General features: G+C 40.4%; 12 protein-coding genes across 25 annotated transcripts in view; 7 read left to right on the top strand and 5 right to left on the bottom strand.

The window, feature by feature from the left end:
- The first annotated feature begins 19,617 nt into the window (after positions 1–19,617).
- Positions 19,618–33,580, top strand: cabp7b (calcium binding protein 7b). Its single transcript, XM_041059212.1, has 5 exons — positions 19,618–19,726; positions 32,290–32,433; positions 32,556–32,668; positions 33,180–33,327; positions 33,440–33,580. Exons 1-5 carry the CDS (start codon positions 19,618–19,620, stop codon positions 33,565–33,567), a joined length of 642 nt encoding a protein of 213 aa, XP_040915146.1. The 3' UTR covers positions 33,568–33,580.
- A 5,226-nt stretch (positions 33,581–38,806) lies between these two features.
- Positions 38,807–41,803, bottom strand: zmat5 (zinc finger, matrin-type 5). Of its 3 annotated transcripts, none has more exons than XM_041058368.1 (6): positions 41,749–41,803; positions 40,497–40,670; positions 40,302–40,364; positions 40,120–40,200; positions 39,746–39,854; positions 38,807–39,637 (listed from the first exon to the last, which is right to left on the bottom strand). In XM_041058368.1, the coding sequence occupies exons 2-6, from the start codon at positions 40,621–40,623 to the stop codon at positions 39,490–39,492; spliced, it is 528 nt and encodes a 175-aa protein (XP_040914302.1). In that variant the 5' UTR covers positions 40,624–40,670; positions 41,749–41,803; the 3' UTR covers positions 38,807–39,489. The 3 variants fall into 3 exon arrangements, with proteins under 3 accessions (XP_040914302.1, XP_040914304.1, XP_040914303.1); XM_041058370.1 differs by having other exon boundaries at positions 41,753–41,803; XM_041058369.1 differs by having other exon boundaries at positions 41,642–41,780.
- A 25-nt stretch (positions 41,804–41,828) lies between these two features.
- LOC121195114 (cytochrome b-c1 complex subunit 9) lies at positions 41,829–42,549 on the top strand. The gene is made up of 2 exons (XM_041058367.1): positions 41,829–41,982; positions 42,199–42,549. The coding sequence occupies exons 1-2, from the start codon at positions 41,842–41,844 to the stop codon at positions 42,247–42,249; spliced, it is 192 nt and encodes a 63-aa protein (XP_040914301.1). The 5' UTR covers positions 41,829–41,841; the 3' UTR covers positions 42,250–42,549.
- Positions 42,550–43,405: 856 nt separating this feature from the next.
- On the bottom strand, positions 43,406–47,403 carry gal3st1b (galactose-3-O-sulfotransferase 1b). 5 transcript variants are annotated; one of them, XM_041058362.1, is made up of 4 exons: positions 47,269–47,403; positions 46,420–46,472; positions 46,191–46,339; positions 43,406–46,118 (listed from the first exon to the last, which is right to left on the bottom strand). In XM_041058362.1, the coding sequence occupies exons 3-4, from the start codon at positions 46,310–46,312 to the stop codon at positions 44,954–44,956; spliced, it is 1,287 nt and encodes a 428-aa protein (XP_040914296.1). In that variant the 5' UTR covers positions 46,313–46,339; positions 46,420–46,472; positions 47,269–47,403; the 3' UTR covers positions 43,406–44,953. The 5 variants fall into 5 exon arrangements, with proteins under 5 accessions (XP_040914296.1, XP_040914297.1, XP_040914298.1 ...); XM_041058363.1 differs by having other exon boundaries at positions 46,420–46,468; positions 47,269–47,394; XM_041058364.1 differs by having other exon boundaries at positions 46,191–46,472.
- Positions 47,404–48,753: 1,350 nt separating this feature from the next.
- Positions 48,754–57,589, bottom strand: prodha (proline dehydrogenase (oxidase) 1a). The gene is made up of 14 exons (XM_041058360.1): positions 57,162–57,589; positions 56,858–57,066; positions 55,290–55,324; positions 54,592–54,741; positions 54,345–54,409; positions 53,800–53,916; positions 53,557–53,636; positions 53,200–53,281; positions 52,593–52,685; positions 52,289–52,435; positions 51,935–52,110; positions 51,748–51,846; positions 51,405–51,493; positions 48,754–50,361 (listed from the first exon to the last, which is right to left on the bottom strand). The coding sequence occupies exons 1-14, from the start codon at positions 57,498–57,500 to the stop codon at positions 50,171–50,173; spliced, it is 1,872 nt and encodes a 623-aa protein (XP_040914294.1). The 5' UTR covers positions 57,501–57,589; the 3' UTR covers positions 48,754–50,170.
- Positions 57,590–58,557: 968 nt separating this feature from the next.
- On the top strand, positions 58,558–62,478 carry srsf9 (serine and arginine rich splicing factor 9). Of its 4 annotated transcripts, none has more exons than XM_041059457.1 (5): positions 58,558–58,685; positions 59,866–60,043; positions 60,203–60,381; positions 61,275–61,447; positions 61,540–62,478. In XM_041059457.1, exons 2-5 carry the CDS (start codon positions 59,886–59,888, stop codon positions 61,765–61,767), a joined length of 738 nt encoding a protein of 245 aa, XP_040915391.1. In that variant the 5' UTR covers positions 58,558–58,685; positions 59,866–59,885; the 3' UTR covers positions 61,768–62,478. The 4 variants fall into 4 exon arrangements, with proteins under 4 accessions (XP_040915391.1, XP_040915389.1, XP_040915387.1 ...); XM_041059455.1 differs by having other exon boundaries at positions 58,570–58,685; positions 59,843–60,043; XM_041059453.1 differs by having other exon boundaries at positions 58,577–58,685; positions 59,633–60,043.
- Positions 62,479–62,990: 512 nt separating this feature from the next.
- On the bottom strand, positions 62,991–74,661 carry LOC121195435 (small G protein signaling modulator 1-like). The gene is made up of 24 exons (XM_041058899.1): positions 74,599–74,661; positions 73,319–73,394; positions 72,363–72,525; positions 72,002–72,154; positions 71,734–71,801; positions 71,433–71,575; positions 71,169–71,300; positions 70,888–71,012; positions 70,722–70,789; positions 70,469–70,632; positions 70,175–70,304; positions 69,642–69,768; positions 69,495–69,559; positions 69,236–69,381; positions 68,984–69,112; positions 68,696–68,869; positions 68,462–68,530; positions 66,807–68,027; positions 66,601–66,725; positions 66,423–66,505; positions 66,199–66,308; positions 66,016–66,112; positions 65,732–65,899; positions 62,991–65,561 (listed from the first exon to the last, which is right to left on the bottom strand). Exons 1-24 carry the CDS (start codon positions 74,659–74,661, stop codon positions 65,473–65,475), a joined length of 3,888 nt encoding a protein of 1,295 aa, XP_040914833.1. The 3' UTR covers positions 62,991–65,472.
- Positions 74,662–76,518: 1,857 nt separating this feature from the next.
- Positions 76,519–89,338, top strand: git2b (G protein-coupled receptor kinase interacting ArfGAP 2b). Of its 4 annotated transcripts, none has more exons than XM_041058822.1 (20): positions 76,519–76,718; positions 77,250–77,383; positions 77,565–77,677; positions 78,385–78,490; positions 78,845–78,931; positions 79,021–79,151; positions 80,052–80,146; positions 80,255–80,300; positions 80,627–80,675; positions 80,780–80,852; positions 80,949–81,046; positions 81,166–81,277; positions 81,784–81,941; positions 82,034–82,186; positions 84,290–84,499; positions 84,662–84,751; positions 85,355–85,437; positions 85,648–85,803; positions 87,178–87,241; positions 87,543–89,338. In XM_041058822.1, the coding sequence occupies exons 1-20, from the start codon at positions 76,667–76,669 to the stop codon at positions 87,750–87,752; spliced, it is 2,220 nt and encodes a 739-aa protein (XP_040914756.1). In that variant the 5' UTR covers positions 76,519–76,666; the 3' UTR covers positions 87,753–89,338. The 4 variants fall into 4 exon arrangements, with proteins under 4 accessions (XP_040914756.1, XP_040914757.1, XP_040914755.1 ...); XM_041058823.1 differs by having other exon boundaries at positions 80,624–80,675; positions 81,784–81,935; XM_041058821.1 differs by having other exon boundaries at positions 80,624–80,675.
- Positions 89,339–90,234: 896 nt separating this feature from the next.
- On the top strand, positions 90,235–92,429 carry LOC121195393 (glycolipid transfer protein-like). Its single transcript, XM_041058825.1, has 5 exons — positions 90,235–90,473; positions 90,963–91,021; positions 91,181–91,314; positions 91,419–91,569; positions 91,674–92,429. The coding sequence occupies exons 1-5, from the start codon at positions 90,371–90,373 to the stop codon at positions 91,854–91,856; spliced, it is 630 nt and encodes a 209-aa protein (XP_040914759.1). The 5' UTR covers positions 90,235–90,370; the 3' UTR covers positions 91,857–92,429.
- A 1,837-nt stretch (positions 92,430–94,266) lies between these two features.
- Positions 94,267–114,426, bottom strand: LOC121195025 (protein FAM222A-like). 2 transcript variants are annotated; one of them, XM_041058176.1, is made up of 3 exons: positions 114,142–114,426; positions 105,948–106,116; positions 94,267–96,958 (listed from the first exon to the last, which is right to left on the bottom strand). In XM_041058176.1, exons 2-3 carry the CDS (start codon positions 106,075–106,077, stop codon positions 95,547–95,549), a joined length of 1,542 nt encoding a protein of 513 aa, XP_040914110.1. In that variant the 5' UTR covers positions 106,078–106,116; positions 114,142–114,426; the 3' UTR covers positions 94,267–95,546. The 2 variants fall into 2 exon arrangements, with proteins under 2 accessions (XP_040914110.1, XP_040914112.1); XM_041058178.1 differs by having other exon boundaries at positions 105,948–106,113.
- Positions 114,427–121,241: 6,815 nt separating this feature from the next.
- On the top strand, positions 121,242–127,443 carry LOC121195005 (synaptic vesicle 2-related protein-like). Its single transcript, XM_041058152.1, has 16 exons — positions 121,242–121,578; positions 121,791–121,909; positions 122,472–122,557; positions 122,636–122,734; positions 122,822–122,893; positions 123,002–123,126; positions 123,216–123,279; positions 124,057–124,182; positions 124,260–124,388; positions 124,489–124,562; positions 125,185–125,261; positions 125,336–125,440; positions 125,807–125,918; positions 126,021–126,102; positions 126,188–126,277; positions 126,678–127,443. Exons 1-16 carry the CDS (start codon positions 121,517–121,519, stop codon positions 126,867–126,869), a joined length of 1,614 nt encoding a protein of 537 aa, XP_040914086.1. The 5' UTR covers positions 121,242–121,516; the 3' UTR covers positions 126,870–127,443.
- Positions 127,444–129,590: 2,147 nt separating this feature from the next.
- Positions 129,591–140,108, top strand: part of ssh1b (slingshot protein phosphatase 1b) — a 12,952-nt gene continuing 2,434 nt past the window's right edge. Inside the window, exons 1-14 of the mRNA XM_041058156.1 lie at positions 129,591–129,623; positions 132,134–132,234; positions 133,137–133,201; positions 133,526–133,647; positions 133,735–133,803; positions 134,244–134,309; positions 135,096–135,290; positions 135,563–135,656; positions 135,970–136,098; positions 136,305–136,351; positions 136,929–137,075; positions 137,661–137,861; positions 138,123–138,765; positions 138,917–140,108. The exon at positions 138,917–140,108 is cut by the window's right edge and continues 2,434 nt beyond it. Coding sequence (XP_040914090.1) covers positions 132,153–132,234; positions 133,137–133,201; positions 133,526–133,647; positions 133,735–133,803; positions 134,244–134,309; positions 135,096–135,290; positions 135,563–135,656; positions 135,970–136,098; positions 136,305–136,351; positions 136,929–137,075; positions 137,661–137,861; positions 138,123–138,765; positions 138,917–139,555 — 2,499 coding nt within the window. The 5' untranslated portion in view covers positions 129,591–129,623; positions 132,134–132,152 and the 3' untranslated portion in view covers positions 139,556–140,108. The remainder of the gene's footprint in view (positions 129,624–132,133; positions 132,235–133,136; positions 133,202–133,525; positions 133,648–133,734; positions 133,804–134,243; positions 134,310–135,095; positions 135,291–135,562; positions 135,657–135,969; positions 136,099–136,304; positions 136,352–136,928; positions 137,076–137,660; positions 137,862–138,122; positions 138,766–138,916) is intronic.

Genomic DNA, 140,108 nt, shown 5'->3' with positions numbered 1-140,108 from the left:
AAAAAAGCAGCATTGGCACACCCTGGCAATGGAGTAAAGACATTGTTAGTTATTTTACAGGGAATGAACAGTACACACCAAATGCAGTTTTTGAAATTGAAAATTTGCATTTTAATCTCCCTACCACATTTCCTAATTTTTATTTCTTTATCATTTGTTTGCTTGACTTTTTTTGCGTTTTGAATTTTGACAGTGTTAAAGTGGCAACAGACTGGAAACACTGGGGAAAAAGAGATTACAACAAAGTACCTGGGCCAGATTCAAACCCAAGTCACAGTTGCAGGGTTTGTACTTCAGCCCAGTGAGTCGCCAGGACACCATAATCTCTTTGTTCACACTGATTCCCTTGAAATAAAAACACTGTCATTATCACCTACTGGACCAAACAAAGTTCTATCAGAAGCCACTGCCAGTGAAATCTTACTTAATGCATCTTTAATGATTGTACAATCCCACTGGCTCTGATACATGATTGATGTTTCAACCCTCCAGAACTAAGCACAGTCCAGAGAGAGTGTATGTATTGTTATACTCATTAAGATATATGCATTGAAAAGGGGCTGCAAAAGTACATTGTGGGTAAGTCTCTCACTAGAGTGGCAATGTCAGCTGCAAAGTATGTAAAGTGTTTCAGAAAAAAAGATGTTTGTTCCGCTTTTTGGAAAGAAAGTTGAAGATTTTTATCCCTGCATTTCTGCACATCCACCTCACCACGCTGGAAACCTGCCTCTCAGAAATAAATCTCAGTATCAATCAAACATGTTTTGGCTTCTTTTGATAGGATGGATCAGTGTGTGAGTCAGTCCGAAGAGTTGTAAGTCAGTAAAGCCCAAACACAGCCAGATAATCTTCACTGACCACGAGTTCTGGCAAAGCATCTGACCCCTCCCTCCCCCTTCCCCGCCTGTGGGTACCAATGGCTGGTGTCCTATCAGGAGCAGTCCCCATCCAGAGGCATGTTCCAGAGATAACAGATCCACAGGAGAGCAGGGACAATAAGCAGATGAAAGCTCTGGGAGGAGCTGAATAAACACTGTACTCAATATTATTGAATTTGTTAAACAAACTCTGCATCTCAGAAAAAGCTTGTTACACATGCAAGAAATGTCTGGCTTTATTAACCAAAATAATGATTTAAGAGCTAAAAGATCAATTTCTGAAAACTGTCCAATATACACGTGCTCATGCTAAAACCATCACACTGACATCTTATCAACATTGCCCCAAAATACGGCACCAACACGTACAGTATGTGGTTCTGCAAAACTGCTTTGATCTTTTCTCCCAAGTGCACAAGATTAAATGAACAAAAGTCGGGGAAAAACTCCTGTAGCAATAAGGCTTGGCAGTGAAACATGATGGCAGATGAAAACAAAATAGTGTTTACTTAGGCAAACTAAAATGCAGAGGAATTCAGGTCCACTTACAATGAGCAAAAAAAACAAAACAAAACAAACAAAAAAACAATGTACAAGAGCGGAATTTAAATCCAAGGCCTGACTGCAGCAATGTATTTATATGCAAAAATAGCAAATAAACTCTTGGCTTGAAAATGAACACAGAAAACCATTCATGCATAAATATCTGCATAAACAAAACAATGCATTAAATAGAGACTTCCTAAAGTAATCTTCATATAAATAAGTGTTCAACCTGAGACCTCAGCTCATTCAGAGCTGATATATTTCACTTCTGTTCCTAATGTGGAGTAACAACATTGCGGCAACACCACTGCATCTGCTTCACCTGTGTGTGTGTCTATTGGCTGGACCGGCTCTGCTGGGATTTCCCATCCTGTTTCACTGTGGTAATTGAAACTGTGCAGGTGTGAGGCTCAGTGCACAGGGACTTCATTAGTAAAGAGAAAGATTTCACCTGACCCATTTTCAGGATACCCGGAGAGCTAGAGAGAGCTTTTTTGACATCCCAACTCCTGTTTTGACATGAAGAAGAAAGGTGATTAATTTATTGCTATGGTATTTTAATCCGTAGAGAACATCTCTGGGTCAGTTCCAGACCTTGAGTCCTAGAGGTCTGCAAGGTCAAGGTCAGTGTGACTCATGATACAATCTTAAATTGCCAAATTCATGTTATTACGTCTGTCAATAAAATGTATGTTTTTTTTTTGTTTTTTATGTTTACTTATGAGAATATAGCCAAAAAATAAAAAAAAATAAAAAACAAAACCTCAGGGTTTCTCGGTTCCAGTAAAGCTGAGACTGACAGATGCGAATCTTTTAAAGATCTCCCTGCTGATAGATTAATGCAGACAAGTGCATGGAATTGTCTGCTTTGGAAATCACTTTGCTGTGAGCTGACTGTCCACTCACTGGAAGGAAGCAGCCAGGCATGAGTAGAATATCAAGTGTCACACAGATGGCAATCACAGTTACTATTACTATTACAGGATGAACATTTTATGAAATTAGTATCAGGGAATTCATTCAGATTCATTTTTCTTGCAATTCAAACTTCCTAAATACATAAAAATGAACTGGGTAACTGGAGTTATTGTTTAGCTGCACGGAGGAATAAACCAATGACATTGTGTTTGTTTGTTTATTTCATGTGTTGACAGGTGTTGCTCATTAAACCAGGAGTTTGCATGAATTATTCTCCAAATTTTCTGTTTACATTAACAAGATCAATCTTGAAGCGGATTTCAAATAATCTAAAGTTGTTCACTTGATAATTATTTTGTTTTTGGTATGTATGTCACAATGTAGTCAAGTTAACTCAAAATTGAAATTGCTGTTAGTCTGTGCTAGTTACGGAAAGTCCTTTTCCTCCAACATTGCACAACTTGGTGCTTAAGTGAGACCAAGGCACAAAACTCATCAGTGAGAGAAGTGATGCATCAAATAAGTCGATTTTATTTGTTGTTCATAAGAATCTTTGGTTAATGTGACAAAGCATGACGTTCTAGTGGGAATTTATGATAATATGCATCATTTAGTGGAGATACAGCTGACAGAAACTTTCAGGTGTGTTAGGAAGGTGACCCAAAAGAATGATTAATTGTACGATTTCCGTTCAAAAATCTCTCTGTCTTATTAGGAGAAAATGTTGAGTTTATATCTACGTTCAACACAGAGAAGTATGAAAATTACCCATTTTCTGACAGTAACTGTCAACAGCAACCAAAGACCAAGATTTGAAGCCTGGGACTTGTTTTGCCAAGCAATGATTACGATGCCGCTTCCTCGCTGATAAAATTGTCCTGGAGTTGTGTCCGAACCTTAATGAGTCTGGAGTTGACAACTGGCACAGATGTAATGGGTCATGAAAAGCTTATTTCACTCCGTGTCAGCTAGGGAGGCAGATTTTGATTCATCCCAAATCTGCATACACAATTTACATTTCAAAAGGCAGCAATCCTTTTAATTTCCATGAAATTGGGTGTCTATTCGAGGGTGACTTAGATACATGGAATACAAGAGTCAGTCCAATAAGATTCTGACTTGGAGAACATCACACGTGGGGAATTACCATGCAGATTGTGGATATGTTAACCTCCTCTCATGAGTTTTGTTTTGTTTTCCACCATTAAGCAACATTACCTTCCAAATCTTCATAACCAATAGCTTCTCAGACAGATATTTAAATACTGTGATCCTTAATATTGTCTTTTAGTAATATCATAACCAGGGGCTTTCTGCTGTAGAGCTGAAAGAGAACTTATTAGGTCAGGATTTGGAAACATAATCACCTTATCAATCGCGTTCCAATTTGCACATTTTTGTGTATCTAATGGTTTTGCAAATACCCTCAGTGTCTTGCTTACGGTTTTAATGGTAGCTAAAATGTTTAATACAGCACATTATTGTATTGCCTTTTACTTTTGCTGCCCTGGGATCTGAGTCAGAATTATGTAACTCCTCATTCTCCTCAGATGGATCATCCTCTGATCTTTCCTGGGCAAGACAGAAGTATTTCATGACCTAATTCTCCAAATACTCAATTGAGTGCTTACATGACAGATCTATGAATGTAGGTCAACATGCCAGTTCTGCCAACTGACTGGGCTGCAGAAAAGAGTATGGGAAATTTTGTATATAGCGAACTGACAGCCCTGACTACACATTTTTTTCACACTAATATGATTGAAGTTCCACGCTCCTTCCACTGAGGAGACATATTCCTTTAATTTTGAACAAAGAAAACTGATGATACCCAGGATCACACTATGTATGCATGAAAGCTCTGGGTAATATCCACGACCCAGAGGCTGATATGGATGCATTTGCACTTCTTTCAGAAGAAATTCTCAAAGAAATCATTTCTCACTTGGAATGACCGCACACACAAACTCTTCTTTCTTTGTTTCCCCGAGACACTGTCACCACAAAACTGCTCAAAGAGGTCACAAATTTAGTTTGCCCCAGTGCCTTGTCTCTCATAAATAGTTCTCTCACCCTTGGCTCTGTACCATCTCATTTTAAGCATGCTCTTGTCTAGCCTAAAAGCATTTTAGATCCATTTCTTAACTCCTGTTAAAGAAAGTTGTGCCTCACCAGCTTTTTGGCTATTCAAAGTCAAACGTCTGCCAAACTTTTCAGTGAGGCCTCTGGTCATGCTACAGTACAGAAAATATTCCTCTTAATAATCAGCAGCTGATCCTCTGTGCTGCTTCTGATATTATCGATCAACAACATTAAAAGAATGGTTTGACATTTTGGAAAAGCTAACCGTCTCATATTTGTCTACTTCATATATTTAGCAGACAAATATGAGAGTGGCATCAATCTTCTCATTTAACTCTCAACAAGGAAGTGGATAAGTACATTTTCCAAAACGTGGAACTGTTTTGCTAAGAAATATGGTTGGCTTTTTAGATTTCTGCTTTTAACTAATTCTTGGCTAGCAAGTCGGAGGCTAATATAGTGCATTCATGTGGTGTCGGAAAAATCGGAACAATTACTTTGTTGTTTCGACAGTCCAACTTTAGAGCAAATGGACATGGCAAAGTCAAAAGAATGACTTCCCAACTCTGGAAATTGGGCCATCTCAGGAGCATGTGCATGTGACATAAAGATGAAGAAAACTAAAGGAAAACAATGTTGTAAAAGATGTGCAGCGCCAGATAAAGGAGGCCAAAAACGCTGATGAAGAATGAGATGACAGCATAGTTAACAGGAAACATGAATTGGTCTTGCTTGAGGGGCAAGAGAGTACAGAAGATGGTGGAGAGGCTGGAAACAGCTACAGCTGAAGGAGAGGGAGTCCTGCTTAAACAGACAGGGCAGGTTAATCAAAACACACAATAACGCCTTTGTGGAGAATCCAGTTTTTGAATCTAAACAATGCTTCATTTATCCAATTAAATCTCTTTGACAAAGACACAGGACATTGAAACAGAAACAAAGGCTGCTTTGGAAAAGCAGGATAAAAGAAACTGAAAGTATGCAATTATACAGCTGGTTTAAGAAAAACTAATGAAAACTCTTAATTTGAAAGGTCATCTGTAGCTTCAAAACTTTATTCATGAGAAAGCTTTCTTACTCTCGCTGCTAGACTTTATCTTCCTCAAACATATTTTGGGACAAACCATCAAAAACAGGCCTGAGGACAGAGGAGTCTCAGGTGTTTCTTTTAACATCAGTCAGAGATCTGGGGAAAAATAAGAGTAAGGAGTCCTCACGGTCCAAAGATCATAATCTTTTTTAATGGGTTTGTCTGTTTTTCTGGTGTTGACACAAAAATAAGAGGGTTAATGATGATGTTACAATAAGAAAATAATTTTTACTCTCATCCTTTTCATGTAGAGACTTCTGTATGTCTGGTTTCCTTGATGGTATCTTGTACAGCTGATGGCTAAAATTGTTAAGTCGGTGTCCTTTAAAGAGAGTTTTTGTCTTTGATGAGATCTGCATCAAGAGGACGTGATCACTGATTATGATAAGAGGCTAAATTAAATATGGGGAATGTCCTTGTCTGGCCAAACAGCTAAGCAAACCACAGCACTAACAGCCAGAGGAATCCTTGCAATGTTAAAGCAATTTAATGTTTTATGACTCATTTCTGAAAACACTCTTATTTACAGATGATCATTTAAAGGCAGTAATTCAAAGATGAACATTTAAAGGTCATTTAATTGAACATATCCTTCAGCTTGGATCTTTGGTTCTTTTAGTTGTTCAAAACAGGCAGGCAAGGAGATTTAATATGCAGAGTCAGAAATGTTTAAACTTAATGTCAACACAAGACGATGTTTGATTCTCTGAAATATGATTTCCCCACTTACACTCTTAAATTAAAGTTTAATTGGGTGAGCCACTCTCCACCAATGGTTCAGTTCCACTGTTGTTTCAAATCAGTTTGGCTGATTACATTCTGAAGTGTGTAGCCAGGAACACAAGGGAGAGGGACCCAGATGCAGACACATGAGGTGGACTGATAAATGACGATGTCTTTTAATAACAAAAATCACTGGCTTTACACTCCATACAGTCAGGAAACAAAACTAGGAAAACCAAAAGTGTCCACTTAGTAGAAAGCTCAAAAAAACATAAATTTGGAGGCAACTCAGAACTCTTACTTCAACCATCACAGCAACAGAGGTAGTTCCAAGGACAAACAATTAACCGAACAAAGGGCAGGGAGCACTGGAGCAAACTTGGGAGCAATCACAGGGAAGGAACACAAAAGTACACCCTAGGACCAACACAGACAAACTGACAAAGAGATAGGGGAGAAACAAGACTTATATACACTAGGGCTAATTGGCAACAGGTGATACAAATTAGGGCAGGGGAGACAATCGACAAGAAGGGAAACAAGACAAATACAGCAAGCAGAAAAACACATACACAAGGCACAGGGTTTCAGAATAAAACAAGAAGGCCTCAAGAACCAAAACAAGAGTAACAGGACTTCAAAAATAAAACAGGAATTACTGAATAAAACTCAGGAAACCAAAACAAGAGTCCTCAGATAATCCATAAAATTTCAGCCAAGTCCAAGCATGCACTCTGCAATTAGCCAAAACTGAAACCTTTTGTGTGCATGTGCTGGGCTTTTGAATAAAGGTTTTAAACACAAAAGGAGTCCTGTAGAGACAACCAGTTTCTCAACCAACTTCTCTCTATAGGACTTTTTCACTGACAACATTGTGATGTCTTGCAGTAGAAAAAGTGCAGGTGTAAATAATAAATGATTAATGATGGCTGAATTCCATTTAGCTGCCTCTGTTTCATTTTCCTGGTATTGTTCATGCTGGCTCACTGTCACACTGTCATGGTTTACAGGAACTCGTGAATAGAACAGAGCCGTCATTATCAGTAACACCTGTGCTTTTCCTCCTACGAAACCTGAATTATGTCAGTAGTTGTGTCCTAAATCCATGTTACATAATAATTCTAAGCAGGTTTTGAACAATGCGGTGTGGTTACACTGGAAAAGTGACGAAATAAAGTACGGTCAAAGCAGTGAGTAGACTTACTCTTGTATTTTGAGTGTGCTGTTGATGTACACTAAAATCACACAGTGAAAACGGAAAGGAGAGAGCTGCTTATAGCTAGATATTTTTCTTAAAATATTTTGTTATCTCTTTGTAAAGTTTAATAAAGTTTCAGTTTGACTGACATTGACAGTAATTATTTCCTTTTTTGTTATTTGCTAACTGTAAAAACAGCGGATTACAAAGATTAGAATAGTATATACTATATGCAATTAGCACAAAATTAGGAAAGCAATTTTTCAATTGGCAGTTTTTCGAATATTTTGAACTTAAAACACAAACAAAAGGGAGGGAGATGAACTAGATAAACTTTACAACACAGGAGTATCCTCACATCTACCCAGCTCCTCTAATAGTAATCCTTTAACCCTCAGCTCAGTCCCTTTCCGGCAGCTTGTTTCCAGCTCACCACAGTCTGTGTAGAAATGAGCTCAACCACATCTAGTTGGCAACACTGGACTTCCTACATATCTCCCTACTCCCCAGACAGGTGACGTGCCCAGAGCCAGTTTCTGGAACAGGGGTGCAGTCGAACAAACACTGCTGTTCTTCTCCCTGCGGGTCATGAGCCAGCCAGTCCCCGGTGAGGTGGGGCTTTCTGTGTGTCTGGAAATCCACCTGGGACCTGTTTGCTGATGGAGACCCCACAATGAGTTTGAGTGTTCCAGACAACGCAGTTCATAAGGTCATGGATACACAGAGATCCACCCACCATTATAATGTGTCTGAAAAGACTCCTTGGCCCACCTTGAGCTGTGATACAGACACACACAAAAACACACAGTCAGAAGGGTATAGCTCAGCCAATTTATGCATTTTATTGACTTTTTGGGATCATTGAACTCTTCTAGTTTGTCCACAAATTAAGGGAATTTACATAAAGCTTTGTCAAAACCATTTATTTAATATATCAGCTGTTATTGTCATAACAACTCCATTATAGTTATATTTTGTTTCTTTATCCTGTTTTTAGCTACCTTGCCGCACACATGCTTTTCATTTTCTCATTAGCTCTCCTTGTACAAATATCTAGAAGCCCCAGTAGTGCCCAGTAGAGTTGTGCTTGAGTTCCCACCTTGCTTGCCAAGATCATTACAGTTACACACAAACAAAAGCTGCTGAGACCCATTTTAGCATTGTTTTTTTTCTGCTGCAAATTGAAGCCAACACACAGTTCACTGGTCCCACAGGAAAGACTTCAGTCATTTTTTAGGAAATTTGAAGATAGCCCTGTAGATCAGACCTGCGAGATAAGTTTCTTCCAATGTGGTATTGTAAAGTAACACAAGTTCACTTGCATATTTGATACTTATTCAGGCTGAGGTGACTGGTCTGACTGCACAGTTTGTTCCAGTATGGCCCCACGTGTGTGCGTGTTAGCTTGCATTTCTTGAGAAACCCAACATTAGCTAATATGTTTTGGTCCCATAGATGGGGAAAAAAGAGGAACATGGAAAAAGTTGCAAAACTGCCAATGTCAGAAAAATTACATCACATCATCCTTTTGGTGGGAATAAGCAACGAGAAGGAAGTTTCCCAAAGTGCTTACATCCCTAAAAATTTTCAAATGCAGCATTCAACTTTCTGTTAACTGGTAAGTGTAGTAATACTGATGTGTATGCAGCATTATCACATGTTTTTTAAAATAGTGAATGGTTTTCAGTCCATGTTGTGTGATGGAGAGAGGGATGCTAAAGTGGGAAATGAGGGGGTTTATGAGAAACTTCAATCCTGACCCTTTTTTGTATTTTGTTCATACAACATTGCCAGCCCCCACCCTTCCTGTGGTGTTCTTCCTGACATTGTCTTGTCTGAACTATACCACAGATTTTATTTTGTGTTTGATCCTCAGGCCAAATCTGTCCATGCAAAATGGTGGTATTTGGGCAATAGTTTGTTTGTTCCACAATCAAACTCATCATTCTGGAAAGGCATCTTAGTAAACTCTTCTAACTGAATGACATCCCTGCAGTTGTCTGTTTTATATTGGACATTCTGACAGGAAGAAAACAGTTATCGCAGCTTCCTGGGTTGTAGCAACCCTTCAAATTGGATGAGAGCATCTGCTGCTTCATTAAGAAATGCAGCCAGAGGATGTTCATTCTGTGAAAATGAAAAAGCAACAGACTTTAAGTTACCCTGCAGAGCTGTCTTTGTCAACAAAGACTGTTTTGTTTACATTTGGTGTTTCTCCACCAAAATTGTGTGCATCCTTAAGGCCCAACAAACAGATTTATTTATTGCATTCCCAATCTCATAAAACATTTGCAAAGCCTTTTTTTAACAACCTGACATTGTTTGCATCTGCTTGTCTTACTTTCATCCCACCAAGTGACAATATTACATCACCCCCATGCATGTGATGTGCACATGCATCCTCATACATGTTCTGGTAAAACATGCATACAAACAACATGCAGGGACCAGTTCCACAGCACCACTAGTGGTCAAAAATGTAACCTTTAAAAGCTAAAATCCTGATTCAGTTTCACAAAATCCCTTTCTATGTCCAAGTATTATCACGTCTTGGGTCACCTTCTCAGTTTCCCAAGGACAACCTGAATCATGCTATTTGCTCGCTCATGTTGGTGATTGTCTGTCAGCTGACTCTATGAAAGAACTGCATGACATGAGGACCATGTGCAAAGGATACCTGAGCCCTGTACCTGATCGAACCAGATATTTGTAAAAGTCTCATTCATATTATCATGTGGCTGCAAATGTGAGATATTTAAATTAATTTCTTCTAACGGTAAAAAACAACAACAGAATTTTCTCTAAATTTTCTGCATGTGTCTCCTTAAAGCCAACAACTACAGACCAGAACATGTTGACATGTCCGTAGGATTATCAAACATATTGGCTTAATATTTCCAGCAGTGACTGTGGAACGAAATTCTGAAGGATGTGTGGGGACAACAGCTTTATTACTCCAGAGGCAACCGACCCTGAGAACTGTAAAATTGGTCACAGAAATGGTATTGATCTGGCTTCTCAAAGAGCTGTTGTGACTAGACTCGTAATGCTCCTTTTGTAAATGCTCCCTTTCTGCTCTGTCTTAGCCCCCACTCTAAGCTACCTGTGATATTTCATTAAACAATGCGTGAGAAAGAAGCTATTGTTGGATTTTGATTGAACGCCAGAGATTTCATTAGCGTGGTGCAATTTGCAAAATTTAAAGTAATCTTCAAACTGTGTATGTGATTTAAAAAATAAATAAAAAAGAGGTAGTTTATTCATTGAAACTTTGAGAAAATCACTCTACTGAAGAGTTTGTCAGTGAAGGAGATCCCACTGAAAAGATTGAAAGATTCCATAATTGATCCTGAGTCATGCAGTGGTAAATTTAGATGGGACTGCCCATTCACATTGCAGGGTGACCTTGTCAGAGGCAGGAATGGTCCTTACACAGATCCCCACCTGGGCTGCGGTGTAATGGAATGGGAGATGAGGAGGATGAGCCAGTGCAACCAGCTTGTGCAGACAATGACTGATTGTCTAGGGAATGCTCCCTAACATAATGGATTACCGCAACATAATTGACTTTAGTGCAAGACAAGATCCACGAGGACTAACAGTTTAGCCTCAAGGTCACAGATTTGGGCAGAAAGCAACACAAGTATGAGGAGGTTTGTGTCAAGAACAGGTGGACAAAAGAGTAAAATACACAAAGTGATCCATTATCCTTGACCTTGCTTACAGCAGCATGAATTAAAAAGTACATTTATCTCCATGTCACAAGAACTATGGACCCCATTCAATGGAATCCTGACCTTCTACAACAATTCAAGAACTTCTCCTGCATGGAATGTAATGTTTATTCCCAGGAAAATCTTTACAGGATCGCTGAGAGAATCTTCTGGAGAAACACTGTGTAATACGGAAATACATACATATACACTGCTGCTGTACGATTATTCCTTCAGGAAATGTGGAGGAGGAAGCTTCTTCTGTCATTTAACAAGGCCCGCTGACTGAGTCTGGCTTCAGTCTCTGGCCAAATGACAGCATATTTAGTGTCATCGCCCATCCAGCATCTGTCAGTCTGCTGAGCCTCTTAGCCTGATTGATGGTCACCCCCTGGTGTATAGAGAACAGCGGGCCATCCGACCACCGTGTCACTATCTGTGGTTAATGACCCGCTCGAAGGCTTCTGTGACTGAAAAGAGACCAAAAGTTGGCTCCATGTCTGCGCAGACAGTCACAACCAATTCACATAATAACACACGCTTACACACAGTAGATGCAAAAAAACAAAACAAAAAAAAAATGCATAAACAACTTGATATGATTATTCCAGGCCACAATGCGTGCTACTGATTGGTATTTATGTGCATATGTGTAGATTGTTTTTGTTGTCCATGATGCATAACTGCAAAGGGAAATGATTATTTACACTTTATGATGACAGTTTGTGTGAAACTTTTTCCAGCAGTGATGTGTATCCTGGCATTTTATCCTGGGATTAGACTATAGCGCAATAAATCTAGCAGGAGGATTCACATATTTATTTATTTATGTTAAGTGAAAGCCACAGAGCTTTGTATGTGTATTCAGAGTATGGGATGAATGTGCACTTAATGCTCATTGTCGGTGAAGGTTATTAAGTACTGTTAATGTTTCATTGCTAGACGCAGACGGTTATGAAGACAGACTCTAAATGCAGCCTCTGAAGTCCTATGTCTTGTCCTACTGGTAAAATGTTTATTGATGGAATAATCTGTGCAAAATTTGCTATTGTGTGGGACACGTGCTTCATGCTCATGCTCATACTTCAGCAGTGGCCAACAATAAAAGGGGAGCCGGTTTTCATGCAATAGTAATGTTTCAGTCTGATTGTTACACAATAAATGTGGAGAGGAGGATGTAAGTTTTACTAGAAAGTGGCAACAGAAATCTGTCACCTGTAAAATAAGCTCAAATCTTTAATCCCTTTTGGCTAAACCGTGTATCTGTTCCCAGGGATACAGAGAAGAAACCCTCTCTGTATATTGGAATTAAATAGGAAAAGAAACTATTTTATTAGAGTTGTGCAGAAGGTGATGGTTTTCACTCATATTTCCATTGCATCTAATGTAAAATAAGAAGTTATTCGTATTATTTCCACTTAAATGAGAACAATATCGGAGCATTGGGGGCTGACCAATCTGATGCCTTTTTTTTATTACTGATTAGCTATTCATATGTATGTAATTAGGAAAAGAGTGAAACACATTTAGAGACATCATAAAAGCAGAGAACAGCTTTTCCTTTCCGAGGTATTCTCTCCAGATGTTTCCCAAGAGACACATGCTGCATCATGGCCTTGCTATTGAACATGAAGGTCTCCTTAGAGCTGTTTTCTACCTGTCAGGATGTTTTTAGGTCTGCTTGGGTGGCAGCTGCCATGTTTTCCTGATTGTAGGATTAAAGGGATGGGACAAGAATACCCAGGCTTGAGATAGCATCGACACTCCACAACAACATGATGGCAGCTGTGTCATTTGATGGGCAAGGTGATGGTCGGTTTAACCATGTGTGGCAACTTATTTATTTCTAATTTCGACCGAACTGATCTGATGTAACGTGTTGATTGGACAGAACAGACAGGATAGAAAGTAAACAACCCAGTCAGAATGCAATCCACCAGTGATAACAGACATCTTGTACACTAAAATGTAGAACCATCTAACAAATACATTTAAAAAAATATTTTTTTTCCACACAATTAGAAAGAGACACATGCTTAAATACTGTTCATACAGCAACAGCTTTTTTGTATTTTTGAAAATACCATATGCTTAAAGCTGCATTAAGCAAAAATTTCTATATAAACAATAAATGAAATGATTACATCTAATGTGAAAAGGGTCACCTATAGTGATCAAACCACAGATAATTATCACCAGGGAATTACTGGTTTAGTCTTTGCAGAACTGGTGGAAGGCATCAACATGGTCAGTAACCAATCGCAACTCTGGATTTTAGGGGTTGCCTCAGGAGTGGCCAATGAGATTTCTATGCCACACCTAGTCAGTCCCCAGATATGCTCCAAGGCAGTCAGAGATATTCAGAAGGGTACAGCAATTGATATCCTCATTATATTTTAATGCATCACTTGAATATATGATGATGTAAAAATTCAATAAGCACTCTTAGTTGCTCTTCTGGCCCTCATTTGGCCCTTACAGGGTGCAAGAAGAAATGAATTACATCACTATTGGTCATGAAGATTCATGATGAATATTTCATCAGGATGCCAGGGAATTCTCACAATTGCCGTTAATGACAAAGCGTGCCATCTGCCACGGCAACAGGTAATTTAAGGAATCCATCATTATCAGTTGTCACAGACGTGAACAGAGAATGATACAGTAAGACTGCAAAAAGGCTGCAGACAATACCCACATGTCTGGTAGTCTGTTCTCTAACAACAAGCAATAAGTTTACTTTGTGCACTCAGGATGTTGCAGTCTGGTCTGATATCTTCCAAGACTACTGAGTGAGAAAGGCATGAATAATGCATTTAAGAACTGCATTTTTTCCCCATCACATTTTAATTGAACATATTTGACATCGTAACCATCTCAAGCAGGTCGGCGCATTGAACCCTGGGTTCATGTATAAACTGGTGCATGGTATAGTCTGACACAGCCAAGGACAAATTAGTGTCAGGGAAGTTGACCGAGCCAGAGCAGGTACTCATGTTGAATGTGAATTGCGATAAAGCATTTTACAATCAAATATTCATGAATCACCGTGCATTACAGCCCATGGTGTGCGCCAGTGTCTAATTGCCAATTACACCTGCAGCTCACAGAGCACGATGGTGAAAACGATAGTGAGTACAACAAAAATAATTGAAACCGCTCAGATTCGTGCATCAGGTCATTTCTTCAAACATTTCTCATCCTATAAATCTAATACCATGGGAAAAAAATAAATAAACATCTTAATGAACATTTTTTGAATGATATTGAAGGATCTGTGTTGTTAGAAGATAACTCTAAGAAGGTGACCTCAAGAGGAATTTAATAGAGAGCATCACATCCCTCCAGAAAAACACCAGCAGTGGAGATTAAGAGATGTGACATCTATATTGACATCTTAACAGCCTGCTTTATAGTGGTGAAACAAGAAAAACACACATCCTTTGCTGTCAGTAGGAGCCTTTTTTATGTGTGTATCCATGGTTGTCTTAGGATGGTGACAATATAATAAAATATACAGTTTGTGGGACTCAATAATAAAGGTGTCATAATTCCTTCATTATCTCCATACTGTAATTTTACTATTCTTTTTTTGTGTCTGGATGACATCTGCATGTGCAAAGGGTTCCTCCTCTGTTGCTCTTTCTGAGGTTTCTCCCTTTTTGGAGTATTTGCCTCGTTTGACTTTGTGGTTTTTGGGCAATATAACTAAAATTCACTTGGCTAAATTCTCCACTGACTGGTAGCTCAGTCACAAATTCATCGTGGTGATTATCCAAAACACTTTTTGTGCCAAGCCTCTAACAAAACCAGATAAAGTAAAAGGGGAAAAAAGCAATGAATATCTGAAACTTTTCCTGTTTCGATTCTGATCACGTAAAAGCTGTCTCTGGTGCAACCTCATAGTTTCTGAAACCAAAGGTTCTTTAGTCAATTACAAGCAATCAATAATCCCAAATGAATCTTTGACAGTAAGCTGTTTTAATGTGGGTGCCATTGATGAAATTTTTGGAACTTCTTTCTGCATTGTTAGTTTTATAGATTGCATCTGCCGTGCAAGGAAAATGCAGTTCCAGTTTGTTTAGTTTAAAAATGACCTGTGTGTCCTTAAGATAAACATGAATCTCATCACAAGGAGCTAGTTAGATCTCCTCAACACTTGCAAGAAGAGGACAAAATAACATACAGCAGCACACGAATACTAAGTAAATGTATCCTGCTGTATGTTTTATAACCATGCATGGACCTCATGAGATAAGAGATAATTAGATATAAATCTAAAGAGATGTATAACCATGAGATTGTATCCCCTCTACCGGGTTTATCAAGAAAGCCCAGTGTTGCAAAGATAGACTTTGACTATCACTTACACACACACACACACACACACACACAAAATAAAACTTCTGGTAACGTAAAATCTCAGCTCAGTGCAGACCTGTGGCAGGATTCAGTGCGTCCCTGAACTCATCAGTCAGGCTCAGGATATTTTCTTCAGGCAAGCAAAAATGACTGACGATGTCCTCACTGTTGTACGTTTGCAACAGGTCACTGTGGGCTCCAAAAACTGTTTCCCTTTCTCATTACTCGCTGCACAACATTGTTAGGTAACCATACATTTTGGAGCCCTGTTTTGCTCTGTTTTTGTCACTTAGTGCCACTGGTCAGCAGCTGTCACTGACTGTGGAAACCATGGCTCTTAGATAGCCTGGGGGTAGGATGACTTAGCTAACTTTTTTTTTTTTAACTTAAAACTAAGTCTGCCTTTATTCTTCTTTGTGAAACCCTGTGGTTTAATGATCCTCATCCTGCCTGTTCTGCTTGTCTGGGATTTCGGTCAGGACTTAATGTAGGAGTCTGTCCTTGGAATTTACGAGGGTTTTCCTCCACCCAGCACCGAATGTTTCCATCTTGACCTTCTGGATGTCAGCAGCCGTGGTTTTAATGTCTCCCACCTCCCTGGCTTAGCTCCCTCAGCCCACCCTAGAGGTTTAATTTGATGATGATGGGATGGATGTCAGGACTGAGGCGCTCTTTGCCAGTGGACACCCCCAGGCTGGGATGATCTGCCTCTCGGTGATCCCCACTGAAAGACCACCATGGATCTTTTTTGAACCCTAGGAGGCATTTACTGTAACAGCTGTCTCCTTATAGTTGCATCTGTGTAGCCATCCACTGCAATACACAGGTCACTCTCACACTCCTCCTATCTCATATCTCGTACAGTGTTGGCTGTTCTGGGTTCGTTTGAGAATGACTGAGCTGCTCACAGAGGCATTTCAGACAGGCTCAGCACACTGCATAGATAAAAGGTGTTGTGCACAGTCAAGGTTACAGGCCAGGACCCAAAAGCAGACAAAGAGGGAGTGTTCAGAGGATTTATTGAGAAAGGGCCAAAATTAAACAAAGGGAAGAGGAGGGATTCCGGAGCGGTGTGGCGGAGTCTGAAGTGGCGGGACGGAGGCAGGAGAACAAAGACCGGGAGCGTCTGCAGGAGAGGGAGACACGGTGGTTAGATGAGAGCAGGTTAGTCAATCCAAAAGAGTACAATAGTTACTTTTCTCAAAGTTTTTAGTAGTTCAAAGGAGCTCAGAGAACTAGTCACCACGAACGACAACGGAATGATCTGGCGAGGGTGGACAGGAACGCCAAGCCTCATATACTGTGGAGACGACTGATCACGCCCAGATTGTGCACAGGTGCGCGCAGTCAGCCTGAGCTGAGAGGTGGGAGTAGGGAGGAGCCGCCCCGGAATCCAACACCTGAAACACACCCACACCTAAGGCACACATGCACACACACATACAGCCCCATACACACCAAAAGAAAGAAAGAACGGACAAAACAACAGAAAAACCCCAGAGGCAGCAGAGCTGCCTCATGACAAAAGGATAGTCCGATTTTGTTTTTCAAATTTGTGCAATTTTCGTTGTAAAATTCTTTTTTTTGTGCGAAGGTTCTTGTGTAATGAATTACTGTGCTTTGCATTCAACTGTGTTTTATTGATAGTTTGAGTGATTTAACATAAATTCATTCATGGTGACAAATACGTTTCATGAATGTAGTGTCTGTGCTGGATATTTGAGAATATTAGTGTGTTTGAAATATGCTGCAAACATAAGCTTTACATACAACAAGCTGCATTAGAACTTCTTCAGAAATCGTATCCATCAATATGACTTTTTATGAACAGAAACTGTTATTGCCCTAGGTTGACAATTACTGGGTGTCTGCGCTACTCTTCATCATGCTGCTCCAGAGTTTTAAAGACTGCATGAAAATGATTAAAGTCTCGCCTTCTGAGCCATCATATATCCATCACGTTGCACAGGAGAAAGAACAAAGCCTGTTTTCTAGGTTTTAAGCAGTGTGTTTGTGTGAGCACAGAGCCGAGCGAAGGCTCAGGTGCAGCAGAAAAAGACAATCCCCTCACATTCTGAGAGGAATAGACCTGTCAGTCCTGTAAACCCTCGAAGAACCAATGAGTGGAACCACAAGCAGCTCTCTCAACACACACACACATCACACTCACCTGGGTTGAACCGGGATGGAAAGATACTAACAACAGGGCATCGTCATACAAGATGCAGGAATTCTCACCGGGAGATTTTCATTCATGTGTTTCCTGAGGGTTCACCGTGTTGCTGATTTGGATGCATCACAGTGAACATTCATCACATTTCAGTGAGTCATATACAGCCAGTTCTGAGCAAAAATTTAGGGTGTGGGCTCCTTTGCTTTGGGTTGGCCATGGAAAGATTGGCATGCTCGTGTCTGTAGACTAAAAACAAAGCTGCAACCTTTTCCTTTTCTGGCAGACTGATTCTGTTACCTTTGGACACAGCCTGGCTAGCTGTTTCCACCTACTTCCAGTCTTTATGCTAAGCTAAGCTAAGCGACTGCTTCTTTGGTTGATCCCCAGTTCCTCCTGTCCACATGTCAAAGTGTCCTTGGGTAAGACACTGAACCCCAAACTGCTATTTAAGCATTAAATAAATGCAGCCATTTATGTGTATTTCCCAGAATATTGATTTGGTTAGTTTTGATCTTGTCTTTGATGGTGTTCTCTTTGATGAATAACAATCTCAAAAAAAAAAAAAAAAAAAAAAAACAGCTTAAATTTCATATTCTGGATTTCATCGAATTCTTGTTTGATCATGAACAGTTTATTGAATGCCTGAAATATGCTTGGTGCCAAATAGCCTGAGGTTTGATTGAATTTTCCAGTAGGCTGGTATTAGTCCAACAGCAGCGGTGGTGGCAATATCATGACCAAACTAAGAGCTGAAATGCAAAAGAAATAAGCAACAGGGCTCAGAGAATCTAAGTTCATTGTTACATTATCTCACTTTTCAGATCCATTACACGTGTTGTATATTGGTCCAACAGTATTTTTGACTTGTGTTTTCAGTTAACACACAAACTGGGAGAAAGGAGGAAATCTCATGGCAGGCGAACAGTTTGGACACGGTCAACACACTCCGCTGTGACAGAGGCGGCAGTATGGTGTGTGTGTGTGTGTGTGAGCCCAAATGAGACTGGAGCAGACAGCTGGAGAGAGAGAGAGAGGGAGGATCACTGCCTCATACAGCGTGTCTGTGTCAGATGAGAAGGGGGTCACCCAGGATTCCCTTGAAGCTGCTCTCCAGGAAAAAAAAATAAAAATAAAAAATGTCACAAGATTCTGTTTGTACCTCTGGATAGGATCAGCTCGTCAGTGCTGCTGCTTTTTTCTTTTTTTTTTTTTGTATCATCGATTCGTTTTTGTTTTTGGTTTTTTTATTATTATTATTATACAGAAGATGCCGAAACGGGAAAGAAAAGTGAGGCAGAATTTTTCGGGAACAGACTGTTTGATAGAACAAGACGCGTAATAGGAATCAATGGAATCAATAGCGAAGAGATCGATTTTGTGCGAACATTTTTGTACTTGATTTGTATTTTTCATTTTTCTATTATTTTCAATGTAGTGAATCTAGAAGCCTGTGAATCTCTCTGGATTATTTTAATTTAGCTAATTATTAGATTTTAATGTGAGCTAATCAACATCTGAATGGTCATTTCAGGCTTAACCAATGCCTGAAACATTCCAGTTAGTCCGGAGCTCTGCTCATCAGGCTAGGAAGTAAAAGTTTTAGATGTCGTTTTTATGAGATGGTATTGCCCGTTTGCTTCATATCTTGGCTACAGCTACAGGCTATGCATTGAAACCAAAGGCAATTTACAAGCTGCATTCTTCACGCAGCCCCAGTGCAGGGTGATTTTAACAATATCGAGGGAAAAAAAATATTTAAAAGAAAAAAAAAAGAAAACGAGGGTTGAACTTTGCGCAGCAGGCTTTTCCTGCGTGGCTTGCTTGAGATTTTCTTTTAGAATATAAAGGACAGTAGCAAAGGGTCTCTCACAGAAACTCCGGAGAGCTAGGCTATATGAAGATCGCCACACAGTTGTTGGTTTTCCCTCGCAGAAATGCCAGTGCGTGCTGTGACCACCAGGTTCATGTACAAGGGACTTTGCACTATTCCAGATGTCCTCTCTTACCGGACCCCTGTTAACCTGCCTGAGGATGAGGTGGAAGGTGAGTCTTGTTTGTTTCTTTCTTTATTTGTTTGTTTGTTTGCTGGGATTGTTGGTTGGATTGCGATTTCAAGTTTGTTGTTGTGAGAGTTGCTACGTTTGAATGCAGCGTCCAGCTGGTAAAACCAGTTCAGGACCCTGGAGAGATCCTGCTGGTGTCCACACATCTCAGAGCACGCTGGGCTGTGGGTCTGCTTGTTTTAAAAACATGGTTCAGTACTACAGATATTCTGCATGTTGAGAGTTCAAATGTACCACAAAATCTGGGACAAGCTATGTTTCTTTATGGTCACCGTTTTATCCTCTTTCCTCCTTCTGTCTCTTTTTGCCTGCCTGTTTTTGCACATTGTTGCTTCTGATGTTTGGCACAAAGACACAAAATTAACAATTAAACTGTCAATTGTTTGTTTGCGTGTGTATGTATGTGTCAATTCAAAATTTCACACCATCCTCTGATAATTGCAATAAATAGCTAATAATCCAGATGCTTTTCAACATACATTTTACAACGCAGCCCAAGGTCTCCATACATGGCACCAGTGTTGTAAACTTGTGAGTTAAAAGCATGTTCAAACACAATGTCATGTCTCCTGGTTATATCCATGGCATTTGTGAGACTTAATTGCACCTGATGTCACTTACTGTTGATCATTTGTGTTCCAGGCTTAACATGGAGAAAAAAGGCTGTGATGAATGACGATTTTGTAAAATGTAGATGATCAACACCCCTCTGGGAAAATCCATGGCGGATAAAAAGTCGTCAATAAGTTGGGAGATTGATTCATTTCTAGCCTTGAATCACTTGCCCTCATCTATTTTGGGTTTGTTTGATGTTTTGCGTTTTGTTATTCATTTGTAAAAACAACCATCTACATCTTGCGTCTTGTACTTAGGCCACATAAAAGATTCATTGGAGCATTGAAATCACTCTTGCTGTTGTAAATGTGGTGCATAGCAGTTAAGAATGGAGGTTTTGTTTTTGGCAAATGGTCCTCCCAATGAGAAGGCACAGCTGGCAGTGATTTGGAACAAAGCCTGGGCACACTACAATAAAGAGATAACTCAGATCAGATTTGATATCACAAAATCTTTTATGAGAAGGGAATTCCATTCCCCCCTCTTCTGTCTGTAGGTTGCCCAGGCCCACAAGTGCCTGCCTGCCCTTGCTTTGAGCCACTCGTTTGACATTGAAAAGCCACTATCTGCAACAACGACGTAAATTTAATTGAAAGGTTGAATTAGAATAACAAGAATGTTGTGTGTTGCAGGAGAAGTTGCACAGTCAATGGTGATGCAGCTTTTCAGGTAATGAAGAAGTCTTTTCAAGCTGTGGTTAACTAATTGAGTAGCATTAAATATTCAGAACATAGTGTGACAGAGCGTTCAACCATGAACGTATTTACCCAGGGAAGATTCACTGAGCACATAATGCACTGCTACATTTACATGGCCTCACACCTCAGCAGTACCCGAGGTAAACAGTGCTCTGCCTGTTTTCACCGTACACATCCACCAGCACAGATAAAGAGGTGTGCAGGTTTCTTCTATTTACAGATCCTCAGCCAGACTGAGGGTTTGAATCAACAGCCTCCCACGTTCTGACCATCCACCCTTTACACTACTGCTGCTCCACCTTAACACACAACGTGGGAGCTGCAATACTGTCTAAATGAATGTTGTTGGTCTGTGAACAGTGCTGCAGTCCAGCGTGTCTGTGAAAATCGCTCCCTTTTTCACAGAGGTCTGAAAATCAACCTAGAAATATTGTTTCATCCACAAAATCTTTAATTACCTCGGGGCAGAAGTTCCCTGATTGCTCAACTCAAGTAATCACTCTCCCTAATCACATTTATGATAATAGTTTTTTTTTCTTGCAAGGTGTGCATATACTCCCTGTGTAAGTTTAGACTCCTCTGAGAAATAGATTATGAACACATGACTGAACTGCAATATATTAAACTCCAGAAAATAGCAATGAAAACAATACTAGAAAAAAAAAACACGAATGGTGGGTATTGTTTTTGAGCATTCAGAAATAAAAACCCAAGGCACAGACAAGTGAAGAATATGTCAGGAGCCAGATAGAATAAAATCTGAAACCCAGCAAAATTCAGTGGTTAACAAATAGAGCCATGTATACCCTTAGTTAACCCATTAATATTACATAAACACAACTATAGTCATTGTATTTTTTTTTTTTTTTAATTATCGGTAATGAAAACTCAAACATGAGTTACGTGATTAAATCAAAGTGGATTTCTCATGGTGACATTGCTGCAGAGACATGTTGACTTCATTAAAAACGTGAACAGAAGGACAGAGGGACCTTGTGCAAAGACAACAACACAGCGATCACATTGGTTCCAGTGTTAAAGCTCATGCAGATGTACACTGAGCTGCAGTTTCTCCAGTGGCCACTAGATGCTGTTTCAGTGACAATTGTCTCAGTCAGTTGAATGCAGTCAACTCCCAGTTTCTTTATTGTCAAGCAAAGCTGACAGTATTTTCTCTACATGATGATTTAATTTCCTAAGATGTGCATCTTGATGACATTTCTAAAAAAATATTGTATAATTTAAAAGTTAAAGACAAAATAAACTGCATGATGGAAAATGACTAGAAGACTTACCATTCATCATTTCAAGGGAGACAGAATTATTTATCAGTACATTCGGTGAGAAATGATCTGCTCAATAAGAAATACTTTTGCGGGTAGCATTGTTCAAATGCAATTGTGACAAATCTTAGTAATCCTACCATCTCAAGACCTTTGCTATATTTAATCTAACATTTTATTTGGATTACAATCAGATCTGCGATATTAATTATGTTGATAATATGATCCAAATTGGACATCAGCTGCCATATTTGGAATAACTCTACAAATCCCATTAAATCTCAGTTTGGCATACAATGCATGCAATTAACTTCAAATCTAAGATATTCTGTTGATGGTGCAAAAACCTCCTGGTACAATGAACAACACATTTGCAGTAGTAACAGTGATGAGTTTTACAGACACTTGCACTGAATAGAGAGGATGTTGTTTATACAGGGTGAGCTTTAGGGAGGCTGATTAACTACTCACAGCTCTTAATGGATCTGCTTCCAGGGAAGGTTTTTTGAACAGATGGTTGCCTAGGTGGGCAGGGTCAATGGCAAGGCTTCCTGCCCTTTTCTTTGCCCTTGTGTCATGTTGTCATAAACACTGATATGTATTCAAATCATTGGTACTGTAAAGGTAACTGTTTTCCAAACTCATCACAAGCATATGTTTATATATTTGAGTCTCATATATGTCTTATCCAAAACCTGATTTAAGTGGTAATTATATAATCTTTTAGAATGAACCTTAACCGTCAGAATTAACCTTGTGCACTGGGTTGTTTGGGATGTCTCTCTGTTTTTCCTCTATGGAAGAAAAAGGCCATTCAGCCATTCAGCCATTCAGCCTGTTTATGTCAGTGACATAACAGTAATCACCGTATTATTCATGTTCCTTCGCACATATATTAAACATTTATGTGCGTATTCACCCCGGGGTGAAAGCGTTAAATGTGTGTTTTATTTTTATTTATTTAACCTTTTATTTTACCAGCCAAGACATCAACAGCAATTTCTTATTTACAATGACAGCTTGGCAAGTGCCAGAAGACACTTGTAGAGGGTAAAGAGGGGACAAAAAAAAAAACAGAAGACAAACAAAAACAAGTCTATGTGTTCCTAATGCAGTGCCAAGTTTAATGAGCTCAATATTAAAACCAAGGTCCAGATCCAAGTTCAGCCCATTATGCATGAATGACTGTGATAAATGAATATATATATATATATATGTATATGCATTGTCTAATATATATAAAGTAATGCCAGGTCATGTCTGTGGTACACACACGAGGTAATCTGTGATTCAGTTAAGACTGTGTTGAGCAAAAAGAAAATATTCTGTGCATGTCAGATTTGAGTGATTAGACTCAGAGGTATTCAAAATGACCATGATCAGATCTCTAATATTTTTAAGATATTTTCCACCAATCCATTTCATGAAAAGACTTTTTAGTTTACCAAGTGCCAATTTTGTTTTTGTAAAAAAGGATCTTACCTTGTTAACATAACAATTACAAACGCAAAGCACAGCCCATAACTTATAGTAAAACTGGCAGACACTTTAACTGCACGCGTGTTGACACAGATAAGACTCTCGTTTAATGGCTGAACAGTCATGACTTCCCGGCTGCTGCAGTCTTGGAGGTCTCTGCGAGCTTGTATCGCTCCTCGGTGAATCCCTGACAGAGGATGTGAACAGTATTTATAGATCACAGCCAACAGGAGAATCCCCCAGACATCAGGCATTGTAGTGGAGTGTAGACCGTCTTCCACTTTGTATGCAAAGCTGTCTTCTTTTGTGCTTACAAATGGAGTGGGTTTTTGCAGCAATATTGTAAACAGACGAGTGTGTGTGTGTACTATATGTGTGTGTGTTATTGTATTGCAGCTGTCGGGGAACTGTAAATATACTGTGCACAAACAGGGTAATATTTGTCAGGCCAGATTTACAGTGGTTGGAGATGCTCTCTGTGCTCTGAAAAATATTGAATAAGTCACTCTTCACTTCAGCAAATGTAAATACTGAACATATGTGTCCATCTTTCGTTTTGATGTTTTCACCCCAAACCAGCAACATGGTTGGAAAAACTACAGGAAGACATTTAAGACCCCCTTATCTTTGCTGTGGCTTGTTTAATGTGGCTTCCTCTGTGGTCAAAGATAAATGTCTGGTCATTACGGTTGTAGCCGTCCAGAGAGATTCACAGTTTCAAACAACACCGTTTAACGCTGGTACAAGATGTTAATTAGGAGATTATGTCTTTACTCTCCCCTTGTCTGTCTGTCGACAGCAGCCATATTTCATTTACATTATCATACTGATTTGGGAAACACTTAGACACAAAGAAAGTGCCAATGGAAAACAATTTAACTGGTCATTGGATTAAAACATAAAATCTGTACAACTATTATACCGCTGGGAAGACCTGCAGGTCATGTTGCCCTCAAAGATTCAACTTACGGTTACAACAAATACAGTAAATCAAAGGGTTCAAATGCCAAAGTCTGAAGGGTCTGACTTGACTTAATCTCACTCACAGTCACACTTCTATCTCATTGGAGGAGAAGTGGACATGTTCTCACATTTTATAAAATAGCATTTTTATCTGTTTGTTTGTTTTTACCTTTACCATCATTTTAATATGAAAATCCTAAGAGATCTGGCAAAGAAAAGCAGCTTCATTAAAAGGATAGAAAGGTTACAGTTGAATATATAATAAATATATAAAATAAACAACATAGCCAGGAAAGCCAGACAAAACATCAAATAAAAATAAAGTCAGACACAATTAATCCTACAAAAGAGATCAGACCTGTAGGGTGTGTATGTGAGAAATAAATCATTTCAGTTAGTCCTGCAAAGAAGCAGCGGCTGCTAATAAAGTCAAAATCAAATTCTTCATCATTCCTAATAGTTTTCCTTAAAAGATCATGTCAAGTAATTTCAACTTAGCCTGGGAAGAGCTGCAGGTAGTGGGAATATTTCGAGTACTTTTTGACAGAAGGAGTTGTTTTAGCTGCAGGGCTTATGCAGCACACCTTCGCTGTCCCTTGTGACTGTGTGTGTTTGTGTGAATGTAATAAAGTGAAGATGCTGCAAATGTGCTGCAGCAAAGAAAGGTAGAGACGAAGTGTAAATGTGTGGGACTTGTGATGATGGGTTGACTCATGTCTTTTTTTTTTTTTCACTGTGTGTACAGGTCATTATGAGACTCCACAGGGACAATAAAGTATCATGACTTGTCACATCACGGGTTCACTATATCTTTTTTGACTTATTCAGCAACATAAAAACTGCATCAACTGTGTGTATCTGTGTGTGTAGTTTATACACCGTCTGCAAAAAAACCTTTTGTGTGTGTGCACATTCAATCAAGGTGTGTATGAATGAAGTATTCAGTACAGTATTAACATGGCTCTTTAGGAGAGTACCAACTGCTTGAGCTTCAAAGTTACCGAATTACAAACCTACAAATACCCATCAGGCTATCCCTCACATCGGATTTTTGCTTACATATATGTGTATTTTAGATTTTAATCCAGAAATATATTGTTTTTTGCCCAAAGATTAGTAAATCTGCATTATTTTTACAGTATATGTACTATGTTTAGACCTTCTTTTTTGTTCTGCTAAGCGAGCCTTAATGGAGCTCTCTCAGCTGTACAGTGTTTTTATTTTTGTAGCCTCTGGTTAATATGATTCACATGTTTTCCCTCTTTTCATTATCAGAAAGAAGGATGTCATATGTAACCACCTGGGAGGGGCTCTTATTTATGAAAAGAGTCTGATTCATCTCCCAGTGAATATTTTTATCCTCCGACCAGTTTTCTGTCAGTGCCTCAATAAGCAGCCTTTTGACAGGAAAACTACAATAATGTTCTTGCATTTAAGGTACGAGGCCCCACCTTTTTTACTTTTAAGTGGAACACACATGTGAAGACACGTGTCCGAGGCCTCGATTTACATCCCTTTCATCACAGCAACCAGCGACATCTTGGATTGACACACAAAGATCCTGTTTGATCCTGATGAGCCGAGGGCTTTGTGGGAGGACCTGAGTCTCTCTTTTTTTCCTGCGTAAATTGATAGTCAGTTTCTGAATGTCACCAGGCTCTCTGCTGGATGATGGATACAAGAAAATACAAGAACTGATCTTGATTCAAAACAACTGAACTTCACATGTGGTGACTATTATGAGACAACACCTATTGTGAATAGTGTGGCAAGCTCTGTTCATCCACTTAGACTAACTTTGGATACTGAGGACTGCCAGTTGTTATTATTCTATTCTCCTCTCTTCAGTTCCCGTGGAGTGAAGAGACCTCTTCATCTACCTCCTGCTGTATTAACTCTATTACCTTTTCCTGAGCAATGTCATGATTGTTACTGAAGGTGAAGAGTGGTTTTGCAGTAAACTGGACAATCACAGCAGGGAGCTCTCAGTGGTGGGTACATAGTGGATGTCTTTCTTCAAGGATAAAGTTGTTTGGTTCTTTGTTCAGAGAACAACGTGTTTCTCCTCAATTCCCCTGACAGCATTGTCTTGTATCTTCTCCTGTGTATAGAAACAATGAGAACATAGCTTCTCTCAACACAGTCTCAAATATGTGATACTCAAAAGAAAAGGAACACTGCAGCAACAGTGTCATATTGATGTGAATTGTTGGAGATCACACAGTATGTTTGATTTTGTACTCACTCTGCAGTATTGAAGCAAGTTTCTCAGGCTGAGAGGTCAAGAAACGGACACCAAATGTGTCGCCAAGCAGTTAAGAATGTCTGGTTTGCATCTTTAAAGTATAAATGACATGTTTAAGATATGAAGGTGATCACTACAGTGTCATCTTTCTTCAGAGGCCACCCACTCTTCTTCTGGCTCAAAGCCATTATTTGGGATTTCCCCAATTATTTCAGTGAAAGAGCTTCAATGGCCTTTCAGCCACCGCCAGTGCACACTGACACTTTGCCAATGTGCAGCTGCGGGCTTCTTGGCATCAGACCTTCTTCATGGACTATTTTCATGGACATTTTTAGCTGCACCATTAACCAGCAGGAATCACTCTGTAGGTCGGTCAGAAAGGTCAGTGGGATCTGTGGGTGTTCATGTTCTGTTTTGGTTCGCTTGGAAGGTCAGCAGACTTTAAAGTCCCGTGTTCAGATCTCAGGGTTGGCGAAAATGGCTCTTTGATGTTTGAGACAAATCAGTTCCAGCTTATTCGAGGGAACAATCAGCGTCATGATTCTGTTGGCAGCAGTTGGCCTAACCTGCCACAAATTTGACAGTCGATATTTCATTCTGTTCTTGCATGGCAAAATGTGATGAACTGGCCACATCACTTCTGTTTCAGTAAACTCCGAAGGCTGCTCAGTGTAATATGGTTCTATGTCATTTGCTTTCCTCCTTTTTGCCTCAAGTGACCCAGTACTCTGACATTTGTAATGGAGGATACCACAGTAGGCCGCCACCCCCATGAACAGAGAAAGTGCTGGCCAGACCAACAATCATGTCACCAAAACCAACTATATTCTCGTACAACAAAATAAAAAGCAAAAAAAAACAGAGATATTTCCTCTGCAGTCCCCACAACCCATTTCAAGATGATGCAGCACCTGTTGTCTGGATGTAAAGTCTGCACACTGTCAGAAATGAAAAGAGATTATTCAATGGTTTGGACGAAAGTAGCCACAAGCACAACTCAGTGCACATTTATTTGGATCATCCATAAACCAGTATTTAATAAACAGTGCTGTCAAAGTCAGATTTGTATCTGACAGGGTCTGAGTTTTTCAGTTATATACTGTAGCTGGAGGGAATGGAATTAATTTTGCTATGGGAAATTCTTGAATAAATAAATGCAGACTTATCACTTGGTCTGGTTGCCCCAGAGGTCTTGTTTTTAATTGCTGGAGAGGATTTTGAAATCAAAATGGGTTTTGTTCAGTTCAGTATACCAACAGGAGGGATGCTGGACATTTGTTTATAGTGTGGACATCAATTCACACTCTTTATCTAAAATTTTTTTGTCAGCCGACCCTACAACTGTCCCATTGTTTTTAATTATAAACAATGGCCCCATGAAATGCTGTTTCTGTCATCCCATCAACTTCATCTCTACCATAATGCTCATAAGGACTTTGTTATTGATGATTTACATACAGCGTGTCCAAAAATCAGATCTTTAGTTGACTAACTTCTGACAAACATTTGAATTTGTTATGTTCATTGTCAACGGTAAAATAGTATGTTGCATGTCTCTTCACAGTATGATCCCCCCAAACACAAAATAACAGCATATTCTCATCCTATTCATTATCTTTGCTCAGGATTATTGTGTTTGTTCATTCATTGTGGTATACATGTCAGTGACCACAGAATTTGTTCCTGTTCTGTTGAGTCTGGTGCAGCACGTTTGTCATTGTGGACACACCCATGACCATGTTTTTATCCTTGACTTGACTCTGAGCTCTGATGACGTATTTTGTTTGACTCAGTGTTACAGTCAGCGCCATTACCTCATCTTTAATGACCAATGTGCCACAATATTTTAGTCACTGATAATATTTTACGGAAATTTTACAGTCATAGTTTTGTCTCTGACTTGACCAATAATTTATTTCACACCAATATTAATGATTTTCTTCAAAGTATTTAAAAAGTTGGGACTTCTGTAAATGTCCTGAAATTATTTCCCTCCTATCTGCTTGTGCAGAAATAACACTAAAAAGTCAAATCATACAGACCATGATTACTTGCCTCTGTGAGGGAAAATAAGTTATTTTTTCTTTTCTATTAAAATTCCTGTGATTGATACAGTACAAGGACTGTCATGTTTTGGCCCTGACATTAGATAACTGAGTATTTGCCCCCTCACAGCAGAGCAAGGATACTCAGATTCTCTGATCAAGGACTCACACTAGAACAAAAGCTGAGTTTCCAGAAGCATCTAACACCTCATCTAAACCTACTTGTGCATTTATGCCTGATTGCATCTATGTGCTTATATGTTTGTAGGTGTGTGCAATATGCATTGTTATCATCCACTTCATTACAGTGTGTTTAAAACATTTACTAACTCACTGTGACTTACAGGAGTTGGATGCAATGATGTCAGATAATAATGATAAAAATTCTTTTGTGAGGTTCATAATGTTTAGTATTTGCTGAGTCTGGAACAGAGGTGTATTTCCCAGGCTGTTGTACTTTATTGCACCATATGGTGTTCAGATTATGTGTCTGCCTTCTGTATTCCAGTATAACTTAGCTTCAAAACATGGGCGTAGTCTACACAAACACATGATCTATGTCAGGAATGTAAATGGTATCCATTTAATATTTTTAAAACAAGATGACGGATTATGAGGTTGTGTCCCTATTGTGGTTGCATCTACGCATTCTTTAAATATTCACTCTTCACAGTGTGAAACAATCAGTAGTCCGGCCACTTCTCAGCTGGCTCAGTGAATTCATTATTTGTCACTGGCACCAGAGGTCGTGACATTGAATCTAGGGTGGTGTTGAAGGAAGATAACAAAACTCAAGCAGCTCTGCTGGCTGTAATTTAGACAAATATGTTGTGTCTGATACGTCAGAGTATGGTTCAGACAATGTCAGGTTGTCCAAAAGGACCTCAATTTATGCACCTCAACGGTTCCTTCTATTTTCTCCCTGGGCTATAGACTGCCACTGTGGGCTATCACTTGTAAACTGCAATCTCTCAGTCATTCATGTACACAAGATGGATGGTCAGTGCATGTCCACTTGTGGGCTTGCATGCAAATTACGGGTGGTGCTCGCCCAATCACATACTTGCATGTAAATTAGTTTTCTCCATCACATCCCTCACAATCACTTTCAATGCATATGAAGTTCAATCTATCTCTTTTGTTTGGTCGCAGCATCCAACTAAGCCATGTAACTGAAGATAGAGATGAGTCTGTGTTTTTGCTCATGTCCTTGTTTGATGACTCAGAAGGACTGAATCTTCTCAAACTTCAGTACAGGGAGGACAAGGCGGTTTTGTTCCTGTTTATTCTTGTAATTCCAGTATTCATTTAGTTTGGTCTTCTCAACATCTTTCCATCTCCACGTCCAGTATAACACGATAGCTTTGCTCAAGGATTTACATCATTTATACACTGGTGTATAAATATAGCACATATTTTATCTAAGATTTTATTAACACTATGACTACTGAGCAAGCACCAAACAGTCGTATATATTTGAGAATCTACATTAAAAAGTTCTGCCTTCGATGTGCAACTGCTCTTTTTGCCACTTCAAACAGCGTGCTGTGATGCAGGGTGAGGACAGGAACCAAACGGCAATGTTTATGGATTATTTACCAAAAGATGTAGTTAATTATAAACGCGTGAACCTGCTCACCGCCGTCTGTTACAACCAATTAAGTCATGGCCATGATGACACATATTGGATCTGAAGGTGTCTATTCATATACATCTAGAGCAAACAAGGAATTTGCACCATGTGATCTCAGCAGAAAAAAGTTACATCATATGAGTACACTACCCCCTGATTATCTATAAACCGTCTTTTCTTTGTGTTGAATATAAATATTATATTCAACACAGCCTATATCCTGAACGAGCCTTTATGACTTGTAGAGTCATAAAGGTTTTTTTCACCATCCAAATAATAATTAGATCATTCTCAAGACTTTTGTTCTTTGTTCTACCATGTTGTTTGCACCTAGTTTTCTTGTGCGCACCCTCTAATTTAGAATATACCCAACTGTTGATTTTGGCAAACCAACTACCTATCTAAATGGAAACTCAACTATCAATACGTCCTGAACCACATGTGAGCATGAACAAACACTGAAATGACACCCAGCTGCCAAAGAAGCATTTAATGGCCAAGCATCCAAAAACTTTTGAACCCTTGAATTTTAGGCACTATGTGTTGAAAGGGCTCTTTCCCCCACACAGTTTTTAAAATATTGATGTGAACCTGCTCAAATTAAAGCTGAGACTTGGCAGTGTAATGTCATATCCAATATTTTGTTTCAAATTGAATGTGCTGAAGCACAGAGCCTGAAGAACGAAAAGTGAGTGACTATTTAAACATTTACAGTGCAGACTGTGTACAAAATAAATTCTCTGTCCATGGCACTGAAGCATTAACCTACAGTCACTCGTGTCTCGCGTCAGATTTCCTTATCCTGTCTTTTGCTTTCAGTCCCAAGCCCATTTTTCCTGTTAAAGACATAAATTTTTTAAAATGGCAAATGTTACTGGAATAGGAGTAAATATTGCCTTTGCTGGGAACTATTTTCACTGGCACTTCTGGTGCAGGAGTGGGCTTTTATGGCAGCAGGGAGATGTATGTGAGAATAAGCCATTTTCATCATACTGAAGGAACATGTCACCCAGTGCAATGGCGTGGATCACTGATGTGTTTTTAATAGTCTGAGGTCATTGAGGAATAAGCGATAGTATATATCAGGAATTGACTACATAGATAATGCTAGGATCAAATCGTTATTGGTTTGGGTCTTTTCATGAGAGTTAATGACAAAATTACAAAATATCACTAAACTTGTCTCAAAAATGTGTTTTACAGACCTTTTTAATGGGCGTGTACCTCTGCAAAATTTGTGTCAAGAAAAAAGTTTTAAACGGCTCTTAATCCATCTTCTTCAAACACAAAATATATTAAATGATTCAGCCATGCTTCCACTTTCTCAAAAATTAAACATCTAAGAACAGGGATTATACTTCTGGAGCTTTGAACCGGAGTAACTGTCTGAAATTCTAAAGATATTTATGAACTACTTTTAACTCCTGCTATAAACACTGCCTACACACATTTTTCAAATGTTTGACTGAGCAACACAGTGTGAAAGCAGAACTGATAAATGTGTCTTAACATGCCTGTTGTTCTATACTTCTATCCTTCCTCTCCACTCTTAACTATTTTACTGCCCCCCTCCTTCCAACAGAGATTCGTGAGGCTTTCAAAGTATTTGACCGAGATGGGAACGGCTTTATCTCAAAGCAGGAGTTGGGGACGGCCATGCGCTCACTGGGTTACATGCCCAATGAGGTGGAGCTGGAGGTTATCATCCAAAGACTTGACATGGATGGTATGTTATTCTCTCTCTCTCTTTCTCTGGGTCAGAAGGTTTGTGAGTGCGCAGACTGCTGGATATAATCTGGCACATGCAGCTGTACAGTGACATGTTTGTATTTGTGTCTGTTTCATCAGGTGATGGTCAGGTTGGCTTTGAAGAATTTGTCACGTTGCTTGGACCTAAACTCTCTGCTGCTGGAATGCCCGACAAGTTCCACGGAGCAGACTTTGATTCAGTGTTTTGGAAGGTATATGTAATTATCAGTATCATCAATCAAGCCTAATCAAGTCTATACCTTCTCCTTTGTCTGTGTTTAATCTATTCTCTTTCCTCTTTTGAGTTGGCTTTCCTGAGGGCTTTTCAGTTGTTTTTGATAAATAGCCATCTGTTTTAATTAAAATTGTAATGCAAAAATTACTGAAGTGAATCTAGTCATCTCAAGTCCTTGATTTTCAAATGGCCTTGACAGACCTACACCAAGATGATAATTATGTCACATGCAGCATCTCCATGCCTTGCATTTAGTTGCGTTATCAAATAATTTATTTCACTGTCTGATTTTAATGAATATGTATTCTGTTGTGACGGAACAGCCCGTGAATACTCTCAGTCTCTAACTAGCATTCATAGCCAGGAGCGACCCAGTGCAGCTAACATTTATTGCTGACCTGCAGCTTGAGTGCGTCACTGAGGGGCGCTGAGACAGAAGTTTTTTCCTCTGCTAATTAGACCCTTCTTGGTGTTTTCTGTCTTCCCAGTGCGACATGCAGAAACTGACTGTGGATGAGCTTAAGAGACTGCTTTACGATACTTTCCGTGACCATCTCACTATGAAAGACATTGAGAACATCATCATAACTGAGGAGAGCCACCTGAACAGCCCGGAGTCCCATGTGGACATTGACAGTATGTCTAATTTTAAAGATTTTATTTCACAAATTGTTGTTCAGACTTTTTTGAATCTGTGTTAAGATGCTCAGATGTGCTAATATTTTATTTTTTCTAAATTTTTCCACAGCAAGTCCCACACAACAGGAAAAACACACGTGTGTGCGTAAAAGCCTGATTTGTGCCTTCGCCATTGCATTCATCATCAGTGTCATGCTCATAGCAGCAAATCAAATGCTCCGCAGGGGGATGAAGTAAATATGTGTTTCCAGCTGATTACAATGAAATTTAAGGATGGATGCTGAAAAAGCAAACACTAACCCAAATACTCTACTGTTTTTGGTTTTGTTCTGTGTTTTCAACAACCACAATGCTGCTGTCATGCAGTGCAGTGGCTCTGTATGACCACTAACCATCACATACCATGGTAAAACAGAAAGAATGAAAGAAAGACACTTCAAGGGCTGAATAGTACCCTAAAACAGTAGTTTGTCCAATTCAAATTTCTGATGTTTTAAAGGAAATTCGATAGGAAAGCAGACTGTAGAAAGCTTCAGTGTTTCAGTGTACAGTATGTAGCTGTAGTAATAGTTGTGCTGTGTCTCATATATCAAAACAGTCAATGTTGTTGATGAGAACTCTGCCATTTGGAATGCACCCAACAAGAATAGTACTGATGACCGTAATAAAGCAATACAAAAGTGCTGACAGGCTACATATTTCGTAGTTTTAGATCACTTGCTAAAAACATAAGGAAAAATGACACACAAGGAAAAACGATGCACTGCATAGCATCTTTTTTAAGTATCTGTTTATTTTAGTGTGCCAAGATTTCCAGTCCAGAAGTACAAGTCACATCAACCTTAACAGATTTTGCTAAACTGGTACCATCTGTCATCTAAATCTTACCAAAAGGGTAATTCCAAACACAAGATTGTACTACTTATAAACACTTAATGAATTTCTGAGTTAGAAAAACTCCCCAAGGCCGACAGGATGAACAGTAATAACTTTGTTGATCCTTAAACTTTTCATCTTGGGCCATCATTATGTCAAACTTTTAATTTGTCCAATACTTTGGGCTTGTGACAAAATACGTACATGTCTGTAGTTTGTGTTTAGTGCTAAGCAGCCAATGTTAGCATGTTGCCACACAGGTCTAAGCTGGTGGACGTGTTTATATTCTGCTGTACTTGCCAAACATCAGCATGTTAGCATTGTCAGTGTAAACATGTTGCAACAAAGCAATGCTATGCTTGAGTAAAGACTCACAGAGCCACTAGCATGTCTGTAGGCTCATAGATAAAAAATTTTGTGAAGTTACACACAGCACACAGGGGATGTCATGAAATCATGCAAATCTGTCAGGTGCACTGACAATTCACTTTAGTAAAATGCTACAAACACAAACCTTTTAAATTTTTGCAAAACATCATCCAACAACTCCCAGCTCAGCTTAAACAAGATGTTTAAAAGCAAAGACATGAAAAGAAGAAAAGTCCATTGCCCAGATTTTCCACCGTGACAGTGACAAGTACAAAGAACCCAGCAATTGGAATAAACTGGTGAACAAGCACAAGAACACTGTGGAAAGCATTGCTAAAAAGAGGCTGTGACCCTCAACCACATGCTGTGTACTCCAGTCAGCTGTTCTGCAGAAAAATCCCATGGTCCATTTCTGAAGATGTCACTGTTTTCTAAAAATTAATTGATTTGTTTCTGAGCTCAGAGTGAACACTCTTGCCTGAGCAGCTGGCATGTTTTTTTCCTTTCTTTCTTTCTTTTTTTTTTTTTTTTGTTAATCAAACAGCTGTTTTCCCAGCTGAAATGTGAACAACTGTGGGTTTAAGAATTAAATTGAAGTGAACAGTAAGCTCTCAAGTTAAAGGCATGACATGGAAGGAAATCATAAAATCCCTCTAAAAAAAAAAAATCAGACAAGTCGAATGTGTGCATGGGTATTTTTGCAAAAATTCCAAGATAGAAGTTGATCTCCTGACCATCACACAACTGGTTACACATGTTTCTCTCTGCCTCTGATACATGTAAAATGTTGCTGCATATTTTAAATCTGCATATCTATGACAGGCACCAAAATGAGTCATAATGAGTCATAGTGAAAGACATTTGAGTAGCTGAATGACCTGAGCTACCAGCTGTGAATAAATTCAACCACAACACATTTAGAGTTTCAACAAAACTTGGTATTATAACTGTAATATGTATGACAAATGAGTATTGAGGATAGTCAATTCACATGGCACACTTGCATGTACATTAAATTAGAAATAAATGTATTCTATGTGCGTGAGATCAAATCTTGAATTTTGATGTATGTATTTAACTGATTATGCAATTTGTAAAGTGATTATTGCAAAAAAGAGAAAAGAAAAAAGAAAAAAATCAAGTATTTGACATTGTAAATGTCGAATTTTGTGGATGTGCAAACAACATCAAAATCCTAAATACTTTGCAGTATGCTGTGAACAGTAATTTAACATATCATAAAAATGTTGTTTTCTGGCTTTTACATGGACCACCAAAACAACATATTGTTTAAAGTATAACATGGTTATATTTTCTTACTTGGAAAAGTGAAACATTAAATTTATGTGATTTTATTACAAATGTAAGCATAATGTTTTGTAGAAAAAAACAAAAAACAAAAATATACCAAAAAAAATCAGGTTTCTGATATATAATTTCCAGTTTGACTGGACATTCAGATACAACCTCTTGTGTGTATTAAGGCCATGCTCTTACTTTATTTTTTCTGATTTATTAAGATTTATTTTTCAGAATGTTTTCTTTTACAAATATTTGTCAAATTTGACAAGTTTTACAAAATGCTATGTATTTTTGCTCACTCTTTTTATCTTAAAGTTTATCAAAGCTAGAGCGCAGGAGGAAAAGTATGAGACAGTGAGAGTCATTCTGGCAATAAAACTGAGATTTCATCTCATATATGGTAGCTGTTTATGTATGAACGACTTATATGACATCACATTACCTCTTCATGTGAACATATCTTTTTGTGTGAATGTAAAATATAGTTATTGTGTCAAATCTTGTCTATAAGCAAATATTGTGTCCTATTCTGTATGTTACAGTGTTTCAATGAGCAGATTTATGTACACTTTGTTGATAGATTGTCTTAATTGTTGTTATAAATTTGATTTGAACTGTATTCTGTTCTGCCTTTGTCATTTGAAGTATTCAAACCTGCAATTTCATGCCCTGTGTTAAAGTAAATTTAGAAAGACATTTAGGAAGATGAGAAATCCGTTTGATAAAATCATAACTTTTGAGAAAAATTAATCTGATGCTAAATGCATTTTTAAATTGAAATGTCAGTAATCTATATACCTATAAGTATTTCTGGATTATGTTTCTCTCTGTTCTTGATAAAAGTTAATCTAACTTCCAGTTAATACTTCTTGTACGATCGTACTGTCTGACATTACAGGTGGTTTTAATGTTTGGAGTGAGAATATCCTGCACTGTTTTATTTCTGTAACTCTTACTGCACATGTAGAGGTTACTGCATCACTTATACACTAATGTAAGTGCTGTCTAGATGCATGTAGTCTAATAAAAACAAAGACATAAAAATGAGCCAGCTGGTCGTTTTTCTGTTTACAAATGTGACATTGCTTATGAATTTAAGCAGGATATGACAAATCTCTAAATAGGAACTCCACTGTATGCATTCACACATAGTCACAGTCACATAGATAGATCTGGACTGGGATGCTTGTCAGGGTACACAAGAACACAGAGTGAATTTCTGAATTTCTTTCAGATCAGGAAGGGAGACAGTCAGTGATGGCCCTGACGCTGCACTGTCAGGCATGTTAATGACCCATCAGAAACAGCACACAGCCTGCAGCAGGAAGGACCATTTTCTTTTGAGTTGAATAGTAATGCACTGCAAGTAGTAACATCTATGTAAGCACTTAGAATAAGAATAAGAAATTTTGGGTGGCTTGAGAATACAAACGCAGAGCCAGGTTTTAATTATGTGAAATTATGGTAGTTTCCATTTAAAAGGCCAAATCACTCACAACAGGGACATAAGCCTGAAACAAGCTTCTGAGTGTATGAAGGGATCCCAAGTTGCCTTAATGAGCACATGGACTATTGATTGCTTACAAGTAGATTGAGATTTAATAGATACAAATTACTGCTACAGAGGGGGATAAGTGTTTGTGTCACACAGCAAAGGCTAATTACAAGGCCACACAAAGAGAATCCACAAGCTCACTTCTCAACAACGACTGAGAATGCGTTTTCAGTGGAAAAGAACAAGCACTTGCCATTACCTTCCTACAGCCAAACCTTTGCAAAAATACATTTTTTTCCTCATTTAACAATTGCAAAACTGATTTTTTTAATACTTTAAATTATTCACTTTACATCTACATTTGCTCTCAATTAGGCTATTTCTTCACAGTCTTTGTTTGAACATTTAGTAGTTTGTGTTGGTACAATAATGCCACTGTCAATAAGCAGAATAGACTGAAACAATAAAGACAAAACAGGGACCCACATGTAAAAATATTTCTCCATACAGCTTTATAAATACATTAGTCATAAATCCAAGGGATCTGCATGAGGCTTGTTGATGAAAATGCACTAACAAACTTTACAGTTTAGGAAGCAGAACAGTGTTTTCCACTGGCTGGGTTAGAAATAAAATGAAGTCATGAGATCAGTGATTCCCCCAGTGACACAGCACAAGACTGAAATAAAACAAAAAATGATTTCCATACAGTCAGCAATCCTCCATTCCCTTTGGGACTATATGACACCAAAACTCCTGAGAGATCTCATAGTAAACAAAAACTTTTTTTTGTAAATACAAACTTATTAAATAAAATGTAAAAACTTTGTTAGTTCTAAATAAAAAAATCATCAGACTGTATGGCATATAAAATATATCTATTGGTATGCAGAATGAAGTACTTCAATTTTCAAAATAAGACGGCAACAAACATCTTAGTGGTGTCAACTGTCGTGATGAAAAAGAAACTAGTTAAACTCAACGTCTCTGTTGTCATCAAACATATAGGGTGGTGGCCGGCACAATAGCGCAATGGTTAGTTCTGTCGCCTCATAGCAAGCGAGTCGCAGGTTCGAACCCCGAGCTCCCCTGTGCCTGCATGCCCAACGGTGGAATGCCTAACCTGGCCACTTGATGGCGAGTCGTGTGGCAGCCCTGCAGTCAACAGGCGACCAGCTCCATTCCGGCAAACCCCCGACCCCCGCCGGGACCGGCCCCAGCCCCCCCGACAGACAACGACAGACCAATGACCGATGACAGACCAAGCGGCATCGAAGATGGAAGTATAAAATATACACATATACTTTTTGAAACCATAACTATTGTTATCAATATTTATGGTTATTGTTAGCAATAGTTATGGAAAGACTCCTGGCTGATTTTAAAACCAAATTGCCACAAGACAACATAAGGACCACTGCATAGACTTTATTGTTACCTCTTTTATGAGAAAGTCAACATATGACAAATAATAATACATTAATAGTAATCACATTTTTTGTTTGCATAGGATATTACAAAACAAGTTTACAGCCCCCCCCACCCGCTACCCTGATGGACCAAGATGGAAGCGGAAGTTAAAATATACACATAAACTTTTTGAATCTTTGATCTTGTGGGCTCCACAAAAAAAATTGAATCTGAGTCTAACATAAGTATGTAGTACGGAGTTTTAACATTGTTTTAACATAATGCAAACTTTTTAAAGATACAACAAAGGGTGAGAAGCAATTAAGAGCCAATAGATGATGAGTGGAGGTATCTAAGATAATTGTGATCCATCTGTAGGCCTGTTTGGGAGTGGTGAGGATTGAATGTAACACATTTCATACATCCAAAGAGGAATTCTGCTTCTCTATGACAAATATGAACCGACATTATGAAAGCATCATTCAAAAGAAAACTTCCAAAATGTACTAAAGTAAGAGGAAAGTGTGTTACAAGTAGGCATTTTTAATAAGTGTTGGGGGATTGCTATTGCTATATTTTAGTTATAAATATTTCAATCAAAGCCAAACTGTAAAAACAGCATCTTTAAACCAACCCCACAGTCGAGTAAGCCACAACTTCTGTTGATGCCACATATCCATTTAACAGTGATTTGAAGTGAATATGTCTCAGCCCCATTCAGTGTTCACTTTGACTTTCCATCCGCCTGGAGGAGGAGGCAGAAGTGAAGGTGGGAGGTCAGGAATAGAAAGAAGCTGCTGAATTATGCCACTCTCTGTTTGGCCCTCTTCACTGTCTTCCTTATTTTTTAGATCTCTGCAAAAGATAAATAATTGAACGGCTGAATATCAAATCGACAGGAATGACCATTAGCCATGCAAACCATGTACGACCAAGTGTTGAAACAAAAATGAACGTGCATACCCTTTGCTACTGAGGGCAGTTCGCCTCTTTTCCCTTCTGGAAAGCCATTCTTCAACATTTCGTCCAGGCATAATTTTGTCCTGAGAGTCTTCTCTGTTCTGCCTTTCATCTGAAAGACAAAAAAATGTTTCGTTCCTCTCAACATGGAGTCATATACACTCATCACATCATTCAGACTGAATGTATGTGACAACTTGTACTTCTTGTATTAGTGTGCTACCAATTTCTTGCAAGAATTATTTAGATAAGAATAATATTTATGGTGGCAAAAATGCAGAATCAAGTGTGTAGCATATTGGTTCAGCAATGTATTAGTGATCCAAGCTTAAAACTTCTCAGTCACAGGGTAGTACCACTCTTTAGTTACAGCTTACCTTCCACCTGTCTTTTTAAGTTGAACAGCTGCTCTTCGGACATGTGAGAAAACCTGCAGTTTGGGCCAAAATCACAAATTCCTTAAAAAAAAAAAAGACCCAGGAAAGAGAGATGATTACAAAAATGTGTTTCATATAATTTCATGGTTACTGGATAAATCTTCAGTTCAACTGATTGTTACCTTTTTGGAGAAACTTCCTACAGGGTTTCTTTGTTTGCTCATCATACAGAATGGCTGCAGAGTCTGTAAGAATAAAAATCATAGTGTGTCCATTTATAGTACATATAGGATCACTGTCTAGTTTCATAAAAACACATTAAGAAACATCTTTTGTTATCTCATCTCAGTGGTCACAGAAACAAATGAAAGTCTCACCTCTAAAATGGTCAAACCAGGCTTTTTTCGCCCTGTGATGCTGAACGCCATTCAGATGTTTTTTCCTGTTATGCATGTTGTCCTGAAAGGACCGGTCACAGTAGTCACAGTAGTATCTCTTCCCCATGGTGCAGGCTATGTGTTCAAACCAGCACAATGTCACCTTTTAAATCTCTGAAAGACCAAAAACAAAACCAGATAGATAACGGCACTGTGCTAACAGAGCTAGAGTAGATAACTGCATAGGCTTGCTATTGTAAATTATTGTAATGTTCTTGTGAGATACCATGACATCCAGTGTTACACTAAATAAAGGTTGCCATACACATAAGCTCTCTGGTTAATTTTTTTAATATGCCACTCTCTCCTAAGAAAACATGACCTCCTGGGTTCAGACAAAAAGACTGTATGTAAGAAAATAGGGCTGCAACAAACTATTATTTTTATTATCTATTAACCTGTCAATTATTTGTCTGAAAACCTAGTGAACCATAAATCACATCTTCCTAGAGCCCAATATGGCACAATGTCATACTTTATACAACCAGCAATACAAAGCCTAAAGATATTTCATTTGCAATTATACAAAACAGAGACAAGCACTGACACCGCATTGTCTGCCCATTGATTAATTAATTATTTCATCACTAAACTATGTGTCACAGCATAATAGGACAGCATCAATTTTGTCCTAGTCCTAGCATTGATGCATTAACGTAAAACTCACAAATGTAAAAACAGATTTGCTCTAAAACTAGAAATGATTACGCGTGAAGCTCACACTGGTACCAGCCCAATCTCTGATATGAATAACCAAAAGGATCAGCTACATTATGAACTACAACAGGCAGTACTGGTCAGGCGTTCGTTTGCTGCCATCTCCTGGTTTGGAAATGGAGGTACGTCGATAAAAACAGCCTTTGTGTTGATTATATCTCTGTATGTCTTCCTGTTCATTTCTGATGATACAGAGCCGTTTCGAAATATCCTGAACATGTAAATAAAGTTCGTACAAATATTCCACAATGTAACAGACGTTAATATTCCGACACAGCTGTCTGCTGCGGTGGTAAATCGGGATAGTTAGCTCACATGTTTACAGCCACTCAAGTGAACGTTAAACTTAAACAGCAAAGAGCACAAACCATTGATAGAGCAGTACTGTCCTTCTCTTTTAGTCTTTAAAAGGCCGCGCAGAGTAAATGCAACTGCACAGGAAAAGACAAAACAAAAAATTTTGAATGTAGCTTACATACGGCGTCTTTGCAGGGTCATTACCGCTTTCGAGCGATTGAAGCGGAAGTTTGTTGCCCCAGCTTCCGGTCATGCGCACTCTTCTACCATCATGGCGCTGACTAAATCTGTCTACAATCTGCTCTTCAGGAGAACCTCTACTTTCGCTATAACCATCATGGTTGGAGCAGTCTTCTTTGAACGACTATTTGACCAAGGCGGTGATGCGATTTTTGAGCAAATTAATCACGGGGTAAGTGTGCCCGTCGGTATTTTTAATGCTTGTTTTATCCTGACCTTGTAAGCAGAGGGCGAAGCGGCGTTGGTGCTAGCTTAGCTAGCTTGCCCGCTGAGCCGAGAATTTGCGTCCTTTTAGCGTCCGTAAATTGAACTCCAGGTGTTGGTTGAGTGTGTTTATATGAAACTAACCGTTGCAAATTCACCATATTCAATCTGCTTTCTACTGTAGAAACTATGGAAACACATCAAACATAATTACGAGAACAAAGACGAGGAATAGGACGCCTTCCCCGGGGTCATCTAAGGCTGAAGTTCAACTGTTGTCACACTTCCATCATCCATTCTTCCTGGACTCCACACCCGAATCAAGCAGCAGTCAACATGGACAATGTGCACAAAGTCATGCTCAGGCTGGCAGCGGCTACCAGGGGACCTGTTGGAGATGATTCGCTGTCCAGATCACCATGAAGATGGAGCAATGGTTCCTGCCACCTCGTCCCACCTCCCTGTTGTTATATGTAATGCCATCGTTTCCCTCACAGATTGTTAATGGTTAAATTAAACATGTGTTAATGTCTTACAGACCTTGCAATGTTTTGATTTATCATATCACTGCATGTTTTAGTGCAGATATTGCCAAAGCATCGTGATTAGATTAATATTAGTGTGACATATTTTTATAATTTATTTTTAATGTGGCATAGCCACGTCGTGTCATGACACTGTCAACAGCTTCATTCACGAATGGAAAAGGGAATTTTCGAAGCAGGAAAGGCTCCAGGCTGATTTTATAACCAAAATGCCACAAGACGACATAAGGACCACTGCAAAGACCTTATTGTTGGCAAATAATAATACATTAATAGTAATCACATTTTTTGTTTACATAGGATATTACAAAACAAGTTTACAAAATAACAAGGATCACCAGTCTGGTAGATTTCACAGTTATACAAGTAACTGCTTTTGCTACAATGGGTTTACATTACAAACTCAACGTCTCTGTTGTCATCGAACATTTAGGGTGGTGGCTGGCGCAATAGCGCAATGGTTAGTTCTGTCACCCCATAGCAAGCGCAGTCGCAGGTTCGAACCCCGAGCTCCCCTGCGCCTGCATGCCCAACGGTGGAATGCCTAACCTGGCCACTCGGAGCGTGTGCGAGTCGAGTCGTGTGGCAGCCCTGGACAGGCGACCAGCTCCATTCCGGCAAACCCTCAACAGCCGGCCGGGACCGGCCCCAGCCCCCTGACAGACCAAACAGATGACAGACCAATGACCGATGACAGACCAAGCGGCAGATGGAAGTATGAAATATACACATATCCTTTTTGAAACCATAACTATTGTTATCAATATTTATGGTTATTGTTATCAATATAGTTATGGAAAGACTCCTGGCTGATTTTAAAACCAAATTGCCACAAGACAACATAAGGACCACTGCATAGACTTTATTGTTACCTCTTTTATGAGAAAGTCCACATATGACAAATAATAATACATTAATAGTAATCACATTTTTTGTTTGCATAGGATATTACAAAACAAGTTTACAAAATAAGGATCCACAGTCTGGTAGATTTCACAGTTATACAAGTAACTACTTTTACTACAATGTGTTTACATTGATTAAAGTAAGTGATGTTTCTTAGGCACAAGGGGTGGTGAAAACAAAACATTGATTAATGGCGTTTATATTATGAGTCTATTCTTTCATTTCCAAATCTGTCTATCTATCTGTCTGTCTGTTTATTTGGAATACACTGCAGTGACTCTCCAGTTACTGGCTGTTATACAGGATTTAACCACAAGGTGGAGCTGTTGACTAACAGTCATAACAAAATACCGTGTCGACCGAAGTCACCTGGGATAGATGGATGGATGAGGGCTCACATGTCACGCTTCCATCCAGAGGAGGCTGCGTGGGCTAAAGACAAGCCTGTCATTCCACCGAATCAATGTACTCTCCACCAGGTGACAACAAAATTAGCTCCAGTGAGACTACATCTAAAACGAGTTAAATAATAATAATAATAATAATAATAATAATAATAATAATAATAATAATAATAATAGTTTGGAAGTTACAGCTATACCACACAATACTGAAGGTGCTTTGAGATGTTTCTCAATAAAAGAGAAGTTGAGTAAGCAGCTGACTGTTTTTTTTTTAATGGTGCAATACGTTTATGGTGTATTTTGGGTTACTGTTGTCAAATGCAAACTAAATAATCGACTGGTAATCGAATCGAGACCTCCTTATAACTGTCTACCACGAGTTTGTTGCGTCAGTTTCAAGCACCTATATGTGGATTTATGTTTCAAATCTCCATTTTAGTTGGATTATAGAGGTGTGTTATGTGCCACAACTGTCGTGATGAAAAAGAAACTAGTTAAACTCAACGTCTCTGTTGTCATCAAACATTTAGGGTGGTGGCCGGCACAATAGCGCAATGGTTAGTTCTGTCGCCTCATAGCAAGCGAGTCGCAGGTTCGAACCCCGAGCTCCCCTGCGCCTAACCTGGCAACTCGGAGTGTGTGGCAGCCCTGCAGCACAGTCCCACCTCCCTGTTGCCCCTTCTGGCAAACAGCCGTCCGGCAAACAGCCCCACCCCCCCTGACAGACCAAACGGAGTGTGTGAGCTGTGTGGTAGCCACCCAGAGCCAGCTGGGATTGGCCCCCGCTACCCTGACGGAAGCAGAACCCTGGAAGCAGAAGCTAAAATATACACATACACTTTTTGTTAACTAACTATTGTTATCAAAAGTTAGTCAATAGAACATTAATTGTTGAACATTAATTGAGTCGGAACAAAGAGGAATTCTGCTTCTCTATGACAAATATGAATCAACATTATGGAAGCATCATTCGAAAGAAAACTTGCAAAATGTACTAAAGTAAGAGGAAAGTGTGTTACAAGTAGGCATCTTTAATAAGTGTTGCGGGATTGCTATTGCTGTATTTTAGTTATAAATATTTCAATCAAAGCCAAACTGTAAAAACAGCATCTTTAAACCAACCCCACAGTCGAGTAAGCCACAGGCTTACACCCAGGTCTGATAAGTACTGTATTTCAGGTGTAAGCATTTTTTCACAAATTGTCCTGAATCTGGGATCAATATCTTTCTTCATGTTGTACCCTAGGATGGAAGTCTCTCCAACTGGCTGCCAGGGCAGGAAACGACTGTCCTGGATCTTTTGGGCTTCGACTGCATCTCCTCCCTCGATACAGATGGCCTTCATATCAGCATTTCTTCTCCTCAGCTCACTGACCTCCTGTTTCATTCTTTCTCTCCCATACGCCTCTACTCTTGCCCAGAAGGTAGCATTAAAGTGCTGATAGAGTCGCCAGTCAGCCCTGTTCCACTCTAAAGCTTTGGCTCTCAACTCAGGGGTTAGTCGAGATACAGATGAGCTCTTGCGAGCATTTAGCTTAAAATATACAATGTCCTCCATGGTCCAACAGAGTTTGTCCTTCAGCAGGATAAGGGACTCCTCAAAATATTCTGCTATAAGGACCAAGTCAAAATATCTTGATAAGTTATGAATGTTCCTCATTACACGAGGATCATCGGCTTCGACGTTGTTCTCAAAACCAAAGTCAAAAAAGAGCAGATTTTTAAGATAGAATGAGTTGTAAGCCTCTGGGCTGTAGAAGGCCTGAGGATTGTTTAGAAACTCTACCAGTTTGTTCTCTCCACTGATCCTCCATGTGAGAGGAACTGCTCTGTGATAATAATGGAAGGATGACTCAAAGAGATCCACTGGGTCACGTAAGATGGTGACGTACACAGCATGTGGAGGCAAGAGCTTGGCTACTTCTTGGCGGTCGAAGCGCATGTGGTTACAAAGAATATTGAAACATTCTCCAGGCCTGTAGTCTTTCACCTGGGAGCACAGGAAAGGCGATGGGTAGGAGAAGTCGTTGCGGCCATCAGGAAAGGCAAATTTAAGCTTGTGCCTTTCTCCATATCTGAATAGTATGTTGAGTATAGTGCTACTAGCAGTTTTATGAGTCTTCATGAACATGATGTCAGCTACAGGGGAGCACTCTTCTGACTGGGATTTGACGCTTTGAGGTGGCGTGGTCATATTTTTCTTCGATAATTTTGCCATGCTGAGGGGACATGTATCTTCCTGGAAGCCCCTGTAAATAAAGTCTGTGGATAAGTAAACTGACTGATCTCAGTAAAACAGTGCTTTTCTTTTAAATATTTACCTGATCTTCACTTGAGTTGGGTTGGTCAAGCAGTAGAGCACCAGCATGAGGTTGGTCAATAAAACCCAGAGAATGAGCCCTCGTATTACAAGTGCACACTTACTTCCTTTTATGCCAGACATTGTTAAAACTCAAATGGGAACCTGGAACTGAAATCAAAGAGCATGGGTGTATAGAGGAAAACATAACAGGGAAAAGACTAATAAGGCTGTGAAGCTTTGATACACACCTTGGATTTTGCTGTGTAACTGTTGTGTCCTCATAGAACCAATGAGCAGCTACCTTAAGAGCATAAACAGCTGTAATACCCTACGGCAATTCTTACACACATGGCAACTAATTACCTCACCCCATCCCTCTGTACAGTAGGTTAATAATTATATATTCACAAAAAGGCTAGGCTTGACTCATCTCAATTAAATGCAACCTGTAGTATTTAGTACTGCTAAAAAGAAGAGGATAAAGGATGAGCTATATGACAAACAATTGAATAAGAAAGGAAGTGAAGATAAGACGGATATGCAAGGAAACTGCTGATTCATTCTCTGTCAAATAAAACACAGAGCCTCCATGTTTACACTTTACACATGTTTGTTTATGGTTCTTAAATTGCCCACAACAAACAGAGATGGAACATTTTTTTTTTTTAAATGTAGAAAACTCAATTAAAATGGCTAAATATCAAAGTAGGTTTCTTCTGCTGGACAGATGCTTGATTAAACTTTACAAAATAAGAACAGAAATTCAAATAGGTGGTGTGATGAGACAAGGTGTGTCCCTTTGCATACCTGCTCTGACTTCTTATCTTTGACACTGATTGTCATCTCTGCAGTTTGTTACATTTGAAAAGAATGCCTATTGTATGTTTGTCTCATAGTTGTTGTAGGTAATAATGAAAGAAACTCAGTTTGATGAAAGTCGACACATTTGCAAGATGTCTTAGCTTGAAATAAGAGTTGTGTAGTTTCTATTATCCTGATTAGCGAAATAGTCAGAGTATAAATGACATGGTAAATCAAGGAATAAATGAAAGAGCTGTGGGTGTGTGGAAGAAATACAAGAAAAGAGCTTCCTTTACCTGCAGATGACAGCATTAACAGTGTTGAGGATGAAGATTTTCTAACAATGTGAAAGAAAACCCTCCGTTGTTTTGCATGCACCACACACGTTCGGAGGTCACATCTCATTGGCTGTGAGGACTGAAAGAAGTCAGATGTGAATTCTCCTCCCTCATGGTCTGAACTGGTTTGTATAGTAGGTTGTTGTTGTATACTGTTGGCACAAATCCACATAACTAACAGATTTGTAGTATGACAAATCAGCATTAAAAATATAGTAAGTAAGCCTGTAAATCAATGTGTACTTAAGTATATGGTAAGTGTAAGGCTGCTTAATGTATTCAAAGCTGGCATTTAAGATGTGTTGAATTGAAGCCACTATATTAAAATTTGTAATATGATGCTGTAAACATGGAGACTGCTTCTGTGGGTGGGGTCTAATTCAAGCACAACTGGTTTGCTATTATAGGATAATAAAAAAATTTACACACACCTTCAATTTTGCTTATTGAAACAGCTAAAAGGGATTTACCTCTGACCCCAAATCAGGAGATAGTGAGCCCTTCTTCTATCGCCCAGAAAAAGAAAGGTGTGGGTGTGTGGGCGTCAGTTCCAGTCTCTCACCCCTATTTAACTAAGAGCCGGTATTTTCCATAAAATGCAACTATTATTTACTACATAATACTAGCTGTTTCTTTAATATGATGATGGCATTTCCCCAAAGCCTTAACCAAATTGTTTTATTTGCATACATTTAACTGTAGTAATTCCAGCAGCAGCTCAGATAAACCGGATATGGAGGCTGTACAGATAAACATCTTTTTTTTTTTTTGGTTTATGAAAACTTGTTTGTCCAGTCATATTTGAGAGCATGCAGTTACAGTGGAGCCTACAAATGTTTGTCTGAGAATAGAAACAACTAAATAAAGGGATAAAATCTATCACATGTATGTAATATGTAATATGTAATATATAATGTACACTGACAGCAATACAATTAACCAGTGTAGTTTACATATTAGGCTCAAATACCATGTATAACACCTAGCTGTATAGATTGATAGGAACACTTCTAATCAATAAACTTCATTTGGAGGATCCTGTGATCCTGTGCCTGTGAAATGCTGTAAACGCACCCGAGAGTACACCCAGCACGGTCTGCCCTGTCCACCCAGCTGTGTGCTGTGTTGTGAGGCACGCTGGATGTTTTTCTTTATTCTCCAGATACCTGGAAGCAGGTGCAGCTTCAGCTGCTGACTTTGACTATGGCTGAATCATCTCTGATTCAGTAGGTCACATCGATTGGGAGTACAGGGAACCCACAAGTTTCTCTGTGGAAAAGGCCACGGTTGATGTCACTGACATTAGAATACGTCAAATGGGGACAATCACATCCGTCACCATGAGATAAGAACCGGTTTGCTGGCGCTTCAGTATTGTTTACGACTTCCACTTGCAATATTCACAGTCTCAACAAGAATAAACAGAACTTAAGTTTCTTTTAACATTAACCGTATTTTATTGCATTAATATTAATTGCTTAATTATTAATTGCTTACATTTTACAATTGTACAAAATATGGTGTATACTGATACAGCAGTCATGAAGAAACCAAATATGAAATCATTTAAAAAAAAAGGAAATACATCAAAGCTAACAAATAACTGAAATACTATGGGCAGCATCGAAACCAGAGATAATGATATAACCAGTCCAGAGATCATCTCCACAATAACAGTTGAAGCAACATGCGGTTTCTCCTACCATGCAGATTATGCAACAGTGCAGGTGTTCTTAGAGTACTTGGGTGCAGGTTTCCTTGAAAAATCACAGCAGTAATCATGGCATGTTTTGGTAACATTTTCGAGCACAGGGCAGGGCAAGGCAGAAGATGTTTCTGGCTTCAAAGAAAACTGAAGTCACAAACATACTACTTTTTGCTCAGTAGATAGTAAAGGAGTTTATTTAGTCTGAAAAAAATAAAGATTACCTCCACAAACAACCACTCCTTTACTCCACATTTATGTATTCTTTGCCTTAGGGACATTGATTTGTGGCAGTCATGTGAAGTCAAAAAGAGGATAAGATACTGCATTTGCTAATCCAGATGTATGAATATAAAGCCATTTTTATATGATAAAAATCACTATGCTGCCCAATAAGCAACAAATGGCTTTTTATATTTGCTTAATGCAATGACCCATAATATCAGCAATAAACATGCTTAATAATTTACAATCCCCTTGGAGGAGTGTGCAGTAACCACAACAAAGCTGTTGCGCAGTAGCTAATTGCTTCCACTTAATCTTTTGAAAACAGTCATAAGGCACTTTTGAGTGACAGCTACATAAAATAAACTGAAGAAAGCACAAAGAGTGTCTTTCATCATTTTAAAAAGCACATGACAGCTTTTATATACATGAAAGCCACCTCTGGTAACCATACATTCACAAAATACTTTTCTTACACTTTACTGAAGAATTCCACACTGTATATCAGAAAGGATGAATGTTTCGAGGCATAAATATTTGCAAAAGTTCTTCAAAAATGAGCATGTTGTTAAGTTTTTGCAGAATTGATTCTGAGGATTACCATGGCTAGTTTTAACTTAAATAAACTGATTTAGATCTAAAGACAAATATCAATCATCACCTTTTAATGGAGCAGCATATGTATCGCTACATGTATTATCATGGCGGTGTTTTAAACACTTTTTTATTAAATATACTGCTAAAACCAAAATAAATACTTTTAAATACCTGCCAGTAAAACTGTAAAAATTTCTTTGATACTGTGCAGCCTAGCAAGCAAAGGAAGGACATTTATCTTCCTCTACTAAGAGCAGTTAACAGGTAGTGGTACAGTTAAAATGGTGGAATGCTTACAGGAATACTCCAGTTAGTATGTTCAGGTCCCGTGACTTAGTAGACAGGCTTGTAGAAAATCTGACCACTCAGCATCCTGCGTTTCAGCTCCTTCCACAGCAGGCTGCGCTCTCTCTGGGATCCCTTCATGAAGCCACGGTTCTCTTGAGCACGACGAGACAGATACGGTATGACCTCGTTGACTGGGCCATATGGAACGTACTTGTAGACTGGGAAACCTGCTTGACCTGTTTTTGCACACAGAGCCAGGAAACAAGTATTAAAACAGTACCCATTATCTCCACCGTGTGTGCGTTCCATGTCATGACTTTGTATGTACTGTCTATGGACAGCATTGAAATATGAATGTAGCAGGAAAACAGAACACTTACAAGGCACATTTAATACATTTTCTTAATATATTAATTAAATTGCCAACAGCTCATATAGCAAGCATAACAAGATAGATATATAACTGTCCTACAAAGCAGGGTGATGTAAAAAAAAGAAAGGCTGTCAAAAAATGGGGCAGAAGATTAAAGCATTTTCTTTTTTTATATTCAGAAATGAATTTATGGTGAATAAATATTGTATTAAGATAATACTGATATGTAAAAATGGGGTTAGATATCAAGTGATATGACAAGGTCAAAATAGCCTTTATGTCTCACTAGTGGAAAAAAGATTAGGTCTGCTACAGCATTAACAATCACTACTGATGTGCAATAAACCTCTACACCAATCACCAGATTATTGCACCATTATTTAAACAACACATTTTTAGGAATCAAAGTTCAGTGTCCTTTACACTCGGATGAAGTTGAAATTGTGTCTCAGTTATCCGTGCTCTGTCTCTCATTTACAAGATACAGCTCCTGTTGGGTTCTCACATTATATCAAAGAATAATCTGGCCGGAGACTATTGTCTTGTGCTCTATCCCATACACCGTGCACAGTACTATATCTTCTAACTGTCCAACAATACTGGGTGGTGATATGTGTGATATGTGTGTTTAGACTGATAGCGTGTGTCCCTGCTGAACCACGCTGATGTAACATTTGGTAACAGCCACTTAAGGACATTGAGAAACTGGAGTTGTTTGTTCCAAACGTATCTACAGATTGGATAGATCATTTCTAAGGTCAGTTGCTGCCTGAGTATTGAAAAGCTGACATCTGCAAGGGACTATGTTCCAGCAGAAACTCAATGGCCCCATGACTAAGTGATGTAAGCCTCCGTGATTCCATAACTTAGTGTTTACTTTTAGAATCCAAGCTGAGCGCAACATACCTAGTGGGAAGCTGATCTGGTCACACATGCCGAGCAGCTGACCAAAGTAAACTTTATTCTCAGTGGGTGAAAGGCCCATCTCATTCATCCTGAAAAAACAGGCAAACACACATTAAAGGACTGTTACATAATGAGAGGTGGAGTGTCCAATTTCGCCATTGGTGAGGCAATTTACGTTTTACTTGGAGCAGTATCCTGGGTATTAGTTTAAACCATTAGGGTTAATCCTTCATGAATGAGTGGTTTAAGGATTTCATGTATGTTAAAACAAAATCTGCACTAAGTACATGTCAAATGTTCTAATGTCTTTGAATTTTTCATGCAAGCCTGAGACAAAACATACTTTTCTAGGGTGAATTTCACTGTGTCCTCATTGTGAGTTGCAACCATGATATTTGCTTTCCTGCTGTGTTCAATCTCCTCCAGCACATACTCCAAACACCTGAACAAACAACAAGGCAGATGGTTAGGATTTAAACATTGTTTTTTAGCTCAGCCACAAAGGGTCTTCATAATAATTCAAGACTTACTTGTGATACATCCTGTTAGTGGCCTCATAGTCTGGGTTTATTGGGTCTTCGTATCCAATCTCCTTGGCCCTGGCTCTCTCTTGGTACATGTAAGCTCCACGGACCAGTTTGGCACCAAAGTACCAGCCCTCTCGTCGTGACAGCTCAACATCCACAGTTACATTGTCATAGGCTTCCTAAAAATGATTGAATTGTTAAAGAAAGACACACAAACAAAAGGATATTACAGTTTACTACACAACTCTGGCTATATTTTAGTTTGACAGCCGAGTTAACCATGGAGGATTTCAAGATTTAAGTAATCGGCCGTGAAAATTTTCATAATAAGGTGTCATGAAGGAACTGTTGTCCCACCTTGAGGTAACACTGGTAGGTGTTGAAAATGATTGGCTTCTCTCTGTTGAATTTCCTCTGCATTTCCAGGGTCAGTCGGCTAATAGCTGGCTGGAAGTATGTCTGCTCAGCATCCACCATTAGCCTTACCCCTTTCTCCATAGCATGCTGGGGACACACAGAGTATTTATTGTGTTTACAGTTTAAATGGTTCTATACATGTGACATCAATCAAGGTGCACAAGAGAAATTAGCAAAAATTGTTTATTGGGAAATATTATATAATGATTTACTAAATTCATGTATAATTTTTTGGTGTCCTTACCTTGGCCAGAACGTCCACTCTCTGCAGCATTCTCTTCATCTGGCTCTCCTCCTCAGCCGTAAACTTCTTCAACAAAGGTTCCAGCTGGCCTGTCTGCACAACCAACACACAAATCACACATTGAATCATTTGGCATTTGCTCTCTTCTACAAACTTAATCTGCATATGGCAGGCACAGCAGAATTTGGGTGGGCAGGGAGGCGGTTCTTTTTTTTGCCCTGCGTCTCTTTTCTAAACTGCTCTTGGTGCCAATGGCTACATTAACATGCACACTCTAAATCAACTTGTATCAACTCTGCAAAAACCTACAGAGCACTGCAAGTCCCAAAAGATGTTACGTTTCACCTCATCAGTACAAACTGTTTATTTGTGGGTAAAAGCGATGACATTGCAAGTTATTATCTTGTGGGAAGAAGATCAGTTTCTTGTGCCAACAAGGCTTATAAAAAGTTATTCCTAAAATACGGTCCGAGTTCTGATGGGGAAAAAAACTGTACATGAAAAAAATGGCAAACCTACTGAGGCACCACTGGTAGTCAAGAATTCTTTCCCTGGTCCCTTTCAGAGTTTGGGCACTCCACTAAATATTTACATGACAATGACTCACCTCAAGGTTTGGCACCATAAGTAGATTGGAGATTTTTGTTGTATCATTTATCAAACTGTTCCAGTCCAGTAGATCGATTGTTCTGGAAATAAGATGTGAGAAAATGTGAAATATGTAAAATTCTGAAAAAACATACTTTAATTTAAATGCCTGCAGAAAATTTAAGAAGATTAAGGCCCTGTTCAGACCTGACATTAACATGCATCTTAGGTGATCCAATCACAGGTTCACAGCTCTAAGTACGGGTGTGAATGATCCTGAGATGCATTTGGAGGTGCTCCTTTGACACTTGGCTGAGTGTAATTAGCATTTCAAGTATAAATGTCTATTGTTGGTACTAATGAATGACTATCTTACCCTGACAAACCCAGCTTCTCTCCAGTAAACCAGTTCTCAATGTCATCCTTGGCTCCGACGCCCAGTTTAGTCAAACTTTCCTACAAAGAAATATTTCAGTGATTAAAACACTGTTTGGCTCTAAAAGTCATGAAGGCTTCAATGCAATTAAAGTGCATCTTGGAAACAAAGACAATTTGACGACAGCAGTTATGCATGAGCATGTACAATCCCCCTTTAGAATTTGCTGAAGGCTGAACACACCTTGAGTTGTTCCAGCTCCAGTTTTTGATCCAAAACCATCATGTCAGATTTTCCCTGTTGAGCTGCGAGGAAGTTGAAGAACTGTCTCCATTTAACCAGGACTTCCGAAAACTGGAGCTGTTCAAGCACAGAGCAATTCTAAGACTAAGTTCTGGGATTAGCTGTACACATCAGTATTTTATTCACAGAAAAATAACACCCCTTGCTCACTGTCAACGGGTACATAATTTTCATTTTTTCTCTGAGGAAGTCAAGACTGGTGTGAGTCCATGCTCTGACACAGGAAATGTGGCTTTCCTTAAAACGGACAGTTTCATTCTTGTTTTCTCTCATTCTTGTATTGAATTTCAGTTTCAAGGTAGCTGCTAGGGTTTGTACACAGTTATGTGAATCTATGATTGCACTAATCTAGTGGCACTGACTCAAGAGATAAATGACTGATGTTTCATTTCCTTGTTGCTCTATAATGATTATCTTGTGCCAATACACAAGTGTGTTTAGAGTTAGATCTGGCTTTAATATTGAAGACATGAAGTTAAACTCACAAGGAACTGCGGGCGTCCCAGAGCTGTCATTTTGATGGCAGAAAATCCATCAGCAGAGGCTCCACCTGAAATTGACAATACATTTTATGTCACTTGATGCTGTGTAATCCTGTACCCATTTTATTTTATTTTATTTTATTTTATTGAAATCTGTAATTTATACAGCTAATATATTTTTTACAATAGTGTTTATGTTTGTATAGAAATTATATAATAACCAAACTCTAAAAGACATTACATTACTTACCGGAAGCTTTAATGCAGTTTATGAATGTCTCCATTTGGTTGTCACATTTGGCCTCATCTGCATAGAAGTAGGTACGAGCACTGATAACCCCACCACGCCGGTCCCCAAACTGACGATGAGCCTTATATTTCTTCTCACGATGATCAGAATCTGAAGTGAGAAAAAAATTATTTAAGCCATCATATTCAGAAATCATATTAAAAACAGAACACAAACATTTTCAAATTATTAACAGTAGTTTCTCTTTATTCTACAACTTGACTGTGAAGCCAACAGCCTTCCTTTTGAGTGCAGTGCATTTATTTATGCCACGATAAGTACATCACAAGCAAATATGATTTATGGGAACTTTAATGTTTTATTAATTATTCATTCAAGAGTATTACTAAGAATATGTGTTATAAAAAATATCAGCCCTGTAACACATACACTCTTCTCTCTGTACTCACTGAACTGGACATTTCAGACCCCACCAGATCCAGATATAACCAGTGCTAACCGTGCCTGGCCACATAGCTACGTAACTACACACACCAGTACTGACACTTGGCTTGGACTCATGTTGCATACAAGCTGAAGCAACTGAATATAAAAGCAAACCAGTAGTGCAAGCTTTCCACTGCCTGTCTTGCTTGTTAGTTATACATTATACATTAAATTTAATACAAAACAAAGTTATTTTAAACTCATATACACACCTGGACTTTCTTTCTCTGCCTCAGAAACACACGAACTGAAAAAGAAGGACAGATTAACATTAGAGCAGCCAAAATTACTGTCACTGCATCCACCTAAAAGCATTTCACTCTCTTGTACTACCAGGGCCTTAAGATTTTTCCATTATGGCCAAAAGAGACTTGATTTTGAAATATGGAAAAACAAAGAAAAAAGTTTGTCTTAAACATTGAAGAAAGGCAAAATGTTTTCCTTTCACAAGTCATTTTAACCAGTCATGCTGAGACCTTTTCATGCAATTATGATGACCTATTTTTTTAAACATGTTGTGACCTGAGAGACATATCAGGGAACAAAGACAGCTACCAAGTTTGAGATAGACAGTTCTTTTCCTTCTGTCGAATCAACGAGAGTCTTGATAAAGATAAGTGGAGTCTAAATCAAAAAATGTGCTTGGATTCAGTTAAATATGTGTATGTTCGTGCTTGGTAAGATAATCCTCAGTTAAACAATCTCATTTCCTCCTCAGGGCATTGCATAACAGTCCTGTGTGTGTATGTGTGTGTGTGTTCTATGAAAGGATCCTGCACATTACTCTAAAAGGCTAGCAGCTTTTTCATGAGGCACATCCCACTGCTGAATACCCAGCTCTACCAATCAGAGGCGAGGGGTCTGTCCCAGTCAACCAATGGACGACAAGCACTGTTTTGCTTCTAGAGATTAAATAAAACACATTAGGTTTTGCTTACAATCTGTTTACAGAGCATGATACATACTATGGGTGGCATGACTCATGAATTTTATAAGACCCAAAACGGAAGCCCAAAGTGATAAGGTAGTAATAAACTGGTATCAATGCAGCAGTATAAAGTGGAATGTTTTAGACAGTCTGTTCTGTATGTAAATAAAGGAGCCAAATGATAATATGCAGATAAACAGTGTATAATGCAGACATGGGTGAAAAAAGTTTACAGAGTATTAAACTAAAGCGGTTTGCCCAAACTTTGAACCTGTGTTGTAAACATTAGTGCTTTAAGTTTTGAACAGAGTTACCCATTTCCAGCATGTTCTATTCACTTGCAGGGTGGTTGGTTGAAACTGCTAGGATGAACAAGGGCAATATGAGTTGTTCCTATTATATGTACGCCACGGTCACAGAGTCCAGTGACCTTTAAAAGGAACATGGTCCTAAATGCTTTGGTGTAAAGGCAATGACTAAAATTAAGTCTAGTAGTTTTACTTAATTAATTCACCATCAAATAACTCACAGGGAATAAACATGAGCTAACACTTTATCAGTCCTACATAGAACTTTAATAATAACAATAATAGCATTGCTATAAAGATATTATTTTTTGGAAATCTATTTACTACAATGTTTTCTTTTATGTGTCAGATAAACTTGACTCAACAAGTTTTATGATTTAGTATATTACACAGCTCATAAACAGCTCCTCATGTGATGCACATGGCATATATTAAAGTTGAAATACTGATTAACTGTGATTGGTTTAAAGCTTGTTTAAATGGGAAAATAGCCTATACATGTTATAACTAAACTTCTGCTCTGTCAGGTGTAAACATGACTTACTCCATTTCCTTCTTCTCTGCCTCCTCTTGGGTCAAGTCCTCTTCAACACTGTAGTCCAAAACTGCCCCCACACCAAAGGCCTGGTTCTTATGAATTAAAGGTTTGATGGAGTTGTGGTCTTCCCCTGCCACAAACTGGCCGTAGAAGGTCATCTTCATCAGCTTCTCAAACACCCACTGACCAAGCACCTTCTTACTCAGCTCCATCAACTGATAACAAAGCAAGAACAAGGAGTTATTCTACCTCAGTAGTTTATTATCCATTACCATTATAATAGCCCATTAAAACTTCTCAAACAACTCACCTCTTTATTCTTTTCAACCAGCAGGTCAAATGTACAAAGCTTAAAGACCAGCAGACTCCGGAGCAGTTCAACGTTACCCTTGCTTTTGTAGGCTTCTAGAGTGTTGTCGAAATCAATGTGGATTTTATTCAGCTGTGTGTTGGTACAGTTTATGGTTTCACTGATGAGCTCAACCGGAACAGCCTCCACCACGGTGCACCCATCCATCGGTTGCTCTTTCTCTTCTTGGCTCTTGGTGGATGCCATTGTTGACCGACATCTTCCAGATGAAACGCGTATTTTCCCGACATTGCCCGAGTTTGCTCTAACAAAAGCGGTGAGGAACTTAGTGTAGGACATGATTTCCTTTCCTTACCCTTCCTTTCTGAACGCCACAGCCCGCCTCACTGTGCCGTGCCGTTGCTATGATTCGGTTCAATGAGCGCGCGCTGAGCAGTTACTGATTTTTAAAGCCACCCCGCGCTGGGGGGGCGGTGCCCCACTTCTTACGTAAGTCTGGCATCACGCGCGAATACAGCTAGAAACATGGCTGCTAGAGCGTGTTCCCCCACCTGACTTAAAAGTGTCTTTAGTAAAATAAAAGATTGGGCTCTACTGGAGGGATGGAACCCCACTCTACCAAAAGATATCCCCTCATTTGATGTTTTGACGATGGTGGTGAAGAGTGCTGTCTAAAATGTTTAGCCTTAAATGGCTATACGGTTATAATAATCACCTTGTTCCACAGTGTGACACTAAGTAAACAAGGGAGGAGGTAAAACTTTTTTTTAATATGTGGCAGTTTTACTCCTAGAGAGATATGTATCAAATTCTGTATCAAACTCCATGTTTTTATGGTTACACTGTAGATGAGCGACCAAAGTTCCATCGTAAGCTGGTTAAGTCTTTCAAACATTAAACTATCCTGTCAAATGAAAATGTTTTGTGCATCATTTTATGCACATTTACACAAAATTCAGCCAGACGTAAGTGGTGTGTCTGGACAGTTGGGGAAAGCATTATATAATTCATTGTGCAACAACCCATTCAGAGGGCCCAACCTGTCCTGGTTGGGCCCAGGGGGCCTTAGGAGAAAATTCTGTGCAAGCGAAAATGAGAGAAGAGCATCAAGGCACTGGTGGAGAAAAGGCAGCACGATTCAATGAGTTGAGAGTTATGCTGCCAGGCTACATTTAATGATAGAGGTAATGCCCCAGATACACGAAAGCGGAAAATGGCAAATCCGGTCTATTTTAAAACTAATTTTGGATACAGCTAAGCTGGGGGTGAAAACCACCTTACAGCATTATGAGGAGCTGAGATTTACCAAAGCCAGGACCAACGAAGGGGTTTGAACACTGTGTTCGTTTTCTTCCCTGTGGGAGGCAGCAAAGCTCCACCCAGCACTACGGTCTGTCGGAAATGGGAAGTAGAAGAAGACGCCGAGCTGCTTGCTAATGTTGCTAACTAACACGGAAGTAGCTCAGCGTGCTAATCGGTAGCAATACATTTATATAAAAAAGGCACCATTGGTTGCTTTGAAAGGTAATAACACATTTTTTAATTTAAGTGTTTACTGCGTGTATTTCCCATTTCCTGGCATCTTCGATCGCGAGAAATATTGGTGCATTTTAGCCGAAACAGACGCTCGTTAGCACGACTAGCTGACCTTTCATTAACAAAGAGACTTAAGTGATATCGTAATGGCTGGAGTGCATAGCATGTTGTTAAGCCGGCGTTCACTTTTAATACGCAAATATCAACCTGAACCGTCTGATTAAATTGTTTTCTGTTGCATGGTGGTTTGCCAAAGATGTACGTTGCAGAAACCACTTGTAATACAAACAATGCATTGTAAATACCCGAAGGTGACTAACGTTATCTGGGCAGCTGCGGGCTAGTTTTAGCCGTGGGCTACGGTAAAAGTTGAATTCTTGACAATCACCTTCGTTCGGTGCCTTAAAACAAATATGAAAACAAATGTGTTAACAGGAGCTAGTGTTCCTATTCGACTTATCAACCTGTTAATATCAGTGTACAGCTGAGAGGTAGCAAACAGGTTTGATCGGTTTACCAACTGATTAATACGCGAGTTTCAGCATCCCGGAAACAGCTTGAAGTCAAGAAAAAAATATTTTAACGTTGTGCAAGAGAAATGTCTTTGAATGTTAGTGAAATGCCATTGTGCGTTCAGCACGATTATTATTTTTTTAAAAATCAGATCAGTGTCTGTCTATATTATTGATGTTTACTCAAAATAAATACATGATAGTTTTTGGAGAGCCATCAAAAAATGTTGATTTTTTTCCTCCTCTCTTTACTTTGGCACTCTCTTACTCACACACATGCAGATGGAATCAACGTGTATCTAAGCAGGTGTATCACTCCAGGTTTATTTTCAAGTAGATTTTCTCCACACGATGCTTCTAATTTAAGTATAATACTGTAACTATTTTAAATTTGTTGGACATTCATTACCCTGTGTTTTAAAGTTTTCAGGCTTGGATCCGAGGTCCTGTGCCAATTGTCTTGAACTCATCATTTACTACTATGATGGCTGCATCCCTGCTGTAGAGTTGTGTTTTTTGTCTAAATTAAGAAATTGGAGGCGGATGGACTAAGTTTTGGATTGGGACTAGGATAGGATAAGGACCACTTCCACAGCTATTTGTGAAAACACGAAGTGATCTTAAAGTCTGCAGGTGCCTCCATTCTGTGTCAGCAGTGCCACTCTAATCAACCACCATGTCAGATGGCCGGATCTATGTGGGGAATCTTCCCGTGGATGTGCAGGAGAGAGACATTGAGGATCTCTTCTACAAATATGGAAAAATCCGTGATATTGAACTGAAGAACAATAGAGGCACTATCCCTTTTGCCTTCGTCCGATTTGAAGACCCACGGTGAGTTTTTGGGATGGTCTTTGCCAAGTCGAATCACATTCCCCTTGCTGGATTCCAGTGACTGCCAGCAGGGAATGGATGGAGACGGCATTTCCAGGTCAATGTCCTCTAGTGAAACAGACGTACTTTGATAAGGAGTTCTTTGCTCTCTTCTCTTAGGGATGCAGATGATGCTGTCTATGGAAGGAATGGATATGGATATGGAGACTCCAAGCTGCGTGTAGAGTACCCTCGATCTTCTGGTGCTAAATTTGGTTCTATGGGAGGTGGTGGAGGAGGACCTAGGGGAAGGTTTGGACCCCCATCTCGAAGATCTGAATTCCGCGTCATAGTGACTGGTAGGTGGACGTCGTGAGTCATAGCCAGTTAATATTTATCTCTCTGTCACTGCAACCTGGAAGTCAAGGGGACTGGTAGAAAGGTGGACGCAAGAGTCATAGGCAGATATGTTTCTCTCTCTCACGGTGGATTGGAGGACAAGGGGCCTAGTAGAGGACGTCATGAGTCGTAGGCAGATATATTTCTCTCTTTCTCATGGCGGATTGGAGGACAAGGGGACTAGTAGAGGACATCATGAGTCATAGGCAAATATGTTTCTCTCTCTCGTGGTGGATTGGAGGACAAGGGGACTAGTAGAGGACATCATGAGTCGTAGGCAGATATGTTTCTCTCTCATGGAGGACTGGAGGTCAAAGGGACTGAGTGGATGAGGTCAAGTCAGCTCCTTAAGTCGTGAAAAACAAAACGGTAGACTGAAACCGGTCATGTTGGCTGCAACAGCTAGAACAAACATCTCAAACAACAACTATAGAGACTGGTAGGTGTCATTTTGTCATTGTATATCATGAATTATTTGTTGTGTTCTACATTTATCTCATGATTATAGAACCATGTTTACACAAGCTCTTAAAACTGGACTGCTTATCTAAGACAAACCCCATAAAGTCTTATATACTGTAGTTGCCTGACCATCATGCTAGAGTAGATTTCTGTAAGTACAACACAATGGGGTTCTTTATAAATATTACATTAAAAATATGGAAAAACCCAAGCTGTTCCCACTTATACATCTATTTGCATCTAGCTTTTAAATTTAAGTTGCTGTTAAGTGGCTTCATAAAATTAAAAGGTGTTGTTTGCCTCAAAAGATAAGACTTGTCCTTGCAGGTTTAAAATGCCTAGCAAGGAAGTAAATTTCGTCCCCGTTGCACTTCTCTTTTTCTCCTTTCAGGGTTACCACCATCTGGGAGCTGGCAGGATCTGAAGGATCATATGCGTGAGGCAGGAGACGTTTGTTTTGCAGATGTGCAGCGAGACGGAGAGGGTGTGGTGGAATTTCTCCGTAGAGAGGATATGGAATATGCTCTGCGCAGACTGGATCGGACTGAGTTCCGTTCACATCAAGTGAGTGACAGTGGTGATGAAATTTAATTGTCCTTAACCCTTTAAATGGTTAAAGAAACAATGTCATGTCTTTTTTCCCCCCCCTTTTGTAGGGCGAGACTTCTTACATCCGTGTCTTTGAGGAAAGGGGTACTCCCAACTGGGGTCGGTCACGTTCTCGCTCCAGATCCAGAGGCCGCTATTCACCTCCCTACCATAACAGAGGATCTCCCCCTCCGCGCTACCAGTCGCCTCCACGCCACGCTATGTCGCGGCATAGTCCACCCCCCAGAAGGCACCCTCCACAGCACCATAGCCCACCTCCACGTCATTATCGGTAGAAAGGCCCATCATTTATAGAGGAATTGGGGAAAATGTTTTGTAATTTTACTTTTAATTTTATTTTTTTTTAACCCCAGGCCTCCTCGTAGGATACATCATTGTTACTTCTTGCTACATACATTCCATGGTCAGGATTCTCTGAACACCCTGCTACTTCCCACAGCCTTAAAAATGTTTTTTCGTTGTTTTTTGAAACACTTGTGTGTTATCTGGAAGCTGGATTGATGTTTTTCTTTTTTTCTCTCCCTTTGTGAGGTAACCATTGATCATGTATATCATTGGAGGTTTCTTTTATAAAGAAATCCGCGGTTGTGATGTCAAACTTTGACAGGAACCACTACAAAGGCGTAATGTTATATTGTCCAAAACTAATTACACAGTTCTGCAGCTATCAGACAAAAGGTCATACTGCTTTTGAAACTCTTGACAAAATTTTCCTTTTTGTGTGTCGCAGCTTTAAGTATGAAGTTTTTGCCAATTTAAGAACCTGTGAAGCTAATGAGTATCCTCCTCTTATTCAGAACATGTCAAGTTAGTGAGCCTTTTAGACTAGTGTCACGTTGACTGTGAGCCTCACCTGTCAGATTATTTTTTTAAATCATGTGAACCTCTGACCGAGGTGGCCTGTAGGTGGACTATAATTTGTATGCACCTCTAATGTTTTTTTGTTTTTTTTTTCTTTACCAATAAAATGCAAACTTTTACTGTGATTGTTTCATTCCTTCTCTTAAAACTTTTTTTCAGTAGATAATTACTATGTCCATCATAGCAAAATTTACAAAAGGTTGAAGCAGATAGTTAACTGGTGTGTTGACCCTGATGCTAAATGTCTCAGGCTACATCTCTTGGGACCTACCTTTTAAAGTTAGACAGAAAAATTTTAACCAAATCAATGAACCGCATACTACTCAGTTTGCCAAATGGCCTTTAAAGGTTCTAACCAATGGTATGTAGCCTATTCAGTCTTGATGTATGATAATGTGGTTTAAGTGTGGGTTATATATGAATATGAAGCGTTTTCTGCCAAGAGTGGATGGGAAACTTAAGTGCTTCAAGCTTTGACTTCAAATTTGCCTAGAAAAATCAACTAACATGTCCACATTAGTTACTTATAATGTCAAATATTTTTAAAAAGCAACATTTTCTGGAAGAATGCACAATGCACATGGGATGCAAAATATAATATTTTTAATACACAATAAATTAATTATACCAGGTGACCATTTGAGAAGACAGAAAAAAATAAAAATAGATTTATTTCCAATGGCATACTTTTATCTTTCTGTTCATTATAATCAGATAAAGCCCATGTACTGTACAGACATTGTATTGCATTTAATAAATATGTTCTAGCTTAGTTTTTTTGTACAATAAGTCAGTTTCTTTTTAACACATTGTATACAGTAAATCTTCAGACAACAAACACAGCAATTCACAAACAGCAATACTCAGGCATGTTTTTGAAGATCATATGGAGACACATTAGCTGTGATATCAAAGCGCTGGAATTTAAGCCACAGTGAACCAAACATGGGTGTGTTTTGGCTAATTTGCAACTGTGAGTGGCACCAACAAGACATATTTTCTGACACTCTCTGTATGTGTCTACTGATGTAGATAGTTGTTTTTATATGCTGAGATTTTGAAATATCCACCTCTGAAATTTCTGCCAAACAGATCCTGGGATTTCATTGGTAATGCTCTCTACCAAAAGATGAGCCTCAATATAAAGACTCATTGCCATTAAATGTTGTAATAAATGTTCAACATTTGAAATTCCACTCACCTCCGCTGTATTAGGTTGGGGGCAGAAGATTCAGTGGTGTATATCTCAAAACTTACACACATAAAAGACAGATTATATCCATGGCTACATACCACTGAATAGCTATCACTGAACAGACCCTTTAAATGAAATTAAAATTGTTATTAAAATTAAATAAATTTAATTTCAGCTTCAGCAAGATCACATTTTCCAAGCTTATGACAGTGTTATGACAAGTTATGACAGTCTGAGGAGCATGGTATACAGTGAAACAAACAGAAACTCACAAGTGTGGAGTTGTACTGATGCGTTCACTCAAGCTAAGAGGTGGATAGTAGTAAATCTGGTTACTGTCTGGCCAAGAAGTGAGCCCTCCAAGGAAATGGATGGCACCAGATCCAATTGAGCAGGCTGAGCACAACTTGACTGCCCTTTCAAATAAATAAATGAAAGAGGCAAAGTCATCAGGGTGCAGGGGACACTTTCTGGGTGGAAACTAGCTTTCCAAGACAAAATGTAACAGAGGAAGGTGTATGAGAAATAGCCAAAGTGGACCTGTGAATGTGATACAGGTATCAGCTACATATATGGAAATACTGAGGTAATAGTGAAGACAAATGCACAGTTTGTCTGAGTAATATCAACAATAACTGTGAATGTTGTTGCCAACTGACCAGTGGGTTAAAGACAAGGTGACCTAGATCTGCAGGGAAAGGCAGAAAAGAATAAAAGTCTTCAGGGGGAGAAGTGAAAGAGGGAAGTGCAGAGCGCAAAAGAAGAAGGCTGCCTTCACCAGAAACCCCTTTTGGTATGCCACCAGCTCAAAATGAACCATCACAGCAGCTCTCATAATGCCTCGAGGAAACAGAGCCTTTTAGAACTGATCTGTCTTGATGTTGTGAGAACTGACAGCTGACATCTTCTTCAGCCTGAGCAGCATCTTGTTAGTCAAGGGAAGAAAAATGTACTTAACATCTGCATTAACCATTTGACTGAGTTCCAGAGAAGCACTGGTCTGCACAGAAATAAACACGAGGATAGTTAGCAAAGGATGAAATCAAGCAGGCTGACTCACAGCTTAATCAATGCATAGAGGAGGACCAAAATAGAAGCAGCACACAGTATGAGAACTTGGGAAACAGAGGAAATGGTGATACTGTACATGCAAACTATGTGCAATCATGCTGGACTGCTCAGAGTTTACAGGTTCCGTCAGGATATCCTGCTAACTTGTGTGCATAAGAGGCAAACACAGAAATAGGGCTATCAAGCCTCAGAAAGGCCAGCAAGTGGTCCTCAGAGTGGCTGTTGAGAAGCAAACCAGTGACCACACATGCTACTCGGACAACAACCTAGAACTAACCAACCGCAGCTTGGTCGGGAGTACCTCTAATGTTTACAAAACCTAATCATCTCACAACGGCAGATATTATTACTGAAAATATATTCAAGTGTATCACAAGATGTTTCACCATGGCAGCTACAATTTCAGCAAAAATAAAAATAATACTGAAAATATATTTGAGTGTATGTATAACTTAACAAAGTGAACCTTTTTTAGAATAACAATACAGTAAAGAATTTGGTTGCTGTATCCCTGAAAAAATAGCTAAGTTAAGGCAAAAGAAATAACATCCTGAAGCAGTTTCAACAAGGGTACATTCACTAGGTGAACAATAACACTTTAAAAATAAATTTACTGGCAATACTTGCATCTCTGGTATATAGAAAGGGGCAAGTGGAGACAAGTAGTTATATTATCTTGGGATAATGAGAAGTTTTGATGGCCAATTATCCTTTCCAGCACTTACCAATCACTGCATTTCATTTTCATTGATTCCTTTCCTCTTGAATACATGACTGTTACGTGACTGTGTCAGTATCTTGAAACAATTTAGCGCAAAGGTTCGTTGTTTAATTTAAACAGCAGCGTTGTGCATCACTTGTTTTCGATGAGAGTCTGCACTTTGTGGACCAAGTCTCGAGCCATCATCAGAACCTGGGGGACGTTATGTCGCTCTGCCATTTCTAAGAAGACAGTTTTAAAATCATTGTTACTTACAAGAGGTAGGTGCTTCAACAGATTATTAAAATTGTATATTAATCTAGTTTAATTCTTTGTTGTTGAAAAACAACAAAGAGTTATTTTTCAGTGCTACTTCCACTATACTGTAGCATTTGTATTTGTCTTATCTTACCATTGAAGAACTTGATGATGTCTGTGAAGTCCATGTTATTTTCTAGGATGATGTCTCTATACATCTCCACAAGTGCCAGAGCAATGAAGAGCACAAAGTGCTCGGAGGAGGTGTGCTTGGCTGCCCAGATGGTTTCCCACACGGAGAACACATCATCATACACCATTTCTGTTCGGAAAAACAGCAATAAATCAGATTACATGCAGTATCCTTTTATGCTAAATGCTAAGCTCACTTCAAAGAGTGATTAAAGCAAGAATCATGATGCCTGTGTTTCGCATCACCTCTTTTAAAGTCCAGAAGAAACCAGCGATAGCAGAAGTAGAAGTGAGTATAGTCTCCATTCTGCTGCATCAGTTCAAACAACTCAGAGTCCAGGATCTGTAAGTATAAAAACAAAATGCCATCATTAGCCTACACCTTGTTTGAATGCGGATGCATGCCTCTCTGCACATTCATGCACATACCTGGATAAGAGAACGCATATTGGCAAAGTGGGAGTCCATGGCACCTCCATGAGGAAAATTCTGGTTCATCCTCTTCATCAGTTCTGTGAAGCAGCTAAATGCCATGACCTCTGGGAAGCACACACACAACATACACTTTTAACAAGTTGTTTATTTAGCCATTTATTTACACTTCTGCAAAGCTGATAACTGATAGAGTTTGCGCTGAAAAAAGTTTCACTCACCATCGTCCAGAATAACCAGTAGGGGAGCCAGCAGATCACACATGCCCTGGACATAACCTGTATCCAGATGCTGCCACACGTAACTACGAAGATAACCAGATTTTTAGATCAGTCTTTATATATCTCACCTTTTGGGTGGAGATAAACCTCCGAAATATTTGGCATGACACACATTTACCTGCACATGATGTTACGCAGCTTCTCCAGGTTCTCAGGAGTGAAGTACCAGTATGTTCTGTCACAACGCCTAACATCTTTGTCAATGCGATGTAAGTTGATCAAGTACATGTCCAGTGTTTCTTGCTACAAAATAATAGTGAACTGAGTTAGTATATAAGTATGATTAAAAGAAGAAGTATGTGTGTTTTCATGCGTCATGCTTACAGAATAAGTTTGTTCTTCTGAGGATTCATCATGCTTGGTGTCTCCTCCCACCTCTGCAGACTCTGGTTCAGTTAGCACATTCTCCATCTCAGGCTCCTCTTCAGAAAGGCCGGGGTCAGTGCCCTCAGGACTGGTGTTACAAGCTGTGTCCAGATGGTGATCTAGGACAAGGCTTTCGGATGCCATTTTCTCTCTCTGTGCGAAAGAGATGGGCGGTGCAGAAAGACCTGCCAAAGGCCTGGCCTTAATATCCTCAGAGGTCACACATGTTATCCCTGCAGGAATGTCCTCCATTTCCAGTGCAGAAGGAGAGTCATCTGAATCTGCTGTGTCTGGAGACTGCCGAGAGTGTGAAGATAATGAAAGGCTCCCCCTTGATGCTGACTGAAGAGCATTCAGCACTTGTCTAACTGGTGAATTTGAACCAGGTTTGTCAAATGGAATTTCTGTAGCTTTGTCCTTTTTGGTTTCGGCCAAGTTACAAACTGTTGCTTCGGCTTCCTTTCTTTCTGGAGAGGTTTTGATCATTTGTGACAGCTGTTTTTCAGAGGGTGGTTCAGGCTTTTCAGAAATCTCTGACTTTTTTTCAATTTGATGACTTGTATCTATTTCTGGTTTAGGTGGGCATAATGGCTGCACTTCCAGATCTTTGCTCTTGTGTGCCTGAAAAATCAAGGTCTGCCCAAGTAGAGGTGCTTGGAAATATTCATTATGAATCTCTGTTTCCAGCTTTAGAACATTAGTGTTCTCTGGAGCAGCTCTTAAATTTGTATTTGCGTCTACTGCTTTTAAATCTTCAGATTGTTCAGCAGCTGTTATATCTTTTACTTCTACTTCAGGTTTTTCTTCAGGTTTCGATGTCTCTTTTGACTTACTGATTCCAGTGTCCTCAGCTACCTCACTTGAAACCGCCTCCATCCGTTCCATCTCTGAAATCTTGTCCTTGTCGACTGAGTCCATAAAATCCGTCTCTTCTGGCTGTGATCCAGTTGTAATCTTCTCATTTAAGACTTCTGATGCTTCAGCTGATGACTGAGATGTTGTAGATCCCACAGCAGACTCAGTTTCAAGAGGCCTGTTTTCTGAACCTGAACGTTGATTTGACAGATCTGGAGAGGAGGGGGTGAAGGGGTCCTTCACTGGACTACTGTGCTGTACTTCTCCCTCCTCAGGCCTGGGCTCAGACTCAATCTGATCCACTGCCTCAACTGATCCAAATACCTGGCGACCAAAGGAAAGTGGCGAACATGCAATACATTTTAGATCAAAGAGCACTAAGACGACTAATGTTGAAGGATTACTCCAATTGTTTTGCATGTGCTAAACCATAGGTTACAAATCACATATACTCTACATTACATTTTCATACAATAAGTTCCAATCATCCAGGCAGTGATTTCATTACCAGATGAAAATCACTTTGAGATTTGAAACATGCACAGGATGGAGTATGTAATCCATCACAATGAACATTTGGTCACAGTTTTGAATTTTCATCTAGCACCTTTATGGGGTCAAAAATTTCAGTTTGTTCAATACTGACTCTTTACCTACTCCAAGCAAGTTTCCTTCGATCAATTTTCATATCAAAAGTAACAGAGGCCAATGGAGATATAATAACTGCTGTGGTGATGTTCATGCTTATGAAAAACTACCTGTGCGCTACTGCTGGAATCACTCTGTGAGGTGGCATTCTGTTGATCTGAGCTGCTACTTAAAGACGACTGGAGAGGACAAAGCATCACACAAGAGACAAACAGCAGAACTGTCAGCCAACTTACTTAGAAATTTGATCGTAATACTACAAAATGTTCCCTTTCATTCATTGTATTCATTGTGATAATGGTTACACAAAGCAGCACAGTTTTATTCTAAAACATCAAACTTGCATCTGTACTGATGGTGGAGTCCCGCTGCACTGGTCCTCTTTCCACACTGGCTCCAGATGAACATCTGGCAAGGGCCTCAGCATGCTTCTCTCTCTCCCTCTGACGGACGATGGCCTCACAACCTTGCCAATCCTTCATAGTCTGCTCATACATGATCCGCATCTTCTCATCAATCTGAAACAAATACTTTGTGTAAACAAAAACTGTGACTGTGTATTCTAAGTTAGGCTGTATACATGTATCTTACACACTACAGTACTTTGACAGTCTGACAGGATGCAGAAATACCTCCAGCCTGGATTTCTCAGTCATGGTGAACTGGTAGTGTCCCAACAGGAAGGGCCAGACCTCTTTGCGTAGTGAAGGGGCCACACCACCAAAATACACAAGCCTGTGGATCTCCTTTTCCTCATAGGCCTGATAAAAAGAAGTTTATTGTTTATTAATTCACACTGAAATCACACACTGAATAAGGATAATTTCCCATTCCAACGAATTATAACAAAAATATATTTTATGGCCTGTTCCTGTGATTCTTACAGAGCTGTCTTTGAGGAATCTGCTCCAGACCTCCACAGAGAGACCGCTTTGGGCATCACAGGGCACATCAGGGTCAACTATAGTGGTGTTCACCAGAGCAGAAAGGTGGGTACGAACTGTTGACAGATGACGGCAGTATGCAAGCCCTGGAGAGGAAAGATCATATCGCTATAAGCCACTGTTTCACCAAGAACAATCAATTTGAATGAAATTATTTCAAAATTAATCAAAGTTAACTCTGAAATGTTGTTCTGCTCACATCCATAGAAAGCACGCGAGATTATCTGGTATTTCATGGTGTCACAAAGGAGCTTTAAGGGAGCCCTGGTAGAGTGGGAAAATGGCAAACTCAGTCAAGTGGAACAACCCGAATATAAATTTGAGCCTGTCTCTGGGAAATAATTACCTTTCTTGATTACAGCCATTAGGCAGAGAGCCATCCGAAGAGCCATTTTGTGAGCAGGAAGAGCACGAGGACTTTCTGGGGGTTGGTTGCCACATGTTCACACCCTGGTCCATCAGCTCTAGAGCCACTGAACAGCATAGTATCTCTTATTGTTACCATTGCTACCATCAGCTTTATAAGCAAGTAAAAATAGATGAAATTTCAATAAATTTGGACATAAAAGTGCATGTCTGAAAATAAAGAGAAAATTAAAAAAACATGGAAAAAACAAACCAAGTGAGAGGACGGAGAAGGAGACATGGCAGACAAATTACTTTATGTCCATGCAAACTCTCCTGTTTGTTGACAAGACTATTATGTGAAATGGACACACAGGAACTAAATAGGCAGGAAAAAGATATATATATATATACCTAGGGAAAATAGATTTATCTAAACTGAAGCTGTAATTTGTAAATCAGTATTAAGAGTGTAATTTGATCATAGATTAGATTAGCTCAGGGAGGTAGAGAATGAAGATTAAAGACACTTACTGAACTCCACCTGATTACCAGGAAACAGGATCCGAAACACATAATCGGTTGCTTCATCATCTTCCTTGTCTGATACAGAATCACATGACCCGTGTGGACTCCTCTTTCGTAATTTTGGGAAAACCTTTCCCTGTGAATGGAAAGGCCGCAGTAGCTTTGGCAAGGATAGCTAACTCTCAAAAGTAGAAGATTTGTTACAATAGATCGTAGCTGTAGGTAAATACAGCATCATTGCATCAGTTATTGAAAATAAAAGGTTACGGAAGTATTTCATTATCCACTGTTCGTGCTGACCTTTCCTCTCTGATTCCAGAGCGGCGGGTCCAGCTGTCCATGAGGCAGCAGGCCAGTCTCCAGGCAGGTGAGAAACTGGAGTAGGTGGCCTCCTTTGGGGAAATGTAGAGGAGGTCTCTGGATCCCATCCTGGCTCACCAAAACTACTGTCCCACCACTATTCACTGGAGAGATTAACACAGTGGGGTAGAAGATAAATAACTCTTCAAATTCTTGCTTTGGGTACAGTAATATAAAGGAGGCATTACTGTACCTTGCTGATGGCAGTGGAGATACACAATCTCTTCCAAACGAATAGTCATAGCATAATCCCAATAAACACTGAAAGAAATATGAGTGAACAGGAGCCATTGAGTCAACTGTATAAAAACAAGAGCTTACTTTTGTTAGGTTTGGTTCTAACTAACAGTCTAGCTAACCTTTTCTCAGAATCTAGCTCCCCCACATTGCCATTCATCAGCTGATTGGGCGTCCATTTCAGTGTCATAAGATCTGCAGTTTGGTGCAGAGAAAGGTAGCCTGGGATGGCCTCCATGTCATCTCTCTGCAGGCATAAAAAATCGCAACATGTCTGATTGCAGTTCTGTTTACATAACTTGAGTATAAATCAGTTGCACGGATGCACCAAGTAACCCTGTGTTAATATTCAAATACTACATTTGTATTATTATTCCATTAAATAGGAAAGAAAACCACATACCGGCTGCACCAGGACATTGTTCTTCCCAAACAGAAGCGTGGCTCTGGAGTTTTGGTGGAGTGATTCAACATATTCCCTCACCCACATGAGAGGGCGATCATCCATGCTACCACTGGACTGCCTCTTCTGGATCTGATACAGGTTAAGATGACACCAGAAGAATTACATGTCTCATTTTACATACAGTCATTTATAGCTGATTGTTTCAATGAAATCAATTAAGTAATCAAAATCAATTAAGTTAATCAATTAAGTCTGTCTAACCAGTGCAGGTCGTCTGGAGGGAGAATCCTGCCGACAGTGGCCGCTATGGATGCGATGTCGCTGTACAAGCTCGTCAGCAGATGGGTCTGTCCAGAAATGGTCTGCAGTCTTAACTTTGGTGTACTCCAAAGCACAAGGGCCAACTGCAAAACAAGGTTAATCAGTTTAAAGCGATACAGATATTTTCAAGTCCTAAATCATTGATTGTGTAAGCGGAAAGTTAGTATAGTAAGGCAAAGTAAAGAGTTTAGTTGTTATCGTGTAGTCATACCATGTGCAGATTAGTGAGGTTTATAAATACCCAATAGAGATGCAAGAATTGGTCCATCCACAGGATCCATCAGCATAGCTTCTTTCTCATAGAAGGCACTGCAGGAAACAATATTGAGAAAATTTTGAAAATTGTAGGATTTCAAAACTGTACCTCACTTCCTTTGCAAATCATAGCTGTTGTGGAGAAATGTGACGTGGAAAATAACCATGTAATATGGGAACGATGGTACTGAAAGGAGGACATAATGTTCTAAAGCCAGAGACATATAAATACATTAAATGATATATAACAGTACCTGCTATTCTCTACCAAGTACAGGACAATTTTGTCCAAGAGCTTCTCCATCAGCGCAGTTCGAATCCACAGGTGTTTCAGTGCCTGAGGAGGGAGGTTGGCCAACTTAGCCTGCCGACTGCGGTCGTTACTCAGAGAAGAATTGTTCTGTTTGCTGAAAAACAGAAAAGAACCCTAACAGATTAGATGTCTGTTTATAGGTTGTTAGAATGGAACAGGCATATAGGATAGCAAGGCATTAGGCTGCAATGTGGCTCATAAAGGTTGAAAACAAAGGGAAAAGATGTACAAAGCTAAAAGAGAAAGAATGCATTTATCATTCTATGCCACTGGCTTCTCATGGGCAGAATTCAAGATTTCACCTGTTTTCAATAAGCTGTTCCAGCTCCTGGACCTTGTGGCAGAGTTCCTCAGCAGGCGAAAAGCTTTTTGCCACCTTCATAAAAAGCGCTGCAACCTTGTTACTGCACAGCAGACCTGCAATACGGCGCTTCAGTCCATGAAGCACACAGGCCTCCACTACAGCTATACATGCACACACAATCACACAGAGTATTAGTCAATATTTGGCTTAGATTTTTTTTTTTTTCAAATCAATTTCATTTACTTCTTTGAGGTGCAATGTTTTTATGTGGCATTATTTTAATTTTTTTGTTTTGTTTTTATCTCATAAGCACAATATAATTTCCTCTTTGAGAAATCTCAAGCCTTCATAGTTTTTACACCTTAACAGGTGAAAGTCAGGCACAGGTGGCACAAGAAGAAATAGACTCAAATCTGCCCAACACTGTCTACTGTTGCTAGGATATGAGCGATGTGAATCACACGCCTCACTCCTGGTTAGTATCAACACCTTTAAAGGGTGTTAGTCTACTTTAATACATATCCATCCTATCCACCTTATTAAATATAAATAGGCATGACTAATAACATTATGAAAATAAATCTTTATGGTTTGCATTGTTTGAACAGACTGACCATTTTACACCGTGAGGACAGAGTCGTAGGAGGTGACAGGGCTTGACACAAAGTCATGTCAACCATCATTCTGTTCTGTGTGCGGCTGTGACCAATACTGTGACATATGCTATTTAATACAACATGTCCTGAGCTCTCTGACAAACAGTTGAACTATTTTAGGCAAAAAAAAAACCCCATTTTTCTACAATGCACAAAACAATTCTCAAAATCTCTCTCATTTACTTTTACATTACAGCTGACAGACAAGGCATTTCCCCTAAGGTTTGGAACAATCTGACCAAGAAAGATGGCTTAGTACATTGCAATCACAACAACAACAACAACAAAGAACATTTACCACAGAAAGATATGATATGGCTGCTGTCAGCATGCACAAATTTCCTCGTTACTGCCTCCTCCATAATTTGTTTCACCTAAGAGAGAAAGGTACACAGTGAGACAACACTTAATCTGTCTGACACAGTTACATAAGGTGACAAAACAAGATGCATGAGAGTAAGCAATTTGGAAACATGTTATAAGAGGCAATGATGAAGTAGGAAGACAAAATCCTTTTTCTGGATTTTAAACAATCAAAGCAGCAGAGGCATAAATACTCCCTATAACTAGCAAACTAATCTTGATGTAAAAAGTCCCTGTCTTTTATATCAATAAACAACTTGAAATGTCTTCTTTGTGGAAAAAATAGACATCTATGTCAAGATGAGATGAAAATTAAAAACAAAACCCATAATTTCAATTCTATGCTGGGTTTCAAACCTACATCTCACAACTAAGCCCCTCCTTGTTGCAGGATCTGGTACCAGAGACATGGATGTTTGAGAGGCAATGAGTCACAGGTGAGGGGGAGCATGGAAACGACGAGCCTGGAAGTACCCGGCTTTCTCAGCAATGAATAAAACATCCTGTTTTCTCTCCCTGGGGAGTCATGGAGTCACTGAGCAGTTTGGAAGGGTCTGCTGTGTGCTCTCTTTAATTTCTAGGTAGATTAATATCCAAATGGCTCATAATTCAATAATAAATCGCCCAGCTTGGGTAAGACTTTTTGAATTTAATGGTTGCTAGAGCACATACTGAGATGACAAATGAAACAGATGCCAAGGTCACAGCTTGAAGTTCTGGATAATAAGATGGTGTGTTACAGAAATCTCACTTTAACCATGATTTCCTCAGAGAGAGTGAGACTGATGGAGAGACTAGTCCAGTATATGGAAAAAAAAAAACATGTTTGCATGGATTGAAGCAAATGAATCTGTAAAAGGCTTCTTAAATTTGTGCCCACCCCCCCTCCCAATTATAAAATCACCATCAGTATTATCGTCATCACCACCATCATCGTCATCACCATCACCATCTTACGCCAGCAGTGGAAAACAGACCGGTGCAGCTTGTAATTTCACTGGCATCTTAATTGCATCCAAAGAAACAGTTTTTTTTTAATGATAAACAGGCCTGTGGCGTATTCGTGGCTCAAGCCCGATGAACGATGTCCACACACACGCACAGACACACACAGGAACACACACGCACGTAGGATACACACGGCCACTGTCTAAGCTCACAGCGCTCAGCAAACATAAACTGTGATGAGCGAGAAAGAAATCAAATGCAGCGAACCTCTTTCTTCACATTGCGCAGCAATTTCTGTCGCGTCTCGGCCTCTGTCACGGGAGAAAACATAACCAATATGCTGATCAGATGCTATATCGGAAATTAATAGCGATAGGCTCACGACAGGAAAATAATAACCGTACCTCCCATCGCTCCAGGCAGGGTGTAGCAGCTGACACACACGGCTTTTCTTTTTGGGTGACTGTCTTGAAAGCAATGTAGACAACACTGGCTGGAAGAAGGTAGAGGGGCTCCGAGATGTACGATGTGTTCTTAGCGACTAAATTAAACCTATCTGCTACCTCTCAGCGAACCAACACCCCTTTAAAGTCACAGTAGCCTATACATTAAGCCATACAACGCCAAGACCTGCACTCGCTCTGACACAGACACACGGACAATAATAAAACACGTTTCTGAATCACAGTATGCCAGGTGTGTCTTGTGCCATAAAATAAACATTAAAAAAAAGTTTCTTTGTCACATTTTCCTTAAAATGTTCTGAGTCTGAATATTTTATCCCACAGGTGGAACACATGTAAAACCTAAAGAGCCACAGGTTATATTAATTAGGGCTTAATTAATTACCAAACACCCCACAGTGTGGTTCTCACCATGTGCACTGCATTTAGTTGTTAAAGGTCTCATCCTATCTTTTTTTCTAACAAACTGTTTGCAACAGTCTTCTTCTTCTTTCATTCAAGTACACCGTGTAGTATAGTAACATAGTTGTGTATATAGTGTAGTATAAACCTTTAAATGTTTTATCTTTTTAATTATTATTTAACTTACTGTAAGCTTTGTGCAACCTGTACATTAAAACATATTGCAATATAATACATTTTCTTCAATGTCAGTTGAGAGGTAGTTAATGGATAACATAACCCCACAGTGGTGTTTTGGCTACTCAAGCAAAATTAATCCAGATAAATCAAAGCACTTTGTCATGTTGATGCAAACGTCATGTAAAAAATTCCTTATTAACACAGCTCGATGAAATGCAACCATATGATACAGATACTAGCTACCGCCTGAAATTAAAAGAGAAGACAGCCCCCAGACAAGCTCATTTCTTTGTCCCACTCACATAAACACTGAAACAAATGGATGAGGGGGAGATCACACAGACAGCAGGACACGCAGTCTAAATACCCATTCTGCAGGGAAATGACAGGCCTATAGTGTGTGTAAACGTTTTTCCAGAGTAATAGACAGACTTTGCCTCTCTAACTGCAGCAACAAGACTGATCCAAAGTCAGGGTAAAGACAGACAAATCTGCTATTCATCTTTTTGATACTACTTTTGCATAGTACAATGCACAATGATCATAAAGGTACAGATGTTTAGCAAAACACTCACAACTCACTATGCCATTATGCAACTGTAAAATTATTATTGGTGCCTAAATATTTTAGTAGCATTATAATGTTGTCACTGGTTAAGTTGGAACTAATTTTAACTAGTTTGTATGTTGTTAAGTAGTTTAATCTTATGCCTTCGTCCTTTGTGTTGTATGTGAAATCTCAGCCGTTATAGTTTTGTGTGGCAAAAATAATTAAATATATTGCTCTGAATTGTGGTGGGGTATAAAGTAGAAGGTAGCATAAAATGGAAATACTCAAGTTAAGTACCATGCTTAAGAGGCAAACAGATGCTGGTGAGTTTTGTGATTTATTTTCATACCCTGCAGCATATTTTTCAGTCCACTTGTGCTGGGCTACAAGCCAATGGTTGACCCACACAGACTACATCCACATAACATTCTGTACCTACTATTAGGCCCTTACGGGTGGTGAGTTGGTCGATATATGGGCTAGTGGTCTATGATAAGTGAAGGAAACAAGGAAGGGAGGAGACAAGGAGGCAGAGAGGAGGCTGTGTGAGTGTTGGGATGGGGCACCGCTTTGTTCAACAGTAGGGGAGGGCAGACGGACACAGTTGCTTTTGCTTGCTGGAAGCGTTAAATACAATCTGCCGGGGCGGACTCTCCTGTCTCATCTTGTCTTCCAGCTCTGTTATAACGCACCTTACAAATATTTGTCTTTCGTGGACTCAGAGGATTTCTACCAAGGGATGTCAAAGCGAGTACGAAGCAGAGAGGTCTGCGCTGATTGCAGTGCTCCGGGTATGATGCCAAACAGGCTAGCTTTAACGTTAGCTGCCTAAGCTAACCAGCTAGCCCTGATTACAACTTAACGTCCAGATAGCTAACCCATTTAACATTTCCAAACGCCCATAATTAATTAGCAGTTTGCTAGCTAGATCGCTGATTGCGATGGTTGTAAATTTTCTTCTCGTGGTAAGATTTGATCAAAATATGTCGTGTCTGTGTAATCACATGAACTTGTCTGAATCTGAAACTCTTTGCTTGAAATGTCTTAAATTATGGTTAATGGTAGTCTATCGTTAACGTTGGTTTAGCTTAATTAGCCATCTTGCTAACTTACCCAAGCCTGGTGACTCTTTGATGACATTTTTTAGATGTGGCGAAGACATTAGGAATCAACTAATCTGGTGGAGTCATTTGTGGATGTCATTTAGCAAATGTCTTTCTTCGGTTATCATCGGTGAATCTTCGTAAACGCTTCGTGTAATGTAAATATTTATGTACCGTCATTCTGACGCGCTAACTAACAAATCTTGCATCTTACTCTAGAGCCACGCTGGGCCTCCGTTAACAGGGGTGTGTTGATTTGCGATGAGTGCTGCAGCATCCATCGAGGTCTGGGGCGACACAGCTCTCAAGTCCGACATCTGACTCATTCTTCGTGGCCACCCTCCCAGTTACAGGTGAGGAGACAGGGAGACATCCCCCCCACACATACCAAACATCCAGATGTAAAGGGATATTTATCATAAGCGTAGTTTATATGTTACACAATCAGACACATCACCAACTGACTGAGACTACCTTGTGTTTAATCATAATAGATTTAATTCAAATGATGTGTTTTATGCTTTCATTGTTTAGATGGTCCAGACACTGTATGGCAATGGAGCTAATTCCATATGGGAGCATAGCCTTCTGGACCCTTCCTCTTCAGTGAGTGGGAAGCGTAAAGCAAACCCCCAGGACAGAGTTCAGTGAGTGCTTTTAAGGATTTCGATGTGTCAGTCCTGATTTTGGTATGCTTGTTTGCACTTAGAAATAAACTTCCATTGGCAAAATTGATTTTCAGAGTTAAGGTCAGGGAACATGGACGATCAGCCCTCTGTACCATGAACATGGCTCATTTCCAGTCAGTCTCAGTTAACTTTAAGGACTTAAGTAAGCTGATCAGCCGGCATGCATGAGTGCCAGTATCCTAATAATTTTAGCTATATAGGACTGAGTCTGACTGAAGGATAATGCTTTCAAGAATTTTAAAGGGTTTATGCAGCTTTTCCTTTATTGTGAATGCTTTTTAACTAGCACTGTGTGCTGTAGCTCAGAAGACATAACAAAAAAACAAAATCCTTGAGGCAGAAAGATGTGATGCAGTTATCCACTGCCAGGTATAAACACTGTGTCGGTCTGGTGTCTGGCTGGTGGAGTTAAGATAAATAGTCAGCCACATATAAACACAGCGACGCTCAGTCCAACCGCCACACTCAGAGCAAATGCATTCAATCATTAGACAACAGACAGATGCAGTCAGAGAGCATGCATTGCACCAAACAGAAGGCATCTATCCTCTACCTCAAATATAATTTTCAAGGTGAATTCTATTTTATTGGCTGCTTCCACCACAAGAATTGTCCAGATTTTCAGTGTCTTTGGTTTTAGATATGAGCATCTTTGTTGTTTTCAGTCCCAACAAGACAGAGTTCATCAAGGCCAAATATCAAATGTTGGCATATGTCCATCGGATGCCTTGTCGGGAGGATGACAGTGTAACCGCAAAAGACCTCAGCAAGGTGGGAAATTGCTCTGCTGTTTCTAAATTCTTTATTTACCAACATTACCAACATTTATTAGACGTAAGACTAACCCAGCATTGTATCACCCAAATAAAACTAGGGGTGGTGTGATGAAATAAAGCCACATTTGTCTGCTGATTTTCACACACAAGCTTTACCACAGCAGCCATTTACTCTATATATATATATATATATATATATATATATATATATATATATATATATATATATAATTTACATATTTCCAGCAAGATAATACATCATGTCACTCAGTTCTGGGTAGTTGTACCCAGTGAAGCCAACACTGTCTGTATTCACAATCAAATAAACTCCTTGTCAATCTCCTTTCAGCAACTCCATTCCAGTGTTCGGACTGGTAACCTGGAGACATGCCTTAGGCTGTTATCTCTGGGAGCACAGGCCAACTTCTTCCATCCAGTAAGTCTAAAGGAATGAGCAAAACATATATATTTTGTAAGTTGACATTATATCGATCCTTCATCATTACATTGTTTTTGTGACCACAGGAGAAGGGAAACACCCCACTACACATAGCAGCAAAAGCAGGTCAGATGTTACAAGCAGAACTGTTGGCAGTTTATGGAGCTGATCCCGGGGCTCTGGACTCTAGTGGAAAGACCCCCATTGATTATGCAAGGTAACACAGGGTCCATATTTGTAATTTAACACTTGCTTTTCTGTTTACTCCTTTTACTGAGGGATTTATTTTTTAGTATGAGCAGTGGGAAGCCTGTACCAACGCTATACAGTATAATGTTGCTAACAATTTCTAATTTTAGAGGTTCCGCAATATGGAACTTTTGTGTTTTTAGGCATTAAAGCGTATTGGCTACATAGAAAATACAGTTACTATTGTGGTTCACATGACAACCTGGTAGTGTGGCTGTGAGCATTGTCTTAACAGATGCTGCCCAGCTCACCAGGGGCTGCATAGCAGGAAGTGATACACATCCTTTGGAGACTTAAACAAGTGTACAGAAAAACCTGACGCATGTATGTGTCCTATTTATATACTGACGTGTTAATGAGGAAATGTTTGCCATTGTTACTTAAGGTAAAAGTGTCGGAAGGTAACCAAAAGCTGGTAGACAAAGCCAGTCACTGAAATGGCTAAAAAAATGTAGCATGCCTGGCACTACAATGAACACTAGACAAAGACCCCAGTGACATTATGTCAGGGGCTAACTAATTCAATAACAGTATAAGTAACTGAGACAGAAGGGGAAGGAAAAAAATGTTAGGTGACTCAACTTGAGAAGTTTAGCGGAAGCTGGACTGAAGGCCTGGAACTAAAATATCAATAGAGTATATATAGAGTATAGAATCAAAGATCATGGAGCTGACAGTGATATGTTGTGTTACTCATTAGTATGCAGCGTTTTTACAGAACCAACTTTGTACTCTAAGTGAGAAACTCATTTTTCTGGGAAGTTTATACTGTATTTAAAGAAACCCTACCTGGGGCATTCCTTAGCCATAGTGCAGTGTTGTATTTCTGAAACATGATCTTTTTCCTCAATATTCTCAATCTGTGCAGACAAGCTGGGCACCAGGAGCTGGCAGAGAGGCTAGTAGAGATCCAGTATGAACTCACTGACCGGTTAACATTTTACCTTTGTGGTAGAAGACCAGGTAAGTACAGAATGTACATCACACATAGTTGCTATATGACATTTTAGCGTTAATGTTTTGTTTTTTTTTCTATTTAATCACTTGCTGTCGTGTCCTTGTTGTGTTTAGATCACAGAAATGGGCAACACTTCATCATTCCACAGATGGCAGACAGGTAATGTCCATACCCCAAGTTGTAGTCGTTTTCATACCCATTAGTTACAAAAGTTGAGATATTGTATTGCACAGAAAGCAATACCAAGTGATTTTATCAGTTTCAGTAGGCCCCTGGCTACTAGTTAACACTACATGGTTTACTTTTATTGTGAATTATGTAGGCAGCATGGTAGAAATTCACAATATAATTATGATCCTATTTCTCCTACGCTGCATTGGATGAATAAGAAATAAGTAAGTATGTTTATTACTTTTGCCAATGTGTTTCTCTGTGTTTGTAAAGTCCATACATTTAATTTTTTAATGTTTTTTTTTCCAAAGCAGTCTGGATTTGTCGGAGTTTGCAAAAGCTGCCAAGAAAAAGCTGCAGTCGGTGAGACAGCTTTACTTGTGGTTTCTTTCCCATGAGTTTCAAAATGTATTCTCTCTTTCATTTCAGTTGTTCTAAAAGCAGAAATTCTGCCTTATATTTTCTAGCTAAGTAACCATCAGTTTGAAGAACTTGCCATGGATGTTTATGATGAAGTCGACAGAAGAGAAACGGATGCTGGTGAAATTCCAAAAATTGTAAAAAATATAAACTCCTGTATATAGTGCTTTTTATGCCTGAGTTTTAATCTCTACTATTTTGTTTTGTTTTTTTCAGTGTGGTTGGCCACTCAGAACCACAGCACACTTGTAACCGAAACCACAGTTGTACCTTTTCTGCCTGTCAATCCAGAGTACTCATCTACCAGAAACCAGGCAAGGGATTGCACCCGTGTTGCCCTCTGTGTAAACTTCAGTTTGATGTGTGAAGACTGGATTTAAAAGTGCTGCCACAATTTCTCCTTTTTTATGCTCTGATACATTTGTTTTCTCAGGGTCGTCAAAAATTGGCGAGGTTTAGTGCTCATGAATTTGCCACCCTGGTGATCGATATTCTAACTGATGCTAAACGACGGCAGTGGGGCAATTCTTGTGACAGTCCCAAAGGTAGGACCTGTTTTTCAATTTTTTTTATTTTAGCAGACCTTTAATTTCTCTGCTCATGTACTTTCGCATGAGATTTTATATTGTTTGAAAAACTGAGGATAAGCAATGAAGAAAACATAAATTGGTTGGTGCTAATAAAATGCAGAAAGTCAGTATTGAATTTTGTATTCAAATGTGGACCATGTGGGCCAGCTTTATAGGCCAAAATTAGAATGTGGACCATGTGTACTGTTGTTTATGCAGAAACGCTGCCAGACACGGATTGTGAATTGAGGCTTTAATAATCAAAACTGTTGCATTTTGTAAGTTATTGCAAACCACACCACAGCCTGTTTTCTTCCTGGTTCTCACTCAGAGAAGATGAAAGGTTGTTTGGGGTAGTAAAGAAGAGCGAGTCCTGATTCTGTTGTTAAAATCTGTTTCTCAGCTATTGGATTTAGGCAGCTGCCTGTAGCTAGCAGGGCTTGTTTGATCTCCAATCCTTTGATCTGGTGGTATTCCTTCAGAGAATGTGGAGCTGATCCTTCAGGGGATAGACAGTCACCATAACAGCGAGAGCCAGGACAATGACCAGCCAGATTACGACAGTGTGGCATCAGATGAAGATCCAGTCCAAGAGGCCACTTGTGGGGACAGCTGTAATGATGGAAGGACCAAGGTTAAAGTTTGTTGCACTCTGCTACTATTAAGATATTTAAATCCAACATCTTGCTCTGTTCAAATTCATCTTATCCTGTGCAACATGTTGTCCTGCAGAGCTCAGAGTCCTCTGACCTCTCTGATGGACCAATCACAGTGCAGGAATTTATGGAGGTTAAGAGCGCCCTCACTGCATCAGAAGCCAAAATACAACAGCTTCTCAAAGTCAACTGCCACCTTAGTGAGGAGCTACGGCTGATGCAAAGCAAGGTTGGTGAATTCACATTTAATTGATGAGCAAAGTGGATTTGTACTGCAGATTGTTTACACTGGCATTATAAGTAATTCCCATTAATTTAATTAGGTGGTAGTGCTCATTAATATTACAAGAGCCACGATAAGAGGTCTGTTGCACAAGATTTATGGTATTTACATCCTCTCTGATCCTTACTGCTCTGGTTATTGTTCGCTTCCAGTTGCATTAGGATTACAAACAATATGCCTTGTGACATTATTACAAAAGCTTGTGTGTGTTGTGCGTGCCAGACCTGATCCTCCTCTGTGCTACCAGAGACATTTAGTATATTGATTTCACCCATGGACATGAGTAATTCATGTTAAGGAAACACCTCTTCCCATTTTAAAATGATGCAATGTATGAGTCATACTGTGTATGAATTTGTAGTTCCAGGGAAGAGTAGGCTTTAACGTATAAATGAACGAAAATACCATGGACACTACATCGCTAGTATAACAGAAAATGGCTGCTTTGTTTCTGGATGGGTGAAATTCCTGTGGTGATAATTAACAATCACCACAGGAATCTGCTATGCTGTTCAGTTAGACAGAAAAACAGGATGTAATGTTATAGTTCTTTGTGATCTAAAACAGAGGATCCATACAGAGATCCAGGTCAGATGTCAGTAGTACTAATCCACAAACTACAACCACAGAGAACATTATGATCCACCACTGTAAATCTACAGAACCAGCAAACAGCCACGTCACAAACCACCTAAATGTGAGTATTGGTGTTGGAGTGTGGGTGAATCACTGGAGTTATCACCTCGGTGCTTAGCATTGCAGAGATGTCATTGAATTTGGTTCACAACACCCCCAGAAGGTACTTACAAAGTACTGACAAACCACAACAGCCCACGGCCATTTCATCTATATTTTTAACTCCTGGACTATCGTGCTACTCACTTCCTTGTTTCTTAGTATTTCAAAAAAGTTGATTTTCCACATGGGTATAAATTTAGAGCTGCACAGTTTGAGTTTTAGTAGCTGAGGTGTTGAGGAACGCACACATGCACCCACCCCCTCTATCTCTTTAGATGTCCACCGCATTTTGTGTTAGCAAAACGGACTACAGGATTATTCCTCTGTGATCTGCTGAATCAGTCTCTCATCACTTACCTTAGGTCTCCTACCTGGGCAAGACACTTCAGCATCTAATTGTGTTCTGAAATGTCTCATACCGAGGACAGACCAAATTGTCATGCTTTTGTTATTTTACAGAAAATACTGAACAAACAAATAAGATCAGAGGGTTTGTCACCTACACATTCATTTTTGGAGATGGCAGCATTTCATTTGGTTTTCTTCCATGCCTCAGAGTTTTTTCTCTTTACACTTGGCTGAGAGACAGTGTTAACACAATGTGCTGCCTCCTCCTGCTGGTTTATTTTCTCCTTAGCCATGCTGCCTTTCTCTGACTTAAGCTGCCTTCCTCCATTCTAGTCCCGTATCCTTTTCGCCCTTCTTGCACGCACCAGGGCCTCAATTGGTGACACAGAAGAATCCCAATACATTACCTAAAATATAAGCTAATTAAGCTGTAAAATCTCCTTCTTAAGTATGTGTGTGGTTAGAGAAAGGAGTAAGACAAAGGGCTAAAGTGTAGGCAACACTGCTTTAGCTTATGTGTTAGCCTAGTAGTTTTGTACTTTCCCATATCCCAAAAGTTCATTTATTGACTTCATATGAAAATTTACAAAGTAATATTTGCAGGAGGCTGAGTCTCAAGTTTCTGTTTCGAAACTGAAAAGAGCAATGAAATGTTGTTCATGTAAATAATGGCAACCAGTTCTGCAGCTCAGCTCAGTTTCTCAGGGGGTCGTGCTTCAGGTCCTTCTGTCAACACACAGTGTCAGCATTTCATTAGTCAAAGAAGCAAACCTTTTGTTGTGAGAACAGCTTTGAAGGGAAACCAAAAACAAAACAGAGGTGAAGATGAACTCCACATAGAGGAATTGCTTTTCTCCTGGAGGCTTAGCTGTATTCTACTCTATTATTGATGTGTGGCCAAGCTTTTGTAAGGAGATCAGTTCTCAGCTAGAGTTGAATCGAAAGATATTTTGTTCTCTACAGCTAAACTCCCTGCAGACTGAAAACACAACACTGCGATGGCAGACCCCCAGCGGACAGCAACACCTGCAGGGGCCCTTTGGTCGACACCCACCCCGCGGAGGTCGAGCCATGTCCATGTATGAGACAGGTTCCACTCAGAAGCAGAACCCCCACCGAGCCGAAACAGCCCGGCATGAGGATGGAGTCATTTTACAGCCCTTCCCAACCAATGTAAGCACAGAAGCACCGATGTTCCTGCTGGATTGTCCTCCCAAGACAAAATAATGATGCCTGGCTTGGGGCTGGTGTTGGTTTTTCATTCATTCATTCATTCAGTCATTCATTCGTTGCATCTCAATAGAGTATGCTCAACTTGGTTTGACCCCTTTCTAGATTGGGAGGGGTCCTTTGGGGACGGCTGCTTCCTCCCTCCCTACCTTCCCCTCTTCCCTGTCCTGGTCGTGGGACGAGAGATCTCGAAGGGTTAAGTACTGAAGTTCCCCTCGGTTTAGAGGCAGCGCCAGGGGACAGTGAAAACCGCCCCACTGCTTGACCCCACAGTCTTCTCTCTCCTGACCCATGTCTTTAAACTGCTATTTATCAGTATCGCCTGCCTGCATGTATGCACCGCAGTGCCTCTCTCAGCCTTTTCTTTACAGTGAACCTTAACCAGAGCTGCTGCTTTCTCTAGTAAAACATCAGAAGTGGTGATGAAATGTTGCACCAGAGAAAGCTGTTTGAATGATCGGACTGCACAGTCCAAAATCCAGGAAAGATAGATAACATGGCTCATCACAGTGTGCTTATTAGCCACTGATAAGAGAATGCACAGTTTACATTGGGATTTCTTTGCATCTACTAATTGCATCCACTGCAGTACACACTGCTACACCACTGTGACCTGGTTGTATATTTCCTGTCTTTTTCTCTTCAGTCAAATATCTGACCGTGTGATTATGGCTTTGTTTTCAGAAATGCATGATTCTGACTTGTATGTGCCGACAGCTGCTCCTGCAATAGGTCTGTGCTAATCATATACAGTATACCCTGTATTTGATTGATGGTAATCCCCTGACGTCTCTATAGGGCTGCAGTTTAGAAGGACGGAGCACCATGCTGGAGAATGATTGCGACACTACGCCCAACCACTCTGAACTGGAGGAGACTGGGTAAGACCTTTTTAAGTTGACTTTGTACCCTTTGTACCCCAAACTGATATCTAATCTATATTTGAAAAAGAATCACAGTGGAACCACAACCTGCAATTATCTTTTTTCTGCCCAAAACTCAGTTAAATATTTAAATAATGTATATAAACCTGTGTCTGTATGTATAGTGATAAAACATGTGAGAAAGCGTTCTTTTCTTTGCATTTGTAGCAGCCCTCTTCCAGCCTCTGATGCTGTGGAACCAGAGGAGGAGTGTGAGGAAGATGCCACCCTGCCATGCACAGAGGACGTCATCTGTAAGACAGAGCAGATCACGAAGAACATACAGGAGCTTCTGAGAGCTGCCCAGGAGACCAAACACGAAAGGTAGTTTCTGATTAATATGTAATTAAGTGTCAAAGGTGAGATTTTGAGATGCTAATACGCTATAGTGTGTACTATGTTAGGCCATGTATTTCAACTGTCTCTGGCCTTTTAGTAAATAGAGTAACATCCTCTGTCTCTGCTGCTTCTAGGTCAGTGCTTTTCAATAGTTATCCTCTGGGCCGAGGGCCCTGCTGGTTTTCATTCATCCTAACTGGCTAACCGGTAACTGATTTTCACCCGAGTTGCAAGGCGAGCGCAGTCAGTCACATTATGTAGAAAACCAGCAGAACTCTGGCTCCCAAGACTGGGATTTGCTGATTTTGAGCCTTGCACACCGTCCTCTGTCCCTGTGTCCTAGAAACTCTGCATCTACTGGGGGCAGGCCTTGTGTCTTTCAGTGCAGCTGACAGGAAATAAACATCACATGATCAGATGTTCCCCTGTGACCTGCCAAATCCACAGTAACTGAGTTTCATGAAAGAGGTTTCCTGTATTCACTGGTGTTAATATCTTTTTTGTTTTTACAGTTATACATTACTGCACATCATTTTCCACTTATTTTACTCTTTCTTCAGATCACCTGTGTTGGAAAGTATTCATACAAAAGTAAACAGGATCTCTTTTGAAAACTTGTGTGCACCAGTCACTTACAGTGGGTACAGAAAGTATTCAGACCCCCTTAAATTTTTCACTCTTTGTTACATTGCAGCCATTTGCTAAAATCAAGTTAATTTTTTTCCCTCATTAATGTACACACCGCACCCCATATTGACAGAGAAACACGAAGTTGTTGAAATTTTTGCAGATTTATTAAAAAAGAAAAACTTTAATATCACACGGCTGTAAGTATTCAGACCCTTTGCTGTGACCCTCATATATTTAACTCAGGTGCTGTTCATTTCTTCTGATCATCCCTGAGATGGTTCTACACCTTCATTGGAGTCCAGCTGTGTTTGATTACACTGATTGGACTTGATTAGGAAGGCCACACACCTGTCTACATAAGACCTTTCACCTCACAGTGCATGTCAGAGCAAATTTTCACAGTTTTAGGTTGTTCCACTACTATGCATATGGTTATTTAAACAGTAGAATAAATATTGTAGCTAGGCAGTGGGTCAGACATTACAAATGCTGCCTCCCTTTTGATGATAAGAGGAAAAGGAGCAGAAATTAATTGTGAATAATGTGTTAATGATGTACAGTGTATTGTAATCATTAATGGCTGTTGGTACAAGGAACAATACCTCAGGCTGTTTTTTTCGAGGTTCTTGACAGGTAAAGTTTGTGGTATCTGTCTGGCATCAGTGTTTCTATATATGGCACAGGGAGTGGTTGACCACCCATTCATTCTTTGGTCTCCATCTCCAACAGCTTTCTGCCTTGCTCTGAAAAGATCTGCATGGCTGTGACTGAGATGGCCGCCCTGTTTCCCAAGGTAAGATGACTCCCACCAGCAGCCTGGTTTCCCTCCCCAGAGTAATTAAAGGATTTGTTGTTTATTTGAAAACAGCCAAAGGGAATCTAAGATGACTTGTCTAGATGGGTAGGCCTTGTTCATTGCATTACTTAGTTTTATGTCTACAATTTATTGGATTATGTTGTTTTATGCTTACTTAGACACACACACACACAAACAGTGCCTATGGGCCTACTGACCACAATGAGAGTTAATTTATGAACGTTGTCATGTCAGTCCTTTATTGAGTCTCCATCAGCCTTCTTCCCCCACCCCACAGAGGCCGTCCTCGGAGACCGTGCGAGGGTCTCTGTGTCTGCTCACTTCGAGTGCCAGCCGGCTGCACGGAGAGTGCCAGAAGGCTGCAAATCACAACCCCTGCCCATCGGACATCCAGCTGGTCACTCAGCAGGTCATCCAGTGCGCCTATGACATTGCCAAAGCTGCCAAGCAACTTGTCACTGTGACAACCAAAGAAAACAACAACTAACTTAAAACCCAAAGACATTTCTGATACACCCAAAATACAGTTTGTCAGTGATGTTGCTAATTTCAGCTTAACCAGTTAACAGCATTTTTTGTTTTCCCATATTAATCAGTGTGATCATTTACATACATTCCTTGAGATGGGAAAATCTGTGTTGGAAAAAAAAAAGATATACCATGCAAAAATATAGATTATTGAAAAGCTTTATTTATTTAGTTGTTTTTGTAGCATGGTATGAAGTAAACAAACATCCTTAAAGAAGTAGGACAAAATTAGTTATTATTCTTTACCTCAAAAAGAGATCAGTTTAATCCACACAATTTCCAAAAGTGTTGTGATATATATATATATATGTATGTATAAACAGAACAACAAGCAGTTGAGCCTTCTACATTGTACTTATCTTCTTAGTACTTTGGTGAACACCGGAGGTCAACAGTTGTGCTCCTTGAGTCTTGTTTCAGGCTTGGCTGAGCTGCCAGAGAGAACCAAAAGTCTGCAGGACACCTGGCATCAAGAATCAGAATAGATTTTACTTAAGCCATTTTAATTAAATCTTTTTTTTTAAGATGCAACAACAGTGTTTTAATCTTGACTCATCATGATGCCACTTGCTTAGAGTTCAGATGTTTGTTTCGTAAGCAAACTGTGATTATAAAAAAAAAAAATAATAATTAGCTTCAGTGCATTGAGCACCACGCAAGGCCAGCAGTACCAAGAGTGGTTGTGCAAACTTTCATTCCATCCAGTCCCTTTGCATTAGTTGAAGATGTGTGTATAAGTAAGGTTTCGGTAGTTTTTGGAGTTCTGTTACAGCCATACTTGTGGTGTGCGTGTGCGTGTGTGTGTGCGCGCGCGTGTATGGGCACAATTATCACAGAGATGGCCTCGATGGCTGGTGTGAAATCCATTTTGAATCAATTTTAATAGCATTATGCAAATATATAAGATGTATGTATCCATGTAATTATCAGAATAACCCAAATGCTATTCTATTTATAAACTGTATGTCTTACCTCTAAGAAAATATCAATGTTTATTTTCATAAGCTTTTGTTTAACATGATGCTCCTCACAGGCTAACTTTTGTTCTGAGGTTTGGGACGTCTCAGCTGGCAGTTAGTTATAGGCCACTTGTGATCTCTGTTTATTTGGTGTGGTGCTGTAACTCCAGTGTGTTAGGTGCTGCCTGTGGTCAAATACATACCGCTGTGGTTTACAATCAATGATAAAGTAAATGTGCCCTCTAAGTTAGATTACCTGTTGTAGAACTTGGGTCTAATGTGTCACTCATTGTTGTGAGCCATATAAGTTTGATCCAGGGGTGGAAAGAGAACTAGAATACCATACACAAGTGGGGTACAGCTAATTCAGTATTACTCGAGTAGACGTAATATCACCTGTGTTGGAAAGTATTCATACAAAAGTAAACAGTATCTCTTTTGAAAACTTGTGTGCACCGGTCACTTACAGTGGGTACAGAAAGTATTCAGACCCCCTTAAATTTTTCACTCTTTGTTATATTGCAGCCTATTGCAGTATTCAGACCCTTTGCTTTGACCCTCATATAGTTAACTCGGGTGCTGTCCGTTTCTTCTGATCATCCTTGAGATGGTTCTACACCTTCATTGGAGTCCAGCTGTGTTTGATTACACTGATTGGACTTGATTAGGAAGGCCACACACCTGTCTACATAAGACCTTACACCTCACAGTGCATGTCAGAGCAAATTCTCACAATTTCAGCAAGTGGCTGCAATATAACAAAGAGGGAAAAGTTTAAGGGGGTCTGAATACTTTCCGTACCCACTGTAGTCACACCTGGCAGCCCCATTGGGTAAGTAATCCTTCTCAAACTCAGTGATGTTTTCCAAACAGGAGAACATCTTTCCTTTATAAAAATCTCAGAAGGCTGCCTATTAAGGGGAAAGGGGTTGAAACTTCTTCAGTACTGAACTGTACTTTGTGATGGAGTCAGTGTTATTTTCATTTCAATTATCTTTAAAAAGCCATTAGGAGTTTTAAAGCAAAACCATGTAAACTTTTGAGTAGCAATATCCACTGTGGCCATAACTGACACTGAAGTTAGCTAGTCTTGCTTTAAATATGAATGTGTTTCAAAACAAATATCCTGAGCCGTGGGCCGTGAGATTAATCGCAATTCCTGTCCAAACTCTAGTTAAGTGATTGTTCTAAAATGAAAGTTTTGGGCTACAAAGATACAAGAACAAACGTGTGCACGTATTCAGTTACTTTCCACCCCTGGTTTTAACCCTGACATTTAATTCCCTGTAACTTATAGCCTACCACTGCCTTCTGTGGTTGAAAACAATCCCTGCCTTAGGTATAATAAAGTATAACTCGTACCTCAAATTAGCCCATTGTCTTTGTGCAGTGTGTTGCGGACATACAGCGGGGGTTTCAACATGCCCATGCACAATGTCCCACCTGTTGGAGAAGCACGAAAGTGATAGGGGCTGCTGGTGGCGCTTCCCCACCCACCTGACAAGAAGCGAGTTCCGGGTTCTTTCCAGCCGAGAGCAGCTCGATACTACGGCTACCGTCGTCGCCGCCGCCGCCGCCGCTGCTGCTGCTTTATTACGGGCATTCACTCGGCAGGATCATGGCTCTTTTACTGGAGAACCAATTCAAAGAGCTGCCTCCTGACAAGTCTATAGACACAAAGTTGTTCCTGGAGGCTGTTTCTCATCTTCCGTCATTTTTTGGTGAGTATGCCTCTACCTGAAGTCGATGCATATACACACACACACACACACACACACACACGCAAATGAGACGACTTTATCAGACGCTGCGGTCGCTGCCAAGGTTCATACTTTGCTGACTTCTTCCTCATGACATGTTGATTCAAACGTCTTGTCACTCGTGTGATCCCATGAGTGCGCCTTTAAGACAGGACGCGGTCGTTTCACACACACACACACACGGCTGAAGTGGAGCTGCTGGCTCACGGTGGGGATCTGAACCAGCTGCGGCCGTGAAGCCTATAGAGAAACTCTTTGTTTACTCACTGAACAGAGCACACATTGACCTCATTGTGACTTAACTGAGACTATGCATTCACTGCGCCCCCCCCCCCCCATCCTATTTGTAAAGGCTTATTTGTTTTCACGCTCCCCTCTGAGCCAGGGACATGTGTGATGAAGTCATTCATATTTTATTGCTTTGCTCTCAAATGTCTCTTTCTGTTTCAGACTGCTTGGGATCAAAAGTATTTACAGTCATCAAATCTGACATTAATGGCAATATAACGGTAAGATACGGATCGGTGTGTGTCTGTGTGTGTTTTTTTAATGCCTCTGCTTGTGCACTGGTGTGTTTTTTATACCACAGTTAGGAATTTAAATGTGAGCTGGTGCTTTATGGTGCAGCTTCATTAAGTGCAAACTCAACTCAAAATGTGCTTTTTCAGAAAATTAGAGGAGTATACCTCAAGGATCCTGCAAAGTACGCCACCCTGCAGGACATTCTGGAGGCAGAGCGAGAAGCCCATGGAGCAGAGTGGCCTAAAGTTGGAGCAACATTAGCTCTGATGTGGCTGAAAAGGTGAGAACTCCCTGAACTCACTGTATGTTGAACTGTGTGGCTGCTGAACTGAAGCAGTCGGGCTTATGGGTTTTTTTTTTTTCAATACTGGTTCTCTCCTGCAGGGGTCTCCGCTTCATACAGATCTTGCTGCAGAGTTTGGCAGACGGTGAAAGAGATGAGAACAACCCCAACCTGATTCGGGTCAATGTCACCAAAGCCTACGAACAGGCACTGAAGAAATACCACGGCTGGATTGTACAAAAGATTTTCAATGTGAGGAAAATATACCCTTTCTTAACCATTTATTCTAATAAAACGCAGGGAGTGGTTTGTGCACTAAGTTTTTTTTTTTTTCTTTCGTTTTTTGTCCATTACAGGCAGCATTACTTGCAGCTCCCTACAGATCAAACTTCCTCAAGGCCTTGTCAAAGGGAGAGGAAGTGAAAGATGAGGACTGTCTGGCAAATGTGCGTCAGTTCCTGGTTAATTACACTGCCACTGTAGATGCCATCTACGAGATGTACACAAATCTAAACGCAGAGCTGGATTACACCGTTTGATGTTCCCAGGACATAACTGGACTGGATCACCGTCTTGTCTGTCAGACAAGCCCGGTTTTCAAAGGTGTTTTTAATAGGGTTGTTTTAATTTTTCCTTTCAGTGTGGTATTTATTACTTTGATTATGCCTCACTTAATATTTGGTTTTAAAATTATGCAAATGCCTTTAAACTGTCTTTCTAGCAGAAGGTTGTGTTTTTTTGTTCTTGTATAAAATTTCAATTGCAAGATTGTTACAGCAGCAGCAGTGTGGCTCTCGCTCTCGTGCAGGATTATGGTATTGTGCTGCTTGGCTGCTTTTTTTTTTAAATGACATTAACTGGTGGCTTTCACCTGTTCAAGAGAAGAATACAAGACTGTAAATGCTGAGTGTTGAAATATTAACAGATCTGTTACTTCAACAGTCAGATGTTCTCTGCCTCCTGAGCTGTGGAGTTACCTCCACTGTTAACCTGGGAGCAGGAGCCCTGGTAGTAATTTAGAAATTTTAACAGTACATTTCCGGTTGTATAATTGCTGAAATCCACAGAGTGCCTTGTTGTAACTGAACAAATACAATTTAAAAAATATAATAATATATTTGCCAGCAGTTCTGTCTCAAAGAGGGAATATTTTTTGCCTTTGTTGAGTTTGTGGTGTGTCTGTGTTTAACAGAGAGGTGTGGTTGTTTAGTTTGTATTGTTCTGTGGCTTTTGTTCCCATTTGTGTTTAAAACTAACTTCCTTTACATACACATAATGTCTAAAATAGTTTTCATTTCAGAAGATAGCATCTCATGTGCACATGAATGAATAATTTACTACTTTACTAGATCCAAATTTTCTCTATGAATACTTAAAAGGTTGTTGTTTGTTTCTGGATAATCTGTTATGATCAAATTTGTTTTTATCATGAGAGCTTAATGTTTGACTAAAAATAAACCAAAGTGTAAAAACTTTTAATCAAACCAGTAAAATCACATTCAGTTCATGAATTTTACTCTAGGTGGCGATATTTACTTGTTTTTTTTTTTTTTTGTTTTCACTTTTAAATGCAGCTACTGCATGAAACATTTGAAATTATGTTACTGATAAAAATCAAACTGTGCAATACAGATATAGTCCCAGTCTCAGCCAAATGAGATTTTAAATGGCTCTTTAAATCTGTTTTTATTGATGTTAATAATAATTCTGCTAGAGCTAGTATGTGAAAAGCTCTTGATAGACCTCAATTTGCCCTCCTCAAAAATGTTACCAAGGCTGAATGCTGAAAAAAACGTTGGACAGTTGAGCTGGAACACAGCTGCTTGCTTTTGCTTTTTTTTTTTTTTTTTTTTTACCAGCGGTAAATCTGAGAAAAATCCCCTCTCTTTTTCATGCCTCTTAATCCTCCAACTCAACCAACCTCTTCCTCTGCCCAGTCTTACTTATCTGAAGTGTGTCCCAGAGGCCAGAGTGGCTCTGGTTCCTCTCCCAGAGGAGCCTGGCCTGAGCTAATCGTCTCTGAGAGAGAGCAAAAGGAGCATGCCTGTAATCCTGTAGGTTTATCAGCCTGGCCTGTCCCAACTGATAGATAGGATGGAAAAGCTCGAAGCCAAAGCCTGGACACAATAGGCTAAAGACAGGAAATCATTTACGACAAAGCCTCAATGACAAAGCAGCTGACCTTTTACTGAAATATTTATCTGCAATGAAGTCATCAATTGAATATTGCACTTTTATTCACAACAGTGCGTCTAATGCCATTATTCACGCCATCTAGGTTATTTGTTTTATAATAGGCTACTTAAAGTGGGTGTGCGTTTTATGTCTGTGGTGATCTAAACTACATTACTGCTATAGCATCCAATTTAGGGGGACAAATGAAGCGAAATAAGAGGTGCATGCAGGCACACCATCTAAGATTAGCAATTCAGTAGCTGGGTAATGGCAAGCCCATTTCTAAGCAATGTGAACAGTAATATTCTTGTGGATATGTCTTCAAGAAAGCATGTATTTTTCATTCACAAATGTAATATCTTTAGGAGAAGGCCAGTACATTTATATGTATTTCGAAGTATTCCATGGCATCTGCCTCAAGCGCTGGCCATCCATCTAGACTAACATAATTCACTATAACAAAATTAGCACTTTCAACTTGCATTATTTATAGAGGAACCAGCCCAATGTATTTTATCTAAGGATTGACTTACATCATATTATAAACCTGAGATCCTCCAGTGAAAAGATGGAGCTTAATAAAATGAGATCTATGGCTGCCAAAAAGGCTTGCCTGGTGGTTAAGCTTTAAATCCCTTTGCAATAAAACCAGAAAAATGTCTCATCTTTCCGCAACTAGTTTATCATTCATGAATATAATCTAACCATCTTCTCAGCTACATGTCTGACAGGTAATGACTAATAATATGTAATAACACAAACTCTTTCCTGGGTTTAGAAAATTTCATTTACTTGACAATCCTTATTAAGAAGAGGCAAAAAAAGGGTGAGGGATTAGGGTCATACATTGCAAAAATGTAGTTATTTCAACAACATACTTCATGGAGAGCGCTCACATGTTCATATATAATAATTGCACTTTATAATTATAGAGACAGTTTGCTATGTAACTCAACAGGCCAACATAAATAAATAGTATCACAGAACCAGTGCAGACACGCAAAGATCTACTCAGTCACACATCTCACACCATCAGAGATAATATAGCCCTACAAAGAAGATAAATATAAATGATTCAGGTGGCCTGCTCTCCAACATGGCACTCCATTATACCCAGGTGTTGTGTAACAGTGTCACAACCCTCCAGGAGAAACACATTATTTCATTCAGGAAAAATGTCCACACAACCTCCTAAAATTTCAAACGTTAACAAAAATACAACCAAAGGGCACATCTTGCTTGGCCTGAATGCCACAGTGTTGATTTGGATATGCAACAGTCCTAGTATGCTGAGCTGAGCATGACTACATTAAATCAATTAAGATGTTAACTTACAAAACATCGTCTATGACTGCATAACAAAAAAAAAATTATATATATATATATATATATTCACATTTGTACGCAAATGATGAAAATGTTTCCCCTTACAGTGGCTAGGAGATTTGCATCCTATTGCAGAAGCTGGGCCACTGTGTGTGTGTCTGATAACACAGGAGTCACTGAAAACAAAATCCACAATAAAGCAGCAGACAATCAAAATTTCAGTTCATAATTAAGCAATGTTCCCTCTCAAGTAAGAAGCCATTGTGTGTAAAAAATATACAATATATTCACGAAAACTGTTAACGGAGATCCATCTCAGATTCAAGTGTTTTTACCGAAGGGTACCGATGATTATTTCAGTTCAGCAAGTTTCCATTATTGTAAAGGCCTACAGGGGAATCCCCTGCAAAACTGACAGTTCGTGTTAAAATGTAATGGCAAATTCTGATTGGGTGCTCAGCGTCAGTATTAAATGAAGAACAGCAGGCATATTTGATGGCCATTTAAGATACAAAAATAAAACATGAAAAGTCCATAAGATAAACCTATTTCTTAAGTCATGATTATCATTTACCTTCAGGCTTATAACGCAAAGCCTCCTACAAATACAGTACATGCACAAACAAAAAAGGCATGTCTCATTCTCAGAGATGTCTGAACTGACACCCTTCCGCTGCCTGTAATAAGTTTGTCACTTCTGTGTCCCTGTTGCGTGCCAGCACCTTGTCTTATCTGTAGACAGGGAGTTGGATGTGGTTTTGCTGGTGGTGTTCCAGCAGCTGAGGCATCCCCATGGCTTCGTACCCACGGCCCAGCATGCGCTCTTTGATGCAGGGAGGGTGGATCTCACTGATGAGGCACTCCAGAGACTGCAGGCTGCTGCTAAGTACGGCAGCGTGGCACAGGCTAGAACTAGGCAGCCCACAACAGAGGTTTTGGTCTGTGCTGTAGGCGTGGGTTTGTGGAGGAAGAGGAGGGTGGATCTGCGGTTGGTGACACTGAGAGTGGTGGTGTTGATGGCGGTTTGGGTGGAGATGGGGATGGGAGAGCCCCAGGTCTCTAGGCCTGGCTGCACATGTACCCGTTGCCAGCACCTGAGACGTATAACAGTCGCTGTTGGGGGTGGCCACAACACCGTCCCAGAGAGGAGCGAAGTACTGTCCGACAGAGAACTCCCCTTGCGTGGCAGCACAGTTCAGAGAGGAGCTGCTGACTCGCTCCTGCCCAGCGCCCACATTGGGGGGATGCGGCCTGTAAGACAGCTGCGAGGAGCATGCCAAAGGGAGGCAGGTTTCAGGAGACTGGCCAACCCCAGCCTCTGCTGCTCTGTGCCCCTGAGCACTGTTATTCACACCGTACATCCTCACTGCTACCTGCTGATACGACTGCTGCTGTTGCTGCTGAATTTGATGTTTGTGCTGCCACACTGTGTAGTCTCCTTTCTTTAAGTAACCAGCTTTGGCTATGTCTGCACTCTGTGTAGGCAGCACTGCTCCTGTGAATGCCAGACTGCTCTGGGGCGGCACTCCCAGGACAAAGTCTGAGTCTGAATGTGCCACTGCAGCCACAGCCTGCAGAGAGGGGCTGGCTCGAGCCTCCCCCCCCAGCTGCAGGGCCTGGCTGTGGGGAACTCTGCTCATCTGCCTCATCAGGCTTTGAACCTCTGCCAGCTCAGACTGGGGGACTAGGCTCTGATCTCCGGAGGCCATCCCTGCACTAGAACAAAGTGTCTCAATGGGTACATCAGGGAGCTTACATGAGCTTATATGATAGGCCTTGTGCCCGTGTCTGACAGTGTAGCCATTATTCAGAGGATTATTATATGGTGCCACAGAAGCCTGGGTGTTTGCATGTTTAGTCCTCCTGCCCTCGGAGTTTTTCACCACACCTTTGACCACCACAGAGGCTTTGACAATAGCCAACAAGCCCTGATAGCCTCCTGAGTACGGATGTGAATACGGGCTATAGCGGTGGCCTGTGGTGTCTAAGCCATTGACTGTTTTGTTAAGCTGTTTGTGCTGTGGCACCCGAACGTCAGATGGAAAGATTTTGATAGACAGTGGGCTGTTGGCGGTCTTCTGGGCAAAAGCATCCAACTCTGCGGGAGACGGGTACCGAGAAATCATGGAGGCTGGCTCGCCTGAGAAGGAAGAAGACAAAAATAAGTGATTAGACTCCAATGAAGCCCAATGAAACCTCGCCTCTTGTGTTTTCTGTTGTTTTTCTTTCTCTTTCAATCTCAAACCTATTTTAGGAAATAACGGGAGACATCGACATGTCTTCTAAACTAATTTCAGGGAGGGAAACACCTCCCAGCGCTGCTTGATCAGTCTTTAATGAAATGAATTCAGATTTTGTTCAACCTTGAATTAGTTTACCCAAGGAAATCAAAAGAAGAGCAGTGGCAACAGGAGAGGGGAGAGGAGGTCATGTTACTGCAGTGGCTCCAATGAGATTCATTTGAAGGTACTTAGCTGTTGAACCAGAGCTGGAGGAGGGAAGCTGAATGCAGTCACTGAAAAAAGTGCTTTAGACAAAATTGTTGTAGCTTTCTTTAAAAGAGAAAGAGAAAAAAATCACAGCTTAACATAATGATAGTTAATAAACTGTTATGAATGGTTATTGATATTTCAGTAATTAAAAAAATATCAATACTTTATTTTTGTTTGTTCCCCTGTAACCATTCAAGCATCACCAGTTCCTGCCTGTGAAACTTTGTTCCCCTTCATGCTTTTATGAACCTGAATTGATTCTACTGTAAAAGCCTGGAGCCTAAATTGTGAAGGAAAAGTTGTTGCAGATGGAAAAAGAGCAATCACCAAGAGCACCGCTGATTGAATTGTGTGCGGGAAAAGCTAACGGGACAAACTAAGATTGGATTTAAACACTATTATTCAGGTAATTTCATGGCTGCTTAACTCTTTGCGACAAAGGGAAGGTGGGAAAGGGGCCCCCGTTAAATAAATCACCTGTTTGAAATTACCGCCACCTTTCAAAGTGACACTTTCATGGAATTCCTGACATGAAAAAAAGAAAAGGCGCTGAAATTAAGCCTCGATCACGCTGTGAGTCGGTGGAAATCATGGCAGGCAAAATAACAAGCCTGTAATCTGCAACAAAAGGGCTAAAAATAAAAACAAAACACTTCATTTCATTTTCAATAACAAAACCAATTCCAGCTATGCAGGGGAGAGGCTCACTTGTTGTTCCCATTTGAAATTGATTTGGGAGTTCATTTCATTTCAGGCCTACAGTGAGCCTCCCGACTGTGAAAATGATTCAATCTACAAGATCCATCTCATGAAAGAAATAAATTGGGTGTTTAAAATGGGGGAAAGAGGTACAGTGGAGTGTTCAATCCATCCTGAAATCTCCCAGTGGAGCAGAAGGAGCAGCGCCATGGTGCCAGGAGCATGAATGAATTCTACAGAGAAATACAACAAAGCAAAACACTGCTTATTATGTATCACAGTGTAGTGCTGCTATAGAAAACAATGACATCTGGGATGTTGGAGAGGTGTTTATACTATATACAACACCAAGATGGGAGCTCTCTCCTCTCTAGTTTCCCATAATCCTACTCATGGAAAAAAAAAAGAGGTAACAGGAAAAACCAGCTGCAATAACAGTTTCTGGCCTTTGGCTAAAAACTGAATATTCATGGCCATAAATGATACGAAGAGGAAGAGGTTCACATCGACTTGAAAGAAGCTGAGATGGTGGGAAATGATTTAAAAACATAATAAAGCATTGCATCAGTACACACCAGCAACGATACCTTTTTCTGCCCTGGATCATATTGTTCAGTTACCAAAGACAGATCATCTAGTGAGGCATTTTAGCCGTTTCTTGCTCAGTGAAATGTCAGCGTTAACCCCGTGCATGCGGCGACTGGCTTGCTGTTCCACAAACATTTCAAACACTTTGAATGCTAACTCGTCTTCACAGGGTGTCTGATATTGTTAGTCCAGAGATTACAGCCCTGTCAGAGCCATGGAGACACAACACAGCTGCACTTCCCACTGCGGCTGCCTTAATGTGGCACTATGGAAACCTCATTAGCAAACAGGCCGTCCCCACTCGGCATTCACATATTTATCATCTGAGGACGAGTCCTGTGTGAAATATGCATGAAAAAACTGATTATTTTAGCTGGTCCTGAAAGAAGCCCAACTACTGGATAGTGTGAAGTTAAAAACTGAGATCAGAAACAACATGACCAGCATTAAAGCTGCTCTAAATTACAACCAGAGGTGACCGTTTCAGTCTTGAGGACTTCATTACCAATCAGTGGTGTTAAATTGCGGTAAACTGAGCACAGCATGTCATGTTTACCAGTCTGTGGAGGCTTTCCGACGGCATGTGGTAGCAGTAGTAAAAGTAAAAAGTATACTGAACTCATTGTTGACAATATTTCGTTAATTTCATGTGGCTTTCCTGCAACTCGAAAATAACCTAAAATGTGTGGTTCATTAATTATAATCTGGCACTGTGATAACTGAAGTTTCCCTCTGAATGTGCCAAGAAGGCAAGCACCCACTTTGTAGAGGCTGCGGTCTCACCCAAACTCTCAACATGAAGGCCCATACATGTAAGTGAAAGTGATAATTGACGGCGTGCTTCTGTGGTGCTTTGCGGCGCTCTGCGGCGGGTGTCGTTTGCACTTTCCAGAAATCAGAGCAAGTCTGAATTTGAAAGCTTCAGCTTAGTGCTTTTGCTGGGCATTTGACCATTTTAAACAGCCGGTGTATTTCAAAACATGTGCATCGGTCGCCTCCAGCTCATTTTGGCCTTTATCCTGAAAACACGCAAATAAACAAGTAAAAATGTACAAATGAGGCCAACTTTTTCCTCCAACCTTATTAATTCTTAGCAGGCTGCAGTCATTATATTCAGCCAGCTAGGCATTTGAATGGCAGCACAAAAATGTATGAGCCAGTAAATTAGTAAATATTTTCACCTAGCAGGTGAAATGTCTGAGCTACAGCACAGCAGCTGTATGAGAAATGTATGAGTCACTTAATCAGCCTATGTTGCCTTTAGGAGATGAGATTATTCATGTTGTTCCTCTAGTAGTACATTAATGCAGGCTTATTTTTAGTACATAGTCAGCACTTAAGCTAGAAGAAATGCATATACCATAGACCGACTGAAAGTGGCTCAAAAATTGCATCCATTACATTTTTCACCCAAACCTGGGGACACCATGAGGGGTGGATGTATTACAACAGGAAAGATGAAGGAAAAACATTTCAGCTGCACAAAATTCTCTCTAACCTTGCCTCTTCTCTCTGATTTTACCTCTGTGAAACAGTGGACTGTAGCATTAACTTGTGATTTTTTGCAAATTAAAATAAATAAATAAATAAAATCTTTAGATTGTCAGCTATACATTAACATGCATCTCGGGTGATCTGATCACAAGTGGACAGCTCTAAGTAACGGGTGTGAACACACTCACTTCCTACGTTTCTTTACTGCAGTCCCAACGAAAATTAAGCGGCGTAAAATTAAGATGAAATTAAATGAAATGCAAACAAATATGAGGCTGTTCACATGACAACAAGAAAATGGCAGCTACATGTTGTCAGGTAAGGAATGGCAGAGAGATAATTAGAAGTCTGACCTTAAGCACTTAATCACCCTGAACCTGCCGACAGCACGCTGTTTCACTCCTCAACCCTGACAGAGAGCAGAGGCGCAGAGAAAGACCCAAAAAAAAAAAAAAAAACAGCACAGAAAATAACATCAGCCACTTTTCACAAACAGCCTTGGCCGAGGCATCGTGCAGTGTAAATTCTTTGACCCTTCAACGGTTTTTTCTCCCACTTTGCTTTCAGACAGGGCTGATTGAAGTAGGTTATGCAGGATTAAAAAGCTTGTTTGTATTTTTGCTTTTCCTCAAAAAAAATCTGCATAATGATGCATGATGCATCTAGAACTCTAGATTGAGATCATTTTAATGGTCCCACTAGTCAGGCTCGAATGTTTTTTTGGTTAGAAGGGGCTCAGCACATTAAACATGCTGCTCAACTGTTGTGGCACCATGCTGAGTGAAACTGGCACACTTTCATAGGAGACACCTAATCCCGATTTCCTCTTTCCATGCAGGAGACTTGGAAAGAAACAGTTGGTGGTGGTGGGGGGGGGGGCAAATCATAAACCCTAAATCACCACTAGGCATAATTTATTACATGTGTGTGTATGTCCATGTACATCTATCTTTGCGAGGACCAAAGAAAGACAATGTGGGAAGGTGAGGACATTTTGTTGGGCTGTTTGAGGGTTAAGAGATGGTTTTAGGGTTCGGGTTTTGGTTAGGGTAAGGGGCTAGGGAATGCATTATGTCAATGAGTGTCCTCACAAAAATATAAGTACAAGTATGTGTGTGCATTTGTGACTTAAAAAGATTTTATAAGTGTTAGCATAAAAATAGTCTGGAGGGATAAAACACTGTGTTTTTAAATCATACCCTGCTGTTTATATTCATATATGGTCTTTCAAAACCCTGATTCCACCCCCATACAATTCTGCCACTTAAAACTGGCTAATCTTTTCCCCGTGGTCACACTTGAAGCCATTTCCCCACAGATTAGAGCGGAGACCTCATTGTTTTGGAGCAGTTTAAGTTAATCACTAATTTATGGGCAAAACAAGCCCCAGAGGCAGGGCTGAAAACAGGAGTTGGACAAGCTCATTGCTTTTCCAAAACCACTGCTTCCAACCATTACATACCCAGAGGGCCAACATAAGAAAACGATTAGAATCACCACTAGATATGATTTCCCACATGAGATAAAACTATAAAATTCATAAATTATTCCTTATTAATATCCATACATGTTGGCTGAAGTGCCAGACAAAAATCCCAGAGGTCTTTGATGTTATACTGAAGATTTATTGTGAACACTTTTGTGAGATAGCACATTTACAAGACTCAAATCCTCAGCAGGAACGTGGCACTGAGAACTGGCAGTTAATTACAGAACAGTGCTCCTCAGCAGGCATAAATACTTGTTTACCACAGCAATAATCCTGATATTTAAAATACTCCGGCCTACCTTAATAACCAGGCACTGAGCTCAGCACATTCACAATGCATTTAAAACCTATGTCTCTGTTACCATGACAACCTCCTCTTTGCACCCAGTTGGCCCAATAAGCCCAGTCATTAGAACCATGTAATTAATTGGCCCTGCCTTCATTCATCTGTTTGAGATGAGCCTCTGCAGTTGACTATCTGCTGCTTAGACAGAGCAGTAACACCAAAACCAGCAGCTGCTGGGTTCTCCCTCTCAATTCAAGCTACGAACTGAAACCAAATTTATGCTGTTTATTTATTTTTGCATCATCTATCTGATTACATGTGAAATTATAATCATTGGTGATGGACAACCACAGTCAATATCCAACTTCACCCAAGGGCATAACATGTCAAAGAGCACAGAGAAGTAAAAGTGCCACTCATTTTCTTATTGATAATTGTAGGCAACTCACTGTTGGAGCACTTATGTGGCCTAGATGGACATGTAACTCACCAAGGTGAGTTAGTGCAAAATATAAACATCTGTTGTAGAAAATAACTTTAAAAAGTAAAAGCCTGTTTACATAAAAACAAACGGTGAGAAGTTAACTTCAACTCCCAAGGAGCTGCGAGTCACAGCTGCAGTTCGCAATATGCATTTTAAAATCAGCTCATTTTTTAGATTCTGGGTCAATTCTGGGATCAAATTGGCAACTATAGCACCGTGTTTTCAACAATGAAGTGTTTTGAATTTGCTAGTTATGTTTTTTTTCTGTCTGGTGTCTGGTGCTAGGCAGGTAGCATGCAGTGGTTTAACAGAGATGTCTGCTGACAACAGCTGCTGTTAGAAACAGAGCTGATGTGACTGGTTACACGAACTGTATCGTAAATGTGTACTAAAACCAAAACAATGTGCTGAGAAATCCTGAAAACAACTGAATGTTAATTCTCTGATCTGTCACTGAACGACCCCTTTCACATTAGAGTCATTTCATTCAATGTTGATATAAAATATATTGATTAACACAGGTCTTAACAGTATCGTCACCAGCAAGGTGCAGTATCAGCTGCTTTCTTCATATTCTTCATACTTGAGTGTAAAAGCATTAATATTTATCTCCTAAGAGGTTAAAAGAAGGTTGCCAGTTAATGTCTCCATGTGGTTTACTCACCCTTACAACCAGGAGGACCATTAGATAAAGATGGATGAGGTGGAAAAAGTAGACACAGGACATGCTGACACCAGAGCATATGCTTTTAAACCTCACTCACACTAACCTCTCTTTTCACAACCTTCTTCCGTAAACACACAAAAATAAAAATACAGTCACTCATTCACCCCATTTTCACATGCTTCCCTCTTTCCATGTCAGTAATCTCTACATGAAGGGTGCTCACAGAACAGAGTAACCTCAGGGTTGAACACTTAGTTATGTGTGCTCGAGGAGGCTCTGGCGAATTCTCCTTTGCACCAGTGTCACTCCTCATTTGTTTCTGTGCCGCTTGGCCCAGCTTGGGCAAAGTTTCCCCTCTAAAAGCCGGCCCGAGCACAGGCCAGCAGCGTGGGAAAAAAAAGCATTTCCAGCCCCTGCTTTCAAGCTGAGATAGCAGAGAAGAGCACAGCTCTCATTCGCTCTCATCACATAATTCCCAACACTCGTTTCTCAGAAATCTTTCACATGGGTTTGTGTGGCTGAGAGCTTTCATGTCCTGTGCCTTCCATTTATTGATAGCTAAAAATGGAAATGGCTTTCAGAAGCGCAGCAGTGACCAAAGACTGTCCCCATTTAACTCGATCCAACAACGACTCATTTAATGAAGAAGCCTGGGCCACACAGACTGAGCTCCCATCAGCAGTCCATTCCCTGTGGTTGTGCTTGAAATGTCAGACTGGAGCTGGAGGGTGCTGCACTACGCACAGTCGCAGTACATAAAACTCAAGTGGGGGGGGAGAGGCCCTGCAGGTAAACAGGATGAGAAAAGCACCCCTGGTTCTGCCTGAGGGAAACTAGGCCCTTCTGTGCTAACGTTTAGCAGACAAGTGCTCCACTGATTCCTAATTAATCTTTAATAACAAAAAAAGACAAAGAGGCATTTCACCCAGCAGGAGAGATGGGAGGTGAGGAGATGAGGACATGGAGCTTAGGAGGGAAGGATTTTCAGAATTCCAAACTTGAGTTCAGTTGGTTTTTGAGTATATAAAACCAACTTTGGCTGATTGCAAGGTTAGGGTTGTTGCACCTCTTAGATATTAGAATTTTTATGGTTCTTTTAAGCAGATGGAGTTTGGTGACCTCAGAAAATTCCCAAGCATGGCTCCACCCAACCTCAACCTGAGAAGAGGTCCAATTATCCTGAATAAGTGAAAACACCTGTGCGTGCGTGCAGGTATTAGGTTAACCCATCACTGAAATCTGATAATTACCGGGCCATTAAATCTGAAAATGAAATACATTTACTATGTAACACACACTCAGTGGAAGGTTAGACTTTGTCTCGGAGCACAGTGCACGATACACAAACAAAGATCTCCTGTATGACAATGCACAGGCCCATGCAAATGAACAAAACATTTACTGGGAACAGGAGCAGTCAGATAAGATAATCCTGACCACCGCCTTGCTCAGAAGACTAAAGGTGCACATATGACGCATAGGTTCAGCTAACACTGATAGTAAAATCAAGGCAATTAAATGTGTGAAAAATCTGAATGTACAATATGCTACTGGACAATATTTGCATACTCTTGCTTTCTCTGAGACCATGCTCTGAGCCATGCCGTGTCATTTCATTTGCAACGATCCCTGTTAGCTTCTGCAGTACAGTCTCTATTCTACCATGAGTCCGAACACAACACAATAAATATACGACAGCACACGCTCAACACAATAACAACACAACACACCTATACCAAAAAGAAAAACAAGACATCATTAAGGGACCAAATGATTTAGATGTTTCATGGCTAAGCGCATTTAGAGAACTGCAATACACACACACACACACACACAGCTGAACCATTAAACTATAAGTAGTTATAGATCTTCGATATAGCTTCAAACCAGACCCAGCACAGAAGTATAAGGCATCAGCAATTTTTTTAAAGCAATCGAGAAAAGGAAACCACAGCAGAATAACTTCATTTGTGGTACTATGATCTCATCATATGAATGTAGACTATCCAGGAAGAAAAAAGACTATGTATCTGGACCGCAGTGCAAATAATATGGATGTAGAGTAACGCACATAAAAAAAAAAGCCAGAATGAGACCAAGAACTAATTCCTGCAGACATGTCGCATTTAACCAGTTAATTGAAAGAAATCTAATCACGAATGTCAATTCAGGTTAGTCCCAAAGATACCCACTCAACCTTTCAGTGACTGCAGTATAATCAGTCAAGATGAAGGTCAAACAACAACGACACAGAGCACTTTCTGCACAAAATGTGAACATCATTAGTAACCCTGTATGGGAGAGCTGATTAACTCTGTAATTTTAGAGTCCACTTTGACCTGTACGCATTTGCACTGCAGGAGCACGCTGATTAGTTGCCCAATTAAAATGCATCATCATCAGGAGGCCCATTATTTTAATTCAAGAAGCTTCACAGCGGCTGAGACCTCAACACAACTGCTATGACCGTGTGTCATGGTGATGCCCTGTAACCTCTAAGCTAAGGAAGACACAACACACACTACTTTGTTCACTTCAGTCACTTTTATATGTTCTCTGTCTGACTCGTGGCCGGGTTGTTTGGTAATAATGTTTGAGGCCTGTTGGTATTTAACTTATGTTGTTCGTGACCATATTCACATGTTTGATGTCCTTTCAAAAGAAAGTGGCACACAGATCCCTCCCTCCCAGAACATTTGGATTCCTTTATAGTCAGGTTGGTGGGGGAATGTGCCATGTGTGGTTATTTTTTGCCTTTGCTGCTCGATCAAACTTACACCATGTATGATTTTTATGTACAATTGGAGGTGATATGGTCAAGCTGAACAAAGCCACTCAGGAAATCCTACCAGTTGCTATTATTTTCCCTAACTGGTGTATGTTGTCAGTCCTTTCTCTCAAATGTCTTCACCCATGTCACACCGACTCACCTTTGTGGGTGCTGGGCTGCAGTGGTGGTATCGGCAGCAGTAATGGCGGCGGGGGCACATCGAGGCTTTTGGGTGTGCAGGCCAGACGCTGCGACGAGAGGTTCTGCCGTCTCTGGATACAGGCCAGCATGATAGCTCACTGGGGCTGCACACAGCCTGAGTAAACCTGCTATAGAGAGAGAAAATAGTTTTTAATTTATGGCCACTTTAACATGCTAATATGCTCATAATTAATGGTATGCCACTTTGGTCCAGACTGAAATATCTCAGCAACTACTAAACGGACTGAGATGAAATTTCCAACAGACATCCATGGTCCTTGGAGAATGAAACCTACTGACTTTCCTGATCCTCTGACTTCACCTTTAACACCACCATGAGGTGGTTTTTGAGGCACTCATAGGGCTCAAAAAAACCCTCTAACCTTGCTAGAGATTAACTGACCCCTACCAGTTCTCATATCTTCTGAATTTAAAAGTTTTTCTGATTGCATGGTTAAGCCACATAGTTCCGGGGCCGGTCTTAAAATTCAGGAGCCCTACTTTGAACTGCCAAGACTGTGCAGTAATGAAAGTAATATCACTTAATGAAGACTCCATCTCCTCCTTCTGCTTAGTTGTTATGATGGTTCTTTCCTGTTATCAACCTTGGTCTGTCGGCTGTAATCACACACATCATTTACAAGGCCTCCTGTAGCCTCAGGCTGTGTGTTTCAATCTGTAACTAGCCCTGAGACCTGGGTTTCTTGTTCTATAAATTTATGGCTGTATTGATCAGCCGAGAAAGCCAAAAGCAGCTCGCTCCCTAAAATAGGCTGTGCTGTTTGCAGAGTTAAGTATTGTCAGAGGAAATGAGCGGCTGAGTCTGAAAAAGAAGGCGCCTCTCCACAGCTGTGCTGATTGAAGCAATCATTTTGAAAAGAAAGCCAGGCATTGAGGGAATATTTCGGTGATAACCGCATTTGACATTCTCTTTGATTATCTGAAATAGTCAGCAAATCTGAATGCTAGCACTGCAAAACTAAAAAACCTGGGGCTACCGTGAAATTATTATTACTGTTTGTGAACCAGGTATCTTGTAGACCAACAGCTGCAGTCGATGCAAAATATCGCAGATGTATGGGCCATTAATAGTTAATAAATCCAATGACTACAAATGCAAAGAAACATAGTATTTTCATTTTTATACCGTCGTCCCCAACAAGGGTGATATCAGCCTGCAGCATGCAGCTGTCAGACTGCCTCTTTTCATGTTCGGTTTTTAGGTTCTTTTGGATTTTTGCCTTCATTTCTCCCTCAGGGTCCAGAGGGCAGCTAAAGCGAGTCAACCACAGAACAGAGTGTTCGGTGATGAGCTGCAGAAATGTGATTACCTTCGCCTCAAAAGGAAGAAGAGACAGAGTGGCTTTCATTTTACTCAGGTGCCAAACCCTCACTCCTCCCTTCCTCATGTGCCCGCTCCCCTCCTCCGCTCAACATCTGTCCCTTGGTGACAAGCCCACTTCAAACTGCTCAGCGCAACCTGTCTCATCTGAGCACACACATCTGAAGAGCTAAAAGCCTCAGTATGGTCAGATTCCATTTTGAAAATATAATAATAGCCGTTTCACAACAACCCTTCCATTACCACACATTTGTCAAGAGGGAGGTGCCGAAAACGAAGAAGGAACACAAGAGAGAAAACGTATCTCCAGGGAAATCCCTTCACTAGCAGAAAATGAGACATGAATTGGAATACCTTCCATTACCCCCATAATTTGCACCTGGAAGAAAATACATCAAGGAGGTCATTATAATTCAAAGTGAGGCCAGCAGTGGCTTAAAGAAAAAAGTTTCACTGAAAGCAGAAAACTGAGCTAGATATGATGCATAAAGTGCAAGTAATGATGGTTTCTTTCATCCTGCTATCTAAATTTTAAATTTAAAGAGATTTTATGAAAACTTAAGCTTAAAATTGCCTTCCCTCTCTTGAGTAGAATTACCCGAGAAAAGGGAAGCGAGATAAGAGATCAAAGTGATCCCAGAATTCGTGATATTATCTGGGCTAAGTTCTCAAGCAATATCAGTTCTCCAGCCCTGCATTTAATGTTCTGCTCAACAAAAAAGTTTTGCGTCTCGCACTTTCGTACAATGTCATATCAAGATAACAGTTACTTTGCAGTTGTCAGATACTATTTTAGCAGTCACAGTCAGCAATCTTAAAAATGGCAGTCCTTATTTTAGTTTAACTCAGCCTTCTCAAATAAGGCCAAAGATCTTTGTCATTAGTATAATGGTCAGTGTTACTCCCCTTCCGAGCCAGTTTTCTTCAATCAGTCGCTAATCTCTGAGCAGGACATTACTGCGGAGGTTATACACCAGATGTCATTTCTCACATTTACTCCAAAGCCTATACTCCGACCCTTCCACTATCTTACAAGTTCATTTCTTCAAGGACTTCTGTAGTGTGCATATGAAGGAAAAGGACACAAAGTTTAAGCTGCAAGGACGTCTAATCCTCCCCACTCTCAGGCGACATCCATGCAGCAGATAAGCAGCATGATGTGGTCCACTGAGGGCGTGCCAGGGAGATAAAGACCTTGTGCTTTGCAGTCCATCTAACTGTCCCCCATGGTTTTCTGATAAGGGTGTTTTGGCAGACAACTCTATTTTTCAAGCCTCTTCCCTCATCACTGACAGGGCTTAAAATGCCTCGTTTTCCAACATCATCTATCCTGGGATCAGGACAGGGCATTTTCTAAGACGATAAGGTCAACTGAAGGGTCATGAGGGAGACTTTGTAATGGCTGCTTCAGGCACATAGCTGATGACTAAATTGTTAAATTCATTTTAATAGCATCTGTTCAACAAAAAATATATACGCTTTAGTTTCTTGAGACAACTACTGATGCACTGCCATTAAACGAGCACCAATCATATTTACGCTGTAAAAGGAAGGCTGACTTAAGTTAAAGTCCAGTCTATGCTATTTGACTACTATGTTAAAAAAATAAAAACAAAAATCGAAAATGGGCCATGCCCAATTTTTCACCTGTTTGTACAAAGTGGCAGCAAAAGAATAACCCTTAAAGCAGGAAAAAGCCCTAAATTATACAGGCACTCAGACCAGAGCGTCTGCCTGACCTTTTGGAGTCTATAACTCTGAACAGCATTAAGGGTCAGAGCGAAGATAGAAGCAAACGGCAAAGAGAGCCTCCCTCTCAGCAAACATAAAATGAACAGAAAAAAAGATAAACACTGGCTCTACACACACACACACACACACACACACTCACTCACCCCGCCACGCACATACACCCCTCCCTGTCCAAACCATCTCAGCTCCTGTTAGCAGTTCTCAGAATCCTCAGTTAATAATTAGATGATAATGAAAAAGGTTTAAGACGAGCACCCTTTTCACTCTCTGGGTGGATTAGCATGTGAGTGCTATGCTAATGTTTTTCCTTCGACTCAGAAAAAGGCAGACGAGCAAAAAGGGAAGAGAAAAGAACACAAAAGCAAAAGAGAAGGCTAATTTAGAAATAAATAAATGATTAACAAAGAGCAATTGGTTATTACAGAGGAGAAAAAAAAAGCAGAGTCCCTATTTGAATGAACATGACATGGCCCGTGAATAACAATCCACTTACTGTATAATTAATTGTATATTATGTATGGCTTTTATACTGTCTTCAAGGTAGGCCCTGCAGGAACCTGTTTAAGTAATGGAGACCAGACAAGTATTCTGACATGCAGTGATGCTGCAGCTGCTGGGTTCATCTCTATACACCCCTCTTCACACACACACACATGCACACACACAGATCCCCCAACCCCCTCATACATTTTTAATAGAATCTATTACTTCTGGATTAGCCGATAAGAGCTGCCCTGGTTAAATTCTATAATAGTTTGCATAATTGGTATCAGAGTAGCATATAAGAGAGACCCAGATTTCTCTCTTCTCCTTCTCTGTAGGAAAAGAAGGAAAAAAAAGGACACAAAGGTTCACATACAGGATAACCAAACAACCCGGAGCCACTCTGCTCGACGCTGCAAGAACACTCAAGGCCTGGGGCTGATAACAATGAGCCTCATTTCCATTGAGATTAGCTCCTGTAAAAGGTATTACAACAGTTTTAAAAAGCGTTTCCTATACAACTTGTGTGCGAGCACAAAATTTATGTAAATACAATCGCTGGGCAATACTCAGACAGATGTCCACAGCATTCAGCTGGATGTAAATCATGCAGCATTAATGGTTGGGTGTCTAGGAAAAAGGGGGAAAAAAACATTAACATTGCAGTTTATCTCATGCAAAATTTCATGTAGCCACCGCAAGACAGTTGAGGGGAATAGAAGTCTGGCTGTGCTACAAATCACAGGTCTTCAAGTCTATAACAACATCCAATCGTCCACCGACAATTTTCGGAACAGTCTCTTCACAATAGTACCTTCTACATTTTGCCTCACTATTGCAAAGACACACACAATGGGCTAAAGTCTGCTGAATGTATAAATTAAATATAAACTTGCACATTATTATTATTATTATTCCCACTCCATCATCAATTTATCTTTTAACTGACTGGAGTTATTTTGGAAATCCAAATAAACCACATACTGAATCTGAAAAATCTTAACTTTTTGAACTACCTGCAGAGAAACTCTACAGTCACACATAAAGCTTGTCACCATAGTTCTCTATATTTTTAGTAGAAAAGAAATCCCACCTTCAGTAGGAACAACCTTGAACAGCATTTTACAGTACTTTACTATTTTAACATCTAACACTACAGCAACAAATGGTTTAAAATGAATGACAGTTCAGCTCCTTGGGATCAGAGCTTGCACTATTAACTTCAGCAGCAGCCACAGCTACTGCCAGCGTGAAGTATTTGTCTATGAGGCTTCCAGTTTTGACAAACAATTAATCATTTACTTTGGAGTTAACATTTCTGTGAGTCAGTCTTTCCAAACAGTATTGGATGAAAATTAGTTATATTTTATAGTTTGTTATACATAAACTACATAATAAGTTTGTTGAATAAATGGCTTTTTTTTCTTATGTACATTTTTCTTTGCCCTGCTTTCATTTATTTATCTTTAGATGCACAATAGATACAACAAGAGGTTGTACTCCTGGGTTTAAACGCTGGATTTGTTATTTGGAAAACAGCAAATCAGATGGTGAGCACAAATTTAGCCATTAATCCAAAAGTGCACAATTAAAACTTATCTTTGAGAACAGCCTCAGTAGGGAGTAGAAAGCCTTGTACTGACCCAAATCTGCCCCTGCACGTAGACGGTGCCAAGGTAAAAGAAACTCACTGCATGGGGTAAAGTCTGGCCAATGCCAAGGTAGCATTTGAGGGTAAACAGAGCCTTATCTTATCCTTATCCCAGTATGCACACTGAGACACACTGTCAAAGAGCTATGGGTATGCTGTCCAGCCTTTAGAAAACCTTGACTTCAAAGATAACAGATGGTGAAAGAGTAAGCTGAAGGTTTAACAGAAAGATAACTCCTTCTTCAAAAGAACCAAAACTGTGATTTAAATTTCATGTTGACTTCTGTCGGTCAGCTCAGGAATGGGCAGCCTCATTTTGAAACTTCTATATTCATGAAGGAGAGGAAGAGAAAAATCAGTGAAAAATGATTTCATGATACACAAGGATAAACTCAGTTCTCCTAACCCCCTCTCCCTGAGCCCCGTTGTCTGGTTGTTTAGCGTACTGTTACACCACTAAGGGTCACCGAGTCCTTCTAGTCATTAAAATCTTGAAGCAAACAAAAAACTCATTAAATACTGCAGAGAAAAGGCTGCTTGTATGGCTCTTACGTGGGAGATAAACTAATGATAAGCTCTCGACCAGGCATCACGGAAACATCAAAATGTTCTAGAGGGGGGGAAAAAAAACGGTCTTTGATCTCTGGACCAACTAAAGATGTCATCATCTCGCTGCCTTTCTATTCAGGGCAAATGATAATGCATCAACAGCAATTTGGCAGTCTTAATCATTAATTTGAGGTAATGACTGAGCACCATCATGTAGAAAAATAAAACAGATTACTGGAGTTCCAAATAACCCTGTCAGTCCTATCCCCTCCCCAATGACCTCAGGGGCCCAGTCCTTAACCTTCCACCCTTAACCCCCGTCTCACTACCCCTTCATCCTATTAGAATGAAAAGACCAATTAGACAAATTTCAAAAGATGGCAGGCTGCCTGTAATTACATGTGACATCTCTTAGCAGATAAAAAGGTGATTACAAAGGGTGAATGGTAGAAATTGCTAAGCAACTGAGCCAGTGACATTATCTCTGTAGGTTGGGTAGAGAGGTTGGGCGCATGTATGTTTCTCAAAGTCGTTTTATATCATCTTATCGTTCAGTCTCCTAACCATAGTCTGATGCACAACAGAAAACCCACTGTACATTTAACAAGCCTTAAATGTGAAGCTACAGATGACATGGCAGAAAAAGACATGACCTTAATCAGTCCTTGCACTGGCCTGGGTAATAATCATTCAAGAAAAGGTCACTCTCGTGGTGAGCCATTTCCTCCATTCAGTAATTCAGCAGGCCTGGAGATTGAGCCAGCCTGGGGAAACTTCACAATAAATCAGAGCTCAGCTTCGCTCCTGAGAAAGCAAAGGGAAGCAGGCAGCCAAATGACAAATCCCTTCTCTTCATGGAGTTGGAATTAATGCTGGGGTGTGATGTGAGATCAGAGGGAAACCCCCATGGGATACCTGCACATTGACTGCTCATAGTAAGACGCAGTTTTACTATCACGTTCAAGCCTGGGCAAAAAACATTTCAGGCAATCAGCAATAGAATCATGTATATTTGTTATTGTGTAATCATGACTAGTTACATCTAACAGTCTATAATCAAAGAATACAGTTGCTAAATCACAAGTAATGTCTAAATGTTGTGACTGTGTAAGCATGAAGCACTGAACAGTCACTGGGTGAAAGTAAGATGTTCAAACTAAAGATCTTGGAGTGTGAGAAGCAGATTTATAGACTCAAACCAGTACACTTTATGATGAAAAGGGGATAAGACACTAAAATCTTTTATGACACTGTGGTAAATCAAAGGCCACAATGGCATGATTTGAATGTGTTTATAGGAAATAATAAGAAAGAAAGATACGCCTATTCCTGATAGTCACATGCCTCAAAATAAAAATTAACCCAGGGGAGTTGACATACTTTTCTCTTTTGGTGAGAAAACAGCCGGGGAAAAAAAAACAGAAGAGGACAATAAGACACCAAATTGCAGGCTTTTCTTCTCTGCCTCTGGTGAGAAGCTGTGACATCCCATCTCTCTAGGTAATAAAGGATCTGGCACAAGCAGGAAAAGCATGCAGGGTAGAATTTCACACCTGGCCAATAATCTATAGGCCCCTCTGCTGCGGCTAACCTTCAACCTCGGCTGCCACCGGTGCAGTGAGGTGCAATGATCCCACCTCCGGCTTCTAGACAATAGAAATGGAAACCTTCAGAGGCAGCCCTCAATGACCGATAATATACTTCAAAGCACTTCCCGTTTCCACTGAGATGCTGACATATAAAGAGCCTTTCAGTGCACGCAAAGCCAGCATCCAACTCACAAATGCACACAGATGAGACTAGAAATTGTTTTGGTTCACAACAGAGCAGTTTTTAAAGAAAAAAAAACATTTAGAAACTATGAACTGTTAGATGGTTCTTTTCCATATAGCAATTATACCAATTTAGGCCTGCGATTTCCTTTATTTAACTGTAAAACGCATTTCACGCGATATTCTGCAATTTAATTAATTATTCTATAGAGTGAATATAAATTACAGACCTCATAGCTGGACTCGGCCCACATAAATACACATTAGGCAATAGCAGGACACTGATACGGACCATAGTAAGGGCGAGACGCTCCTGTCTATTAGTGCGCACTGGGCATCTTTCACCGCTTCAGCGCTGTCGACCTAAAATCAATGCAGGGCGAACCCTGACATCATGCACCGAAGCATCTTTACAACCACACATCTTTTTTTCTTACTCTGTCATTGTCGTGAAGTCAACACAGCAACCATTAAAAATCAATTCGGCTGGTTCAACTGCATTGAAAACAAAACATTTACTGTGCTAAGAAACATTTTCCACGAGCCCCCAAACACTGAGCCCCAAACGTTAAGATGGAAATAAGAAACATAATCGATGTCTTACAGAGTTTTGTCTTATCATAAGGCTTGTTTATCTTTGGTTCGCCACGGCTGATTGGTTGTTCTCCTGCTCGGAAGGCGTATTTCCTCTGCAAAAGCAATCTCGCCACTGATTTCGCGATGCGCACTGGAAACCCCCGGAGATATATCCATTGATGAAGCTGGCTCCATTAACTGTACTTCCTCAACATATTCTGCACTCGTGTAGAAGATAATTTCACCGATTGTGTTTTTTCCGTGCGGCCGCTTGCGTCTCATCCCAGGAGCCGACAAAGCTGTGTGTGCCACAGAGAGTGATGTCGGAATGGCAATGAGTCCTCCGCACTGTTGAAACCGGCTCCGGGCCAATCAATCAAGGCCGTATTTGAATATTCCCACGGCTCGGCCAATCGTATGCAAGAGAAGGCGGCCGCTGCCGTGATGCCAAGCCCGTCAAAGTAAGCACGTTGCTGTTTCGCGGAAAAATTTAAAGGAGAAGAACATCTGATATTTTGACACATAGCAAATGCAAGTTGTTTTTTTTTGTTTTGTTTTGTCTGTGTCGATTCCTGCACGTCTGATCGATTAAGACATCAGCCCCGTATTTGTGTTTCTACAGCAGAACTTAATTAAATCCTAATCGGATAATGTTTGCAAGAGCAGAGCTGTAGCAAAAAACCCGCATCACTAGGGAAATGGGTGCAATGATGGAAAAAGTATTCAGATCATTTACATGTGGTATTACTACATGTAAAAGTAGTAGTACCACAATGGGAAAATATTCAATTACAAGAAAATGTCCTGCTTTCAAAATCCAAATCTATTGCCATCAAAACCTACTTAGAGTGCTGCATATATTCCACTGTAATACATTATAATAAATATCATATTGTTTGATTATTGTTTTTAATGCATTAACACGCATGCACCATTTTAATGTGGTTGGTAGTTAATTAATAATAATTTATCATAATATACATGTTGATCATAATGTTTTATAATTATAATCTGAACCTGTTCAGTCAGTCTTTAAGCTAAGCTTTTAGCTAAGTACAAAGTACAATTTATAATCCTGCTGAAATGTAGTGAAGTAGAAGTATATAGTAGCAAAACATGGACAAGTGCACGTACATCAAAACTGTACTTTAGTACAGTATTTCTGTTAATGTATTTAATCACTCTCCATCACTTATTGAGAGGCAGAGGGAAGCACCTTAAAATATAATGCAAACCATCTACACCACAAACTGTAGCTTGATAAATTGCTAAGACTTTGAAACAGGACTTTTTTGATACAGCCGACAAAGATCATGGAGCCGACAAAGCTGTGCGTGTGTTTTCCACAGAGGAGTGCTGATCCTGAAAACTCCTAAAAATCAGCCATCTGTGGTAAGAACACGAGGCTTAACTCGGCAAAGCTGCAGCATCACAAACACAAAATGATATTCAAAAATGTGCTAGAAAACCTTTCCAATGCAAATGACAAATGGGGACAAAGAGAAAATAGAGATCTAATTTTACTATAAATCCTGTCTTTCAGGTTAGAAATATCTCAGGATAAGAGCTTGTCATGATCTCTTGCTGAAAATAATTTAGTATGCCATTTTCACAGCAGACAGTCTGACTTGTCACAGGATGACGACCACAGATGTAATTAATGTGCCAGCAGTGTCTTTTAGTTTGAGTATCCTGGTATTGTGCTCGTTGGCTCAGTATCATGGCTCGCATGGCCATCGCTCATGTAATAGTCAAACCTCTGCTTTTCCCATCAAAAGTCAAGAATGAAAGAGGCATGTTTTGTGTATGTGTCAATATTACATAAAAAAGGTCAGTGAATGTGTGACAGTGTGTTTCTGTGTTGAAATCAAGAATGTATTTTTATGTTATGTGGGTACACTTCTTAAAATTTGAGCTCTTATCTATATAACACTCTGCTGTCTTGTTACCTTCAAGGCCATGAGGTGTGTGACATATTCAGATGGAAATAAGAGTGAGTGTATGCTTGACTACTCACCCAGCTTAAATCTAATAATAGTTGCCTGTGGCTGCCAAAATGTACATGTTGTAAGTCTACTGGCATCACAGTATGAGGTGACTGCACTATAGGGGAGAAGTAAATGTACCTGTGCATTTCTTGTGTGTGTGTGCTAGTTTATTTCCCAAGCCAATGTGTCTACTCTGCAGATACTGTCGTATAAAAAAGGCCTTTTTCACTGAAGACACTTTGACATGTCACAGAAAGAAAAGTGTGAATAATAGAAATAATGGTGGTTGAACTCTATTTAGTCACACTGTCATGGCTTACAGGAACACTTGAATAGAACAGAGTCATCATTAATGATGTTAGTAACACCGGTGCTTTTTACTATGACATGTCAAAATTTCTGCTGTGAAAAAAGTATGTACAGTATGTCTGATGAGCTAACACAGCTGCACTCGCCTCTTCTCTTAAAAGAATAGGCATTTTGGGAAATCAACTCATTTGCTTTCTTGCTGAGAGTTAGATGAGAAGATCGAAGACTACAGCCATCAGCCAGTTACCTTAGTTTAGCTTAAAGAGTAGAAACGTGGAACAGTTTCTTGGCTAGGCTCTTGTAGACAAGACTAGTCCCACATGTAAACCCCCCATAAATCCACAACTTCTTGATTTTACATTTCGGCTTTTATGTGGATTAAACAAATTTGATATAACATGTTAATTAGTTCATCCTCAAATACTGGATTTGAGTTTAAGCCTCCTATTAATTTGTTAATACTCAACACACAATGCTGCACTCAGTACTAAATCTTAAGCTGATAAATCTTCCCAATAATGTTGTAAACGTGTTGATGGAAACCAACCACATTCATTACAAACCCAACCCTTCAAAGACAGGTGTTTGTTATTTTCTGAGAAAGCCAGTCAGGCGCACACCGAGCAGTGAGACTTGCAGCAGACAGACTGAAAAATGGCTCCCTGCGTGTCATTTTTCACTGTGAATGAGGCCTGCAGATGGCAAATGAGGTTACCGTGCTAAATGATGTCCCTGTATTGAACACTGAAAATATAGATGGAAAACAGTTCTCTAACTAATCACATGTTGTTGTAATGACCATATAGATTATAAAAGGAGTCCACTGTTAGCATAAAAGAAGTATGCAAACACAATGCTGATACTCTGTGTTTAAACATGTTAAAATCTCTAATGACCACATGTAGTAATTATTCAGTTTGCAAGATCATCCAAAAATCCTAAGCCAAGAGTCAGTATTATGGAAGTATTGGCATTATTGAAACAACAAACTGGTGACAAAAGAATGGGCAAGCTTATATTATGAATGCACAAAGTCTGTATAGGGCTGTAACTGCTCTCATTCTGATAATCATTCTGTTTTGGCTATGTCCTCATGTGATGTCAAGCTCAAACCTCTTAAGACAGTTCTCATCAGACCAGAATGAACCTGGCAGTGACAGTAATAAAGAGCTCCATCTGCGCCTGGCAGGCAGAGGCAAATGAACCAATTAAGGTCTGGTGAAGTCTCCTCTTTCACCTATTGGCAATGGCTGCCGTCATCTCCATCATGATGAAAAGGAGAGAGTGCAAGGGTAATTAAATACCAGCAGGGGCCAGGGGGCAAACCTAATAACTCTCTGTAACAAGCCAATAAGAGGCCTTATTGCTTAAGGGTTCACATAACCCAGAGCATGTTAATAGTGAAAGAGACCACTTACTGCACACAAACATTCAGATAGTTAATAGGCCTGCGTGTTCCTCAGAGGAAATTGACCTTGTGGAGAGATATCAGCAATAGCTCAGAGACAAAGTACAAAAACCTCTCATACCACCTTGTATCTGCCACAGTAATATCTTCTGCTGGAGTCAGAACTGGCTTTCATGTGAACTCAAAAACACTTTGCTGTACTGGGTACACGTACAGTAGTAATCCCTGTTGTAGCATGTTGCCATCTGCTGGCAAAGGAATGCTTGTACAATAGTATCCTACAGCATGTGTGAATTTATGACCATCCCACAATGCAGCAGCCTCAGCATGTCCTCATTGTGTCCTACTTTTCTACAGCTTTTTTCTTTTTTTTTTTTTTAAACGTTGGCCTTATTCAGAAGGGGTGCAGAGGGCTGAAGGAGTCATTTTAATTTTAGAAGATATCTTCACTGTGACAGTAAATCTGTTTCACCTGTGCAAATTAAAAGTCATGTAAATGTATATACACTGCTCAAAAAAATTAAAGAAACACTTTTTAATCAGAGTATAACATCAAGTCAGTTAAACTTCTGGGATATTGATCTGCTTAGTAAAGTAGCAGAGGGGGTTGTTAATCAGTTTCAGCTGCTTTGGTGTTAATGAAATTAACAACAGGTGCGCTAGAGGGGCAACAATGAGACAACCCCCAAAACAGGAACGGGTTCACAGGTGGAGGCCACTGACATTTTTTCCCTCCTCATCTTTTCTGACTGTTTTTCACTAGTTTTGCATTAGTCCAACATCCACAGACAACATTTTAATTTTAGAAGATATCTTCACTGTGACAGTAAATCTGTTTCACCTGTGCAAATTAAAAGTCATGTAAATATATATACACTGCTCAAAAAAAATTAAAGAAACCCTTTTTAATCAGAGTATAACATCAAGTCAGTTAAACTTCTGGGATATTGATCTGCTTAGTAAAGTAGCAGAGGGGGTTGTTAATCAGTTTCAGCTGCTTTGGTGTTAATGAAGTTAACAACAGGTGCGCTAGAGGGGCAACAATGAGACAACCCCCAAAACAGGAATGGGTTCACAGGTGGAGGCCACTGACATTTTTTCCCTCCTCATCTTTTCTGACTGTTTTTCACTAGTTTTGCATTAGGCCAGGGTCAGTGTCACTACTAGTAGCATGAGGCGATACCTGGACCCTACAGAAGTTGCACAGACAGTCCAACTCTTCCAGAATGGCACATCAATACGTGCCATTGTAAAAAAGCTTAGCTCTGTCTCCCAGCACGGTCTCAAGAGCATTGAGGAGATTCCAGGACACAGGCAGTTACTCTAGGAGAGCTGGACAGGGCCGTAGAATAAACAAGTGCCACCTTGAAATGCTGTCTACACGTGAGTATTCCCAATTTAACACAGTGATGTATAATAAATTGGTCATAGGGGACATTTTTTTTTCTTACTTTTGATACTTAAAGAATGTATCTCTAATATCACATCCATATTTTACTTAAGTAAGTTGAAGGCAAAACTTTTGCTTGTAAGTGTTACATTGTTGTATTTGTACTTTTACCTAAGTAAAGGATCTGAGTGCTTATCCCAGCACAGTTTCTCCGGGGACTGTACCAGTGTTTCTGAATGTCATTCACGGTAGTGATTTAAATTTCTGAGAGTATTTTTTTTTCCTGTATTCTTTTTAGCCACTGGTTTCAGTCATAGACTGTACAAGACATGGACGTAGCACCCGTTGGTTTCGGGGAGTCGGTTTTGTGACCAAACTATGGGCATTTAAGCTGCGCCATCTTGGATTTTAGTGGGAGTGTACTTTCCATATTTGACGGAGAGGCCGTTACTCTACGGGTCAGCCGGCCGAGAACCCGCCCACTTAGCTCGGAGCCATATTTCATATTTACAGTTACAGCAGCCGCTTACTGACGGAGCTGCTCTGTCGGACTTTTTAAACAGAAAAATGAGACGAAATAAAATTATACCCTAGTATTACCGCAACAACTCTCTAACTCTGAGAGCACGGAACACACCGCAACAGCGTTCCTAACATTAGCTGCTCCGGTCCTCTATCTGTATCAGCAGCGACCATAAATCGGCAATTAAGTCATAAGCCAGCGGCAACATATGCTAATACATGCTAATTAGTGCAAACATCCCGGTAAAATAGTGAGAAATGTACTTACCGAAAGAACTGCAACATAGACTCCTTCGAAGGTCGGTTAGTACAGTCTACACTACAACAAGCCATATTGTCACAAAAACCTATCTGAACATTGGCAAACAAACACGGACACTGCAGCCCCTGTCAACCGCTAGATGTAGCCGCCTAGCCCTGCCGATGCTTTAGCAAAGAGCTAACTGCCAGTGCCTGTCTATGGAGCTGTCACTCAACGTAACCACGCACTAATTTAAGTATGAATTCTAAGTCTAAATAACACTAAAACGGTTGTGGTACAAAAAAATTTACCCGCCCCAAACAGAGACCAAAAACAAAAAAAATTTACCAGGCTGTAAATATGTTTGGTTTTTTTTAGGCTGTAAAGTTGGCTATTTTAACATGGGGGGTCAAGGGAGAATTGCTCACTTCTGGAGCCAGCCTCACTTCTGTGCAGTGGTTAGCACTGCCTCACAGCAAGAGGGTTCCAGGTTCGGACTGGGCTCTTCTGTGTGGAGTTTGCATGTTCTCCCTCCCTGGGTTCTCTCCGGGTACTCCGGCTTCCTCCCACAACATGCATGGGTTAGGTTAATTGGCAACTCTAATTTGCCCATAGTGCGTGTGTGTGCGCGTGCGGTAACGTGTGCGGTAACCCCGCCTCTCACTCATAGTCAGCTGGGACAGGCTCCAGGCTCCAGCTCCCCCGCGACCCTGACGGATTAAGCAGTAGAAAATGAATGAATGAATGGAGCCAGCCCCCAGCGGCAGCCGAGGAGCTGCAGCTTTTTGAACGCGGAAGTGATCCTCACTGCTCAAACCTACTACTCCCCCCTTGGTTTCAGTTTATTTTAGTCTGCAGAGCCAATAAACTTGTTTGAGATATCATATGTAGTGTTGCGTGTAGTGTTGCTACAGTAAGCATGTAGTCATGCTACAGGAAGTAATACTGCATTTTAGAAAAACTACCTCGTCTTAATGTAATTCATTTCTCTCATGAGGCTTCTGGACATAAAATAGGCTTTGAACAGTATGTTAACTTTTGATTGTCTTTGTGAATATATACCTCTGACAACAGCAACTTCTGCAGAAAGAGTCAGCTGAGGTTTTGACCAGATGACAGTATGAGAGCACAGCCTGCTGTCAGCTACAGGTTATAACAGCTACTCGGCTACCCAGCCACAGGGATGGTGTAAATGCAGCTCTCGGCTGCCCCTCTCCCTCAACAGATTTAGCTTTTGTTTTTTTGATAATAAGCAGTCTTTCTTTCTGTGTTCACAGGAACATTGATAGGGCCCTGAAACACACACATTTCTGAGTTGAGCTGTTAACAGCTTAAAAAACAGTGTTAACCTGTTTTTCCAAAGTCTGAAACTAACCCACACAGCTTTTCCATTCACTCCTGGCATAGCCCAGTTTTGTTTGCCAGTTTTGTGTAACCCCTCCCCTTTCTTCTCTTACAGGTATTGTTTTCTAATTTGGTGTCTCACCTGAAACCTGAGTCCGTTGTGAGGTGAGGCTCGCAGCTCTCTGTAACTCTGACGCTAAAATGGACTTTTGGAGCAGACCAGCTAAGATCACTTACAAGCGGTGGACGAATCCTGAGCTAAGGTAAAACATTTACATTGATGTTATAACATTTCCTCAGATGTTTCTGAGACTGAAATAAATAAACTACTCTTGAGATTAACCGGACCTGCTGCGTTTACGGACCAGACTTCAGAGTTTTGCTGTGATAATAAACGGTGATACATTTTACTTGAAGCCCATCGTTTTGTGCTTAATATTGCCGGATTTTCTCCTTTCTGTGGCCCGATATTTAGGGGTGAGGCAAATTTTGTGGGTCGCAGCGATGAGTCCCAGGGCTCAGACAACGAGATCTGCACTATAGCCTCATCGAGAGCCGACTCAACGGCCAGATATGGATCTAATAAAACTGAAGGTTTGTACAACACCATTACTTTGAGAGGTTTTTTTTTTACTTTGAGAGTATAGACAATAAAAGTATTCGTTATGCACCTGGCTATATCACTGGATCATTGATGGTGATGCGTTAACGTGAGCAGGACTTTATCGTTGGACAGGAATGAGCTAATTTGACTCGCTTCTTATGCTTTTTAGTGGTATAATCTAAATAAAACAATATTTGATTTACTGATAATGCGTTTTGTATGTAAAAAATTTTTTTTTGTTAAGTGAAAAAGTGTAGTGGAGTAAACAAGTGTAATGTAGAGTAGAAGTAGTACAATACTTGAGTAAATATACTAAGTTACTTTCCACCACTGTTAATTATTAATAATCCTGAACTCCAGTTCAGTCAACAACTCTCCTCAGAGTTGTCTATTCAGCTTCTGCTGTTGAGAAGAAGACACTCATTCGCTCCTAGCATCGTTACTTTGCACCTTTTGGAGATGGGACTTTTTTGAATGTGTAATACCTGAAATTGTAGCATATACATTAGCATTAAGTCTTTTTTGTTGACTGTCACGTCCTCCCTTTTACAGAAACCTTTACAGTAAACAATGCACTGGAGGCTATCGGTTTTGGAAAGTTCCAGTGGAAAATCTCTCTTCTCACTGGACTGTCATGGGTAAGACTCCTAAAACACATGGAGAGGTCCTCTGTTACTGTGTGTCTCTCATGTTGCGCCTTGTCTCTCTGATTGCAGGTAGCAGATGCGATGGAGATGATGATCCTCAGCATCTTGGGGCCACAGCTGCACTGTGAGTGGAGGCTGCCCAGCTATAAGGTGGCTCTCATAACCTCGGTAAAGTCCCTTTTGGTGCTATTCTACAGCCTGTTGATTTTGTATGTGTGTTAATGTTTGTACTCAGATACTTTTTTTCTGCCTCAGGTGGTGTTTGCCGGGATGGGGATCAGTTCACCTTTATGGGGAAAGGTGTCTGACAAGTTTGGCAGAAAAGTTGTAAGCAGTCTCATATTTGGGTTTATCATAGTGTATATGATTTTGTGATTTCTGTACATCATATCGTGTTTAACTCATGTTATCTGTACATGTTTCTGTGGTAAACAGGGTCTAACACTTTGTATGTTCTGGACTCTGTACTACGGCCTGTTGAGTGCCTTTGCTCCTGTGTATGGCTGGCTCTTGGTCCTGCGGGGCCTCGTAGGCTTTGGCATTGGAGGAGCTCCACAGTCGTATGTTCACTGCTCCTTTCATATATTAAGAGACACCGTAATAATTCCTTAACAATCAGTAGCTAATATTAATATTTGATCTTTTTTAGGGTGACACTCTACTCAGAATTCCTCCCAATGAAGGCGAGAGGCATCTGCATCATGCTGATTGCGGTACTGTGATTTTTTTATTAATGCACGACTTAACTGTATTTCAGTATTAAACCTTTGATCTGATTAAGTAAAGTGTCATAGTCCGTAAATAATGTAAAGTTATGTTCTTGTCTTGTGTCTCGTGATTTCCTCTTTCATTTTTTGGAATTTTGTCTCATTTTGTTTCAGGTTGCTTGCCCTTCCTTCATGTTTCCTGCTGGTCTGATTGTCTTCCCCGCCCTAATTGTTTCCACCTGTTCCCCATTACCTTGTGTGTGAATTTGAAGTGATTCTAGCATGTTTCCTGCTGGTCTGATTGTCTTCCCCACCCTGATTGTTTCCACCTGTTCCCCATTACCTTGTGTGTGAATATACTGTCTGCAGCTCCCTTTGTCCTGTGCCAGTTCTCCTTGTCTCTGGTCAAGTGAACATGTGTTTTTTTCTCTCGTCTTTGCTCATCCAGTCAGGTCTTGTATTATTTTGTACTTTGTTCCTTTGTTCTTTTTGCTGTGCCTTTGCTGCCCTGCCTGTTGTGGTCTTTTGGTTTAGTTTGTTAGTTTTCCTCTTTAAGAGTGATTTTGTGTTTTCCTCATTTTAAGTGATTCTAGGTTCATCTTTTGTATTTTTGTTTCCTTGCCTTTTTCGCCATTTGGGTGATTATTATTTGTTACTTTGTTAATAAAAACTTTATTTTTGATCCTGCTTCTTGGAGTCATGCTTTTGGGTTCAGTCTTTTGCTCAGTCGTGACATAAACTGCTCATTAATTCCTGGCTGCCTGATGTGTTTTTGTGCAACAGGTATTCTGGGCAGTTGGTGCTGTGTTCGAGGTCCTCCTGGCCCTGTGGATAATGCCCACTTTGGGCTGGAGGTGGATGCTCGCCCTGTCCACTTTGCCGATGGCAATCTTTGTTTGCTTTTGCTTTGTACGTATATTTAATAAAAGTCTCTAAGCTTAAACCATCTGGGATGAACTCTCAACTGAACACTCTGTGTGACACAGTGGCTTCCTGAAAGTCCTCGTTTTGACATGCTGATGGGAAAAAGAGAGAAGGCCATGAGAACCTTAATGCGTGTTGCCAAAGAGAATGGCAAGGCCATGCCTCAAGGGAAGCTGATTTCCTATAAACAAGTGAGGTTAAAGATGTGTTACACAATATGAAAAAGATGTGTCCAATACAATGCTTAATTGTTTATGTTAACAAATACACCTTTTGTTTTTGATGTTGCAGAATGACCGTGGACAAATCAAAGAGCTCTTCGCTCCTCAGTACTGGAGGACTACTCTGCTCCTGTGGTTTATATGGTGAGTTTAAGTAACACGCTTTGTACGTTGTCCTCTCTATCAACTTTCCTTAATCAGTCAATTTGATCAAAGGTAATTATTTAATCAAGGCTGGATTGCCAACCGGCCAAAGCAGGTAACTGCCCTGGAAACCTCCAGGGTCATTGTGTGTGAGTTAGTTTGTAGTCAGTTGAGTGGGGGTATGAACCATCATCACAATGTGGACTGAAATGGTAAGAGCTTTTAGATTCTTATTTTGTGGAGGGCCTCAGTGTCAAAATATAGTTTTAAGACTTTTCTTTCAGTTGACATTGTGTTTAAATTGTATATTTCCCTAAATAAATCTGTGTTCAGTCAAATTATTATGACACACAACAATCATGGGGCCAGGTGGCGTTACGGAAGTAGTGGTTGGTATCTTGGGCACCTGCCAAAACAACAGTGAGATTTCCTTGTGCAGTCTGCCGTGTGCACTGTACATTATGGGCAACTGAAGCTGTGTGTGCACAGACAATGTGCAGTGAATGGAAGCAGCAGAGGGTCAGTGGGGACTCCTTCATTGAGCCTTGTATTTAATGCTTTATTTTCAACTCCTTGTACATGACTTAGTTTGTAGAACACTGTGTTATTATTTTATCCAAAGGTTTGCATATGCCTTCTCTTATTACGGGATCCTCCTGTTGACAACTGAGATGTTTCAAGCTGGAGATGGATGTGGGGGTAAGTAACAGCTGCTTAACCTTTTGTCATAATTTAAGCAAATACCAAAATAAAACTGCTGTCCTTCCTCATAGCGACCCAAGGGGCGAAGATTGAACCAAGCTGTAGTCTGGAATGCAAATATTTGACATCAGATGACTACAAAGATCTCTTATGGACCACCTTGGCTGAATTCCCAGGTGAAATGCTGCCTATTAGCATTTTCTAGGAACAGTAGTGTGTAATTGGGACTGTAAAGACATTTTATTCTGCTGCTAAGAACCTGCTGAACCATAAGTCAAACTTCAAAAGTTTTACCTAAGTGCCAGCGCATATGAAGCTATATTACATTTATATGTAGCAATTTAATACTGACTTTCTTGGGACAACAGGCTTTGAAGTGTTTTGCCCTTGTTGATAGAAGTTAAACTATGTCACTGTCAAAGCCTGCAGCACGTAGCCTAAGGAGAGTGAAATACTCAAATATGTGTTTAAGGGTGTGGCTTAGGCTGCTGAATTGTAATTTATCCTCAGCAGTTTACTGTTTGCATTTCATTTTGTTTCAGGTCTTTTAGTTATCCTTATTGCAGTTGAGTGCATAGGCAGGAAGAAGAGCATGGCACTGTGTTTCTTCATGTTTTCCTTGTGCATTCTGCCCTTATATGCTTGTATTGGGAGGTAAGTTTGTCTTTGCATGCCTCATTTGTCATACTGGAACAACAGCAATACATGAAAATACTCAGTGGTCAACCCTACGCTTTTCTCTTTTTGCTCATGTAGGACTGCTCTTACCATCTTCATCTTCATTGCCAGAGCCTTCATCTCTGGAGGATACCAAGTTGCTTATGTTTACACACCAGAGGTAGGTCTACATTGCATTTGTCCACTTTAACATTCAACATATTTAATAATATGTTTAGACAAAATGCTCTCTCCTCTTTCTTCAGGTGTTTCCTACAGAAAACCGTGCCTTAGCGATTGGGACCTCCAGTGCGATGGCCAGGTTGGGTGCCCTGATCACCCCCTTTGTGGCACAGGTATGAAGGAGCGACTATCTCTGTTACTACTTTGCAAAAGAAAGATCTGAGAGATGACAGTGAGCTAGGAAAAGACCCTCACCTAGTCAGTCTGCCTCACTGGTGCTGGATGAACATTTCTGTAGTTCATCCAATTCATGTAATTCACGACTTTTCTAGTTTTGGTAGTGGGAATAGTTGCTGTATTATTCATTAGGGTGTAAACAAACTGCTGTCAGGGAACCATTTTTTTCTCCAAGTTTAATTTTTCCAGTTTTAAGACAATACAATATTAAAGATCAGTAAATAAACAAAAACATGGAGATTTTGTTTATTTCTTAATCAATTGCTGTTTATGATATGCTAAGACGTTCTCATTTTCATTAAATAATACCTTGCATACATTGTGTTTTGGTTCTAGGTGATGCTCAGAGTATCAGTGTATTTGACCCTGTCGTTATACTGTGGCTGTTGTGTGCTGGCCGGCATCGCATCCTTGGTCCTGCCCATTGAGACGTTAGGCAGGAGTCTGCAGGAATCTGGTCCTGACCAGGAGGCCGTAGGGCAGACAACCAACCAGTCATCAAATGGTACACCACACTCCCAGGGTTAAATCAATCAGGAGGATTTTTTTTTATGGAAAAGAAAGGATATTGTGTCACCTCCCAGGCTGCTGCAGACGCTGCAGTTGTCTCTTTAACTATGGACTGAATCGCCTGAGCGGTGATGGGTGAAGAGCAACAGGGGACAATCTCATTACAGGCACGGAGTGATAATTGAGGATAGGCCTACTGCCCATGTCTGTTTTGCTTCAGGCTTTTTTTTTGTTTGTTTGTTTGTTTGTTTGTTAGTAAATCTCAGGTTTGTACTTTGCACAATAAGAGATACATGGTTCTATTGCCATGGCTCTACATGAAGGATTGTGTGATTAATTGATTAGTCTAGCGCTGCAACAATTAGTTGATTACCTGATTGGCAAAATAATTATTTGGCAGCTATTTTTGTAAACAAATAATTGTTTTCTGTTTGTTCCACCTTCTCAAATGTGATTATTTAATGCTTTTGTTTTGGATTGTTAGCCAGACAAAACTGGCCAGTGTGAAATTAGAACAACAATTTTGGACCACCATCTGACATCTCCTAAACAAAACAATTCACTGAGAAAATAAAAGGCAGATTAATCAACAGTGAAAATAATCATTGGCTTCAGCTGCAGATTGACACAAAGTTAATTGACTAGCCTATTTATATAGCTATATAAAAAAATCCAGATACTTGTTTAAGCTTATCTGATCTGAAATTTTTATTTATGTTGACCAATAATGAACTGATTGATCTGATTGAACTGATTGATGAAAATAACTGACAACCTCGCTGCCTTTCATAGCACAAGCTGAATATACCGTTTGTATTTGGGAGTTCCTAGTCTGGCCAGTCACCTTGACAACATTGGCCCAATGACAGCGCACACGCGAACTAGGCCAGCCAATCACAGGCGGCTGACGGAGCTGCATGTCATTTCTGCCCCGCTTGCAACCTGCACCGTGTTTTGTTTGTCTGTCTGCGCACCAGCGATGAAATCTGGGGGTCCGCTGCTGGCTCGGTACAAACGGAGAAACTCTCTCACGACTTCCCGCTCATGAGGACTCCGGTCACCGCAGAGGACGCACGGAGCAGGACCGAAAGGGAGCACCGCCGGGGCTCAGGAGTCAGGTGCTGCTGGATGAGAGTCTGACTAGGCATTTTCTCCCCGGTGACAGAGACAATCTCAGCGGCGCATCTTCTCAGATCCTCCTCCCCTCCCTTCTCCTCCTTCTCTTCTGCTGCTCTCCACGGCTGCAGCCCACCCCGACCATGGCCCTGGTGACTCTGCAGCGCTCTCCCACCCCTAGTGCAGCATCCTCAGCCAGCACGACCAACAGCAGTGCGGGGGAGGTAAGTGGGAAAGCCGGGGCTCGGTCTTTGTGTACGCGGTATAAGGAAACGCCGAGAATGCTCCTGCAGGCGCTCTTATAAATACAGTCTGGGTGGTGTTTAATGTCCTGCGGGAAGGGTTAACCTTACTTCCGCCACTGCTGTGTATGTCATAAACTTGATAGGCTTGTATTGTTACCAGCAGAGACTTGTTTGTGGCCACTGTGGCAGCGGATTTGTAAACAAAATCCTGCAGCGGGGGAGGGGGCGGCTGCTGCTGGGTTTAGCTGTCAGAACAAAGTGCTCATTTTGCTGCTGCACAAACATTTGCTGCGTAGCGCTCAGGTTGTCCTCCCACCTTGTTATTGGGCTTTTATTGGCAGTAATGCAGCTTGAATGTGGGGAAGGGAAACTTTAAAGGGAAATGCCACCAATTTTCAGAATCACGTGTGTGTGGCCCAGGGGCAGCTGGGTCAAGTGTTTATGAACTTGCAAAAGCACTTAAAATGAGTGATGCTTCTGAGGTACACAGTCAAGTGATGTGAGATGCTGAGGTGTCACATGTTGTGACAAATGTCGCTAAGCTCCTCGCCAGAGTTTAAACCTTACCACACAAAACAATCTTATGTATGAGCTTTCTCTGTCCATGGATTAGTCTAATGTTTTTGCATCATTAGATTTTGATAGATAAGTTTTTAGCAGTCAGGTTCAGCTCCTGACAGTGAGAAGTAACCCTGCTGCTTTGAAACGGAAAATCAAGTCCTATCTGCAAAACAAAATCTTAGCAGCAAACAAAGTCAACATTCAGAGATGGACCACAGCCAGATTTTTACTCCCCACCCCCACCCACACAGTGAAATCATAACATCAGGGTTAGTGCTCCAGTTTCTAGTTTTAGGAAAGTGGATTATGTGCTCATAAGTAGGCTGACCGAGCTGAGGCACAAAAATAAGCAGTGACATTCTTCCTTTGATGATAAGTGGGGTTTTTTAATATCACTTTCTTCTCACTATCCTGCAAGAGTCAGCCAGCAGGAAGAGAAAGTGGATGGGAGTGATGCTCTTTGAGCTGAACTTGTGCCATTTGAAGGTCCTGATGATTCGGCTGACAGCTCCATGGATGCTCATAGCAGATGAGATCACAACACTGACCAGGGAGGACCAGCAGATGGCGATGGCCCACTTTATTCCAATTGACTGGTCCTCATCAACACTTACTGGCTACTATTGTACCATCTCAACGACTCAACAAGAACAAATTTCCAGTTCTGCAGGGCTGCAGCTACAAATAGACAAATGAAGAGCAATTTGAAGATGAGGAAATGTGAAGTCATCTCTGACTCTTCATGAACATTACATGGTTCTGTTTTTTGTTTGTCAGTTGTTGAATTGTCTGCTTTGTTTGTTTTTTTTCAGGATTTTGGAAGCGATGATGACCGGAAAAATAATCAGAGGTAAGATCTGTCTTTTTTTTATTTAAAGTTTTGTATTTGAAGATCTGTACACAACTTCATTGTATCTCTCACTGTAGTGTTTTGTTAGTTCTGTCTTTATGGTCAGTGGACCCTCTGACCCTGAATGAATCTTCTCTGTAGTAGCAACATGGGGAAATCCCCCACAAATAGTTGAAGTTGAAGAGTTGATGTTGTAGATACCCAAGGACGTTTCACTTCCCATCCAAGGGGCTTCTTCTTTTAAAAACATCTATGTTCTACTGACATAAACATAAATTACAGGACTTTAGAATCTCATCTTATACGTTGCTGCTGATATATATTGTTTGTGTTTTTGCCAAACACTTGCAGCACAGTTGATTCTGCAGTGAGTGTAATGGTTCTTTATTGGAAGCAAGGTTTTCACAATTCACTGAATATTCTTTGTTTTAACGTTGCCACTGCATTGACCTTTTCAGTGCAATCACAGTGGTTCTGAAATATATGCAATTTACTGCACTGTCAAGGAACCGTTCCACCTGGATGATTTAAAACGTATTTTTGGCACGTGATGAGCTGCTCGTTTTGTCCTCAGTGCTGAAGATTCAGTGATGTCAGCAAATCTGGCTCGTACAGTATCGGCCTATTTTCTGTAATGGCTGTCATCAGTTTCTCACTGTCAAGGAGAAAAATACTGTTAATGTGAAAGATTGTTTTTTTTTTTTTTTTTTTTTAAATGTCTCCTGTCTTTCAGGTGCATAACAGAGTGATGATAAACAAAAGCCCCCGTTCGGTCACAAAGCTTTTTCTTTAATCAACACAACGTCACAAAAGCCGTGACTTGTGTCAGCAGAGCCCTGGCACAGACTCTGTCATTGTGCTTGCTGTGTGTGTGTGTGTATCTGCGTGTGGGTCATTCACAGTTGAAACAGTCATGTCATGCTTTGTCTGACTCAATGAGTTGCATGTTTCTGTGGCTCAGTGATTCATCAGTGTAGCGTCTTAATTCAGGATTCTGCATGCCAAACTTGAGACTGACGCCAAGTAGCATTTCCACCGCCCCCCGGCGCTTGCATGAACGATGGCATTGTGTCAGAGTGTTGCAGAGGGAGTGCTGATTGCTGAAGCACGCGCTAACTGTGAAGAGGAGACGGCGTTCAGAAGTAGAGCAGACACAGCAGCGAAGAGATGGAAATGAAAGCAGTGGGAGGAGGAGAGAAGGGACATGCCAGGACCAAGACCATGATGAGAGACACAAAATGTGCTGCTAGGGGAGGCTGCAGTCGGTATGCAGGTTTTGAAAATGAATGGAAAGATGTTAATAAGAAAGGGCTTTTTGGAGGAGACAGAGTTTTTCTGAGGATACTGCCAATAGTAGAAGAATCAGCAGGATGCGTCTGGTTGTGAAACCTTCACATAAAGCCATGTTGACCGTGCTGCCTCACTTTGTGGAGAAAGCTTCTCTGACTCGGAGGGAGATCTGTCGCATGTAAGTTTTCACAGCGGCACAAACATTAGGACAGTATACACTATTTCAAGCATGAGATGTGTAGGATCAGTGATTAATTTAACTTACAAATATGCAACATTACATTTTTTGGACAGGAGACAGTTTTATAAACATGCAGGCTAAATTTTAAAGCTTTAATCCTGTTAACAAATGAGAGAATTTTTCTTTCTGTGTGAGAATGTTTGAGCATTCAAGCCTTTTTTAAAGTGTAGTGTCAGTTTGTTCAAGGAAAGTTATTTTTGCTAGTTTCATGTTACTGTCGCACATGAAGGTTTTGTGATTAATTTACCCCGTCGTCTCCACATCATCCGTCTTCTGCATACATTTGAAAAGAGACAATGACACCACGTAGCATAGGAGCTGAAACAAAAGGCCTTGTGATGGTCCCACTCAGTCATACCAGGCTTTGTGTGTGTGTGTGTGTGTGTGTTGGTTGAGAGAGGAATGAGACTGTGGTTTAACAAAGCTGCACCCTGTCCTGTGTGAGAAAAGACACTAAAGGTCTCCTCCAGCTCACTGCAGCTTTCACAAACAAAGTCATGACCCAGGAGTTGGGCATTCGAGCACAGGCTGGACAGAGCCTGAGCCTGAGTCGTGGTATAAAGTTTGATCCATCAAAGGTCAGCAAACCCAAGAGTCTGTTCATCGTGCTATAAAAACAAAGAGCTGTAAAAGTCACTGGATCAGGTCTCTACTGATTTTTGGACACTGATGTGGCTCCTGTCCTCCTTGCTGAACCAGTGAAGATTAAATAAGTCCACAGCCTGTGTGTGTTTCAGCTCGACATGATTTCACAAATTTTTCGTTGGTTGTAGCTTCTCGGTTTTGGGGATTTGCTGCTTTTCTTTGTCGTATGTGATAGCAAACTCAGCATCTTAGTCCAACAGAACAGTTTGAAGATGTCGCTTTGGGCTCTGGGAAATTGTGACAGGCATTTTTCAGGCAGTCTTTTGTCAAAGTTTACTGTTGTCAAGACTTCCATTGGCCTTCCATTTATTTTCCATTCCACTTTTTCTTGCAGCCTCAGTGAGAGCTTCTTCATGGTCAAAGGAGCCGCCCTCTTCCTCCAGCAGGGCGGCAGCGCGCAAGGACCGAAGACCCCAACACACCACAAACATGCAGGTAGGAACAAGCACACACAACCACACAGGGACAAGAAGAAGCTTTGTTTCTTGTTCTTTTGCGACCGTTCTCTCCACAAATGAGCTCCAGACAAAAGGAAAATTGTATTTGCTGAGGGGGCTTTTCCTTCTGTGGGTTTGTCTGTGTTTATTCTAAACCGTTACCTAGCTGGGTCTGACCTGAGGTGACCCGCAGTTGAACACCAGGGGGCGCCCAGACAGTTTCCGTATATAAGTTCTTGGAATGTGTTTAAAAACTGAAAATAATGAACATATACGACAATCAGAGAGAGCGACAGAGGGCTCTTCTTCAAGCTTCCAAGCTAGAACAAATCTGATGTCGTCGTCCAGCTCCCGGTGATTGACAACACCTGTGACATATAACGTTGCTGCAGATATTGTGCTGTGCCATTTACTGTCACCCAAACAGTGTTTTTTTTTGGCTCTGACAAATTTAGCCAACTGTCATTTCACAATGTGCTGCTGCTGTTTGTCTGCACATCAAAGTGGCGTTAAAATTTGCTGTAGTCATGCACAATCTAAAAATAAACTAAACGTTCAGTACACTGCATCAGTTTTTTTTTTTTGTTTTTTTTTTTAGATGCTCACTGTTTTTCAAGTTTGTTATCTGATGTCCTCGTTGACTCTGAAATCATTCGTGGACAAATGGAAGACGTGACTCTGGTGTTAGATTTGTCTTCACTCGGAGAAATCGGCAAACATTTTTTTTGTCCAACTGTAAAGGAAAACCATTTTTTTTGAATAGAGTATCACACCTCTATATTGTTAGGTGTGATCTCTGCAGTATGTTTCAAATTGTTAATGGTAGTTTTAGTTACTGTATATTTAATTTAAGTCTCGTGACAGGAAATCATTTTCTCTGTCTCAATGGTTCACTTTCAGGTGATTTACCTCAACACCTGCAGGTCATGTTTAAGATCCTCCGGTCTGAAGATCGCATTAAACTGGTTTGTATTATACTTGCACTTCACTTCTCATGTTTGTTTTTCTCCAAAGTATTCAGATGGTAGGTTTCATGCATTGTTTGTGTGGTTGCTGTAAAACCTAAGTCATTAATTTTAGAAAATTACAGACTTGACAGTACAAGTGTTGATTCTCATTTTCAAGTTAAAACCATTTTAGAAAAGAGTTGCGTTGGTCTGTTTGATTTCAGGTTCAGGGGTTAGCATGCAGTCGCATACATTCATTTTCATACAACGTGCATGACAACAACAGTCAACACTGGATATTTTTATTCCGTCTTTCTCGCAATGTCTCCTTTTGGTCCACAGGCTGTGCGGTTAGAGAGTGGATGGTCCGACCGGGTGCGCTACATGGTTGTCATCTACACCAACGGCCATCAAGATACAGAGGAAAATATCGTCCTGGGAATGGATTTTACAGACAAGGACAGGTAACTAATCTCTCTGCAGTCTTACATTTAGTACACATTACTCTAATTATTATATTTATTACATTCTTTAATCTTTCTGGCCCTCAGTAAAAATTGCTCTATTGGGATGGTGCTGCCACTGTGGAGTGATACCAACATACATTTAGACGGAGATGGGTAAGTTTCAGTTTGTCCTTTCATAAAAGATGGAATAATTAATGCTTAAATCAGCTGGCAAACTTCTTTTAGAAACACAATCATAAAAGTGAGGCAGGAGTTTCCAGAGTATAAATGTTCTGGTCAAAGTCAGGCAGGTCTGAAGCTGCATCTCTGCATCTTTGCACCAGTCCCACATGGTTTTACTGCCCACCAGTGGCAGAGGACTGAATTACATTAATTTTTCTCTCCCTGTGAGAACGGTTCTTGCTGACCTGTTAACATTGTCTCTGTGTCTGTATGCTGGAGGAATGTTCCACTGGTTGGTGGCCTGAATAGTCCCATGAACGAGCCCCGTCCAGTCTGTGTTTACATGCCCCTCATCACTTTTCATCTCCACCCAGACTCAAACTGATCTTCCTTCTCCTCCTCCTCCTCCTCCTCCTCTTCTTCCTCACCAGAGGCTTCAGCGTGAACACAGCAGGGAGGTCACATGTCTTCAAGCCTGTATCTGTGCAGGCCATGTGGTGAGGAAATTCTTCATGTTTACCTGGGATCTCCGTTGGGTGTTTGTGGTGTGTGTGCTCTTGTGTCAGGACAGGGAGTTATACATTGTCCACACTGGATGAATGCTGTCTTAGACTCTTACATTCCACAAAAAGGAGAAGAAACGGTTTTTGAGCCTTTGTGTTTGTTAGCCTAGCGTGAACACTTTTTTAAAACAAAACTACATACAGAATGTCACCATTTATTTGTGAATGAAATCTTTTCTGTCATATATTTGTTTGAAACTATTATTTCTGTTATCCCTGTGGGCACATGTAAATAAGAGGGCTGGGTATGAATCAGATTTCTGTGATGTTTAAGTTTGTGACTTTGTGAATGTGTTACAACATGTAACCTGTTCCATCCATCATTGGAGAGGTCTCCGTGACACTGAGTGGATGTGGTTTATTCCATACACATTCAGCAATTTAACACAACCAGGGTAACGTCACTACAAAAATTAGGAGGAAAGTACTGTCACCCTAAAGTTGAACTGTCTTCACTTATCCACCAAAATAAAATCTGAATATTTGATATTAAGTTCCCTCTATGGTCCTCCCTGTTATGACACCCCTGGTCCAGTGTAACTTGTATCCACATGCCACCTGCTGGTCACTTATCAGAATTACCAGTGAAGAAGTCTGCCTTGTTTTCTTTCCTGAGAGCAGGTTCCTTATTTTCATCTCTCCGGTCACATTACATCCATCTTGCTGCTGCTGATTTTTGCTGGTCAAGCTTTTTTTTTTTTTTGCTGTGTGTTGCCGCAGGTCTGCCCTCCAGGTCCTCCACAAAGCATGCGAGGTGTCACGCCGCTTCAACTACTTCCCAGGGGGCATCGCTCTCACATGGATGGCCTTCTATGAGAGCTGCATCACCTCAGAGCAAAGCTGCATCAATGAGTGGAACGCTATGACCGACCTGGAGACCACCCGGCCCGATTCACCCACCATGTTTGTTGACCGGTGAGACCCTTCAGGCTGCTTTCAGCACTCACCTACAGTACACCCACACCTGATTTAATTGTCTCTTGTGCAGGATGAAGACTGAGACTTGTATTTACCTGGACAAACAGACCAAATGTGGTGGAATAGATTGAAATGCTTAAGATGCCAGCTGTTGTCCTTTTGTTACTTCCCCTTTGTTTTGAGCCATTGAAACATGCTACACTGTTGCATGCTAACATGCTAATTTTCATTCATGCAGCATCACTGATGAACTGACCTATTGTGTGCAGGCCAACTGAGCGAGAGAGAACAGAGTGTCTCATTAAAGCCAAGCTACGCAACATCATGATGTTTCAAGACCTGGAGAACATCACGTCGAAGGAGGTACGTGCCAGATTAACACCTCAACAATGTGTGTATTTGGTCCAGATCTCTCTGTAATACTGTACATTAGGAAAAAGATACACCCTGACAAATGTAAATGTTTTTTTATACAGTGTGATAGAGCGCTTTTCATATAGTTTGGCACACCAGAATGCCTTTGAAATAATTCACTATGTCAGTTTACACATAATTTAACAAGTGAAGAAAACAAAAATAAGTTCAAAGAAAAAGTACCTGACTCACTGTGGGAAATGTGCTGTGAGATTTCGTTGAGTAATTAGACTTTTTTGAGTGTTTTATCCTTGCCCCTCAGATCCGTAACGAGCTGGAGCAGCATATGAGCTGTAACCTCAAAGAGTACAAGGAGTTTATAGACAACGAGATGCTTTTGATCCTGGGTCAGATGGACAAGGCCACGCTCATCTTTGACCATGTGTACTTGGTGAGAACTTTTCCCTAATGCTACCTTTGCATGTCTTTATATCATATTTTTACAGTATTTTCTTTACTTTTCCCACATGCCGATACTCAAATACTGTCACACTGTGGTTTATTCTCTCCTCAGTAAAATGCAGTTAAATTAGCCTTAAACAGTAAAACCCTAGCAAATATTATAATAGAAAGGTTTCTGTGTCTTTACCTCCGTAGGGTTCTGAGTGGAACGCTTCAAACCTGGAAGAACTGCGTGACTGCGGGTGAGCTAATGCACACAGTTCATCTTTTTCTGATTTTATCTTAAATGATGTATTCTCATACAGGATTGAATAAATGCTATACATGTATAGTTTTACCTCAAAGTTTCTATTATCTGGAAATAAGGTGGTTAGATGACCTTTGTGTCTAGATGATGTATTTATTTGTTTAGGCTCATTAAATAAAGTCTGAGTTTACTGTGTTGAAATGTGAGATGTGCATTGTGTCAAGGCAGATCATGTTTTCAAATCTCTTAGCTGGTGTTGTTTCACATGTAAATGATGAATGTTGCCAATTTCAGACAGTTGAATCTGGATGATGCATTGATAGTATCCAGTAAATATAATAAAGCAATATTTCAGTCTTATGTCCTAAGCTTTGGCAGGCAAAGAATAAAATTATATCAAGTTAACTTGTTGAAAACACAGGCACGTCTCCTCATGGCTTTCAGTCTGTAATTTAATCAGTGCAGCAGTGACTCTCCATGTGAAACAGATTCTTTTCTGCTCTGTGTATCCAGAAGCAGTTAAACTAATAAGCAGAGAAAGAAAAACTAATGCATTGTTGTTTTGGTTGCAGAGTGGGTTACATCCTGAATGTTACCAGAGAGATTGACAACTTCTTCCCAGGGATGTTCTCTTATCACAACGTCCGTGTGTACGATGAGGATGCCACCGACCTGCTGGCCCACTGGAACGACACCTACAACTTTATTGTCAAAGCCAAGTGAGACCCGCACATAAAAATAAACTTGCCAGCTGGTGCTTTTTACATGCATTTTACAGTACAGACGCAATGATGCAAGATCAGAGGGAGAAATTATAGAGATTATCATATCGTATTATCGTAACTGCGCTCCCACAGTACTTTGGTATTAATAGATGGAGTTTTTAAGTCGTCACAGTTTGACAGTCTCACATCATGCATTTTCCCCCGAGTACTGGGGCTGTGATCACACAGGACACATTTTCCTCCCACCCAAATGCAAGACGCAGCTGTGAGTAGTGCCAGTAACACAGAGAGAGCTGAAATGGTGCAGTCAGTCTGGTTGCTATGCAACTGTCTAACCATACTAACCTGAAGTAAAACAAGATGTTTGTAAAAATAAAAATGGCAGAGCTGAAGTTAAGACTTATTTAATGTGGAGCACTAATACAACGCAATCCTGAAAATCACAGCATCCAGTTTACCTAATAATCTCACGTATATAAGAAAATGTGCAATCATCACTACAAGGACACATAATAAAAACATACTGAATCATCTGAATCATCAAATGGGATATTAATGAATTTCCTTCCCGTCCAATAGGAAGAACAACTCCAAGTGCCTGGTGCACTGTAAGATGGGGGTGAGCCGGTCTGCCTCTACAGTTATTGCCTATGCAATGAAAGAGTACGGCTGGTCTCTGGAGAAAGCCTACAACTTTGTCAAGCAAAAACGGAGTATAGCTCAGCCAAACGCTGGATTCATGAGACAGCTGGCGGAGTATGAGGGAATCCTGGACGCCAGGTAAGAAGGTCTGCAGTTTCACTCACCTGCCTGCAGTCACCTGGTTGTTGTTGTTGTTTTTTTTTTTTTTTGTTTTTTTTTTTTTTGGTTTTTTTACATTATTGCAGCAGTGAGCTTACATCTTGGGCGGATGGTATCCAATCACACATAGCTGCTTAAAAAAAAAAAAACTAGTACATATTACACACATGATTGAAGGCGCTCTCTATGTGTTTGTCAGTTTTCTTCACATGTAAACAGCAGTATACTGTGCCTTCACAGCAAGCAACGTCATAACAAGCTATGGAGGCCTGAAACAGATGAGGAGGGATCAGATGATTTGCAAGCCTCTGGCCACTGTGCTGGTGGGGAGGAGACACCAGTGCTCAGAGAGGAAGAAGCCTGGGGAGGCTGCGGGGCATCTCCCTGCAGGGGTATGGGCCTGGAGATGGAGCCTCTCGACTCTCTTAACTATAATTACTACTTCAGGCGTTTGTCAGACTCTGCACTAGACAGTGAGCCCTCCACGCCAGTGCGAGGCCCCCCCCTGCTGGGTATGGAAAGAGTTTTCATTGAGATTGAGGATGTGGAGAGAGACGCCCTACTGGAGGACGAGGGTTTCCCCATGGCCCATTTAGCCTTGCCTGGCGAGGGCACGGCAGCTCAGACGTGTGGACGCCTTGACCCCTTGGAGGACATGAGACTGAGACTTGAGTTCAGTACTTTGGAAGAAGAGGACGAGGAAGAGGCAAAGAAAGAGGAAGCTGAGATGGCGGCCTTGGCTCAAACACCTGGAAATTCAGATGGGAAGAGAGCAGAGGAGGAGGCTGAGAGGACGGAGGAAAGCCGGTTAGGCCTTGCCAACCTGAACACCAACAACAGCAACCGCCTGGCTGCAAAGCGCAGCTGCCCAGCAGCTTTTGATGTGAGTTGAGAAAATATAGATTTTAACTGCAGTAAAGTACATATTTTAAAATGACTTTCTTGTCAAAAGCATAAGTAATGTTATTATTTTAAATATTCTACATGCCACTGACCATATACTGTATTCTGTTTCAATTTTTACTCCATTTTAGGACAGTGCTAGCACAGGAAACCCTTTAAAAGTGAAGCCCTCCTATCAGTCCTGTAAAGACTGCCTGCGTCTGCCACAAGGCCGGCGCTGTGACCGTCCAGCAGGAGGTCGTTCCCACCGCCTTAACCCCTCCCGCCACTGCTCTGTCCCTTCCATATGCATAGATCCGCCCGGGACACATTTTGCTTCCACCCCAATTCTGCAGTCTCTGCCAGCCCCTGCAGTTGTCCCAGCTAGCGTGGTCCAGCCCTGTACACACCTCTACCACTGTGCCACCTGTGCCCCAGGAGTAACACCTGTCCCACTAGCCAACCGCCAGAAACTGATCTCGCCCATGAGCTGCGAGGAGATGCTTCCTGACCGCAGCTCAGTGGAGGCAGAGGACATGGATGAACCGCAGGGGGACAATGTGGAAGTATCAAGGGAGGGTACAGGGGCCATCAATGCAAATACACCTGAAGGTTTAAAATTACAACCTGGTGGCGCAGTGGAGCTCCAGCAGCAGGCTCTGGCGCAGCTGCAAATGCCAGGACTGGGGATAGAATTTGGTCTGGAACTGATGCGACAGAGGGCGGAACGGCTTGAGAAGCTGCCAAGCTTGGCCATGGGGGGCCAACTCCCAGTGGGGCCCCTGCCTTAAGGGAAGAGGTGGAGGAGGAGGAGGTTCAACACTGCCTCCACCAGGTACATTATGACGGCTGTGGGCCAACAAGCTGCAACAAAATGCCCTCTGTGCATTTACAGAGTGTCCTGACATTGTCTGCTGGCATGAAGATCCGGCTGGTTGTTTTCACCATATGCTAAAGGCTTGAATGCTTCTGGCTAAATTGGGACTGAAGACTTTCTTGTGTTCTCCACTCGTCCCTCAGACCTAATTGAGGCCTGTCTGGTCTCTTCCGAACCTGCCCGCCCCACCACACATACAGGATCATAACAGTTGCCCACAACCCAGTGGAGATGAGCATTATGCTGCCATTTTACCCTATACAAACAGGTTTGGTGTATTGGAGAACTAGTTGTTGTCCCTTTCTGACTGCTCTGGGAGCTATAGTTAACACTTTGATGTTGGTGGAGAGAAAAATACCTGGAGTAACATGCTTCTGTCAGTGTACTGTGTGTTTTTCAATCCAACTCATCAACAGTATCAAAAGGAGCTCAATGAATGTTTGCCGTTGAGCCTGTTGGGTTGCATT

This window comes from Toxotes jaculatrix, chromosome 16, assembly GCF_017976425.1.
Source record: "Toxotes jaculatrix isolate fToxJac2 chromosome 16, fToxJac2.pri, whole genome shotgun sequence".
Classification (NCBI taxonomy): domain Eukaryota; kingdom Metazoa; phylum Chordata; class Actinopteri; family Toxotidae; genus Toxotes; species Toxotes jaculatrix.
The sequence above is the reverse complement of the archived record's forward strand: the minus strand, read 5'-3'. Positions and strand labels throughout refer to the sequence as shown.

What these genes read in the sequence shown, in the direction of transcription:
- srsf9 (XM_041059457.1), top strand. Translation starts at nt 59,886, where the DNA reads ATGTCAGATGGCCGGATCTATGTGGGGAATCTTCCCGTGGATGTGCAG. An exon ending in GTCCGATTTGAAGACCCACG is followed by an intron (nt 60,044 to 60,202) that starts GTGAGTTTTTGG and finishes CTCTTCTCTTAG; the next exon opens with GGATGCAGATGATGCTGTCT. An exon ending in ATTCCGCGTCATAGTGACTG is followed by an intron (nt 60,382 to 61,274) that starts GTAGGTGGACGT and finishes TTCTCCTTTCAG; the next exon opens with GGTTACCACCATCTGGGAGC.
- LOC121195005 (XM_041058152.1), top strand. Translation starts at nt 121,517, where the DNA reads ATGGACTTTTGGAGCAGACCAGCTAAGATCACTTACAAGCGGTGGACG. An exon ending in TGGACGAATCCTGAGCTAAG is followed by an intron (nt 121,579 to 121,790) that starts GTAAAACATTTA and finishes CCCGATATTTAG; the next exon opens with GGGTGAGGCAAATTTTGTGG. An exon ending in TCTGCATCATGCTGATTGCG is followed by an intron (nt 123,280 to 124,056) that starts GTACTGTGATTT and finishes TTTGTGCAACAG; the next exon opens with GTATTCTGGGCAGTTGGTGC.
- cabp7b (XM_041059212.1), top strand. Translation starts at nt 19,618, where the DNA reads ATGCCAGTGCGTGCTGTGACCACCAGGTTCATGTACAAGGGACTTTGC. An exon ending in TTGATTCAGTGTTTTGGAAG is followed by an intron (nt 32,669 to 33,179) that starts GTATATGTAATT and finishes CTGTCTTCCCAG; the next exon opens with TGCGACATGCAGAAACTGAC. An exon ending in GTCCCATGTGGACATTGACA is followed by an intron (nt 33,328 to 33,439) that starts GTATGTCTAATT and finishes ATTTTTCCACAG; the next exon opens with CAAGTCCCACACAACAGGAA.
- LOC121195435 (XM_041058899.1), bottom strand. Translation starts at nt 74,661, where the DNA reads ATGTTTTCTCCCGTGACAGAGGCCGAGACGCGACAGAAATTGCTGCGC. An exon ending in AATTCTTGCATCTCTATTGG is followed by an intron (nt 71,576 to 71,733) that starts GTATTTATAAAC and finishes CTTGTTTTGCAG; the next exon opens with TTGGCCCTTGTGCTTTGGAG. An exon ending in ACTCCACCATCAGTACAGAT is followed by an intron (nt 68,531 to 68,695) that starts GCAAGTTTGATG and finishes TGTCCTCTCCAG; the next exon opens with TCGTCTTTAAGTAGCAGCTC.
- LOC121195393 (XM_041058825.1), top strand. Translation starts at nt 90,371, where the DNA reads ATGGCTCTTTTACTGGAGAACCAATTCAAAGAGCTGCCTCCTGACAAG. An exon ending in TCATCTTCCGTCATTTTTTG is followed by an intron (nt 90,474 to 90,962) that starts GTGAGTATGCCT and finishes TTTCTGTTTCAG; the next exon opens with ACTGCTTGGGATCAAAAGTA. An exon ending in TTGTACAAAAGATTTTCAAT is followed by an intron (nt 91,570 to 91,673) that starts GTGAGGAAAATA and finishes TGTCCATTACAG; the next exon opens with GCAGCATTACTTGCAGCTCC.
- zmat5 (XM_041058368.1), bottom strand. Translation starts at nt 40,623, where the DNA reads ATGGGGAAGAGATACTACTGTGACTACTGTGACCGGTCCTTTCAGGAC. An exon ending in TAGGAAGTTTCTCCAAAAAG is followed by an intron (nt 40,201 to 40,301) that starts GTAACAATCAGT and finishes TTTTTTTTTAAG; the next exon opens with GAATTTGTGATTTTGGCCCA. An exon ending in ACTGCCCTCAGTAGCAAAGG is followed by an intron (nt 39,638 to 39,745) that starts GTATGCACGTTC and finishes TATCTTTTGCAG; the next exon opens with AGATCTAAAAAATAAGGAAG.
- LOC121195114 (XM_041058367.1), top strand. Translation starts at nt 41,842, where the DNA reads ATGGCGCTGACTAAATCTGTCTACAATCTGCTCTTCAGGAGAACCTCT. An exon ending in TTGAGCAAATTAATCACGGG is followed by an intron (nt 41,983 to 42,198) that starts GTAAGTGTGCCC and finishes TTTCTACTGTAG; the next exon opens with AAACTATGGAAACACATCAA.
- git2b (XM_041058821.1), top strand. Translation starts at nt 76,667, where the DNA reads ATGTCAAAGCGAGTACGAAGCAGAGAGGTCTGCGCTGATTGCAGTGCT. An exon ending in CCGCAAAAGACCTCAGCAAG is followed by an intron (nt 78,491 to 78,844) that starts GTGGGAAATTGC and finishes ATCTCCTTTCAG; the next exon opens with CAACTCCATTCCAGTGTTCG. An exon ending in TACAGCCCTTCCCAACCAAT is followed by an intron (nt 84,500 to 84,661) that starts GTAAGCACAGAA and finishes ACCCCTTTCTAG; the next exon opens with ATTGGGAGGGGTCCTTTGGG.
- prodha (XM_041058360.1), bottom strand. Translation starts at nt 57,500, where the DNA reads ATGTCCTACACTAAGTTCCTCACCGCTTTTGTTAGAGCAAACTCGGGC. An exon ending in TGGTTGAAAAGAATAAAGAG is followed by an intron (nt 57,067 to 57,161) that starts GTGAGTTGTTTG and finishes CTTTGTTATCAG; the next exon opens with TTGATGGAGCTGAGTAAGAA. An exon ending in GAGAAGCTGGGTTTGTCAGG is followed by an intron (nt 53,282 to 53,556) that starts GTAAGATAGTCA and finishes TCTTATTTCCAG; the next exon opens with AACAATCGATCTACTGGACT.
- gal3st1b (XM_041058364.1), bottom strand. Translation starts at nt 46,312, where the DNA reads ATGTCTGGCATAAAAGGAAGTAAGTGTGCACTTGTAATACGAGGGCTC. An exon ending in CCAACTCAAGTGAAGATCAG is followed by an intron (nt 46,119 to 46,190) that starts GTAAATATTTAA and finishes CTTTATTTACAG; the next exon opens with GGGCTTCCAGGAAGATACAT.
- LOC121195025 (XM_041058176.1), bottom strand. Translation starts at nt 106,077, where the DNA reads ATGCTGGCCTGTATCCAGAGACGGCAGAACCTCTCGTCGCAGCGTCTG. An exon ending in GCAGCCCAGCACCCACAAAG is followed by an intron (nt 96,959 to 105,947) that starts GTGAGTCGGTGT and finishes CTTCCTTCTCAG; the next exon opens with GCGAGCCAGCCTCCATGATT.